Source organism: Neovison vison, chromosome 5, assembly GCF_020171115.1.
Source record: "Neovison vison isolate M4711 chromosome 5, ASM_NN_V1, whole genome shotgun sequence".
NCBI lineage: Eukaryota > Metazoa > Chordata > Mammalia > Carnivora > Mustelidae > Neogale > Neogale vison.
The window spans coordinates 110974182-111118360 of NC_058095.1; the positions used below are offsets into that span (position 1 = coordinate 110974182).

A 144179-nucleotide genomic window follows, 5' to 3' on the forward strand; every position below is an offset into this window, starting at 1 on the left:
GGGGTGGGAGGTTGGGGTACCAGGTGGTGGGTATTATAGAGGGCACAGCTTGCATGGAGCACTGGGTGTGGTGAAAAAATAATGAATAGTTTTTCTGAAAATAAATAAATTGGAAAAAAAAAAAAGATAATTAGCTGTCAAGACACGGTTATCTATGACCTCAAAGCACTTCGGTAAAACTGATGAATTTTGCTAAGCAAAGGTCATAAGGCAGAGACTACCTCTGGAGTTTGTCATTAGCATCCATTGGGCGGGCCCCTGGCCCTTTCAGTGTTCTTCACTGCCAGGGTATTCAGTGATCTCATGGGACCCAACTGCCAGGGACAAGAATCTTATAACCTAACTACTCCTAAAGACTTCTCCATTTTATTTTATTTTATTTATTTGCCAGAAAGAGAACAAGCAGGGGGAGCAGCAGACTTGCTCCCACTAAGCAAGGAGCCAGGTGTGGAACTCAATCCAAGGGCCCCAGGATTATGACCTGAGCCGAAGGCAGACGCTTAACAAACTGAGCCACCCAGGCATCCCAAGATTCTTCCATTTTAAAAGTAGCCTAAGGGGCCACTGGGTGGCTCAGTGGGTTAAAGCCTCTGCCTTCGGCTCAGGTCATGATCCCAGGAGGTCATGATCCCAGGGTCCTGTGATTGAGCCCCACATCGGGCTCTCTGCTTAGCAAGGAGCCTGCTTTCTCCTCTCTATCTGCCTGCCTCTCTGCCTACTTGTGATCTCTGTCAAATAAATTTAAATTAAGAAAAAAAAAAAAGGTAGCCTGAGAGAAGGCAGTCTAATGAAACCAAATTATCACTGACAGTAGAATTTTGAGCCCCAAGGTAGCAGGCTGGGAAAAATGTCTCAAGAATAAAGCCTTTTAGGCATTGATTTAGTCAACAGAAATGACAATCCACTCTTCATAATGCAAGTTATTGCTGGTACTTGTGATTATAGCTATGCAACATAAAATGATTATGTAGATAAGTAGTGCAGTGATTCTCAAACCTGAGTTTACAAAGAATGACCTGGGAAATTGTTAAAAACAGAGATTACCTGACTCTAACCTCAAACATTTCCATTCAAGAGGGGTTGGCCCGGGAACCTGCATTTATCAATCTCCTCAGATGATTCTGATCAATCTCCTCAGGTGGTCCAAGGATCACAAATTAAGAAAAAAATGAATGAAAATATTCTTCCATGTCCTGGAATTCTAAAGATTAATTACTCAATTGGTATCTGTTGCATTCATCTAGTACTGTTTACCTCTTAAAAATAATGTATATAATCCTTAATAATTAGGCCCATGAGGAGGAAATGAACAATAATTCATGACAAATTTTGAAAAAATAGAAAAATGACTCCAGCTCTACTTAAAAAATAGTAATACTTAAAATAATTAGTTTTGGTGACATGTATGGGCAGAAGTTCAATGTGTTAATTTTCTGTTGAGGACATGAGTACATGCTGTCTTCAGAGCACTGGGCCTAAAGGGTGAATTCAGACATGGTTGGGAAATTCAGACATAGCCAGGAGGGTAGATCTTTGGTATTAGGACCCATCTGGCTAACTCCTATGTGAGGTTTATGACTTGGCTAAAGCATACCCTCCTCTGGGAGGCTTCCTTTTGCCTTCTAAAACTGGGTCAGATGCCCTTGTATGGGGTTCACAGCATCAGTAGCAGGGACCAACCTTGAGCCCCCATATTTCTTATATACTGTCCACACTAGTACAGTTCTGCAAACACTTCCCCATTAATGCTTCAAAGCCTTTGCATCTGTGGTCAGTACTGCTGACACTGCTAGCATCTTTTTCATTTTTAGGTTTCAGCTTAAAAGATGTCTCTTCAGAAAGACTTTCCTTACCATTTTACCTGAAAAGTTTCTTGTCCTCAACTAACCCTATATAATAAAACATCAGAATGTTATAAAAAGGGGGATTAGCCTCCCCACCCCAAATTAAAAAAGAACACATGCTTTCTGAAAGAATCTGGGAAGTAGAGAAAGGGGGAAAAAAAAAAGGTGCTCATCAAACACCCCTGAAAACACCCACCAACTGTTCTAAAGTCTTATGATTCTCAGAACAATGGAATCTTGGTGATAAGCCAGCTCTATCCCCTCTTGGGTCATGATGCTCTTAAGAGCATTTCCAATTTGTCTTGCATGTCTAAAGAAACAGTTACTATTTGTAGTTAGACTGGGATAATGAAAACGTGGCAAGTGAGGTTTCTTCCTAAAATGATCTGATTGGCCAGAATATATTTTTGTGGAATATTTTTTTTGCTAGTATTGCTTGCTTCAGACAAGTTAATTATATTAAAAGAGAACAAAAGTCCACAACTTCTCAGAGATGAAACTTTATTTATACGTAAAAAATTATACACCAGGAATTCTTTTCTAAAAAGTCTTTTCCTATAGAGTTCAAAATGAAAAGATTCAAAGGGGCAGTGTATAGCTCTTTATAGTATTTTACAAACTAGAGTCACAGTTGAACAATTTTTTAAGCTGCAAAAAACCCCAACTCTCCTATAATAGGAAATGCATGACTTCTGTAACTGCAGACTTAAATCTCACGATGTCATCAAAAGCCAAAGTAAAATAAATTAGTATCATGAAAGAGAAGAGCTGGCACTGATGTTACACAGGCACTATTTCTAACCAGTTCCCCCCACGTTAATTCTTCCTCTGAGCTACATAACTCAACAGAGAATTGCTTTTTCTGACAATGCTTATCATTAGCATGGAAGAAGTACAAAAGAGACATGACAGAACTCTTGTAGACAGTTTAACAACTCATTTCCCATGATCATATGTTTGAGTAATAATATTAACATTATCCACCCTATATAAGAAATAAAAAGTGCCATCATGTTTGGGGACCAAATAATTTATAGAATAACTACTAATCTATTCTGGAGCATATAAAATTCGGTACCATGTCAATCTTAAACTCACTTCTTTTTTTTTAAAAGATTTTATTTATTTACTTGACAGAGAGACAGCGAGAGAGGGAACACAAGCAGGGGGAGTAGGAGAGGGAGAAGCAGGCCTCCTGCTGAGCAGGGAGCCTAGTGCGGAGCTTGATCCCAGAACCCCAGCACCATGACCCAAGCCGAAGGGAGACACTCAACCAACTGAGCCACACCCAGGCGTCCTCTCAACCTCACTTTTAAATAAGTCATTAAGTCAGAGAAATACTAAAAGTTTAAGAGATAAATTAAATGTCGAATGGTTGCTATATCCGAAGACGATTAAAAACTTTTAGTAAGACCATGACTTTTTTTTTTAAAGAGCAGGACTTAATTTACAATATTTTGCTCAATATAAAAAGGCTTTAATTTACCTGATAATGAATGGGTGAAGCCATCATCTCTCACCTTCTGTCCCCATTCCCAATTCTCTCACTTGCTAAAGTCACCATTTATTTATCAGTAATGTGGTTACTTGTGGAAGTAACTCAATCTGAGATGACGATTTACAGAGGTGGACAAAAATCATGTACTTTCAGGTACAATGAACTTAGAGGTCACCTTCAATGGAAAAGAATGTTAAAGTATCTACTTCACCCTTCGAACTGAGTGTTGCTCTTTTTTCTTCTTCATTTTGAAGTTTCAAAGGAGGATGCAGTTCTAGAAAACTTAGACAAGAAGTATAGGAAATTAAAAAGTTCTTATTAGAAGATGTCAGCAATGCCAATTTTCTGCCAGATGGATGGAGACTTCATTTAAGTAGGCTTTCCACCACTTTGGAAGAGGGGAGGGGCTGACATGAGCACCTTTCCATTCTGTGTAAATAGCAACTCTATTCTGTTATCAATACTGTTATATTGGACGTAGTCCCGTGGGGGGAGGGGCATAAAAACCTCCCGTCTGGCCTTACATTTGATTAAAACTGTCCTGGGGTGGCAAGAAGCAATAAGGTGGTAACTCATGGAAAGCATTAGGCCGAAAAAAGAGGCTTTCTCCCTTTTGGTGAGGACAAAGATGCTTCAAGTAATCACCAAATAAATAGGTGATACGGAAATATCCTATCTCCTTAAGATGAAGAAAACAAAGAAAAATAAGTAACCAAAGGTGACATTTTTACTTTAAAAAATACCAAGTTTCCCAAAAATATATGTTAGGAATTCATACAAGGATAAGGAATTAGAAAACATTTCTTCCTTCCATTGGCGAAAAATTGTAACGAAATTAAATAAGAGCAATGGATGCTTTTACACAAAGTTTTGGGTTCAGAAAATATTACTCACTAAAAATGAGATCTTAGGCAAACAGTAGTTCTGTTCAAGTTCTGAGACAAGAGGCTTTCTCAGTTTGCTTGGGAGAATAATTCATCGTTTTAGTAGCTACACTCCTTGATTAGGCTACTGTTTAGGCTGATATCATAAAAGCAAAGAATAATTTGTGCCATAATCTGAAGAGGTCACTCAATTGTCATAAAGCTTAAATGAACAAGGGATCAGAATGTTTTTCCACAGAAACTTCACACTTCCCACCTCATCTCTCATTTTGTGTTTTTCCCCATAAAAAACAAAAACAAAACCCTTCATGCTTTATCAAGACTAGACCACAGAACTAGTGAACAATTAGAATGGCTCTGTAAGAAAACATAACTTAGAGAATTTGAATTTAGGATTTAACCATTTAGAATATTTTATTTAACATTCCGAAAGAGAGTACCTCAAGCATTACAAACTTACATACTCTCATTAGGGTGGTTATGATTAACGTGTCCATTTATATTTTTGTATTCAGGGATTAGGAACTTGATTTTTTTAAGAGACTATTCATGACTGATAAAAAAGATCAGTCTCCAATAAATTAGCTAAAATCTATAGAAGGGTAAAATAAGATCATCGCAAAGTAAAGTTTAAAGACTTAATTGAAAGCTTTGACTGAGACCACAGAGACAAAGTCTTAGACTTCACACGGCTAATGCTTAAGGGCATATTTTGTCCCTCAGATTGCCTCCCCCAGAAATGCTTATTAATATTGGAAAAATCAATATAGTTTTTCCTTAGCACATGAGATAATGCAGAGGCCCTTCTTCCTGACTTAAAAACCAAAACCAAATAGAACCAACCAAAATAGAAAAACAAAAGCCCAAACAAATAAAAAGCCCTGATCGCCCAAACAAGCAAATGTGAACAAAACAGATGAAACCTCTGAGCCCTCTATTTGTAAATGTGTATTCACGGTTTAGAGGGAAAACCCAAACAATTTCAAATTCATGGATCTACTGCAAGGACCCAGCACATTTACTCCAGGGGCAGGTGAGTAACATTTGATGAGGAGGTCTAAGCTTTGGTGGGGATTTGGTGGATAGTCCTGACCAAGATCTTACAGGATACTTGTGAGACACCACAAAAATTAGGGATCGGATGGGAGAGCCTCAAAACAATTATTTGAAGAAAAGCCCACACTTCCTCAGAAGCTGAAGACACATAAAATTCTATTCCACATAAGAAATACTGACTAGGTTTCCACAGAACTTACAGGATATACACACAAGGTAAGTTTGTATGGTTTTTAAGACTGAAGTCATCTCTAATCTCAAGAAACTCAAAACAAAGGGATAAAGGTGGACAGACAGATAAAAGCGTATTCTTCAACTTTTCTTCACTGCACAGGGAAATCCCCCTGAAGAATAAGAAAGTTCAGTTAAGTTGGAAAATATTTCTAACTTTAACTGTATTTTCCTTTTTTTTTTAGATTTTATTTTTAAGTAATCTCTACAGGCCCTGAGGCTCGAACTCACAACCTTGCGAATAAGAGTCACATGCTCCACTGACTGAGCCAGCCAGGTGCCCCTGTATTTTCTTTCAAAGCCACATTTTAAGATTGATACAGGTTTCATACAATTAAAAATGCTCAAGATTTTAAGAAGCAACCTCAGCTTTTACATAATTCCTTACTCACTTTTACGAACCCTTGTCAGACTGGGCTGTGGATGAAGGATATAATGATTCTGAACTTAAGCTTAACTTACAGAGAAGCTTTCAAAGCAAAGAATGTTTTCTAACTGTGATCTTGTTTAACACAGAGATTATAAATACATCTCCTTTCTTCATTCTTTAAAAAAGCATGCATATTTAACCAAGCTTCAAATCACTCATTCTTTGGCCATTTCTTATAAACTTTAACTTCAGTGTCTTTAATAGCAATGCCTGAAGACAAAGCTATTTTTCCAGTAAACTACATTTTTTATCCCACAGGGCTGAATATTCAAAAAATCATGATCGACTTATCAAAAAAGATTTTCATGTTTATAATCTACTTTATTATAAAAGGAAATAGATTTTACACACAACTATTTCTGGATAACAGAGTATTTAGAAAAGTTCAAATTTATCAGTTTGAAAATAGACCTCTCATACTTACTTATAAAAACATACTGCCTTTGCCATGTGAAAATCTGGTGTTTAGTTCTCTAGATTTCTTTATCAGAGCTTTTTTCTGAGCTTCATCAAACCGATTAACCTTGAGATCTTTATCACGGTCAAATGGTATTCTTTCTTGGGGCTTATTTTTTTCTTCAGCAGCTTTATTCTTTAATTTTTTATGATGAATGTCCATAAGAGATTCTGATCTTTTTGATTCCTGGGGGAGAGCAAGAGAGTAGAAATGAAAATCTTTGTCTAGATTGTGGACAGAATATGATCATGAAGCAAAATGATTCAGCAGTAATGATGAAATTAAGGAGGGCTTTTTATAGACCCTATCAGGTTTTGCCAAATCCAAGGCAGGATCCATGAAGAAAATATGTAGCGGAGGCAAATTCAATTCAACCATAATGAAGATATCTACTAACTACCATTACATAATAGTAATAAAAAGAAAAAAAAGCAAGACAGAGAGGAAATATATTTTGAAATAACCATGTGTGGTGTGTCATAATTAGAGTCCAAGCCAAGAGCATGGGTGAGGACGGAAGAGCAATTACGTCGTCACTGAGGAGCCTGGGTAAAGAGTCATGGATGCGCTGGTCTGCCACCTGAACAGGTGCACAGGAAGCAAAGGGTGTGGCCAGGCCAATCCAGAAACAAGGGCAAACCCAAAAAATAATGGCACAGGAGTGACAAAATTCAAGGCCCGTTCAGGATCTACTGGCATATTCCATAAGCTAAGAGATTTTTGTTCCTTTCAGTTTACTGTTCTTTCTCTTACGTTGCTCATTCTCTTTATTCTTAGTTGGGACAGGTGCTCACGGTTTCAAATATACCTAGTAGGATGAGTTCTGAGCAAAGGCCATTAGTTTCAGTGGGGGCAGATGTGGGCCTGCGGGCTACAGAGAGTGGGATTCGTGTGGTACAAAGACATGGATAATTTTAAGGTTATCTACCTACAAAGCTCAACTTCTTCATGTACGCTCACTTAAAATTGACTTGCTCCATAAGGCATCTTGCTAGCTTGATCTCTCCCCTTTTATTAGAGCCCTTGGCCACTTCACAAAGGAGAGGTCTCTCAGAATCTTACTGTAAGAATACTGCCTAGGAGAGCAAGTCTCCAGGGTTTCAAACAAAAAATGTGAAATACTTCCTCTAACTGAGGTACTATAAACTCAGGAAGGCTTTGGTTCTTCTGTGTGTGTATGTGTGTTTTAAGACTTTTATTTATTTAGAGAGTAGGAGTTGGTGGGGGCAGAAGGAGAGGATCTTTTTCTAAAAAAAGATTACTTGACAGAGAGAGAGATAGGGAGAGAGAGATAGAGAGAGAGAAAGCGAGCCTGAGCAGAGGGAGAGAATCTCAAGCAGACTCCCCATTTACTGGGGAGCCCGAAGTGAGGCTTGATCTCACAACCCAGAGATCATGACCTGAGTGGAAATCAAGTCATATGCTTAACCAAACTGAGCCACCAAGGCGCCCTGTTCTGTGTCTTAAACATATTTCTCTTAAGTGTGTGGTGTCCCTCAGAAATTGGTGTTTTGGTTTTTGTTTGAATGTTCTGTGCTCAGACAGACTGAATAGAAGGGCAGTGGAAGAAATGGCAATTTTTGCTTAGCAACGACATCTCTTCCAGGCCCTACCCTGTTAAAGAATGCGTTTGAGAGCAAAGAAGTAAAGACCGTGAAAGCAACATAACACTGGTAAGAAACCCTGAGAATGGCAGCACCTATTTCATCCAAGAGAAAAACTATCCTGCCCACCCATCTGCTTCAGAATTCCGAAATATCACTGGGATAATCATTAACACATCTATTTGAATGGAAAAATGAAGTAAGATTTTCTGACAGAAAGTGAGTCTTAACTGGCTGATTTAGCAACCAGAACCGACTTTGCCAATTAGGTCATGTGGTAGTTATTCCCCATCAACTGAATAATTAGCTCAATCTGGAGCTGTAGGTTTTAGCAGAATGTACAAAAGATGTTATGTTGGGACACCTGGGTGGTTCAGTCAGTTGAGTGTCTGTCTTTGGCTCAGGTCACAATCCCAGGGTCCTGGGATCAAGTTCTACATCAGGCTTTTTGCTCAGCAATGAGCCTGTTTCTTCCTCTGCCTGCTGCTCCCTCTGCTTGTACTCTTGCTTTCTCTCTCTCCCGTGCTCTCTTTCTGGCAAAAAAAAAAAAAAAAATCTTAAAAAATAAAAGATATTATGTTGGTTTAGTATTTATTTGAACTACCACTACCATTTTCCTAACCCCTCTCACATTTCATAAATCTTCGTAAAATCTTTTAGAAACAAATTGATTTGCAAGTCAAGTGCTTTCCACTTTTTTTTTTTTTTTTAAGATTTGTTTATTTTAGAGTGTGCATGGGAGGTGGGGAGGGGCAGAGGAAGAGGGAGAGACACTTGTCAATATTATCATAAAAGATTTTCAAGTGTAAGAGACTTCCATTATGAAAAAATTCTGTGGCAGAAGAGAAAATTATGAATTCAAGGAGAAAAAAGGATGAAATAAAACTGTTAAATATTAAGAAAGTGCTTTTTCTTTTTTTTTGGGGTGTACTTTTTAATGGCTAATAACTGTTCCTGAACTGCTATGTCACTTGGATTCCATCTGAAACATTGAACAGAGTAATACCCTATACTATACATTTTTGTAATTACTGAAACTTACAATAAAAATTTTTAGATGTCAAGGATAAAGGTTTCTTTTAGGGGATACCAAGCAAAAACACCTGAAGACTGCTGGTCTCCACTCCTGACTGAGAAGAAATACAGGTTCCTGAGCAGCGCTGTTAGATTTCGTGAATCTAAATTGCCAACTGTGAGTCTCAGAAACCCGTGCTTTTAAAAATCAGAGGAGAGAGAAAGCAAGACAAAGGACATGAAGAGCAGGGTTAATTGTAGGAGAGGAACTATAATGTATTATATATATATAAATGGACAAATGTAAGAAAGCCATACTAGAAAACCTTAATCTTTTAACATCATTTCTCCACATTTTCCCCTCCCTCCCTCATGAATGAGAAAAACCCTCATTAGTGGGGTAGTAAAGCCGAAGGTAGACAGGTTATCAAGAGCTGGCAGGGGGAAGGCCTGAAGTGTAAGAAGATGCTGGAGAAAACAGAGAACAAGGTTTGAAAGAGATGTGTGGCGATGTGAGAAAGAATGATGCTACACAGGCTATTTCATCTCGAGCCACTTGAAGAACAGGATTGATACCGATGATCAAAACTGCACAAAAGGATGGGGTGCCTGGCTGGCTCAGTTGGTTAAGTGTCCAACTCTTGATTTCAGCTCAGGTCACAATCTCAGGGTCTTGAGACCAAGCCCCGCGTCAACTCGCTCTTCCTCTCCCTCTGCTCCTCCATCCCTCTCTTAAAAAAAAAAAACAAAACAAAACGGGAAACTGCACAAAAGGTAACAAAATCAAACAAAAATGGAGGAACAAAGATGGTGGGCTTCAATTTATCAACGCCCTATATTATTAAATTAAACACCAGTAAAGAGAGGACTACGTTAAACCACTGGATTACTACAATCAATTAAAACGATTCAAGTGCTCAAATTCTTTATGATAAATGAGCTGTTTTGTCTGCAGCTTCAGGGACACTGTTTCAGTGTAATTTGCACCTTGAGATCCCCAGGACCAAACCAATGCTGGAGCTATAAAAAAAAAAAATTATGGAAACAACCAGAAACAGTCAATTCACTAAAAATCACCCTGAGGACCATTCATGGGCAGAGTAATTTGCTAAATGACCAAATTGCTGATTTGCCAAATTTAATCATTTAACAAAATGTGTGTTTTATAACAATTTCTAAAAGCCAGTGCAATTTATTTAGAATGAGATCATTTTTTAGCTGCTTTTGAAAATTCACGCTAAGAGGCTAGTGTTTTTTGTTTTTGTCTTCATGGTAATACTTTAAAAGAGTGTTCGATTTATCCAAACCAAGAGTTAGAGGGTGGTCTTAAGACTATTACTATTTTGAAAAGTAAATCTTGTGAATAAAATTTCAGCATAAGATTATAACTATAATCTTTTTCATATATTTTTAAAATTTATTTTATTTTATTTTAGAGAGAGAGAATGTGAGGGGGGCTGGGAGGAAGGGCAGAGAGAGAATCTTAAGCAGGCTCTATGCCCAGCACAGAACCCAGCTTGGGGCTCAATCAAAATCTGGAACATTTCTATCACCGAGAACACTTTGCCTCTTCCTACTCAACGCCCACACTCAACTCCTACAACCAGTATTCTGCTTTTTTTCAACCACAGACTCATTCTGCTTAATGTAGAGCATCACTTAAATGGAATGGTGCAGTATGTACTTCCTTGTACATATTTCCTTGTACTCAGTGTAATGACTTCGAGACTCATCCAAGTTGTTCCATCTATCTGTGATTTGTTTCTTTTTATTGCTAAGTAGTAGTTCACTGCATTCAGTTTTTCTTTCTCTTCCTGATGAACATTTGAGCTGTCCATAGAATGTTGCTTATATGAACAAAGCTTCTACGAACGTTCTTATAGAAGTCTTTTTTCAATGTGCAAATCTTCTTTTTAGTTTAAATTCAGTTAGTTTACATGTAGTGTGTTATTAGTTTCATAGGTAGAGTTTCTTTTTCTTTTTCAAGATTTTATTTGTCAGAAAGTGAGAGAGAGAGATCACAAGCAGGGGGAGCAGCAGGCAGCGGGAGAAGCAGGCTTCCCGCTGAGCAGGGAGCTCGATGTGGGACTCCACCCCAGGACCCTGGGATCATGACTTGAGCTGAAGGCCGACGCTTAACCGACTGAGCTAACCAGGAATCCAGTTTCTTCTAGAAGTCTTTTTGAGGACATTAAAAATAAAGCATATTCAAGTCTTTGTGTGAATAGGTTTTCATTTGCCTTAAAAGCAGATAGATGCCCAAGGGTGAAACTATAGGGTCCGGGGGAAGACGTATGTTTACCCCTGGAAATGTCTATTTGGAAAAAGGCCCAGCTTATTGATTTTTAGCTAGTCTTTTCTAACAGAACTCACTAGAGCTATAATTTTGCCTCTAAGTACCACCTGATAGTGCGCTGCCCACATTTTTGATATGTAGTACTTTTGTGTTATTCACGTCTACGTATTTTCTAACTTTCATTATCATGTTGTCCTTCATGCAAAATTTAAATTCTGAATTTCTCAAGTTGTACAAGGCTTTTAAATTATTCCAAATTTTAACTTAAATTCCTTGTGGTCAGAGAACATGGTTTTAATGACAGTAATTCTTCCAGTTTTATTGAGATTTGACTCTTAAGCTGGTCAGTTTTCATAAATGCTCCATTGTGGGTTGAGTTTTGGTCAGTTTCAAAAAAAAATGTTTCATGTATGCTTCACTGTTGGTATACTGGCCTACACAGGTCCAATTAATCATGCTAACTATATTTTTAATGTTTGGGAAACTTTTCATTAACTAATATGCTGGGAACAGAGTTAATTTTCCTTAGATACCTGAACACTATAGGGCCTAAAAGGTCTGGTGATTTACATTTAGCTGGACCACTCAACAGTTTTTGTTTTGTTTTTAAAGTAAGAGAATATAATGAAATAACAAAATGTTAACTGAACACTGTTTAGTTTATAGATTTAGATTGGACTGTATCTTTTTTTTTTTTGATTGAACTATATCTTAAAAACCATTTTTCTTCCATATTTAAATCTTCACATCAAACATTCCAAATCGGCTTGTAACTTAAAATATGAACTGAGGATCTCTAGGAGTTAGTAGGGCTCTTGCTTTCTTTTGTTGTTGTTTAGTTTTCACGCCATAATCATAAACTTAACTCTGCAATCCGGCTGGATTTGGAAGGGGGCCAAGGAAAATATGGAATCCATTAGCACTGCAGCAATAGCACAAAGATTACCGGATACTTCGAGCAGATGGGGGTGGAGGTTGCTTTCCTGGGCTACGGAAGGAATGGTCTGCCAGCTAAGGTAAAATACAAGTCAAATTTTTTAGGTGCGTCTACAGTCAGCAATAGTGATCTTGCTAGTCTTGCCGTTTCTGGTCCCAAACAGCCCCATGGCGTGCACAGTATTCCTGCCCTCTCACCTTGCCCGAGACCACTGCCTGCTGCCCAACCACTCCATGTGGGTGGTTCCGATGAAAACCTGGCAAGCGTTTGTGTGGGGTGCAGCCTTTGGACAAGATGCCAGGACCTGTGTGCTTCAGGACGAAATTCTCGCCAGCGAATTTCTCTTTCTGTATGGACAGGCCACCAGTGCCAGTACGGGGTGGGAAATCCCCAGCCTGGCACAGAAGTGCCAGAATGATCCTGTGAAAGCCGGCACTTTATCACCAAATCCTTTCTCCCCAGAGCTCAGAGCACGGAAGTTCTCTGTTGTGTTTGGAACCTGGTCTGAAACAGCTCCAAGGTGAGGCAGCCTGAGGGCTCCCTCTCCGGGGTGACATCACAGAACATGGTGGGACTGACCATGGCTGATGGTGCAGGTCCCCTGGTGGGGTGGGGAGTGGCTGCAGGGCAGGGGCTCTTGCTTCTGATCATCTGTTTCTAATCTCTACAAATTAAATTTCTAACATATGACTTAAGTAAAATACAAACTGAAAATATTATACAAATACATTAAAAAATCCTATAAATAGGATTTTATATAAAGACATGTAACACAATAGAGTGGAATATTTCTCAGGGCAGTTGTACAGAAAAAGACCAAGCTAAAAAGGAAGACATAGAAAAGAAAGAAAAACAAGAAAGAGAAAAAATACGAGAAGAACATTGAAGGATAGAAAAAAAAAAAAAAGCTTAGGGGCGCCTGGGTGGCACAGTCAGTCTGACTCTTGGTTTTGGCTCATATTGTGATCTCAGGGTCTTGGGATCAATCCACAAGTCAGGCTCGGCGCTCAGTGTGGGGTCTGCTTGGAATTCTCTCTCTCCCTCTCTCTCCACCCCTTCCCCCACTCATGCGTGCTCGCTCTCTCTCAAATAAATAAATAAATATTTAAAAAAAAATGAAACTTATGACCACTCTGTTAAAAAAAAGAAAAAAAGAAAAGCTTATATATTTTATTCTTACTTACATTGTAAGAGGATACCTGCTCAGCCAATCTCTTTTCCCTTCCTGACAATGTATGTTCTTCATCCTTCTTATTAAATGATTTCCTTGCTTCTTGTGTTTCCTGAAGAATGAACACAGGCAACACATTACTGAACCATATAGTTAAGAAAAACTAAAAAAGAAATATTATTATTTTTACTCAGATTGAGTACTAAGAGACTAAACTAAGATTGTTGAATCTTTTCCTACTAGGCATATACATATACATATAGTTGATAAGGAATCAGTTGGTGTTCTACTCTATGATTTTCTTGAAAACAAGGAAGAAACCTATCCAATCAACTAACTGGAAGAAACCAATTATTTATCAAACTCACAAAGGAGTCTGACAAACAATGATGAGATGTAGGAGAGAAAATGAGGCTTTAAAAAATCCTACAGGGGTGGCTGGCTGGCTCAGTTGGTAGAGCATATGACTCTTGATCTCGGGGTTATAAGTTCGAGCCCCATATTGGGTACAGAGATTATTTAAAAATAAAATTAGAAAAAAAGAGAAAGAAATTCTGCATTATCTGTTTTTAAAACTAGTAAAATCACTTGAGGGGAAAAATAAAGAGAAAAGGTTTAAAAGTTTGGAAAAGAAATAAAACTATCTTTATTCATAGATGACATGATTGTTTATATAGAAAATTCCAAAGCATCTACAAAAATACTCCTGGAACTAATAAGCAAGTACACTATAGCAAAGCTGCAGGATACAAGGTCAATATACAGAATATACCAACAGTGAACAACTGGAATTTGAACTTAAAACCAAAACCAAAACCAAAAACACAACATTAACAACACTGCAGGGACGCCTGGGTGGCTCAGTGGGTTAAAGCCTCTGCCTTCAGCTCAGGTCATGATCCCAGGCTCCTGGGATCGAGTCCCGCATCGGGCTCTCTGCTCAGGGGGGAGCCTGCTTCCTCCTCTCTCTCTGCCTGCCTCTCTGCCTCCTTGTGATTTCTGTCTGTCAAATAAATAAATAAATCTTAAAAAAAAAAAAAAAAACAAACACTGCATATACAAGATGAAGTGCTGATATAAATTTCCAACAAATCTCAAAGCATATTTGTATACTGCTGTTATCTGCTTAAGAAAACCAAGGATGTCATCTACAATTTTTATCTTAATAATGTACAAAACGGGCACCTGGCTGGCTCAGTTGGTAAAGCATGTGACTCTCAATCTCAGGGTTGTGAGTTCAAGCCCTAAGTTGGGCATGGAACCTACTTAAAAAAAAATTTTATAGGGACACCTGGGTGGCTCAGTCAGTTAAGCCCCTGTCTTCCATTCAGGTCATGATCCCAGAGTCCTGGGACCAAGTCCCGCATCAGGTGCCTTGCTCAGCAGAGAGCCTGCTTCTTCCTCTGCCTGCTCTGTTTGTCACTCCTGCTTGTGCGTTCTCTCTCTGACAAATAAAGAAATAAAATCTTAAAAATAATTGTACAAAACAATGCTGTATTTAATAAAGCACTGTTAAAAACAGGACTAGCTCAGCTCTTACTTTCTCATAAAAATTTTTCTTAGAAAACAGATGCTTTCATTTATAAATATTAAGGAAGAAATGATGTTATGGTAAGACAGAGATAAAATCTGACCATTTAATATTAAGAGTTAATAGATCTAGGGTGCCTGGGTGGCTCAGTGGGTTAAGCCGCTGTCTCCGGCTCAGGTCATGATCTTGGGGTCCTGGGATTGAGTCCCGCATCGGGTTCTCTGCTCAGCAGGGATCCTGCTTCCCTCTCTCTCTCTCCGCCTGCCTCTCTGCCTCCTTGTGATCTCTGCCTGTCAAATAAATAAATAAATAAAATCTTTAAAAAAGGAAAAAGAGTTAATAGATCTAGTCAAGACTGGGAGGCGAGGGCATAACAGATGTCTGTCAATTTATAATGAACACTTCCATTTCTTTCTAAAGAGCAATCTTACTTCTTTTAGGCCATGTTGGCTAAATGAATGTGAGAACTTAGTAGCTTAGTCTCCACTTAGCTTAATCTCCACCTAGTGGAGATTATGCTGGGAACTCAAATATTAAAAAAGAAAAATGAGTAGAAGAAATAAAAAATACACGGAAACAAATGAAAATGAAAACACAATGGTCCAAAATCTCTGGAATGCAGCCAAAGCAGTCCTCATAAGAAAGTATCTAGCAATACAGGTCTATCTCAAGAAGCAAGAAAAATCACAAATCTAATCCTACACCCAAAGAAGCTAGAAAAAGAATGGAAAATGAAGCCTAAAGGCAGCAGAGACAGTAATGATTACAGCAGAAAAAAATGACAGAAAATAAAAAGTAGCAGAACAGATTAATGAAACCAGGAGCTGATTCTTAAAATAAAGATAAATAAATAAAATAAAATTAATAATCCTCTAGCCACACCTATCAAAAAGAAAAGAGAAAGGACCCAAATAAATAAAATCATGAGAGAGGAAAAATAACAACCAACACCCCAGAAATATAAACAGTCATAAGAGAATATTATGAAAACTATATGCCAACAAATTGGACAATCTAGAAGAAATGAATAAATTCCTAGAAACATTTAAATTACTAAAACTGAAACAGGAAGAAAAAGAAAAGTTAACAGACTGATAACAAAAGTTCAAGACCAGATAGATGGCTTCACAGAGAATTCTAACAAACATTTAAAGAAGAGTTAAAATCTATTCTCAAGAAATAGAAAACTGCCAAATTCATTCTGAGGCCAGCATTACCCTGATACTAAAACCAGATAAAGATAGCACTAAAAAAAGAGAACTATGGGGCACCAGGGTGACTCAGTCAGTTAGGTATCTGACTGTTGTTCTCAGCTCAGGTCTTGATCTCAGGGTCATGAATTCACAGAAGGTCTACTTAAAATTTAAAAAAGTAAATAAATAAATAAAAGAGAGAAACAGAGAGAGAGAGAGAGAGAGAGAGAGAGAGAGAATGAAGGACAGGCCAGCATTCCTGGTGAACACACATGCAGAAATTCCCAATAAAATGCTAGCAAACCAAATCCAACAATACATTAAAAGAATCATTCACTATGATCAAGTGGGGTTTATTCCTGGGTTGCAAGGGTGGTTCAATATTTGCAGATCAATCAACGTGAGGCATCACATTAATAAAAGAAAGGGTAAGAACCATATGATCATTTCAACAGATGTGGAAAAAGCATCTGACAAAGTGCAACCTCCATTCATGATAAAAGTCCTCAACAAGGTAGGTTTAGAGGGAACATAACCTCAACATAACAAAGGCCATCTATGAAAAAACCACAGCCAAGATCATCCTAAATGGGGAAAAAGAGAGCTTTTCCTCTAAGGTCAGGAATACCACAGCGATGTCCACTCTCACCACTTTTATTTAACATAGTACTGGAAGTCACAGCCACAGCCACCAGACAATAAAAAGAAAGAAAAGGGATCCAAGTCATCAAGGAAGAAGGGAAGCTTTCACTATTTCCTATGACATGATACTCTATATAGAAAACCCAAAAGACTCCCCCTCCACCAAACACTATTAAACTGATAAATGAATTCAGTAAAGTCACATAGAACAAAATCAATGTACGGGAATCTGTTGCATTGGTATACAACATAACAAAGCAAGAGAAAGAGAAATTAAGGAATCAATCCCATTTAAAAATGTACCCCTATTACCTAGTAATAAACCTAACTAAAGAGGTGAAAGAACTGTACTCTGGAAACTATAAAACACTGATGAAAGAAATTCAAGATGAGACAAAGAAATGGAAAGACATTTCAGGCTCACAGACTGGAAGAACAAGTAGTCAAAATGTCCATACTACTACTCAAAGCAATTTATGTATTTAATGCTACCCCTATCAAAACACCAAGAGCATTTTTCACAGAGCTAGAACCAGCAGTTCTCACATCTGCACGCAAACACAAAAGACCCCAAATAGCCAAAGCAACCTTAAAACAGAAGAAGCTGGTGGCATCACAATTTTGCACTTCAAGATCTATTACAAAGCTGTGATCATCAAAACAGTATGGTACTGGCACAAAAAGACACACAGATCAACGGAACAGAACAGAGAGCCCAGAAGCGAAGAACCTACAAGTATATGGTCAATTAATCTTCAACAAAGCAGGAAAGAATATCCACCAGGAAAGAGAATGTTTCTTCAACAAATGGTGTTGGGAAAACCGGACAGCAACATGCAAAAGAATGAAATTGGACTACTTTCTTACACCACACACGAAAATAAATTCAAAGAGGATTCAAGATCTAACTGTGAGACCTGAAATCACAAAAATCTTAGAAGAGAACACAAGCAGTAACTTCTTTGACATCAGTCTTAGCAGCAGCATCTTGGTATGTCTCCTTTGAGGCAAGGGAAACAAAATAAAAAATAAACTACTGGGAATACCTAAAAAATGAACAGCTCTCTGACACTGATACTATATAGTTCATGCCATAAATACAGGTCTGCGGTACTATATGCTTAACATCGTACAGCATAAAATTTAAGGAGTTTTAATAACCTCATTATGAGTTCACTGTAAAACTCAGAAAAACACTTTCAGTACTGAAAAGGAAAGGATCTAAAGAACTCAATCTCAGGGCCTAAAATCAGTGCGTTGCTTAATTTCCTTTTGCTCCATTTTCTGTCATAGTGTCCTCTGAAGAAGAGTCCTTGCATATCTGCCTATATGCTAATCTATTTGCCTATAATGAGGAACAGAAGGACAGAGAAAAGCACAACTAAATGTAGGCATGAATAAATCCATGTAAACAAGGGAATGTCTTTTTTGAAACAATCTTAAAGGCTAAATTACAAAAATTCCAATAGATTATTTTTGTAAAAGACCAGTTACAAAAGAGTAGAAAGGCACTCCAACATTAGCCATCCCAAGTGTGCCGCTCACTTCCACATCTCTTTTGTTACCTCTTCTCCTGTTACAGGAAGGTCTAGAATAGAAGTATTGTTCATTACTTACCAGCCCTCTAATTCCAGAAAAGTTGACCTCATAAAAGTTGGTTTCTTCTCTAGGAAATGAAGTCGAGAAGTCTTATCTCTGGGTTTTCTTGAGATGTAAATGAGACAGTTCACTGGGACACAGTACGCAACTGTTGTCACTTTCCTTATTTTCTTTCAGGGAGAACTCTGTATTTTCCTTTTGGAATCATAATTTTAAAAATAGGACCCTGAGACAATTGTGCCTTATATCCTTGCAAAATAGAGTGAACATGGGCAGAAATACATGAACAAACAAACACTCTCACCTTGGCTTTCTTCTCCCTGTCTGCTGGAGTGTCTGTCCAGACTGATCGATCTCCAGATTTGTCATCGGCCCTTCTCTTAAAAGTTCTGGGCCCAAGACCAAAGTCTTTCATTTCTGGAGGAAGCTCAGTCATCCATGACTCTCTTGTCATTGGTTTAGATGAATCCTTTAAGAGAAGTAAATAGTCAAAAAAAAAAAAAAAAAAGGTAGCCTAGACAGAGTGTGTGTGTGTGTGTGTGTGTGTGTAAAATTCTCTATAAATGGCCATGTTTTTTAATTGAGGCTTTAAGGTTAACAAATATACTTTAAGAGAAAGAATTTAATATAAATTGATACTTTGTCATCTATGTTATAAATACCTTCATCTAATTTATCATTTTTCGGATTTTTTTACCTTTTGCCATACAGAACTTTTTAGATAGGCAAATTTGCCAGTCTTTTCCTTTACTAGCTTCTGGGTTACCTTGCTCCTAAATTTTCCTTATATACATACGAGCTTATATTTTCTTTCATGTCTATTTTTAAAATTTAGATTTTTAATTCACTTAGTCTATCTCTCAGAGTACAGTCTCTTTAAAACTTACATTGTCTCCTTTGGTCAGTTTCTCTTTCATTCGCTGGGCCCTTTTTTCAAACTCTGTTGTGACGCTATAGTTAACTGGTCCTTTGGCAGGCATTGGTCCAACAATGTCCTCATCTTCACTGCTATCTGTTTCCTTTTGAAATAAGACATTACCTTTAATCCAGGAACATAGCTACAGGTTACAGAAAATGATCCTAAATTACTTAAAATTTTGCCAAAACTGATTACCCAGAGACACTGAAACAAAAATGCAAACAACATATTGCTAACCATTGAACAATGAGGACTTTTTCCTCATCTTCCTAAAGTTCACAATACAGAGACGACATATCCACACAATGTGCATTGTCCCCGCCCTCCCCTGTTCATGGCAGACCTCATTAAATGATTTCAGCTTTTTTCCTGATGGACATAGATATGGTCTCACAATTCTTCTCACAATAATAGTCCAGGTAATTACTACTAGCTGGTCAGAGATGACACAAGTTGAAACCATTTTCGTTCCTGGTACAGAAAAAGCTCTCTGGAATAAGACACAGTTCTTGGAAGCTGTATGAACCTTTATGACTCAGCAAGGTGCACGGAAATAAATGCTATACAACAGCTCACAAATACTGGCCCCAAAGAGTTAACTTCGTTTTCAAAACACTCCCTTGACCCTAAACACGTAATAGTATTGTAATAAGTGAATTCAATTTGCTCTCAATAAATCATCTGAATAAAGGGTTTGCATGTAAGACTCTGTGTTAAAATCTAGATGCTCTAGGGCTTCAAGCAGTCCTTGGCCTCAAGGAAGAGGTAGGTTAAGATGAACAACAATAAGATATTTGTCCTCCAGCTGGGATGGGCAGCTTCTTGCTTCTATTTTTTAAAATTATCAGGATCAAGTTCATTTGTGTTGTTTACATTTTCCCCACTAGCTACACGGTGGTGGTAACTTTGTATCTGTGGTTTCTTCTCTGCACCCTTAAAGCAATTGCTATTGGTACAATCAGATAATGACGTATTATCTCTCGGCTTACTCTAAATCACACACACACACACACACACACACACACACTTTCTCTAACTATGGACTTTGGTATACAATGCATCATTTGATCCTTATAACACAATTGTGAAAAGACATTATTATTCCTGTTTTCTTTTCCAGGAAACCTAGGTTTGGAGAAGTCTATTTAGGAAGGTTAAACAACTTGTTCAAGGTTACAAACTGGTATTTAAGATGAAAATATTCTAAGATAAAGGCCAGTGTATGTTTTCTACTTATACTAGAGACTCTTCTCTATTTTTTAAAAAAATTTCAATTGTTAATGTTTAACCTTAAGGGTTTATAGCTCATTTCTATCAGGTAAGCTCCTTGATGTCAAACATTATTATAAACATATTTATAGCCCTTATAAAATAATACTTGGTGACATAAAATGAGGAAATAGAAAAGATACAATGAACTTTTACAACTATAAGAGGCATGACATTAAAATAGTATTAAAGTATGGGATAAGCGAATTTTATTTTTACTTCCATCTAACAAGAGATGATTTTATAAAGATAGAATCTGGCACATCTTGCATGTCTTGTTAGGATGATGCCTGGAATTTTTAGAAATAAAGATCACTTAGGGTGTTGGGAGTTATAAACTAAGGGAGCAAAATGAAAATCAGGCCCAACATACTAAAATGAAAAAGAGAAACTAGAATTATAATCCAAATCCAATCTAGATATCTAATCATTTTGGTATCCTGGTTGAGTTAAAACTAGGTGAATTATTTTATCTAGAAATACAGTAGAAATCATATACCTTACTGGTTTATACTGTGGGCTGCAGTTAGAACTAGTTTCAAGGCCTCAATCTGCTATTGTATTAGCATGTAACCTCAGGAGTGCTATTTAGCCTTTTTAGGCCTTGGTTTTTTGTCTTTTATTTATGTATTTTAAGATTTATTTATTTGAGAGAGAGAGAGAAACAGAGACAGTGGGGGAGTGGAAGGGAGAGCAGAGGGAGAAAGAGAATCCTCAAGCAAACTCCCTGTTAAGCGTGGAGCCTGACGTGGGGCTTGATCCCAGGACCCTGGGATCATGGCCTGAGCCGAAATCAAGGGCTGGCTGCTTAACGGACTGAGCCATCCAGGTGTTCTGGCTTTTTGTCTTTTCAGATGGGGATTACAACAGCTCCAACTAGTAACTACTCTAAGAGAACCCTGTTTCTGTTCATCCTCTTAGGGGCCATGCCTTTCTCAGGAAGCTGGGAACTTCTCTAACTCCTAGGGAAAAATGTTGGTAATTCTAAGCCAGTCAGTTTGGTTGAATTCCTCTTGCCCAAATGACTAGCCAAGGCTTGGGCATGTGATCCAATTCTGGTCAAAGAAACCTGAGGACAGGCCTACAGGAAACCTGGAAAGGTGTTCCTTCCTCTGCAAAAGGGGCACAGGGTAAGATCATTCCCTCCTCTGTCTGAACATTGGCATGTGCATGGGAATCTTAGAACTTTGACAAGCTTCCTGGTATAATGAAGGGTCACCCTAAGAGGAATGAGCATACTGTAGAGGACAGAAAAGACGGGAAAAGCTGCAGTCCCATATCATTTAGGCTGCTCAACTAACCAACCTAGAATGACCCTAGTTGTATAGCTTTTATTACATATGAAACACATTCTCCTTATTTTGGGAATATAGATGGCCCAGGCAATTACATATACAGCCCATTTGCTAATAAAATAGGTTAGGACAAAGTTCCACGTTGAGTAGCATTTTCTGTTATTTGTAGCTAAAAGCTTTCTGGCTGACACTTCCTGACATTTCCCAGGACTGTTGTTTTGATTAAATTAAGTTTATGTGGTCTGGGAATATAATTAAGTCATGTAAATATATGTTTATGTTGTGCTATGCAGTGTCAGACTTAAGGCAAGCACTCAAAGAATGCTAAATATTATTAGTACCATTACGTATATCTTAATTTAGGGGTATATGTTGTGAATAAGAGACTAAGAGAAGCCCCTCTTTGAAAAAGTAAAATATGAAAACAAGAAGTGTTTTTTGAAAAAGGTTTCATTGGAAGGAAATTATAAAGCAAGTAATTCAGAACCAAGAGTACAACCAAGTGCAACAGGTATGCGATGGTGTAAGTCCTGCCCTACCATTACCCCTCACCCTTTGCTAAGAGAAGTAGAAAGTATAGAATAGATACCACCAGGGAATTAAACTATCCATCTGCTGTCTAGGTGAGTTAGGACAAAACTCCAAGCATGAATAAAACTGAATTATGCTTGAACAAATTTTTTGGAAAATGTAGTTCACAACTAACACTCATGTATCCTCACCCAAATCCATCAGCTGCTAACATTTTACCGTATTTATCTTTCTTTTCCTGTTCCCTTGCCACTCTCTGTGTGAGGCAGACAGATAGACAGACTTATTGGGAATCATCTGAAAGTAGGTTATGGAGAGCATGAAACTTCCTTCCCACATTCCAAGGGCTGCAAGTTATATTTCTCCAGGACTCCCTTTTTTTGCAGAATGGAACCTGGAGGCTGTGGGTTTTATTCAGAGACTTCAATTCCTTCTGCTCTGCCTGCATAGCCGAAGCTACGGCTCTGGTCCCCAAGCCCAACTCTAGGTCTTATGGCTGGCTTCCCTAAAACCACCTTGGTCCTCTGCTGTGTAAGCTTGTGTTTCCTGTTCTAGCTCTGAATTCTCGCAATGTCACTAGCAGCTGTAGACTTCCCTTTCTTTCTTTGGAGCTTAGCTGTGTATTAACTTTGTTGCTATTCCCCACTGCCTGGGCATTTCTTTGAGTTTGTGGCAGGGAGCCCCGAGCAGGACCCGCCAGCTCAGTCTTCCATGTGCCTGGAGGTACTTCCTCTGGTAATGTATTCTTGTATTTAGCAACCTTGCTAGAAAGATTTCTTATAGTTACACTAAATTTTTCAAAGATACTCACATGGCATCAGTAATGAAGATGGTAAGAATGATGACAATGCTGAGAGCTCTTGAAAGTTGAAAACCTACTGTTCTGATTTAATCCTTGCAACAGCCCTCTAAGATAAGGAAAACAACCCGCACGAATCTGATGTGAAACTAAGCTTGTCCAGGATTCCAAGCTCTGATGGCTCTTGCCTTCTCTCTTTCTCCTCCGACTGCAATGGACTTCTTAAACCCTAACTCTCCCTCTCCACACTCTTTTGCCTTCAAAGAAGATATCTGTATGTTCTGGAACAATCTTTCCTGCCCTCTTTGCTGAGATATCTCCAACTCATCAATCTTTAGACATTTTCTCAGAGACAAAGACTTTTTCTCATTTCTTCAGATTAGTTTAGAGTCGTCTGTCATGGTTCCATTGTATTTCGTTTCACCTTTTGAATCACTCATAATGTTAGATTTTTGTTTAGTGTCTGTATTCCCCACTACATTGCAGGTGTGATTAGCTGGGACTATGTCTAACTTATTCTAACAAACCCTTCTGAATGTCCACTAGAGAGAAGATAAAAATCTCTGTCCTCAATAGAGTCACATTCTAGTGGGCAGAGGTCATCAATAAATAAAAAGAAGCAGTAAAATAAATGGTGTCTGAGGTGGTGAGAGATGCTTGGAGAAAATTAAAGGAGGGAAGGAGAGAGGAGTTAGGGGAAGAGGAGTTAGCAATTTTGAATTAGGAGGTCAGAAATGACCTCATTAAGGTGACATTCCAGTCAAAAGCTGACGTTCTGGGAGGCAAGCCACATAGATATCTAGGGGAAGACCATTTTAGAGAGACTTACAGGCATCAACAATCTGGGGTAGGAGCCTCCCCAGCCTATGTGAGGAGGAACACCAAGGAGCACAGTGTGGTCAGATTAAAATAAGAGGGGAAATCAGGGAGCTAAAGGAGACCAGACTGTAGAGGGGGCCCTGGGCTTTGGCTCTTATGCAGAGACAGGAGGAACAATCCCATGGTTTTGGGTGTGAGTGACACGATCTGACTTCATTTTATCCGGGCCACTCTAGCGGCTGTGTTGAGAAGAGGCAGCAGAAAAACCAGGGATAAAGTATCAAGACCAACAAAACAGGGGAAGTATGATGTTGACTTAGACCAGGGTGACTGCAGAAATGGTTGGATTGTGGTTATCTTTTGAAGGCAGGACAACAGGATTTGTTGACAGACTCACTTCTGTGACTATGTGCCTGATACATTGTAGGTGCTCTATAAATATCTGTTGAAGGAATGAGTAAATGACTCTGAAGTTCATGGTTTTAACCACTGTATTTTATTTTCCTTAGTAGCAACCTCAGTGTAACTGCTGAATTCTCAGTAGAGATGAATATACAGGAAGCTACTGGAGAATAACAGACCAAACAGGTGATCTAAAGTCTTAAGAACCGGGTTTAAGGGGTACCTGGCTGGTTCAGCTGGTAGAGTGACTCACTCCTGATTTCTGGGTTGTAGCTTCAAGCCTGAATTGAGTGTAAAGATTACTTTAAATTATAAACAAAACAAAAGAAAACAAAAACTGGGTTTAAGCTGTGGCTTTGATAAGTATAAACTGCAACATTGGGTAAATTACCTAATTTCTCTGGTTTTTACCATCTGTAAGATGGCAGATCATATTTATTGCATATGGTTGCAGAGAAGATAAAAATAATACTCACCCATAGATGGGGAAAGAGCATTACAAGTTATAAAGTACTCTACAAATCTCAGCTACTGATAAGGAGCAGGCCTCTAACAAGAAAACAGCTTTTATACTTGACTCTAAAATCATCTGACCTATCTTTTCATAACATCACTTAACTCCCAGCTTTGTTATATACCGGCACTATAGCTGTATACGTAAGAGCGGATTTCAAGTCAAAGATCATGGTCAACAAATTCCTCAGCTTCCTCTTTTTCAGGTCAAATCACAATGATTTCTTAAACTTTTCATCATGTTCTATTTCCTAGCACTTTAAAGCTTCCCTTCACAGATGAGAAGGATGAATAAATAACATCCTTGTCATCATGTAACTGTCTTGTTATTTTTGTAACATCTCCATTTTGGGACAAGCTTTTGATTTCATCTCTGTACCTTACAATCCTAGATTCAGGCTAACAGGGCTGTATATTCGTTACATTTGAGCCAAATGAATACAGTTATTACTTTGTAAAGTCTTGAGTTTGCTACCTCTTATTCTTTAGCCAAAAATTTTCCAAACCTCAGAGTTGAAATATGATGATACTTGTTGTCCTGGATCATCTCTGCCTTTGTCACTTTTCTGAGTAGATTTAATAAAACCAGGTGGTAGTGCAGGACCTATAATAGGCCTGAAAAATAAAATGTACCTTTAGCATTCTCCCTGACTTTAAAAAGCAGTTTTTAGAATAAAAGTTCACAAATAATAATAAAAAGCCAAAATACAACAAAATGTTGAAAACAAGAATTTTATTTAACATATTTTTATTTTATAACCTAGTATTTTTCCACTTAGTAGTATCTTTAAAAAAAATCTAATTTTTTCCTTTTTACTTTCTATTTGTTAGCCAATGCTAAGATATTAAACCAGTAATTCCCAATCTTTATGGCACTGGTGTATGCCACTTCCTAAAAGAACTACATTAAATAGAAATACCAATTTTTAAAAAGTCCTTATTAAGAATTGAAGCCTGTGAAGATCTTTTTCTGTTTTGTGCTTTGGCTTTCACTTTTGATTGCCATTGTCTGCCAACACATTCTTCGGGGGCGACCTAATTATAGTCAGAACTTCTTAAGTAGAAATTGAGTTCTAAGAATGTAAATAGCACACGCATACAATGGAAGTTGGCAATTAATGGTTACGTGTGCCAGGGTAGTATAAAAATCTAAACACTGTCCTCACCAATGATCCAACAATGACGTGGAGCTCTACAAGAATGAACATAAGTCTACAAGAATGAATGTAAGTCACGTGAGACCTCCAGACAAGGGAAAAGGTGCTGTGCTAACCACATGTCAACTAGAGCACCTTTCTGTTCCTTCAAACAACCCTGGTTGGTGTAAGTCATTCCATTTTCTAGGTTAGCAAAATCATACTCAAGGATATCAAAAATAATTAAGTGGCCGAGCTAGAGTTTAAACCATGGTCTTCTTGATGCCAAAGTTCATTTTCTTTCAAGCTGCCCCACTGCCACATTTCTGAGGAAACTGACATCATTCCAAATGAGAGAAGCGCCTAAAATCTGGGTCTTAAACAAGAGAAAGCCTTACATCAGGGAAAAAAATAACAGACAAGATATTTTCTCCTCTCTTTTGAGCTTTTCAGTTTCTTTCATACCAACATTCTCCCCAGAGATGTCAATGTGCCAGGATTACCAACCAACATGGCACTGAAGTCCTGAGCTGAATTTTCCAGGTTGTACTGAGTTCAACTAGAGCCTCACAGGCAAGCTTCTTGGCAGAGGAAAAACGCTACTGGGAGAAGATCTGGGTTCTGTTCCTGGCCATTTAATAGCCAAAATACAACTCTCAAGAAAGAAATTGCTGTACACCTAATAATGTGTTTTCTTGAAAGAAATGTTGTGCCCCAGTGGTCAGCAAATTTTCTGTAAAAGGCCAGAGAGGACATTTTAAGCTTTGAGGCCATCTATGGGACTTGTAGGCATGCTTGTCTTTGTTTTTTCAGTGACCCTTTAAAGATTATTCCTGACTTGGGGGCCATACAAAATCAGTGGAGAGTTTATCCCCGTTAATTCTAAAAAGACCAAAGTAATATGAAAATTGGAGCTGACAAATGTGATTACAAAGTTTGAAAGTAAAATGTACAATAGCCCCTTCTATTTGCTCTTGTATATGAGTAATAACGTTCTGAAGTATAAACAATTTGGTGTACAATTTCATATTCAGCATTTAAAAATTATACAATTCCAAGAAGAAGATAGGAATCAATACTTACTATATACTCACTTGGGGCTAGGCATCACGTAAGAGACATACACACATGTGTATATGTATGTAAATATGAAATCTCAATCATCGCAACAATTTTGAAAGGTACTTGTTGTTATCCTATTTATCAGATGGCAAATTTGAGGTACAGAAAAAAGTCAGTCAAACTGTTTAACGTGGCATACAGGAATTGTTTCTTCTATCACCAAAAAACTGAAAAAGTGTCGGATATTAAAAGTCAAATACCAGGATTCCAGCCCCAGGCCAAACAGGACACTCCCTATGTGTGCAACCTTAACTATTTAAAAAAAGGGGGGAAGAAGGATAATGTTCCAATCAGTCTACTACAAAACACTCCTGTGAGCATCACCTAAGAGATGCAAAGTTTTTTTTTTATAAACCACAAAATTTTTATACAGAATGAAATAATCATTTTTGTTATAGGAGACAATTACTTTTCCCTATGCATTTCATATGTTACCTAAGTCTGTAAGTTAAACAGCAATTTTGGACAACTCTTTAGTGAATTAACAAACACCAATTGAAATATTCAGACAAGACAGGCTTGAACAATCACACATTATCACCTTGGAGGAGAATCATCCTGCTTTTTAAATCCAGGAGGAAGAGCTGGTCCAAAAAACCCTTCATCATCATCGTCGTCGTCATCTTGATTTCTCCTCTGTTTTCTAAAAATACAGTAGCGCAACTTTATGCAAATTTTTTTTCACAGAGAAGTTTTGAGTTTTAAAGGAAGCATTAACTCCCAACTAGTTGTATGAATGCTGACAATAAATACTAACAATAAATTAATCTCGCCCAATAACAGCAAATGGATACCACAGTAGATCTTACACTAACCTTTTCTTGGAATTTATTTTTGTCTAGAATAGAGATTGGTTAATTCTCTCTGGTGGGAATACTTTATCAGTTTTCTATATTTTATACAGTGTTAATTAAAGATTCCACTTGCTGAGGTTTTGAACAATCTACATGCTGAAAATTTTGGAGCAAAAAGTTCATGATTCTCCATTTTAATCTCATTCAGGAAGGGTTTTAACTTGCTATTTCTGTCTATAATCTTTAAAATGCATTAAAAAAAACCTTGCAACCCAATACTAAACAAAGATTCCACTTCTTATTTACATGGATCTATGGTAAGTAAGATTGTTAGAGGGAAGTCATTCATTTACTTAAGCAAAAACCATCCACTGCAGAAAAATTTTTTAAAAGAAATGCTATGGCTTATTTAGAATATTTAGTCACTGCAGCAATACTTTTAGGAAAAATCCTTTCAATAAGAATTTAATCAAAATCCTAGGTATCTCCACAGCTATCTGCTACTAGAATAAATTTCTTTCTCCACAGCATAGTTCATGAGGCAATGCTGTGTGAAAGGATTTCTTCTTCGACAAATACAGATATGTTGTTCTCTGACTAGATATCTGTTTCAGCCAATACATGCTGGATTTGAAGCCTGGTTTATCATTTAATTTAAGTGACCAACCTTGCCACTGGACCACTGTCATCGTCTTCAGATTCTTGATTTTCTTCATATAATGAACTACTGTCCTCATCACTGTCTGAGGACTCCGAGCTACTGCTTTTATAATTAGGGGGCAGAGCTGGTCCTGCAACTGAAGAAAATTTCTTGTGTTAAGTCCTAAGTAGCCAAAACTGTTTCAATGAACCCCCTAGCTGACATCTTACATCTTCTCTTCTGAAATTCACAGCACTTGTGGGCTATTACTTATTATGAACTTTAATCTCATTTGTCCCTGTTTTGTATGTTGTGGTTTTGTCTCTCCAACTACAGAAAGGCAGCAATCATGGTTTACGTAGTATGAGATTCACGAAAAAATTAATACCCAAACTGTAACTGTAACAATGGCATATAACTTCCCTGACATCTTACAATTTTTGCACTGGTTCCAATTTTGGTTGGTGCAACTGCCAAGATAGTTTCACGAGTTTTTGCTCCTACAGACAGCCTTTGATAGGCAATATTTACGTCACAGGCTAACCAAGCAACAAATTTGCCATTCCATACTCTAATACATCAATAATCAAGACTATCCATTCTGGTTTCTGATTTAGAACCACCACTTTTAAAAAGTATCTTTACTGGCATCATCATACTTCCCAGTTTTTTTTTTTTAAGATTTTGTTTATTTATTTGAGAGAGAGAGAGAGCACAAGCAGCGGCATAGGGAGAGGGAGAAGGAGAAGCAGACTCCCCTGCTGAACATAGAGCACAACTCGGGGCTTGATCCTAGAACCCCGGGATCATGATCTGAGCTGAAGGCAGATGCCCAACTGACTGAGCCACCCAGTCACCCCTGTTTTGTTTTTGAGATGATTTTTCAAGCTGAAACAAAAATTAGTGTCACTTTAAACTTTACTGCTTACTAGTAAAGACACAGAGAATGAGGCTACACCAGGATGTCAATGCTGGGGATGGGGGTTGGGGATTTTCTGGACCCACTCACCACAATGACTTGCTCTCACTCTACGACTTAACAAAATTACAAATTACTGTATAATGCCATTGCATGATGTCACGTCATACCTGTCTACATTGAACCTAAGCAGTGATGCTAAAACTCTGCTGCCATAGTTCCCAAACCTGGATGCTTATCACAACTGCCAAAAAAATCATATATATAATATATGATTTTTTGGTTTGTGGATATATATATATATAATATCTATCTATATATCTCTCTCTCTATATATAATATCTATCTATCTATCTACATATGTATATTTATGCATGCATGCCCCAAGCCAGAGTATCTTTTAAAAAAGATTCCTGGGCCCTTTCCACAGAGATTCTGATTCAGCTGGCCTGGAGTAGGGCCTGAAAATAAGATTTTCCAAAGAACTTTCCTGGCATGCTATTCATTCAATATTAATAATAGCAAAAAGTTGAAAATAATAAAGAGAAAAAATATGTCTTGAGTTCTGATATGCGATGCACTTTTTAAAAAAGTAATCTCTACACCCACAACCCTGGGATCAAGAGTCATATGCTCCACTGACTGAGCCAGCCAAGAGCCCCTTCTATGCCCTATTTTCAGAAATTCACATGCAAGGGGCACTTGGGTGGCTCAGTTGCTTAAGTGTCTGATTCTTGATCTCGGCTCAGGTCTTGAGGTCAGGGTTGTGAGTTAGAGTCCTGCATTGGGCTCCATGCTGGGCATGGAGCCTACTTAAAAAAAAAAAAAAGATTCACATGCATTACCATTAACTTATTTAATTCTAACAACAACCCTATTAGGAAGTATTATTATTTCTACCTTTCAGATAAGGAAACTGAGGCAGAAAGCAACTTGCCCAACTTCACACAATTAAGTACAGGAGTTGGGATATGGACCCAGGAGTCTGATTTCAGAGCCTATACCCTTAATCACTATACTAGGCAACATTCAAGGAAGAGTCAACATCCATCCATCCAACAAATACTAAGTAAATATTCCTACAAAAACAATATAGAAAGGAAACAAATATAAAGAGTGACTGTAAATATGTGGGAAAGGAATTTTAAAGACAGAGGTCAGGGAAGGCCTTTCAGAGAAAACATCTGAATGGAAACTTAAATGATGAGATGACAGTGGCCACCCAACCATCTGAGGAAAGAACAGTCTAGACAGAGAAAGAGCCACTGCAAAAATTCCATCATGGAACTAAGCTTGATATGCCTGAAGGACAAGCCAAGTCAGCAAAATGACAAGATAAGGCTGGGATAAAGGGGCCAGACTGTATGCTCTGGAGTCAGACTCTTTGACTTTGCATTCCAGCTTAGCTGCTAACTAGCTATGTGATTTGGAAGTTATTTATGCATTAAAGATTTATTTATTTATTTGAGAGAGAGAGCATGAGCAAGTGGGGGGAGGGGTGAGGGAGAATCTCAGGCAGACAGTCCCTGCCCCACATTGAGTGGCAGTCCACTGCGGGACTTGATCTTACCACCCTGAGATCAGGACCTGGGCTGAAACCAAGAGCTGGTCACAGCCTGCTGGGGCCACTGGGGTGCCCTTGGATGTTATTTAACTAACCTGTGTTATACTCTTGATCTGTAAAATGAGGTTAATAATATTTCCAATCTCAAAAGGCTATTGTGAAGATTACGTCAATTAACACATGCAACGCATCTTACACAGTAGCTGGCATCCACTAAGCACTCAATAGATACTAATATGAGATGTGGTAAGGAGTTTGGGTTTTAATGATAGGCAGTCACTGAGAGGTTTTAAGTCTGGAGAGACATAATCTGAATCACATTTTTTTTTTAATACCTGTTTGCTTATGGACAATAGACTGGGGGATTGGGAGTAAGGGAGAGGAGTTAGAAAGCTGGCAAGAAAGAATTTGATTTGCAACATAATTTGAAGGAAGGGCAAAGAGGACTTGCTAATGGTCTGGGTGGGAGAAGTGAAACCCCCCCCCCAAAGGACTTGAGGCCTTTTGGCTGGAACCGCCATCTTCCAGTAATTCACCAAAATGACCAACACAAAGGGAAAGAGGAGAGGTACCCATTATATGTTCTCTAGGCCTTTTAGAAAACATGGAGTTGTTCCTTTGGCCACATACATGCGAATCTACAAGAAAGGTGATATTATGGACATCAAGGGATGGGCACTGTTCAAAAGGGAATGCCCCAAAAAAGTTACCATGGCAAAACGGAAGAGTCTACAATGTTACTCAGCATGCTGCTGGCATTGTTCTAAACAAACAAGTTAAGGGCAAGATTCCTGCCAAGAGAATTAATGTACACATTAAGCATATTAAACATTCAAAGAGCCGAGGTAGCTTCCTGAAGCGTGTGAAGGAAAATGATCAGAAAAAGGAGGAAGCCAAAGAGAAAGATACTTGGGTACAACTGAAGCATCAGCCTGCTCCACCCAGAGAAGCACACTTTGGAAGAACCAATGGAAACGAGCCCGGACTGCTGGAACCCATTCCCTATGAATTCATGGCATGACAAATGTAAAGAAAATAAAAGACCTCAAGACTGTGGGGGGGGAATAATAAAAGGACTTGAGGTTGAGTCTTAGGTTTCTGGCCTGAGTGGCCAGCCAGGAGGATGGTAACGCTATTTGCTAATATGGGGAAGACTAAGAGGAAGGCAAGTTTGGGGTAAGTGTCAAGAATTTGTTTTCCACATCTTTTTTTAAAAAGCTTTTTAAAAAAAAGTTTATTTAAGTAATCTCTTTACTCAACAGGGGATTTGAACTCATGACCCTGAGATCAAGATTCACAAGCTCTTCTGACTTAGCCAGCGAGGTGCCCCCAAGAGTTTGCTTTTCACATTTTAAGTTTAACATGACCACTAAACATGTCAGTGGCACTACCAGTGGTATCTGGGTTTACTGGTATTAAGCTGAGGGAAAAAGGGCCAGTTTTGGAACATTTGGTCTATTTCTGAACATTTTTTTCCTATCCCCTCTTCATGTATTTCTATGGAAGAAATACTCAAGGGGTTGCCTAGGTGGCTCAGTGGGCTAAAGCCTCTGCCTTCGGCTCAGGTCATGATCCCAGAGTCCTGGGATCGAGCCCCGCATCAGGCTCTCTGTGTGGCAGGGAACCTGCTTCGTCCTCTCTCTCTGTCTGCCTCTCTGCCAACTTGTGATCTTTGTCTGTCAAATAAATAAATAAAATCTTTTTTTTTAAATACTCAATACATAATAAGTTGACTTAAAAATCCAAACTTTTGTTTTTAAAAATCTGATGCATTTTTTTCAATATTCTTCTGTATGTCATTAAATAAAGGTAGGAATTTTACCACATGCTACACTAGTAATTCAGCATGCCTAGAAAAGGACAATCAAGCAGCAAAAGAGGAAAACATTAAGAATTAAGGGACAGGAACCATATCTCCAACTCTTTTTTTTTTTTTAAGATTTTTAATTTTTTTGACAGAGAGAGACACACTGAGAGAGGGAACACAAGCAGTGGGAGAAGTAGAGGGAGAAGGAGGCCTCCAGACGAGCACAGGGCCTGACGCGGGGCTCGATCCCAGGACCCGGGATCACGACCTGAGCTGAAGGCAGATGCCCAATGAGCACCCAGGCGTCCCTCTCCAACTCTTGTTTAAGACTGACTGCATAGTTAGTAGGTAAGTGTTCCCCAACTATACATGGAGACTGTATCTGACTTGCAACCTTAATGATTAATGTCTTTAATAATTTCTAATTATCTTTTATGTATATCAATTCCTAGGGAAAACACTTTTTAGACTATAGTAAGAAGGGGAAGATACCACCTTCTATCAATAACCCTTTCTTCAAAATTCTAGAGGTCACAGCTGCACCATGAAATGACTATGAAAATTTCCCTTTCATAGAGATTGGCTCTTCTATCTTCCTCTTCATTCTATATATTAAAGATTTTTTTCCTCTCTCTCTCTATTTTTTCTCTTTTGCTTCCATCTTTTCTTATATGAGAGTGTTACCAATGTAATTTGTCAACTTGACACTAACTGGGTAATTTTGGATTGGTTTGGATTAAGGAAAGATTTTATGGGGAGCCTCGCTCAGTCCGTAGAGCACGTGTCTCTTGATCTTAGGGTTGCAGGTTCAAGCCTCATGTTGTGTGTAGAGATTATTAAAAAATAAAATCTTAACGGGCACCTGGGTAGCTCAGTCAGTTGGGCGTCTGCCTTCGGCTTGGGTCATGATCCCAGGGTCCTGGGATCAAGTCCCCTGTCAGGCTCTCTGCTCAGCAGGGAGCCTGCTTCTCCCTCTCCTCCCCACCTGTGCTCTTTCTGGCTATCTCTGTCTCTCTCTCTCTCTCTCTCTCAATAAATAAATAAGATCTTTAAAGAAAAAAATCTTAAGAAAAAAGATTTTACTATTCTTTTATACAGTTCGAATGGTTAAAAGACAAAATGGTCTAAATATGTGCTGTCCTTGGTTTTATAACTAACAGATAAATTTGCCTTAAATTTTTAAAGAAACAAGTGTGGTATATAAAAAAGAGCATAGTTAAATAGATGAAGATAAAACTCATCTGAGAAGGATGCAAAGCCTTATTTTTGAAAAATGATCACAGGAAAAATACTGTAAAAGAGTGAGATTCTACTTGGGTTGTATCAAAGGAAATACCTATTATATAATGAAGGAATAGAATATTAAGAGACAGTGACCTAAAAAGGAAAAAGAATACTGAAAATGTAAGTTGGTATAAGCTACACTATAAACTTTCTAATAAAATTAAGGACACACCTGGCTTCACTCTTTCATAGGTATCCTTCTTTAGGATTTGTCTCGAATTTGTCTCAAAATTATTTTAGGCACTTGTAATGAACTAGTTCATCTCTGTCCTAAAACAGTAATGCTATATTAGAATTATTAAAGTAGCTCTCTCATTGCAATGGTAATTTTACAAGCAGATAATTAATTCCATGAGAATAGGGGTTATGTTTCATTACTTTTCTCTTGTAACATCTGTAACGCAAAACTATGCACAGAAAAAAATATATTCAGTATAGTAAATAAAACCTCATTACGGGGCACATGGATGGCTCAGTTGGTTAAACATTCAACTCTTGATTTCTGCTTGGGTCATGATTGTAGGGTCATGAGAATGAGTCCTGCATCGGGCCCACACTGGGCTTGGAGCCTGCTTGGGATTCTCTCTCTGTCCCCTTCTGCTCCCTGCCCCAACCAAATCCTCATGTACACACATGCTCTCTTTCTCTTAAAGAAACAACCTTCATTACAGATTAGCAATGGATTCTGATGACAGGAAACACTAACTCAGAACCCCAATTAAACGAAATGTTATTCCCACCAAAAGTAATCCCATTCTTCTCATTAGTAGGCTTATACACTACAATAAAATTGTACTCCTTTATGTTTTGGATTTCAACAAAAATTATGAAAATTTGTTTTCTCTCTTATTGTATACATACTTTAACACTAATCTTGATTTTTACCTGCAAAGTCTAAAATGTTTACTATCTGGTCCTTTATAGGAAAAAAGACTGCTGATCCTGGGGGCGTCTGGGTGGCTTGGTCTGTAGAGTGTCTGACTTCAGCTCAGGTCATGATGCCGGGGTTCTGGGATGGAGCCCCTTTGCCTGGCTCCCTGCTCATCAGAAAGCCTGCTTTTCCCTCTCCCTCTGCCTGTTGCTCTGCCTACTTATGGTCTCTCTATCAAATAAAGAAATAAAATCTTAAAAAAAAAAGATTGCTGAACTTGTGACAAGATTGAGCCTGCTTAAAAATGGTTAGCATGGGATATGTTATGTGTATTTTATCAGAATAAAAAAGTAACTAGATGCATATATATGGTCACATGATATATAAAGAAGGTGACATTACAGTATCATGAAGAAGGGAGGTTGATGGACCAATTGGATATCTGTGAGGAAAAATGTAAATCTTCACCCCTATCTCACACCATACAGAAATATCAATTCCAGATGAACTGCAAATATAAATGTGAAAGCTAAAACAATAATGCTTGTAGGATAAAATGAAGAACAACTCTGTAACCTTAGAGGAGGCAAGGACTACTTAAATAGGGTACAAAAAGCTCGAACCATAAAAGAAAAAAAAACCCCAAAATCAGAATATGTTAAAATTAAAAACTTCTGTTCAACAAAACATACTAATGAGAAGCCAGAGAATTAGAGAAGATAACTGCAACACACATAACTGAAAAATGATTTGTTAAGACTATATAAAAAACTCAATAGGTCAGTAAAGGCGGACAAATCAGTGGAAAAATGAACAAGAGACTAACACACATCAGCGTTTCCAAAAAACAAAACAAAACAAAAAACCAACAACAAACAAATGAAAAGGTAGTGGACTTCAATTTGTTATCATAGACCTGCAAATTAAACTACCTTGAGACACTGCTACAAACCATCAGATTAAAAAGACAGAGACAATTAAGTGAGAATATGGAATCATTAGAATTCTCACCCAGGCTGGTGGGAGTGGAAACTATTTGGCAAGCTGAACCGATGCATGCCCAATGATCCAAAAAGTTCCAAAGGAATGAAACATGTGTTCACTAAAAGACATGTACTATAACGCACAACAGGGCGCTGTTAACTGCCAAAAGAGGGAAACTACTCAAATGTCCATCAGGAGTAAAATGGGTAGGATATTGCAGAACATTCACATAATAGACTGCTAGACAGCAGTGACAATAACCAATCTGCGGTAACACCCACAATAGTTCATCAACATGATGAATCTCACAAAATAATGTTATGCCAAAATATGAAGCCAGTTACAAAAGAGTTCATATTGTATTTTTCCATTTACATAAAGCACACAAAACCAATCTATGGTAAGTCAAGACAGTCATTCCCCTTTGGTTGAAAGAGGGATGGGGAGGCAGATAGTACCTGGAAGAAGGCAACAAAGGAACTTCTATGGTGTAATCAAGTGTATTTCAAGGATATTGGTACTGATAAACTTAAGAAACCAGACAAAAGAATAATGAGATAAGAAATATCTCAAGATGGGGTACGTGGGTGGCTCAGTGGGTTAGGCCTCTGCCTTCGGCTCAGGTCATGATCTCGGGGTCCTGGGATCAAGCCCCCATCGGGCTCTCTGTTTGGCGGGGAGCCTACTTCCCCCTCTCTCTCTGCCTGCCTCTCTGCCTACTTGTGATCTCTCTCTGTGTCAAATAAATCTTTTGGTTTTTTTTTTTTCAAAGATTTTATTTATTTATTTGACAGACAGAGATTACCAGGACGCTGGGATCATGACCCGAGCCGAAGGCAGAGGCTTTAACCCACTGAGCCACCCAGGTGCCCCGTCAAATAAATCTTTGAAAAAAAATATCTCAAGATTTTTTGGCCAACAGTTATAGCATCAGTCATCCAGGAGGTTATGAAGGGAACAGAATTATAGTAGGGGGGATTTTAGGTGTTAAAAAGAACATGCTGTGCATAAGAGATTGTGCTTGGTGAGCAAGTGGCCATCAAATATCTACCGAGGATCTTTTATGTGCCAGGCAGGGTAAAACTTGGTCAAGATAGAGGGGAGTACATACACACACAGTGTTAAGTGCTGAGGGTGGGGGTGAGAAGAGAAGGAATACACAAAAGAAACAAACACAAGAGAGTAGACAGAGAAAGGAGTACCTGCAATAAATGCTGCAGAATGATGGAAGTCAATCATTATTAAAGTATCTATTTGGGAGATTAGTGGTTATTTAATGCAAATCCTACCTTGGTTTAAGATCAGGGAATATTGTGAACCAAAAACAACATACATGTAGGAACCCAACTAAAAAACCTGGTTAACCCCACTTTTCTTCAACTTTAGTTGAATGGTCCTTCCTTGCTAAAAATAAACATTACTTGTTGGCAGTTTTAAAAGAAGGGAGATCTGGAAGAGACACTCTAGGTGGGAACATGCCTCTACCAATCCCCATATCCCCCCCCCCGCCCCGCCCGGGGTCAAAGAATGAAAATTAGATTAAGAAATTGGGAGGGTTGGGGAGTTTGGGTGCCTTCTGCTGGGGTCATGATCTCAGGGTCCTGGGATCCAGCCCTACATCGAGCTCCCTGCCCAGAGGGGAGTCTGCTTCTCTCTCTCCCTCTGCCTCTCCCCTTGGCTTGTACTCTCTCTCCCTTTCACTCACTCTCTACTCTTTCTCAAATGAATAAAATCGTAAAAAAAAAAAAAAAAAAAAAGAAATGGGTGGGTTGGTTTTCCAGTTTTACTCTTTTCCAACTTTGGTGTCAATCCCAGTCTACAAATTAGAGCAAACATTAAAGGAGATAGAAAGCATTTATTTGTAAGTGCTCACTCTGTTAAACTAGAAGATCATACCGCCATGGTGAGGCAGATACGCCACAGATCATTTGAAAAAGTATATTAAAGGGGCGTCTGGGTGGCTCAGGGGTTAAAGCCTCTGCCTTCAGCTCAGGTCACGATCCCAGGGTCCTAGGATCGAGCCCCGCACCCGGCTCTCTGCTTAGCGGGAAGCCTGCTTCCCTTCCCCTCTCTCTACCTGCCTCTCTGCCTGCTTGTGATTTCTGTCTGTCAAATAAATAAATAGAATCTTCAAAAAAGGTGTATTAAATATGTTATGTAATTAAGTAGAAGAAAACCCGGGGGGAAAGGAAGGCGTGACCATTCCTGGGAGAGTTTGGAAAAGCTTCACTGAAGCCTCACTGACATTTAAGTTGGGCCTTGGAGAATGGAGTAGGAGTATGTCAAGAAGTGGAGTGAGGCCAGAAAGAGCCTAGAGTATTGAGGAACAGCGCAGAAACTCGGGACTGGTTTCAGCACTGGGCCGTGTGTTCCACATACAATGAGAGAAAGAGGAGCTAGGAAGATAGGCTGGAGACTAGGGAGCAGAGCATCTTCTACAAGAGTTAAGGGCATGATACGTCAGAAGACGAAATGGCACAGAGGTTAGGAGCACTGGCTGTGTTCTAAATCGGGCTCCACCGTTTATTCGCTATGCGATCTGTGCAACAGCCTGGGCCTCAGTGTTAGCGTTTGTAACATGGAAATGATAATCTTTGCCTTATACAGTGGCTAGGAGAATGAAATGACTGAATGTGTATCGATCGTTTAGCACAGGGTCCAGCCCATTCACCGCTAAATGAGAATACATCATCATTGTCATCATTATCAGCCCACCCTCTCTCCCCGCTACCGCTAAAGAAGCCAAGTTAGTTCGGTTCGGCCGCGCCCACAGACCACCGCTCCGCCCTCTCAGGCCTTAGACCTCTGTTCAAAGAGTGGGGCCGGGCCAGAGAAGGGGCGGGCGGGCCTGGCGGGTAGCGTCTACGCCGCCGCTTACCAGGGCTGGGGTCTCGGTCCTCGTCCTCGGCTGTCCCGCGGGCCTTGAAGCCGGGCGGCAGCGCCGGCCCGATCAGATCCCTCGCCATCCGCAGTGGCGGACACTGCTCAAGAATACAACTCTAAGCACGCAGAGTCAAATCTACCCAAGAGGCAACCCGGGATCCGTCGGAAATGCAGGACGTTTTCCCGGCGCCTACGGATGACGTAGCAGCCCCTGGTTGGCAGAGTCGCGTAATTCGCGAGAACGGAGGTGACGCCTAAGGCTTGTGCCACATTCGCATGCTGGGTTTCCACCTGGCGGGAGGCATGGCTGAGCCGGCTAGTGATTTCGTGTCTTCTGCAGGGTGGTTGCCAGCATCCGAGCTGACCCCCACTTTGGGGCCTCCGAGCGACACTGCCGCGCAGCGGGACAGCTGGATGCTCTGGGCAATGCTGCCGCCGCCACCACCACCGCCTTCGTCGTCCGCCCCCGTAGCAGGGTCACAGCCTTCCTCAGAGAAGCAGCCCCTTCAGGAAGCCCAGGCTCTCCCCGAGGCGCCTCCTCCCTTCGACGCCCAGATTCTTCCCGGGGCACAGCCTCCCTTCGACGCCCAGTCCCCGCTTGATTCTCAGCCTCATCTCAACGGCCAGCCTTCCTGGAATTTCCAGGCTTCGACATCATGGTATTGGAGACAGTCTCCCGGAGTTTTTCCTGGGCAACGCAACGCTCCAGGTAGGCTCTTACTCCTCTCCTTACCACCCCTTTATTTTTCTTCTCCCCTTCTTCCCTCTCTCACTTTCCCCTTTTTCCTCTCTCTACTTCTGATTCTGCCCTGCACTCTTGGAGGCTGTTCATTCATGTCTCATAATTTGTCCGACAGTAATGTTTTCCCCCGCCTATTCAGTCAGTTTGACAGTTATTTATTGAATTCCAATTATGTACCAGGAACTGGGAACATAGCAGTGAAGGAAACATATAAACATCTCTATCTTTATGGAGCTTAACATTTCCTGGTGGCAGAAGACAGAATAAAGCAGTGTGCATTAGAAGGCAATGAGTGCTACGAAGAGAGACCCAGCAAAGAAGAAGAATGATAGGTAGGGCAGTTTTAAATGTTAGTGTCAGTCATAAAGGAGGTGACATTCGAGCAAAGGGAGGTGAGCGATCAGAGCTGTGGATAATCTGGGGGAATAGGGATGTAAGCAGAATGAACTGCAAGTGCAAAGATCTTGAGGCAGGAGCTGTAGATTGGAGCCGAAGCCCATGTTGCTAGAGAGGAAAGAGCCCCTAGATTGAGGAAGAGGGCAGACTGCTAGGGCCTTGTAGATGTTGGGACTTTGACTTTTTACTCCTGTGATAGGGGTGGTTTAAGGGCCTGACACGATTTGATTTATATTTTAGAAGGATTAATGGGCCACTGATGGGAATTAAAGAGAAACAAATTAAGAAGCTTTTGCACTTATGCAAGTGAAAGATATTGGCGACTTGGACCAGGGTGGAGCGCAGGAGATGATGAAAAGTGTTAGATTCTAGATCTAATTTGAAGGTAGGGTAGGGCCAACACGATCTGCTGAAGGATCAGATACAAGGTGTGAGGTAAAGATAAGAAAAGAATAAAGTTTTTTGCCAAACAAGCAGAAGAATGGGGGTGGAACAGATTTGGAAGGAAGACCAGGAGTTGAGTTTGGAGTATGTTTGTGTCAAATAGAGATATTGAATAGGCTGTTAGTTTGTACTTTCCAGGGGGAGATTTGTAAATTTTTTTTTTTAAGATTTTATTTATTTGACAGAGAGAGAAATCACAAGTAGGCAGAGAGGCAGGCAGAGAGAGAGGAGGAAGCAGGCTCCCCGCGGAGCAGAGAGCCGGACGCAGGGCTCGATCCCAGGACCCTGGGATCACGACCTGAACCGAAGGCAGAGGCTTTAACCCACTGAGCCCCCCAGGCGCGCCCCAGGGGGAGATTTGCAGCTGGAGCTGTGAATTTGGGTATCAGCATATAGATCGTATTTAAAGCCATGAGTTTGTTCACTTAAAACACTTCTCCAACTCTGCCTGAGATTTAATTTACATTAACTTGAATCCAGATCAGTGTTTGAGTTCTAGCCAAGTGCTGGGAATAGGAATGTGCCTAAGACAGTTGTAAATCAGATGAGATGAGCTCATAAATATAAATCAACACAGCATGACTGGTGATGGAGGCATATGAAAGGTGGTTTCAGAGTGAGAGGAAGTTGGGAAGCTTTTGGAGGAAGTGTCTTGAGAGATGTGTGAGTACAAGGTGAGTTCTGAGAATTGTGCTGTTCTGGTGTGACTGAAGTAAAGTAAATGGAGGGTATGGAGTGAAGAGTAGGTTGAGGAAATAAACCGAGATCTCATTAGAGGACTCTGGGAAGCCATTTATAGATTGTCCAGCAGGATTGTGACCAGTGGAGGATTATTTTGTGATGTCAGTATGCAGGGTCTGTTGGAAAAGAGGGGTTAGGAACTGGAAGACAGTGGGGTAGGCTGTCAGAGTAATTGAGGTGAAAGATAAGGGTTTCAGAGTTGACTCATGGCAATAAGACAGGAAAGAATTTGAGAGAAAGTATATTTCACAAGGCTCTGTGTCCCCTGGTGTAAAATTGATGCTGAAAGCACTATATTGGGATTTTATTGTTTACATTTCTAGTGTTTGAAATAACTACAAGGAATTTCTTCAGGTTAGGGTGGCCACTCCTTTCTTTACTTTGACACCTAAAGTATGTTTGGATTTGTAATCTTACCAATTATGTATTCATCTGAAAAACATTTATTTGGTAGATTGTTCCTAATCTTTGTTAATATGTTTGAACTATTATTCTTCTTAGAAGAGGTAGTTTTTGCTCAAGTATTTGTGACATTTTAGGGCAAATAAAAATTTAAAAATTGTGTCGTTGCAAATACTTACAGATTTCTTTTTGTTTTTTAGTTAAACATCCTTATTTTCCACGAAAATATGATCCAAAGTTCACTGATGTCAACTACCCTCCCAGTAGAAAACAGAAAAAAAAGGTATTTTTAAAGATATTCTTGAATGTGACGCTTGGGTCCCTATGTCACTGTTTCATGCCTTATATTTCTGTCATAACGGTCTCAATGTTTTGCATCCATTTTTGACACAGGCCTGGCTAAAATAGGATCTTTTTTTTTTTTTTTTTAAGATTTTTATTTATTTATTTGATAGACAGAGAGAGATCACAAGTAGGCAGAGAGGCAGGCAGAGAGAGAGGGGGAAGCAGGCTCCCTGCTAAGCAGAGAGCCCGATGTGGGGCTCGATCCCAGGACCCTGAGATCATGACCCGAGCTGAAGGCAGAGGCTTAAACCACTGAGCCACCCAGGCGCCCCTAAAATAGGATCTTAACTTTAAGGAAAAACTTTAAGCAAAATCTTTCTGAGAAATAAATGGAGAAATTGTAGAAAAAACATTCAATCCAGTTCTATATATTTTCATGAATAAATATAATTGAGAATTATATTACTAGTAAGTGTAGATGTTATTAAACCTTGCTGAGCTAAAAAAAATATGTGTGTGTATACATATAAATGCACACATATGTATATTAGCAAATTGGGATGGGAAGGATGGAATTTAGGGAGAAAGAATGGAAATCCAAACTTTTCTCTTATAAAATTGAAAGCATGGAGTTAAGAACAAATTACAATGACATAAACCTTTTGTTTTTTATGATCTTTTTCTTTATAACACAGATCTTTTAGGAACAAATATTTCTGTGTTTAAAAAAAGCATTTGCAGGGCTTCTGGGTGGCTCAGTTGGTTGAGTGTCTGCCTTTGGCTCAGGTCATGATCACAAGGTTCTGGGATCAAGCCCTGCATTGGGCTCCCTATTTGGCAGAAAACCTGCTTCTCCCTCTCCCTCTGCTTGTGTTCCCTATCTCGCTGTGTCTCTCTGTCAAATAAATAATTAAAATCTTTAAAAAAAAAAAAAAAAAAGCATTTGCAGCAGTTTTTCTTGTGTCAAATTCAATTAAAATTAAATTTAATGTTCATAATTTGTTTATCTTCTATACCTGAAGTAATGTCTGAAATTGTTCAGACAAGGTTTTTTGTGCTGTCATTGTTATTTATTATTTGTTTATCTCAATTCATTATAATGCTTCAGTTCTTTTCAGTAGTGGGTATTTACCATTTTTATGAAAAATTATTTTTTTAAAATCAGGATCAACTCTTGGTTATGCTTCAGAGACCAAATCTTAAAATAGGCTTCCTTTATTCCTTTTTTAAAGATTTATTTATTTATTTATATTAGAGAGGGGGAGAGAGAACTTGCACATAGATGTTCACAGAGGGAAGGGGCAGAGGCAAAGAGAATCTCAAGCCGACTTCCCAGTGAGCACTCAACAGACCAGGGCTCAATCTCAAGACCCTGAGATCATGACCTGAGCTGAAATCAGGAGCCCTGGATGCTTAACCAACTGAGCCACCCACGTGTCCCAGGCTTTTTTTATTCTGATGAGGGCTATAAATCTGGTCTGTTTTAAGGTATATAAATGTCAGGGTGCCTTGCTGGCTCAGTTGGTAGAGCATGTGACTCTTGATCTTGGGATTGTAAGTTTGAGCCCCAAGTTGGGTATAGAGATTACTTAAAATCTTAAAAAAAAAAAAGTAATGTCATTATTTTAGAATTAGTTGAATAAAGTCTATAGCATGAAATTAGTATCCTTCTTCATTTTGGCATGGAAAATGTGTAGCTAATACTAAGAATATATTGTGCATGTATAATGTATTTATTAACGTAATCCCACCATTAAATGGGATTTAATGGGAAACCATTAAATGGGAAACCATTTCCTATATAGTCTGTCATGGTGGTTATCTTTTTTTGTTTTATGTTTAAACATAAAAATAGCAAATTTGAAAAAAAAAAAAACTGACCTTTACTCAATAATGCTTTTTTTTGGGGGTTTAAAAAAATATGATATAGTTGTTTTTCCTGTAAATTAGAATGCTGTCTTTACCAGGAATATTGATCATTAGATTATTTTGACATATGCTGTACTATTAATTAGATTACCAATTTGAAATTTATGATTATATTTGCTTTACTTAGATTTAAAATTTCTTTACCATGCCTGGCTTTTCCTAATGTATTTCCAAAAAATAAAATAAAAGAAACAAATACTCCTTCATTAGAAATGTACTAAAAAGTTTCTCCCACATACAGGGGTTATGTGAAAAATCAAAGTACATACCACTGGAAGGATAGTTATGTTTTTATTATGGATTAAACTTTTTTTTATCAAAAGCCTAATGCCTCTGTTTTTGTTTGCAGAAAAGAAAGGAACCAGTTTTTCATTGTTTTTGTGATACCTGTGATCGTGGTTTTAAAAATCAAGAAAAGTATGAAAAACACATGTCCGAACATACGAAAGTAGGTTTTTCTTGGTTTCCCTGAAATTGATAGCAAAGTGGGTATATTTGGTAGAAATTCTGAGCTTTTTTCCATAAAAGTTTATAATTTTCATATAAAAGTTGTTTGATTACTTGACAAATTGAGACTGAGACCCTGGGATTTGCAGTTTGAGGGCAGGGAGCCCACTGCTTCAGGAAGAGACAAGATGGCAGCAAAGAAGGGAGGTCCGACAGCTGTGTGTGTGCATCTTTTCTGCTTTGTAAGGGTGCTGGACCTCACCTACGGTCCCCTTTATCACCTTTGTGTGTTTTTTTCCCCTTAAACACTTCCCTTGACTATTTAATCACACTGTAACTTGCCATGGCGTGTTACTCTCTAAGGATGGTCTGGACCTTATTAAGTACTTTTAAGAAATTTTTAATCATAATGTTCTTAATTTCGAAAGGTTCTTTTCAGTTAATAGGAATGCCCCTTCAACTTTGGGAATTAAGAAAATTTTATAACATTGCTGATGTCATGCATTTACCTAGTAGAGAAGTAAGTGATATATATTATTGTTTTATATGTTTTGAGAATGTCATTCCTTTTTAAATACAATCCTATTTTGAAATGCTGTTTTGCTATGGATGTAAGTATCAGATGATAACGCAATATAGATGGGATAACTATGTAATTCAACCAGATTATGTCTGTATATGTAGTAGTAGGATAAATTTAATATGAAAACATCGAATGGTCTTTTTTTCTAAACTCTTTCAGTGTCCTGAAGTAGATTGTTCTTTTAGTGCACATGAGAAGATTGTCCAGTTCCATTGGAGAAATGTAAGTTCTTGTGTGGTTTTTTTTTTTTTTTTTTTTAAATTCATGCTCTTTTTATTTCACTGATTTGCTGTCCACAGCTCTTCGTTTACATAGCCTAATAATAAGTAACAGTCATGGAGTACTTTGTACTTTGTATTATTCAGTTTTATCCTCATAAACCACTATGTGAAGCAGATAAATATTGGCCAGAGTTAATAGATTAAAAAAAAATAATAATTTGTCCAGGGCCTTAGGAATGATTCTTGCACTTGAGTTTCTTGACCACACATTCTATACTTGTTTTACTACATGGTGCTGCTTCAGATCATTCTATTTATTCATTATTTTTTTAGTTACCTCAGCCAGTTTTGGTTGGTCGGTCGTTCATTTGGGTATTTGATGTCAGTTGAGAAATAATGACATACCTACTTTGTAACCAAAGTTATGTTACTCCTTTTCTCTTTATCAATGGCACTAATCTACACACATAAAAAATTACTCTTTTTCCTTTAAAGGAGTAGTCAGAATAATGGATAGATAACATCTGCTTACTTTTTTTTAAAATTGTCTCTGCTAAGAAATTTAATGTTGAGTACAGAGTCTCCATTATCCCTCATGATATTGGAAATTTAGTCAGAAACATACAACATGAGGGGCCTGGCTGGTTCAGTCAGTATAGCATGTGATTGTTGATCTCAGCGTTGTGAGTTCAAGCCTTGGGGACATGGAGCCTACTTTAAAAAACAAAAAGTTAAAAAACAAAACAAAACAAAAAACAGCCAACACATACAATATGCTTCCTGATGTTCATCAGGCTTTTTCTCCCTAGATGCATGCTCCTGGTATGAAGAAGATCAAGTTAGATACTCCAGAGGAGATTGCAAGATGGAGGGAAGAAAGAAGGAAGTGAGTCAAGAGTTCAGAACTAGTGAACAAGAACTTTCTTGTACTGTGGCAAGGTTGACTACTTCCAAATAATGCCCGTTCTGGCCCTAATGAGTACTTTGAAAAAGGAAATGATGGTGTTTTTTAACATTGCAGATATTCCTCTGAAAATGACTAGTACTAATTTTGCTGTTCTTCAGGGTTGGTATATAGTGAACTTGAGATTGTTACTTGATGTTTTAAAAAGAAGTGTACAGTTTTTACTAGGGCAGTTTTGATTCATTGAATTCCCTTATAATGTTGATACTAGGGAATGGGGGTGTGAGCTATATTATATGAGGTTTGTTACTGAGTAAGTTTTGAGAAGACCTAATAGAACTCTTTGTGAATAACTGGTGTTGTCATGGGACCGTACTCTACTCTTTGAGGGGAGCTACCGCATGCCTCCTATGTTAGATGTTCAGTGCTCAGGTAATCATGAGTGGGTGCTCTTATTCAAAAATATATAATACTTCACTATGTTTTTCTTTTGATTTTTTTTTCTCCCCCAACAAAAACTTGTTGGATGACTGCAGTATGTTTGGTAGAGGAAGTATAGCAATGATACATGTGTTTATCCTTAATTTTTTTTTTTTTTTAAGATTTTATTTATTTATTTGTCAGAGAGAGAGGGAGAGAGAGCGCGAGCACAGGCAGACAGAGGCAGAGGGAGAAGCAGGCTCCCTGCCGAGCAAGGAGCCCGATGTGGGACTCGATCCCAGGACGCTGGGATCATGACCCGAGCCGAAGGCAGCTGCTTAACCAACTGAGCCACCCAGGCGTCCCTATCCTTAATTTAAAAAAGACCAGGAATTCTTTCCTGTGAGTAATGGCTAAGAAAATTCAGCCACGACATGACTTGTGGCTTTATGCTTGTTAGGGAGAAAGTTTAATAGATGTCTAGCTAGATATACTGGTGAAAAATCCCAGTGGAACACTCTTTTACTGTCTTCTCAGAAAGGAATATGACAGCTCACCCTGAAGCTGAAACCAGGCAGAACTATTGAATGGTCAAATGCATTTTTAAGTCAGATGATGGTTTTCTGGAGTTAAAAAATGAGGTACCTGTACCCCTGGGGCTAATAATACATTGTATGTTAATAAAAAAATTTTAAAAAAATGAGAGCCTGAGATGAGAAAGAGGATAGTTATCTTCTGAGGTCAAGAAAGGTATTTAAAACTCTTTGGACCAGCAGGTGAAATTTTTGCTTTGTTCAACTTAATTTTTTAGTTTATTTTTAAATTCAACGTTTTTATTTGTAACAAATAATTTGAGACTGTGTTGGCATTATAGAAAGAGGATGTTAGTAAAATTATTGGTGTTTATTATCACAACAGTTGTCATCCCAGAGTCTGGATATGTGAGTTAGATAAGCTTGATGGGATGCCCAGCAAACAATAACGTATGACTTGGCACGTTTTATTAGTTCATTAATATGTGCTGTGGGTGCAATGTGAAGTTGTGAGTAAACGTACCAATGAGAAACAGCCCAGTGTATCTTAATGCTTTTGTATAGCACTCACTGTCTCACTTGTAAATCTCTTAAAATACATGTTTTTGGTTTTTTTTAATATTTGAGTATAGTCGGTACATAATGTCATATTGGTTTCAGGTATACAGTGTAGTAGTTCAACAAGTCTATAAGATTATGCTGTGCTCACCACAATGTAGCTGCTGTCCGTCTCCACACAGCACTATTATAATGCCATTGACTATATTCCTATGCTGTACTTTTTATCCCAGTGACTTGGTCATTCCATAACTGGAAGCCTATGTCTCCCACTTTCCCTTCACCCATTTTTCCCTTCACCCATCCCTCCACCCACCTCCCCTCTAGCGATCATGAGTTTGTTCTCTGTGTTTATAGGTTTGATTCTGCTTTTTAGTTTTATTTTTCAGATTTCACATTTAAGTGAGGTCACATGATATTTGTCTTTCTCTTTCTGACTTACTTCACTTACCGTAATTCCTTCTAAGTCCATCCATGGTATCTTCAATTTTGTTCTTACACTTGCATATGTAATGTCATGGCAGATGTTACACTGTTAGGTGAAAAAGTTAGTGACTGCCCTTTAAAGCTACAGGGATAATTCTGTGGGAAACCAGCATAAACATTAAGATTTAGAACCGATTGAGAGCAAACAGAATTTAGTCGAGGAGTATATAAATACGCCTGGGTGGCTCAGTTGGTTGAGCAGCTGCCTTCAGCTCGGGTCATGATCCCAGCGTCCTGGGATCGAGTCCCACATCGGGCTCCTTGCTCGCAGAGAGCCTGCTTCTCCCTCTGCCTCTGCCTGCCTCTCTGTCTGCCTGTGCTCGCTCTCTCTCCCTCTCTCTCTCACAAATAAATAAATAAAATCTTTAAAAAAAAATTAAAAAAAAATATCAGTTATGAGTACTGTAAAATGCAGAGATGGATGAGGGTGAGGGGATGATCAGAAGAATTTAATTTTGAAGCAAGTAGAATCTAGCCACTTAGAATTTTAGTCACATCTTTGACTAACACATGAAGGAGTTTAAGCCACCAGGAGTAGAGTATACTGGAATGCCTTTTTCTCTTTACCTCCTAGGCAGAATCTTATCTTGAGAGACCTGTGTCAAATGTCACCTCAAATGTCACTCTCTTCTTAATCTTCATTTTCTTTATCTCGGTGCTGCCAGAGTACTAGTCTCTAATGAGATAAGGAACTTGTATTAGAATGTAAATTGATACATTACTTTTTTTTTTTTTTAAGATTCTATTTATTTATTCGACAGACAGAGATCACAAGTAGGCAGAGAGGCAGGCAGAGAGAGAGGAGGAAACAGGGTCCCCGATGAGAGAAGAGCCTGATGCTGGGCTCCATCCCAGGACCGTGGGATCATGACCTGAGCCGAAGGCAGGGGCTTTAATCCACTGAGCCACCCAGGCACCCCTACTTTTTTTATTGAGAGGAAATCTTGGTGAAGATGTCAGCTGATTTAAATATTTACTTAGTAACATAGTTGGTCTATACTCTGGCTTCAGCGTGTGGATTGGCTGCCAATCCATGGACCACCCTAACCTAAGGCAGTATGGACTACCTCATTTGTGACTATGTAGCTTATGAATACAACCATGGTAGCACCTGTTGCGTAGTATGCTAGTCATCCCTAGTCTTAGACATCTTTGATTCCACTGCACTTTGCACTGTGCCTGGAATTTAGTATGTGGAGAATAAATATTTGTTAATTGAATTTCTGTTAAATGGTACAGGGTAGGAACACCCAGTCTCAGCATGAGGGGAGCTCAGCCAATTGTGTGGTCAAACTTAGAAGCAGTTAGGACCATAACGTGGTTTGACTTAGTGAAGAACTCAATATGCATGGCATATTGAAGCACCTAGCTCCTTGCTCCCTTTAGCTGGCTTCTTTATTGATAGAGTTGTTTCTCCTCACAGCTCCCTAAGTATGTGGTTATTTTGTTGTGTTTTGTTTTTTGCTTTGCTTCTTTGTTTTTATCAATAGGTTATATCTTTTTATTATTTTACACAGAGGAATAATAAAACAAGAATTAACTCCATTTCCTGTTTGATACTTTGTTTTTGAAGATTGAATGCGACCGTGTTGAAGATTGTATCCTGCTAGATGGGATGGAAGTGACCTAACTGCTAAAACACTAGGCTGTTGTTCCCCTTGCTACTTAGCCCTGACTTTGATTAGTTGGGAGTTGGTGCTGCTCAATGGTGCCAGGCCTTTTTATAAATGTCTAATTCTTTTGAGGTGGATGACAATGGCTGCTAGTCAGCATAGATTATAAAGCAGCTAGGAAGTTAACTAAACTCAGTTGTTGAATCTTGCAAGTTTTGAGTTCACTTAAGTGAGTAGGAAAGGTCTGAGATGAGTTGCTAATTTGCCAGCTTTGGTTCTCTTATCTCTGGTGGCTGTATAAATTGAATCATGAACTTTGAGAAAGTTAGACCAATATTAGTGATGTTCACCACTTTCAATGACTGTGTTCTACAGTCCACAAGACTGTTCTACAGTCCTTCCTTCTTTCTCAGCATGTAGTCTGGAGGAGGGCAGTGTTCCTTGGCAAAGGGAGGTTGAACTGAACTCAGATCTAGTTAGGAGAAGATGAGGGGAGGCAAGGGGGCATATCTAGATGGATTGGCATGTTCAAGGAACTTGAGTATAGGTAAGAGATTATAGAAGTTTTTATTTTTTATTTTTTAATTTTTTAAAAATTTTAAAAGATTTTATTTATTTATTTGACAGAGAGAGCTCTCACAAGTAGGCAGAGAGGCAGGTAGAGAGAGAGGAGGAAGCAGGCTTCCCGCCGAGCAGAGAGCCCGACGCGGGGCTCAATCCCAGGACCACCCAGGTGCCCCTGACATGATAGAAGTGTTTTTTTTTTTTTTAAGATTTTATTTATTTATTTGACAAGGAGAGAGAGAGCACAAGTAGACAAAGAAGCAGGCAGAGAGAGGGGTAGGCAGGCTCTCTGCCAAGCAGAGGACCTGAGATCATGACCTGAGCCAAAGGCAGAGGCTTAACCCACTGAGCCATCGAGGCGCCCCCATGATAGAAGTTTTTAAAAGATGGCAGTGATGTGGACAGAAAGAACCAGGTGGATTTAGAATACTTGGGTGGTAAATGGGCACTATTTGGGGATTGGTTGATAAGAGGCAGGAGGAAAGAGGTTTTGAGACTTCTGGATTCCACTCTGAGCCCCTCTGAACAGTGAATTGTGGAATAAGGTTTGGATGTATTGATTTTGGACATTGTTGAGTGTCAGGAGATTCTGAGATATGTATTTGAAGATGTTGTGTAGACATTGGGTCTTGGACCAGACTGGGCTGGAGATACATATTTTTAAATCCTAAAGTTATAAATGTAAAGACATCCCCCCCCCAAGAGAGAGAGGATAGAGTGAAAGGAGAAGACAGCCTCACAGTAAAAACCAGTAAGACTTCCAAGTGAGGGCTGGAGAGGTAGAAGAAAATTAGGACTATGACATATCATGGAAGCCAGTAGAGGGGAGGATTTTGAGAAGGAAGATGTGATTAGTGGTAGCAGTGTAGTTTGCTGTATTAAGAGGAAATAAAACAAGAACAAAAAGTGACTGTTTGATTTTGTGACATATAGGGCCTTCTTGATGTGGATTCAGATGACTGCTCCTTCACCCTTCTTTGAATTTCCTGCCATCTGTCTACACAGCTCTCTGCAGTTCTAACACCCTCCCCAGTGACTTGTAACAAGATGGGTTCCAGCGGGTTGCAGTTGCCTTTGCCACCTGTCGTTGGCATATTAGATGTTCCAACAGAAGCGTGTATACTTAGAATTCCCCTGATTTTTTGAGACTCATAGCTTATAATAGTTCATTAGGGCCTTTTTATATTTGAATTTCTGGTGTCCTTCACCTCCATGCAATTTTAGCTGCTCACTTTCATGATCACAGTCTGGATCTTACATTCTGGATTTTTTTTGCCTTGAAAATCCTAAAGCTGGGCATACTCGTCTTTCTATAAATTTAAAAAAAAATTTTTTTTAAGTAATTGCTACATCGAGTGTGGGGCTTGAACTCAACCTTGATAGAGAGTTGCGTACTCTACTGACTGAGCCAGCCAGGTGCCCTTGGGCATACTCCTCTGTTGCCTTTTGAAAAGGCAAGAATTTTGTTACATATGGCTGAGGTCAACAAAAACATATAGGAGTAGACACTTCCCTTGCCTTTAAGACTCTTACCCTAATACGACATAAAAGATAAATATATGTGAGATGGCCATGAGACCACAAGCAACTGAAGCATTAATTTTAACCTTATAGGGATAATAATGTTTGATCAAGGGATACTTGGAATCTTAGGAAGGCAGGGCTACTAATTTGTTTTGCAAGACTTCTTGTAGGAGGTATAGTACCTGCCCACCCACCCTCTCTGTTTATTTTAAGGTATGTTTTACATACAGTGAAATTCATCCTTTTTAATATATGGTTCTGACAGATGTATATCAACATTTAATCACTGCCACAATCAAGGTATAAGACTGTTCCGCCACAATCAAGGTATAGGACTGTTCCATTAACCCCCACCAGAAATCCTCATGCCCTTTGTGGTCAACTTCTACCCCCCGCTCTAGCCTCTGATAACCAGCAGTCTTTTTCCTGCTCCTATATTCATAACTTTGCAAAACATGATATAAATGGAATCATACAGTATGTGGCTTTTTGAGTCTGACTCTTTGACTTAGCTTTATTGCATTCGAGATTCATTTATGTTACTACATGTAACAGTAGTCAGTTCCTTTCTGTTGCTATTCTGTTCCATAATATGGATGTACCACAGTTTGTTCATTTATTTCCCAATTGAGGGATATTTGGGATGTTACCCGTATTTGGTGAGTATGAGTGAGTGAAGCCTCTATAAACATTGATGTACAGGTTTTGTTTTGTTTATACTTTTTTTTTTTTTGACTTGGGTAAATACCTGGGAATGGGATTATTTTGTCATATAATAATAATAAGTATAGCTTTATAAGAAGCATATGGTTAACTTTATAAGAAGCTACTTTTAGTGGGATGCCTTGGTGGCTCAGTTGGTTAATCATCTGTCTTCAGCTCAGGTCATGATCCTGGACCTGATCCTGGGGTTGAGCCCGTGTCAGGCCACCTGCTCAGCAGGCAGCCTGCTTCTCCCTCTCTCACTCCCCCTGCTTGTGCTCTCTTGCTTGCTCACTCTCTGTCAGATAAATAAATAAAATCTTTTAAAAAGGAACCCTGCTTTTAGGAGGCAAGTTTTAAATCAAGATACGCCTAGTAGGGCTTGGACAGCATTCAGATGAAAGAGGATGGCTAGGACGCAGTGGTGCTTGCATCAGTTAGGATCCTGTTTCAGTAAATGGAACAGCGACCTTACTACCTTAGCTTAGCACAAAGAGGGCTATTTTCCCAGGTAGAAAAAGTCCTGGGCTACTGTTGCTGCTTAGCAGTACCATCAGGCATATTATCTTGCTTATTGTTCCTTAGTAGGTGGCTTTCATCTTCGTGTCCATCAGGAGATTCCTGCCTATCCAAATATTAGACCCTCATTCTAGGCAGGACGATGAGAAAAAGGCAAAATGCACACAAAGCTGAATTTGCCTCTTTTCATTGAGACAACAATAGCTTTGTGTTTTCAATCCAACCAGGAGACTTCCACCTAGATGTCATTGGCTAACAAGTGGGTTGCTTGACCACCTTTAGTGACAACAGAGTTGATTGAACCATCCACAAACAAAATTGTTAAGGAAGAGGGGCAGAACAGGCCTTTAGGACTGTAGCACTGTTAGCAGTGCTTGGTGGCAGAGTTTAAAGCTCATTGTATTTCAAAACTTTTTTTTTTTTTAAAGATTTTATTTATTTATTTGATAGAGATCACAAGTAGATGGAGAGGCAGGCAGAGAGAGAGAGAGAGAGAGAGAGAGAGAGAGATGGAAGCAGGCTCCCTGCTGAGCAGAGAGCCCGATGCGGGACTCGATCCCAGGACCCTGAGATCATGACCTGAGCCGAAGGCAGCCGCTTAGCCCACTGAGCCACCTAGGCGCCCCAAAACTTTTTTTTTTTAAGATTTTTTATTTGTTTATTTGACAGACAGAGATCACAAGTAGGCAGAGAGGCAGGCAGAGAGAGAGGAAGGGAAGCAGGCTCCCTGCCAAGCAGAGAGCCAGATGCAGGCTCGATCCCAGGACCCTGGGATCATGACCTGAGCCGAAGGCAGAGGCCTTAACCCACTGAGCCACCCAGGTGCCCCGTGTATTTCAAAACTTTTAAGTGGTATTTGGAAGCAGGTCTGTCTTGAAAAAGGAATAAACTCGAGTAAGTATTTAATATACTTATTGGCGATGATTTTTATGAAAGATAGGTGAGTGCACAGGGGATAGGCAGTGCAGTTCTGTTTTCTAGAATGTAGACTGAAGATATGCTGTAATAGTGGACAGAAATGTCTCGGAAGAGGAATGGGTAAACCTTTGAAGTGAATAATTGAAACGACAGATTTGTGAAATTTAGAGATGTTTAAAGAGAATAAGGAAATTGGGTGAGGATAACAATTTGGGGTGAAGTTTATTTGTACCTGTGATGTGGCCTTGTTAGTACAGTGTCCTGAAATTATCACTTGCCACTTGCTGATTCATCTGAGGTTTTTCCATATCTTATTTCTGAAGTTCTTTTGCTGTAACGTTCTCATACATTATTTCTATAAATGTACTTTATTAATAAAAAGTATGGGAAACATTTCTCTTTGGCACATTTGATACATTTCTCAAGAATACATTAACATTCTCTCCACTAGCAGTTTTTAAAGAACTTATTATAAAAATATATTTACTTTCTAAATTTCTATCATTTTCAACTTAAAAAAATGTTATTTGAAGGCCTGAAAAGAATAAATTTCATGTTGATGTGGCAGAATAGTCCTTATGTCTTGAATTTTCTTTTGAGGGCCACATTCTTTCTGAGGAAGGCACCGTGTTCTTTAACATGCTGGAAAGATAAGATCTTTATATAATAGCTATGTTAGGAAACCTTGTAAAAGACTTCCATATAGCAAGAATTTTTAGAGTTGGAAGAAAATGCTAAAGATTTGCTTGGTATATTATGTCCTTCGTTGGAGAAGGCCTATCTTTGCTCTTATTCCTTCAACTAGCCAAACCCAGAGGTGCCCACTGTGTTTAATTAAAAACTTTTAAGGCTTTCTACTAACAACTTTTAACCCACTCCTCACCCTTCACCCCACCTCACCCTGCTTGAAGTGATTCTTTCTTAATTCCTGACCTGAGAGGTACAAATGCTATATGATTGGGCATTACAGAAAATAGTGATAGAGGTTTGCTGGAAACATTGAAACATATTTTACAGTAGATTGTGAGTCCACTAGGTGGTGTAGTTTTGGGATCTGTATTTCAGTGGTTACTGTGGTGCTGAGGAAATCCTTTTAAATTATATCTCCGTTTCTTTCAGAATTCTAATAGAGAGGGTTGGCTTCTAAAAAAAAAATGCTATGTCTTTTTGAAGTTCAGAAAAACTTCGAAATAAAAATACAGCAGAATGGCTTGTGTTGAAGCAGTTTTGGGTCAGTGCTAGTAAAGAGGGGTTGTGTTTTTATAGAGAAAAGGCTTAGGGAAAAGTCAAGAAATGGGTGGTGATTTGAGAGGGAAAGAGGCAGTGTATAATGTAACCAAAATGATACGTGCTAGGATCACAATTAGCACAATTTTGCCCATTTATTGCTGGTAGTGCTTAAGGATTGTCACTGCAGACTTAAGGCTTAAGCAATGGGAGGGCAAAAAGTAGGGAAGACATGTAAGAAAGAGGAGGAGGAGAAAGGACATATGGTTTCAGGGCCAGTTCTTCATGGAGTATTGGGGAAATATGAAAGTATAGGGGAAAAGTGATTTTAGCAGGTAAAAACACAGAAACCAACTGTGAAAATAGCACTTGTCACAAGCTTTATAAGTTCATAATACCCATTCTCTAACAGGAGACACTGGACTAAGTTTTGTCTGTATGTAGTGGTGTAACATAAGGCAGTTTGTGATTTTTCTTTCTCAGCAGTGTTTGGATTTATTTCAGGTGTACTTTAGGAACCTTAACTGTGTTTCATTTGTTGTTGTTCATCAAAGCTCCAAACTTTTCCTCCTTATTCTTTTATTTTAATATTATGTTGCTGGAGGGGGCTTTCTGATATATATTTCTGTGTGTGTATATGTAGCAAGGTTTTATGTTTCTGGTTTCCTCTTTTTTTTTTTTAATCATTTGCTTTCTAGTGCCTTCTTTTTTCTTAGTGTTTTGTCTCTAGGTTCTGTGTAAATAAGAATGATACACGTTTTGGATGAGGGTTTGGGTTTTATAATAAGCACTGAAAAAACGGCATCTTCTAGCTTTGCAAGGGGTATTGAAAGGTTTCTTACCTTTCAGAAAGTGTTACTTTGATCTGTCAGAAGGAGAAAGTGAGCTGTTTTAAAAGACTTCCACCAGGGACACCTGGGTGGCTCAGTGGGGCAAGCCTCTGCCTTCAGCTCAGGTCGTGATCTCAGGGTCCTGGAATCGAGTCCCACATCGGGCTCTCTGCTCAGCGGCGAGCCTGCTTCCCCTGTCTCTCTTCCTACTTGTGATCTCTCTCTGTCAAAAAAAAAAAAAAAAAAGATTACAAAAAAAAAAAAAAGACTTCTTCCAAAGGAGATTGCACAACATCCTTGATGTCTTGTTTAAGGAATTCTTTTTCAGACCTCACATAAAATCCACTTGCTATAACAAACATTTACATGTTTTACCATTGGGAAGCACTTAGGTAGCATCTGCTTGCTTGTACATGGTAGACTGTAGTACCAAATCTTTATTGTTCAGCATGTGACTCAGCATGTTAAGGGTCTGCCATGCTCAGAAGAAAAATGGTGAAGAGACTCTACTTGTAAGAATAAGTGCATTTCAGAAATGTGAAGGGTGTTGAGTAGCTGTGAGTTATATGCCTAGACAGCGTGGGGCCTGTGAAAGTCATCACTGTTTTTCTCACCATTTCTGCTTCTGCATATTTCTGTCTTCAGATTGAGACCAGCTGGCTACCGTCCTTTCTGTAAGAGCATTTATTGTCACTTCTCTTCCTCTTTTAGAGGCTGCAAATAGTTCCAGTTCCTTTCATCTTTCCTCAGAGGTTTTAGTTTCAGCCTGTTAATCATCTTTGAGTCTCTTCTGAATCCCATCCAAGTTTTATTTTTCCTTAACATTCCTTTTCAGTTTAGAAGCACAAAACTGGACACTGTGCTCTGAGAGTTTCTGACCACTTCTGAGTACTGTGAGAGGGAGATTTCACACGTGCACATGCGCCAGACTCCATTTCACATAACCTTAGATGATGTTTGCTTTCCAGAAGTCCAGTCATATGTGCTGACTGGCTGTCAGATTTTTATTTCCTATGACCTTGATCTTTCCCTCTTATGTTTATTTATAGCTTGTGCATTCATCATTTTTTATTTATGGAGTTTACTTTTCTTGGGTGGATTGCTTTGCACTGTCCTCATTGAAATTCATTGCCCTTTTTTCTAATTATTTTACCACTTACTTAATGTCATTTCCATGCTTATCTTCCAGTGTGGCCAACCCAAAGGCTTCATATTTTCTGTGCCATGCAAGTCAGTGATGCAGATGTTAAAAAAAGAGAAAAAAGAAAAAAAAAAGGAGGAAGGTGAAACAATGTTCTAGAAACAATGGCAGAACACAATTTGTTGGTATTTCTTAAAATTTACTATGTTGACTAGCCAAACTGAATGGTAGTGGGCTATCTCTGTTTCCCTTCGTTTGTACTTTCTTATACTCCTAGGATCTGTTCCCTTACCACCAGAGTTTGGTGCTTGCATCTCCACACAGCTTTGCCAAGGAACAAAGAAAGCTTTGTTAGAGCAATTCACCTTAGACACTATTGCCAGATTTAATCTTAATCACTGCCTTGTATATACCTCACCCTGTTCATAACTTTCAGTGGCTCCCCGATGCCACTGAATTATAGAAAATTCCTGATTTGGTATTCAAGGCCCATTATTTCATTTTTCATAGCCTTAGCTTCCCTTTCTGTCTGATTGCTTGTAACTATACAAAACAAAACGTTTGCCTTCCCTGGATATCTTGCACACCTTCTGAGGCCTTGGTTTGTTTGCATTGTTTGCTCTGCTTAGACCACTGAAGCTTTTCCATCTAATTTCTGTTTAACACCGTGTAAGATCAACTCACTTTCTCCCTCTTTCTCTCTCTCTTTTTTATTTCTCTCTCTCTCTCTCTTTCTGGATTTCTGGATTTCTCCAGCAAGATACGATCTTTTCCTCCCGCCTCATCTTTATACTCTTTGGGGGGTACTTTTTTTTAGTAGTATTTACAGGTACATGGCAAATAGATGAACTATATTAGTTTGAGCACATTTTATGATATTTGATTCAAATTCTGGTATAAGCTCCCTACCTACTCGTAGCAAAGTTTGTGGATTAATAGCCAGTTTACATTTTGAGTAGCACTGGAACAGTCTGCTTTTTCTCCCTTAAAAAAGTTCTAAAAACAGTTAAAGGTTTAAAATGATTTATTATATTAGTCATTAATTAAACAAAAATTGCTAATTGCTAATTAAACATAAATTGCTTGATTGCATAATTAAATTTGTACTCTAAAAGCCCTTTTATAATTGACTTTTACTGTTTCCTAGAAACTACCCAACTCTGGCCAATATCGAAAGAAAGAAAAAGTTAAAACTTGAAAAGGAAAAGAGAGGAGCAGTTTTGACGACGACACAGTATGGGTAAGTTCCTTAAAATTGCTTTCATTCTCTATGCTTATTTCAAATGAGTATACTTACAAATAATAAACAAGAGTATGTACCAAAATCTTAAAATTTCTATACTCCTAATTCTGAAATCTTTGCTTTTGTAACTTTTTTACTTCAAAATTTCTTTAAATTGTGTTTTTAAATAAGCAGTGCCCTATATTAAGTAGTTTTTCAAAAAGATTTATTGTTAATAAATCTTTTGTCTTTGTCTCCTAGCTAAACAGTTCTCCTTCTCAGAGACAACCCATTCTATCCTTCCAGAGATACTTCATTTGTATGTAGCACATAAGATAATAGTCTTTTTTTTCTTTCCCTTTTTGACACTATTCTATACTTTTCTTTTTTTTAGCCAAATGATATATTTGGCGATATTAATAAATAACTAGCTTCTTCTTTCTTCAAGGATGTGTAGAACCCTAAGGGGGTCCCACAGTTTTTGTTTGTTTGTTTGTTTTTTAAAGCCAATTTCCTATTGACAAATACTGAAGTTCTTACCAGTCTTTTACTAATAAAAATTTGCCATTATTGCCCTGACATACATTTTACACATACATAAGTATTCCTTAGGATGGATTCCTAGAAGTAGACTTGCTAAGTCAAAAGATAATATGTGAATTTATTTTTGTTTTTTATTTTTTAGTTTTTCTTTTTTTTTTTTAAGGTTTATTTATTTATTAGAGAGAGAGCATGGCGGAGAGGAGCAAAGGGTGGGAGAGAGGAAGAGAATCCCAAGCAGACTTCCTGTTGAGTGCAGAGCCTGACATGAGGCTCGATCCCATGACTCTGAGATCATGACCTGGGCTACAGTCGAGAGACAGAAGCTTAACTGACTGAGCCAAACAGGCATCCCAGATGTATGTGTATTTGTAATATTAATGGCTAACTGCCAAATACCTATCATAGTTAACTCTCCCACCAGTAGTATATGAGACACCCTATTTTTCCCAACCCCTCACCTTCATAGAATTTTTTTCAAAATTTTTTGTTTCATTTTTTACTGAATTTAATTTTTAATATAAATAGAAGATACAGATCTCAAATGTACAACTCAAATTTATACACACACCTACACAACCATGTAATCTCCACACAGGTTAATAATATTCAAAATGTCTTCACCTCATGAATTTTTCTTAAGCTCTCCCTAGTTTATTGCGTCCCGACAAAGATGACTTCTTTTCTGATTTCTGTAATCATAGATTTGTTTTACGTGCTCTTGAAACCTTAGGTAAGTAGAATTGTAAGATATATATTCTTTGGTGTGTGATTTCTGTGGTTTGGAATTGTTTTGTGGTATTCACCCATATCGTGTGTAGCTCTAAACTGTTCATTCTTATTGTTGCATAGCACTCATTAGTGAGAATAGCCATTCTACTGTTGGACATTTGGATTGTTTCTGGTTTGGGTTATTATGAATAAAGCTGCAGTGAACATTCTTTTACATGTCTTTTGGGACATAAGTACTTGTTTTCATGGGTCATAGATATATGCTGAATCATTAGGCATCTGTATATTTAGTTTTAATAGATAAAGCCGAGCAATTTTTCTGTAATGGTTATAACAGTTTACATTCCTACTGATTGTGCATCTAATTGTTCTGTCTTTGTTTCATGCTTGGTTACACCTTTTCCTCATGTCCTCCTATCTCTATCTTTTTTTTTTTTTAAAGATTTTATTTATTTATTTGACAGAGAGAGATCACAAGTAGGCAGAGAGGCAGGCAGAGAGAGAGAGAGAGGAGGAAGCAGGCTCCCTGCTGAGCAGAGAGCCCGATGTGGGACTCGATCCCAGGACCCTGAGATCATGACCTGAGCCGATGGCAGCGGCTTAACCCACTGAGCCACCCAGGCGCCCACTCCTATCTCTATCTTGATTTCCCTCTTGACTAATGATGTTGGACACCTTTTTATATGCTTATCAGCCATTTTGATATTTTCTTGTGAAGTGCCAGTTCAAATTTTTGACCAGTTTTAAATGGGGCTGCTTTTCTTGTTTCGTAGGAGTTATTTACTTAGACACAACTCCTTTCTTGAGTAGATGTATTACAAGTATACCCTTACAACTTGTGACTTGCCTTTTTACTCTCTTACTGGGTTTCCTTTTCCCCCCCAATATAGTAATAAGTATTAATTGTTCAGACATCTGGAGTCATTTGGGCTTCAGTTAGACGTATCTACTGATCTTGACAAGGCTCAGTCATGGCTGAGGGTTGGTTAGCTGATGGCTAATCTAGCCTAGCTGAAGGCTGGGATACCTACGTAGTTACCATTTCTGGTACGCTTCACTCTTTAGTGTTGATCCATCATCTGATAGCATTTTCCTTTTGCCTAAAAGACTTTCTTTGGCTCTTCTTGTAGTGAGGATCTGCGGAGGTGAATTCTTTGAGCTTTGTATGTCTAAAAATGTCTTTCTTTGCCTTTCTTTTTGAAAAATATTTTTGCTGGATATGCAGTTCCAGTTTAACAGGTTTATTTATTTATTTTATTAACATATATAATGTATTATTTCTCCTGGGGGTACAGGTCTGTGAATCATCAGGCTTAAACATTTCACAGCACTCACCGTAGCACATACCCTCCCCAATGTCCATAACCCAGCCACTCTATCCCTATTCCCTCACCCCGCAACTCTCAGTTTGTTTTGTGGGATTAAGAGTCTCTTATGGTTTGTCTCCCATCTGATCCCGTCTTGTTTCATTTTTTTTCCTTCCCCATCCCCCACAAGCCCCAACCTTGCCTCTCAAACTCCTCATATCAGAGGTATCATATGATAATTGTCTTTCTCTGATTGACTTAGTTCGCTCAGCGTAATACCGTCTAGTTCCATCCACGTTGTTGCACATGGCAAGATTTTGTTTCTTTTGATGGTTGCATAGTATTCCATTTTGTGTGTGTGTGTGTGTGTGTGTGTGTGTGTGTGTGTATACACACACACACGTATGTATATATATATATATATATACCACATCTTCTTTATCCATTGATGGACATCTAGGTTCTTTCCATAGTTTGGCTATTAACAGGCTTTTTTGTTTAGTTTTAGGTTGTTTTTTTTTTTTTAATTTAAGGATTTTGTTCCATTGTCCTTTCATTTGCATTGTTTCCAAAGAAATCTGTGATTAAGCATTATTTTCTTCCAATATATAAAATGCTTTTTTTTTGCTAGCTGCTTTTAATATTTCTTCTTTATTACTGTTTAAGCAATTAGATAATGATGTGCCTTTGTATTTTCTTCATGTTTCTTGTGCTTGGGATTTGTTGAAATTCTTGGTTTATGGGTTTATAGTTTTTGTCAGTTTTGGAAAAATTTTGAGAATCTCAATCAGGCTCCATACCCAGTGCAGAGCCCTATGTAGGGCTCAATCTCACAGCCCCAGGATCATGACCTAAGTTGAAATCAAGATCTGGAAGCTTAACTGAGCTACTCAGGTACCTCTCCAACTCATTTTAAGAGTTGGTCTTAAGGGGCGCCTGGGTGGCTCAGTGGGTTAAAGCCTCTGCCTTCGGCTTGGGTCATGATCTCGGGGTCCTGGATCGAGCCCCACGTCGGGCTCTGCGCAGCAGGGAGCCTGCTTCCTCTTCTCTGCCTGCCTGTCTGCCTACTTGTGATCTCTATCTGTCAAATAAATTAAAAAAAAATCTTAAAAAAAAAAGAGTTGGTCTTAAAATATATAGTCTTGTATATTATACAACGTTATAATGGAGGTCTTGGACAGTATAATAAAGCAAAAAAAAATAGGGCGTATAAAATTTGAAAAGGAAGAAGTAACTGTCAGCTATTAAAAGTCGACATGATTGTGTGTGTAAAAAAAATCCAAACAAATCTATAATTAGAGTTAATAAAGTGAATTTAACAAGGGTGCCGAATACATATAAAATCAGTATTTTAAAAAATCAGTTGGATTTCTATATGCTATCAATGATTAAAAAATGAAACTTTAGAAGATACTATTTATGATAGCATCAGAATATCAAATACCTAGGAAAACATCTAACAAAAGATTTGTAAGGCCTCTATACTAAAAACTATAAAATGTTGCTCAAAAATGAAGGCCTAAATAAATGGAGGTTATATGTAATGTTCATGGACTAGAAGACTCTATATGTTTTTCTCTCCAAATTTATCCCAATCAAAATCCCAGAAAGTTTTGTTTTGCTTTGTAGCATGGTAGAAGGGGAGGTTAGTATTGGTAAGATTTAAGACTTACATGAAAACCCAGAGGATCCAGACAGCTAAGAAAGAGATGAAGGTAGTATGGCATTGTCCAAGGATAGGTAAACAGAACAGAATACAGTCCACAATAGAGCCTCTGGTAAACAGTCCCCTGATTTATGGCTGGTGGCAATATGGTGCATTGGAGAAAGGTAGCGTTTTCAACCCTTAACTTTTAAATTTCATATCTATGTATTTAAAATATATATATTTTCTCTAAGAATATATATTCTCCATTTTCTTAGAGAAAATATATATATTTTCTTAAAGAATATGTAATTTCTTAGAGAATATGTAATTGGTCTTATTTTTTATTATCTAGGCCAACAATCTTTATCTTTTAATTACATTTAAAATAATTACTGGGCGCCTGGGTGGCTCAGTGGGTTAAGCCGCTGCCTTCGGCTCAGGTCATGATCTCAGGGTCCTGGGATTGAGTCCCGTAGCAGGTCTCTGCTCAGCAGGGAGCCTGCTTCGCTCGCTCTCTCTCTCTCTCTCTCTCTGCCTGCCTCTCCATCTACTTGTGATCTCTCTCTGTCAAATAAATAAATAAAATCTTTAAAAAAAAAATTACTAATACAGTTGGGTTTCAGTCTACCATTGTCTTATTTTTTAAAAAATATGTCCTATTCTTTTCTTTATTTCCTTCCTTTGTTTTTTGTTGTTGTTTTAAGTAGGTTCCATGCCCAGCCCCAAGAAGGGGCTTGAACTCATGACCCTAAGATCAAGACTTGGAAACTTAACCAACTGAACCAATCAGAGACCCCCTTCCCTCTTGCCTTCTTTTGGATTAATTGAATATTTTTTTAATATTTTACTTCTCCTCTATTAGCTTTTTAGTTATAATTATTCCTTATTTCTCTACTTCATGTGTATCTACATCTTTACTTACATTATACTTTTTGTAAGTATTTTTAAGTGCTGATTAAAGAACCTTTTCCTTTTAAATGATTGTCAATCACAGTGTAAAGGAACTACTCCCTAAAGGTAGAGTAGTGCAAATACAGATACACCACTTTCAATGAAGTCTTACTGACCAATCAGGTAAAGGTCTTTCTAGGGGCACCTGGCTGGCTTAGTTGGTAGAGCATGAGATTTGATCTTAGGGTGAGTATCTAGTCCCATGTTGACTGTAGAAATTACTTTAAAAAAAGGGCGCCTGGGTGGCTCAGTGGGTTAAAGCCTCTGCCTTTGGCTCGGGTCATGGTCTCAGGGTCCGGGATTGAGCCCCACATCAGGCTCCCTGCTCAGCGGGGAGCCTGCTTTCCCGAAACCCTCTCTGCCTGTCTCTGCCAACTTGTGATCTCTTTCTCTGTCAAATAAATACATAAAATATTTTTTTAAAAAAAATTACTTAAAAAAAAAAACCTTAGGGCACCTGGGTGTCTCAGTTGGTTAAGCATCAGCCTTTGGCTCAGGTCATGATCCTAGGGTCCTGGGATTGAGTCCCACATTGGACTCCCTGCTCAGCAGGGAGTCAACTTCTTCCTCTCCCTCTGCCCCTCCTCTCCATTTGTTCTGTCTCTCTCTCTCTCAAATAAATAAAATCTTTAAGAAAAGTAAAATCTTAAAAAAAATCATTCTTACTAATGTGAATACCTTAAGATGATCATTTAAAAGCCATCTGTGGTCAGGTGCTATAGGAGCAGGATACAGGGAAGGCATTTGTGAATGGGAACCTAAGGAAAGTGCCATCTCTTCATTATCTTCATGGGGCCAGTGGGCCAGAGGCAGAAACTACCTGTTTTACCTGTGATGACACTGTTGAGGCCTGACTTCTGTACTTGCATATTGGAAATTGGTCCATGGTTTTCTGCAAAATTTGGAGTATATACATGATTTTTGGAATGAGACTGTGTAAGGATTATGGTGACCCTAAAAAAATTAAGAATCTTTGGATTGCAGAAATATTAACCAAATATGTTTAGAAAATTATTTAGAAATTGTTGTGATAATAACTACCATTTATTAAGAGCTCAGTGTGGCACTTTATTATTAGTTCTATGTCTCTATGATTCCCTTCTACAAATGGGGGAGTTAACAAATGCAGGGATATTAATATTGTCCCAAGAGGCACAGTTAGTAGGTGGCAAATTAGGATTTGAATCCAGGTTCCTAATTTCTGTATTCCTAACTGCAGCCTGCATTATTAATGAAAAAAAAAAAAGGAATTCTGCCAATAAATGATAAATTAGAAAAATCATGTATTTTTGTGAAAACTCAGCCCCACTAAAGGATAACTTGTATTGTTGTCTATTGAGAACATACAGTGAACCTTTTTTTGAAAATTTTTTCCTACACAGTTTACCTTGGAATATGCTCAGGCAAGCATTTGTTTTCCTTCTAAGAGGGGTAATTATAGTTGTTGAGAGGGCACTTGTTTTGAAGTAGCTGTGAAATTGTGCTCAGTTTATGATCTTTAAGTTTATCCTCTAAAGTAAGGAGAATAGTAATCTGTCTAACCTACTTTCAAAGAGTTGTCATGAAGATCAAACAAGGCAGCATATTTGTAAATGTGTCAGAAACTTTTAAGACTCCTGGAGAATGAATAGACAAGAGTTACCACTCTTCCAAATCTAAGAAACACTTTCATGTACAATCAAAATGAAAGAATTTTGCCAGTTAAATTGACCTGCTGTTGATCATACAACATAGACCATTTTCAGAGGGGTTAGAATATGGGAGGACATACGCATCTCAGAATTGATAAAGTATAGTATATTGTGGTATGTTATTTTAGAGGTCTGCCATAAAATTCCTTGTCTTTGGAAGCTGTTGAGTTTATTTATTTTGATTTCTTTAATGTACTAGGCTACAAATAATTGATAAGGCAGCTAAGTTTCTTTTGCATTCAGTACTCTCCTTTAGATTTCTCTTGAGAGGTCAGTGCCTTTTATATATAGAATTGCATTTTTCTCACTCCAGCAAGATGAAGGGGATGTCCAGACATTCACAGATGGCAAAGATTAGAAGTCCTCGCAGGCATCACAAATGGAAAAATGATCGCATTGGACAGAAAGCAGCTGTTGGATCTGGCAGTTGCTTGGGTGATGTGAAGCCTGAAGATCCACCTGAAGCAAATTCAGACCCTCTGGGTGTTTTGGTAAACACGGATTCTGGTAAGCTGAAAGGAAAGTAGTGTGTTTATAAGTGTATAGACCGTGATGCTGAAGTTGATTCTTCATGGCATTGTTTGTGGAAAATTTAATGGCAAATATGTTTTAAAAAAGTGGGGGGGGCGCCTGGGTGGCTCAGTGGGTTAAGCCGCTGCCTTCGGCTCAGGTCATGATCTCGGGGTCCTGGGATCGAGTCCCGCTTCGGGCCCTCTGCTCGGCGGGGAGCCTGCTTCCTCCTCTCTCTCTCTCTCTGTCTCTCTGCCTACTTGTGATTTCTCTCTGTCGGATAAATAAATAAAATCTTAAAAAAAAAAAAAAAAAGACCGATGCTTTTGTTTTTGTTTGTAGTAGGAGTGTCTTGTCAAAACCCTCATTTCTGAATCTTGGGGAGTATGTGCATGAGGCAGGCAGGATGTAGAAGAAAGATGATATTTATTGGATAATTTTCATAGTATTGTGTAATCTTTGAAATGTTCTTAAGATTGTTCTGTATGGGGGTGCATGGGTGACTCAGTCGGTTAAGTGTCCAACTCTTGATTTTCGGCTCAGGTCATGATCTCAAGGTCATCAGATGGAGCCCCATGTCAGGGTTAGTGCTCAGAGGGGACTCTGCTTGGGATTTTCTCTCTCTCCCTCTGGCTCCCCCCAACCCCCTGCCCCATGCTCTCACTCTCCAAAATAAATCTTTGAAAAAAAAAAAAGATTGTTTTGAATGTTTTGATGCTGTAGATTCAGAGTTGCTTAATTATCTTAATTTTTCCCCACCTACGAGGTGGCTAATTTCAGTGGAGGCCAGTACTGTTTATGCTGCTGAGCATGAATATGATCTCCTTGAGTAAATAATATTATTTCATTGTTTTTGATACTATTCTTCCTTAGCGTGTAGAATATCTTTATATTAGCTTTGAATTCCCTTACTCTTTCTTAATAAATTGAGAAATTAAAGGACCAGAATGCTGCTAACCACACAGAGATATCATCAGCCTCTGATACTCCATTTTCCCTTCTAAAAAATGAAAATGTAGGGGCGCCTGGGTGGCTCAGTGGGTTAAGGCTCCTGCCTTCGGCTCAGGTCATGATCTCAGGGTCCTGGGATCAAGCCCCACGTTGGGCTTTTTGCTCAGCAGGGAGCTTGCTTCCCCCTTTCTCTCTGCCTGCATCTCTGCCTACTTGTGATCTCTATCTGTCAAATAAATAAATAAAATCTTTAAAAAAATAAAGTAAAATAAAATAAAAAATGAAAATGTAAATGTAAATATTTCTACCACCTTTCCTTCCAATATCATCATGAAGCTTTATCTTATTATATGTATTTTCTCTTCTGCAAGGAGTAGTATTAGTGAGGGGACTGATACTAGCAGGCTCTGTTTAACTTGGAAGACAATGGCTTCTGTGATAAACACATGGCAAATATTTAAACTTGCGGTTGGCAAGAAATGGAATAACTAATTCAATGACTGAATTAGGATGGAAAGGATCTTAGCATAGGGAGTGTTGGGCTAAGAATAATATATAATTTAGTTAGAATAATAATAATTATTTTAACACCAGCTAACACTTACTGAGTAAGGTACTTACAGTGCTCTACGTGCTTTATACATGTTAACTCTTTTCCTTTTGCAATGCATATGTACTGTTGCTACTTGCATTTTAGAACTGAGGAACACAGGTAGGTAATTTACCTTAGCTCAGCTGTTCGTTGGCAACAGTGCCAGAGTTTGAATTTAAGAGTCTGATTCCATTAGACACTGTGCTTCTTTTAAATGTGAAATCTGAATTTATCTTAAAAAAAAAAAATGGTGTATGAGCCTAGGATAGTTGTGATGTGGGAGAGAGTTTAGAAAAGGCATCTTTGTATCCTTGCTGATAGCAAGGAAAAGGCAGATGACATTTGGGGCCAGAGCTGAGTTTACTCTTGGGCACCGATTTCTTTCCTTCAGAAGGTGTTAGAACCCACACACTTCTTCAGATTTACAGTGTGTGACCTTGATGATAAAAACCATCTGTATCCAAATACAAGCTTTCATGTTATTAAAATACTTGAAACACAATACAAAGACTACTGTTAAAATTAGTAAGTTACTAATCTGAAAATTATGTAATTCTTCACTTCATGCAATTCTCTAAATGAACATTTAAGGGACTCTGTAATTTGAATAGTCTTCATTCTGTTAGCTTTGGTAGATGGGTAATTGTTATCTTTCTCTCTCTCTTAATCTCTATACCCAACATGGGCCTTGAACTAACGACCCTGAGATTGAAAGTTGCGTGCTCTATGGACTGAGCCAGCCAGGCCCCCTCTGTTTTCTCATTTTTTATTTTTATTTTTTAAAATATTTTATTTATTTTGGGTGAGCATGGTGATGGTATTAAGGAGGGCACGGATTGCATGGAGCACTGGGTGTTATATTCAAACAATCATGGAACACTGCATCAAAAACTAATCTTGTACTGTATGGTGACTAACATAACACACCAAAAAAAGGATTTTTTTTATTTATTTAAGAGAGAGAGGGAGAGAGGGAGAGCACAGAGAGAGGGAGTGAGAGGGAAAACCAGAGAGTCTGATGTGGGGCTCCATCCCAGGACCCTGAGATATGACCTCAGCCAAAGGCAGATGGTTAACTGATTGAACCACCCAGGTGCTCCTGTTTTCTCATTTTTAAAGAAGTATTTCAGTATATGGTAATCTGGTGAAATACCAGCATAAAGATCATTATGTATTTTGCTCTACTTAAGCCTGTATCTAGGTCTTTAGGGGCTTTCGATGTGAGAGATAATAGTATCTTTTATTGTCATGGTAGAAAGTGTTTAGTCAGATTTTTTTGTGTCCAAGCAGTTGTATGAGAAACCTCAAGTAATTTTGTTTTGGTGTAAATGTGTAAGCCTTTACCTGTACTGAGAGTCAAAGATAGAAATGCGCCTATATTGAGGGTCAAAGATGATTATGTAAGTCTTGAATATAAAAATCTTACAAGTAAGTTATAAATTCTATTCTTTAAGGAAATAAAAAAAACCAATGATTAAGTTAGCATAAGTTAATTTTGTAGGAAAGATTTTGTTTAAATTTATATTATCCTTTATCTGGGATTTCTTCTGGATTATTTACATTTTCCAAATCAATGTTTAGACCATTGGTTCTTCAACTTTTCACTCCAGGTATAGCTACAAAAATCTGTGTGTACCATTTTTTTCTCATGCCTGAATATTCTCAGCATGTCTGCTCTCTTCATCTCTCAGTCTTACACTTGTTTGGAGGCAGCTTCCTTCTCTCTGGGCCAGGGTGAGCCAACCTTAAGATCAGTTGTGCTCATTATTCAGGTTTTTTTTGGTGAGGCACCACTGAAATGATGTGGCCCTGTTTGTGCTCTCGGGTGGTAGTTAGTACTTTTTATCACTAATTTCACTTGTAAAATGAAGATCTCCTGATACCTTACATTTTTTTCCTTTTTTTGGCTCAGCACCTTATCTAGATAACAGCATTCAAATTTTATTTTATTGGTTTATTTTTAATTTTTAAAAAAGATTTTATTATTTGACAGAGAGATAGAGAGAGTGCAAGTAGGCAGAGCAGCAGGCAGAGGTGGAGGGAGAAGCAGGCTCCCCGCTGAGCAGGGAGCCCAACATGGAGCCTGATCCCAGGATCCTCGGATCATGACCCAAGCCAGCATCACATTTTAAACAAGACAGGAGTTCTTGAGGATCTTTACAGACTTCAGATCATGCTTGGAAAATCAGTATTTTTTGTGCTGGTTGGTAGTATGTGAACTCTCATTACTAATGCAGGTGCTTTAAACTGGGGATTGATAGTGTTTCAAAGGGAAAGCCTGTCATTTGGAGTCTCCCAATTTATCAGTTTTAAATATGGCCTGTTTTCACTAGATGACCTTAATGGTGCTGTATTTTTTTTCTTTTTTAGTTCCTTGTGTGTTCTGCTAACTAGTTTCCTCAAGGTGTTACTGTTTTAAATCTTTCTTTTGCTATTTCAATAGTTAGGACCACATTTATTTTGTGACGGTTGTTTAAATGCATATACAACATGTTTTATGACTTTCCTGACCTGTGGTTTTAATAAGTGTTGTCTGAGCTAGAGGGAGAAGAGCTGGTCAGTAATGGGCGTCAAGTGTCACTGACCGAAGTGCCTCAGCGCCCACAAAATGAAAAAGATGCAATTTGTTAGTCGTTCGTTACAGTGTAAATATAGCTGTTGTCATAGAACACTGGGGGATATTAAGCTAGGTGGGCTTCTGGTGTTTAAAAGGTAAATGTTAAAATAAGAACATAAGCTAGCATATCAGCTGTTAAGAATGTTCATTGTTAATGTTTGTTTTTGAGAGTTGGACACCATTAAAGCAAGGTTTCCATTTTTTCTGGTGACTTTTTCTGCAGAATTGCATTTTCTTTAAGATACTTTGTCTATAAATCTTCTTGCAGCTAGAGCATGTAATTGTGTTTCGCTTCTTAAAGGCAATAGAAAATAGTAAGGGGATGAACGGGGAGAGACAAGTAAAATAAGATGTAGGAAGAACCCAGATGAGAGCTTTTACAACTAGTGTTTATACTTACCAAGACTTACAAAGGGCGGGTTTTTGTTTTCCTTTTTTCATTTTAATAGGGATTTACTTGAGGTCCTACATTCTGCTTGTCCATCATTGTAATTCAGAGAAATTTCTCCCTGACTTCAAGAAATTTATAGTCTGGTGATAAATTTTAGATTTATATGTATATATTTGGTCAGAGGGCACATGATATCTGTGTATGAGAGAGAGGTGAGATTTACTTTAGGAGAAGTGTTGCTAGGTATTTTATAATCATTCTAAAGTTTGATTTTATTGTCTTCATTGCTCCTGTCTTTTTACTGGCATGTTTTAGTTTAGAGAGGTGTTTGGGCTGTTTTTGTTAAAAAGTGAGTGAATTTTCTTCAGTATTATTTTGTTAGCCAGTACAGTGCCTTCAACGTAATCTTTCCAACTGCTGACAATGCCTATATTCGAACTGCTAGTAGATCAAAGGGACTGTGGGAACAGCCCCCCACCCCTTTTCAGATGAAAAGTCACTATAGAGGATGTTTTGATAGGACCAAAAGGACGATACCTCTTTTCAAAATGTTATTGTGTGTCATGGATTCCTGAAACATAACTGAGGGAGAATGACCTAGGGGAGTACTTGTTCATTTTGTGAACTCCTAACTCTTACCCAGGAGGAGACATTCCAGTACTTTGTGAACTTTGTGACAGTCCTGGTAGTGAATACACCAAGCATCCATATTGTGGTTTTACCATTTTCCAGCTGAAGAAACCAGAGCCTTTTGGAGAAATGATTGATTGTAGAGCTGGGACAGAGAAAATGCAAAGTGAACCTAGAGGATCTTAGTAGTGCCAGAGGGTTAGAAAGTGCTCAGAAAACAATCAGGATTGTGGGCATGTCAGAAAGATATAGGGACCAACTGGAAAGTGCTCTGAATAGCCTAAGTTGGAACAACTTGAGCCACAAAGTAAATAATAATAGATTATAACCCAAAGAATACAATAAATACCCATGAGTCCATATTGATGTGAATAAGAAATGGGGAAGGAGGGACAGATCTTTCAGAAAAATTCTAATTAATAAATGTAAAAAAAATGAAGGAATTAAAAGTCACCATTAAAACACCACAGTAATAGTTGTTTCAGGCAAAACCCAGTGATGAATGGTAAAATTAGTGGCAAAACTTTAAAACGTGGTATTTATGTAGTTTCAAAATACTGCTCACTAAATATTAGTTACTGTGGTGGTTTTAACATGTCTAAATTTCTTTGATATTCATTACTCTAAGAGAGAGGAGCTTAATTCCCTTCCCCTTGAATGTGGGCTAGACTTAATGAATCATTTTTTTTTAAATGAAAGAGAAAAATCGTAACTTAATAACAAAGAAACCAGGCAGACCACCAAGAGCTCAAGATTAACATCACTAGTAATAAGTCATGTTGATGTGATGGACTCCTGGTATGAGGTGATAGGAAGGACACTACCTAAAATCCGTAGCCTCTGTGCAATCATCAGAAAACCTCAGATGGACCCTAGCTAAGGGCCATTCTTCAATAACCGGTAGTCTTCAAAAGTGTCAAGTTCGTTAAAGACAAGGAAATACTGACAGATTGTCACAGATTTAGAGGAGACACAGATAAGGAGTCATGATGATTAAATATATAATACGATATGATGGATTGAATCCTGAAGCAAGAAAAGGGTATTAGTGGAAAAACTAGTGAAATCGCAGTATAGTCTGTAGTTTCGGTAGTGTTCTACCAGCGTTAATTTGGTAGCTATGATAATGTACCATAGGTATGTAAGGGAGGAGAAGCTATATAGTAGGGTATATGGAAGTTCTCTATACTATCTCTGCAACATTGGTGTAAGTCTAAAATTGTTTCAAATATAAAGTCTTTTTAAAAAAGGGAAGGCAGGAAAAGGGGCAATATGTAGGCCTATTAACGCCTTGCCCCCCGCTTCTTGAACTGAATTGTGAGGAAACACTTTTCCTGGAGGAGAGTGATTCCTCCAGGGTTTATTTTCCTATGTTTTTCTATTACATTTTTTTTTTTTTTTTTAGTTTCTCCTTTATTTTATTTTCTATTATATTCTGACTATAAAAACAAAAAACTGGAGAACATTTAAAAAATAATCTACTATCTTACAGAGATAGCCACTGCTCACATTTTGTTTTATATCCTTTTAATATTTTTTATATCACTTGTGTATGATTTTTAAAAATAAAAATGGAATCATGTTATTAATGAAAAGAAAGAAAGGAAGAAAATGGGCTTTGAATCCAGACAGAATTAGGTTTGTGTTGTGGCTCCACCTTTTCCTATGAATACATCTTTACTCATTCCGCAAGTTTGTTCTTCAAATATTTGTTCAGCACTTAACGTACTGTTCTAGACTCTGAAGATACAGTACTGAACAAAGCCAAACCCTTTCCCTCCTGTAGCTCGTACTTGTTCACATCTAAGTACAACGGATAGTTGTTTAGAGTTTGCTGTAACAGGGAACAGAGAAATGGAACCACAGCTGGAAGAAGACATTTGTTAGCATTATTACTGACCGTAGGACATTTTGGGAGGATGGCTTCATCTTAATAAAAGGACCTTATGTATCTGTAGGAGCTCTTCCAGCCCATAAGTTAAGAATTGGGATTTGGGACAAACCGTAAGAGACTCTGAATCTCACAAAACAAACTTAGGGTTGCTGAGGGGAGGGGGTAGGGAGAGGGTGGTTGGATTATGGACAGTGGGGAAGGTATGGGCTATGGTGAGCACTGTGAAGTGTGTAAACCTGGCGATTGGCGATTCACAGACCTGTACCCTTGGGGCATATACATTATATGTTAATTTAAAAAATAAATTAAAAAAAAAAAGAAATGGGATTTGGAGCCAAAATTTTGCTATAACAGGGAACAGAGAAATGGAACTGTAGATGGAAGAAAGGGCATTTATTAGCATTATAATTAATCATAGAGACATTTTGGTAGGATGGCTTCATTTTAATAAAGAGGATTTTATGTATCTATAGGAGAGATTCTAGCCCATTAGTTAAGAATTGGGATTTGGAGTCAGATAGCCCAGATTTAACTTTGATCCTACTGTTGTATAATTTTGTTACCTGAAGGAAAAGTTACTCAGATTCTCTGAATTTTGGTTTTCTCATCTGTAATTAATAGTGAAAATTATAACCTCCTAAGGATTAATACAAGCTCATACTTTTAAAGAGCGTTATAGTCAACTGTATTGTGCTTTTTAGTATCTCTCTTGGGGTCTTAGATAGAAATAATAGTTGGGCTTATTATCTTACAGTGAGTTGAATAGTCTCTATATTAATATTGTTATAGATTTGTTTAGTCCATTAATAATTTGTATGTAGAACTGCATTATTTTTCTTTCCCCTTATTAATTCAGGAGGAAAGATCATAAGCTTAAAATTGACAAGCAGCAGTTTTCAGAAGGCATGGTGCAGGGTAATATGGATGGGTGGAGGGAGGAGAGGGGATTTAATTTCATCCACCAGTAGGTTTTAGTTCCTTATTCACATAGAAGTATACCCCCATTCCTACTGACCTGTTTTGTTTTCCTCTAGACTGACTTGGTGAATACTAAATGCTGCCTTGAAATGTTTCATATTGGTTGTGGGTTGAGCTGGTACATTACATAGACAGGTTACTTCCTGTCTTCATTCTTCAGTCAGGATTTTTATTTTTTATTGGTTGTTTAGACTAGATTTAATACATTTTTAGAGCTGCCAAAAACAAATGTAATAGATGGTGTCCTGAGGCTACAGCTTGGCTCACTGGGCTATGATCAAACTCTGCCTTTGGCAGGCTCTTTGATACTTGCTAAATTCTCTGGCTTGGCTTGTTTACTTAAGTTCTTAGAAGTTCTAAATATAAACTTTGGGTGAATTCATTGCAGTATACCTCTTTGAGTAAGCCTTTATATACGGAATGGTTTAAATATTATTTGTGCTCTCAAAACTAGTCTTAAAAACAAAAAAGGGGGCGCTTGGGTGGCTCAGTGGGTTAAGCCGCTGCCTTCGGCTCAGGTCATGATCTCAGGGTCCTGGGATCGAGTCCCGCATCGGGCTCTCTGCTCAGCAGGGAGCCTGCTTTCTCCTCTCTCTCTCTGCCTGCCTCTCTGCCTACTTGTGATCTCTCTCTGTCAAATAAATAAATAAATAAAATCTTTAAAAAAAAAAAAAAAACAAAAAAGGTAGGGTGCCCGGGTGGCTCAGTTAGCTAAGTGTCTACCTTTGGCTCAGGTCATGATCCCAGGGGCCTGGGATGGAGTCCCATGTCAGCTTCCCTGCTCCACAGAGAGTCTGCTTCTCCCTCTGGCCCTCCTCCCATTTGTTCTTCCAATCTTTCTCTCTTTTTCTTTCAAATAAAATAAAATAAAAACCAAAAAGGTAGTTATATTATTTATTCCTAAATCTAATTTTTATAGCCAGTCATTCTAATCCAGTGAAATTAAATGAATTTCTGGCCTTGGCCTTCCTACTACTTTAATAAAATTAATTAATAGCACAATAGCCTAAATAAAATAAAATTAATTAGTAGCAAAAACTGTATAATTAATTTAGAGAAGGCCCAAATTTCGTAACCTGTGAAGCATGGTAAGTAACTTAGCTGTGCTATAGCTGCCACTGGCCTTCTGTCTTCTCTTTGGGGCAAGTAGCTTCTCTGACCACGATGGTTTAAACCAAGGGAAAATGTCCAGGTTTCCTGAATTTTGTTTTGGGGGAAGGTTAAGGAAATGATCAGAAATGACTTTCTTTTCACTGATGTATGAAGCAGTAGGGAGTCTATCAGCTTTCTTTGCTCTGGTGGTGGATGTGTTTGGTATACTGTTTTACTTCTTTCCCATTCTGTTTCAGAGTCTGATAAAGAGGAGAAACCACAAAGCACTGTTATACCAAAGGAAGTGACACCAGCCCTGTGCTCACTCATGAGCAGCTATGGCAATCTCTCAGGGTCAGACAGTGAGCCAGAAGGTAAGTCATGGGCTCAGTTGTTACAGGTGGGTTTGTTTTGTTTTGTTGCTTTTTGAATTTGGTGTCTACTCTGCGCCAGTAGCATCCTTTCAGGTGTGTCTTTCTGAGGACAAGATGTGTCAAGCACATTCTTTATTTCATCTTCACATTTTTCATTTGGTGTTAGCATGGGATAAAGGAAAACTTGAGAAATGAGGAAATGTATTGCTAGTCTGGGAGAAAAAGGCAAAAATAATATGACAGGATAGGAAGGGGAAGAAATAATGTTTCACTAATGGAGTCAAAGAAAATTCTAAAAGATACAGCAAAGAAAGTTAATTTCCTCTGTTTACTCTCAAGAGCCCTTGTCTTAACATATTTAGAGCACCTTTGGTCGGTGAAAAGAGGTCCTTTGTAAAAAAGTGAATGACAGAATTCCTTACATGTATGTAGAGCATTTTTTTTTATGGAGGACATTTACATAAATTACCTCATTTGGAGAACATAGTAACTCTATTCTTGTGTCAAATTAGCCTGTGTGTTTTAAAGACTGGATGAGACGGAATCCTTTCAAGGTTCTTTCTAAGTAATTGGTGATGTACAGTACAGGATATATGTCTAACCTTTAGAAATGACAACAAACCAGCTTAATTTAGCATCTTTTCTTAGAGTTACCTCAAAGTTGTATGTTGTTGATTTGTTGTAGCATGGCAATTCTAAACCCACGGTTCATATAAATAATCAGCATATGTTTAGTGAATAAGTCTTGCCCTTCTGTTGTGGAAACTTGGCTCTGCACAGTAAGTTTATTTGGGCTTTACCACCTGTGAGAGAATTCACGTGTCTCTGTCTCTGCACTAGATGTGTACTGAAGATAAAGAATACAGGGTCTACAGGTGAGTGTGTAGAAGGAAGGGAAGATTTTAATGTAATTGGATGACGATGGTGGCACTTTTAATGTTAATTAAGCTAGAGATCATCACTGTATAGTTGGAAGATGTTGAAGGAGAACAAGTTGGCATTTACTGTGAAGGATAATGTTTAGATGTGTCTGTAACATAGGGATTTTTTTCTTCTTTTTTAATGGACCATGGTTTACTATGGTAGCTGTTTAAAAGCTACTTGAATTTTGAAATATAAACTACTTTGGTTTTGTCAGGTATTTCTTAACAGATGGTTGCCTCCTCTTGTTTTTATTTTGATTTTAAGTATAACAGTATTTATTTCTTTACTCTTGTTTCCAGTACACTGATAGAAGATGGAGTTATTCTTTAAACACATATTACATTTCCTGCTTATCGTGTGTTTTTATGACAGGTGATAGCAAAGAAAGCTGGTACCACATTACTGAACCTTATAAAAACAAGCCACACTAATGCTCTTGCTCTCTCTCCCAAGATAAAACATTTAATACTTTCATTCTCATGTCTTTTTTTGCATATGCACAAGCAGACAAACAGGAGGAGTGGTAGGGAGAGGGAGAAGCAGGCTCCCTGCTGAGCAAGGAGTGCCTGAGGGACTTAATCCCAGGACCCTGGGATCATGACCTCAGCTGAAGGCAGATGCTTAACCGATTGACTCAGGAGCTGCCACCATTTTTAAATTAGAAGAAAGGAAGGAAACTGGGAGGGATCTTTTGAGGTCCTACTCCTTCATTTGTAGAAACTTCTGCTTAAAGAAGATGAGTTTACAAAGCTAGTATGTGAGAGAGCTGATAGAAAGCCTAGGTTTAGGGACTTAAAAATCTAAAAAAAGCCAGCTGTATTGCCTTTCATTGTAGTCCTTCTCTTTGTTGTATTTAGTGTCTTACTGCACAGAAATGCATAGCTTTATCTTATAGATAAGAGAAGGTATTTATCTATTAAAAGATACATTTTATCTTACATGAATTTATTTTTACTAATTGTCTACAATGCCCTGCCTGAAGGAAAAACCCCTTGCTTATATTCCTAAGGCTTCAGAATTATTATATGTAGTTTGAATTCAGCTTTATTAAGCCATCCAGGTCACCAGCAAGTTTCCAACTTCCATTGTAAGTTCTGGGCTATGGGATAGGATATCGATTCATAGGGACTTTGGAAGAAATAAACCAAAGAAATAAAGTGGGCTTTTCTGAACCATGAAATAGCATCTAGAAGGCTGCTTATTTAAGTGTATTCTAAATGGAGAGGAGCAGTTTGATTCCTCACAGATTTTTAACAATTGGGTCATCATAGTTATAATCTGTCTTGACTTGGGAATCGATACAAAGGTATATAGAGGATCTTAAATGTGACCAGTTCTGTTCCAGAATGAGTTTAAACAAGGAACGGGTCCCTCAAGAAAGACTGAAGCAAAACAAGAGGCTGTGCTTGGCTCTGGGGACATCAGAATCATTAAGATCATTAAGTTACAACTTTTATACGTAATGTATAAAAGAAAATTTCAGTGAGTGATATTTCCAAATGGGTTAGTTTGATATCTGTTCTGGATTTTGCATGTTTAGTTTTTTGTTTTTGTTTTGCCATGTTAGAAGTTAAGCACAGTTTTGTAGCTCTCCAAATTTTTTTTTCCTCAAACTGATGTGGGCTAGGACTGGGTGTCCTCCAAATTGAAAACTCTTTCTTTTTTTTTTTTTTTTAAATTAACATATAATTTATTATTAGCCCCAGGGGTACAGGTCTGTGAATTGTCAGGCTTACACACGTCACAGCACTCATTATAGCACATACCCACCCCAGTGTCCATAACCCATCCACCTTCTCCCTACCTCTCTACCCCTGGCAACCCTCAGTTTGATTTGGGAGATTAAAAGTCTCTTATGGTTTGTCTCCCTCCCAATCCCATCTTGTATCATTTTGAAAACTCATTTTAAAAAGCCACAAACCAAAAGATGTGATTTATAGATTTGAAAAAATTCATTGGTTATATTTTAAATTTATTTGGATTGATAAATATTACATTAAAATATGATTCTAAGCTGGGAAATGTTGTGAGCCTCAAGAAAAATATAAAGAGTCTCAGTTCCTCATTCCTTAGCAGAAAATTGACAGTATACGCTCTGATTCTTTTGACTCTTGTATTCCTGGTTTGGAGGATCAATACTTTTCTTTCTTTCTTTCTTTTCTTTTTTTTTTTTTTTAAAGATTTTACTTATTTATCTGAGAGAAAGAGAGAAACTATGAACAGGGGAGGGGCAGAGGGAGGATCAGACTCACCACTGATGTTCCATCCCAGGACTCCAGGTTCATGACCTGAGCCGAAGGCCGACGTTTAACCAGCTAAGCCTCCCAGGCGCCCAGAAGATTAATGCTTGAAGGGGAAGGAAATAATAGAGAGTAGTACCCTGGCTTTTTTTTTTGCCTTTTGCTACTATTCCCATAGTTTTGAACTCTATAAACCACTTTGAATTCTTTGCTCCATTCTTATATGGTTACATTTCTCTAATTATTTTTCTTTTTTCCATCATTTTGAAGGCATATCAAAACTGTGGTCATCACAACAAATTCTTTCTTTTTTTCTTTCTTTCTTTCTTTTTTTTTTTTTCTTTTCGTGGAGATAGAGAGCATGCACACGCATATGCACTCAAGTGGGTTGGAGGGGGAGAGAGGATCTCAGGTAGGCTCCTTGCTCAGCTTAGAGCCCAGCATGGGGACTCAATCTCATTAACAACACTGAAATCATGACCTGAGCTGAAATCAAGAGTTGGATGCTTGGGGTGCCTGGGTGGCTCAGTGGGTTAAAGCCTCTACTTTCAGCTCAGGTCATGATCCCAGGGTCCTGGGATCAAGCCCCACATCGGGCTCTCTGCTCAGCAGGGAGCCTGCTTCCCCCTCTCTCCCTGCCTCTCTGCCTACTTGTGATCTCTGTCTGTCAAATAAATAAATAAAATCTTAAAAAAAAAAAAAAGTTGGATGCTTAACCAACTGAGCCACCCAGGTGCCCTGTCATAGCAAATTCTTACATAGTGCTTATTCTGTGTCAGGTCCTCTTTTATGTGCTTTACTCATCTAAGTATTATAATAACCTCATGAAGTAGGTGCCATTATTTATGAGGAGATTTAGGTAGAGATAAGTAACTTGCTCCAAGATCACAACTGGTATGTGATGGAACTAGAATTTGAAGTTTGGGACCAGGGTTTGTGCTTAAAATACTTACCCTGTACTTCCCTTCTAATGCAATTAACACTTGGGTGTAAAGGTTTTGAGGGATATGATTAGACTCCTACACTTTTGTTCAGGCATTTGAACCGAGTCTCCCAACTTCTAGAATCGAACTCTTTATATCACATCAGCTTGTCAAAAATACAGAATAACCATTTTGGGGGTGAGGGGAGGGGATCCTTAAAACTTGTGAGTTTTCAACTAATCATACGGTTTTTCTTCTTTATTTTGTTAATATGGTGAAATGCATGGATTGATTTCAAGTATCAAACCAGTCTTGTATTCTTGGAATAAAATCTACTTAGTCACAATTATTACCTTTTTAATACATTACTGGATTTGATTTGCTAATAATTTATTAAAGATTTTTACTTCCATGTTCATAAAGGATTATTGGTTTGTGTTTCTCTTTTCTTGTAATGACGTTGTCTGGATTTGGTATGAGTAGGGATCTGTTTCCTTCTCCACTTCTTTTAAGGGTCTGTGTTGGATTGCTACCATTTTTTCGTGTTTGTGGAATTCAGTAGTGGAGTCATTTACCTGGCATTTGGGGGGGAGGGTAGATTTTAAATTATGAATTAAATTTCCTCAATAGGTATAGAACTATTTAGATTTTCTATTTTTTCTTGTTCAGCTTTGGTAATTTGTGTTTTTCAAAAAATTTTGTTTCATCTAAGATGTCAAATTCATTGGGGTATAGTTACTTAAAGATATTTTCTTGTGCTATCTGTTGGATCTATAATGATGTTTTCTCTTTGATTCCTCATATTATTAAATGGTATTTAAAAATTTTTTTTCTTGATCAGTCTTGCTAGCTGTTTGTTAATTTTATTAATCTTTTTAGAGTATACCAACTTCTGGCTTTATTGATTTTTCTCTATTGGCTGTTTCTTTTTCTTTTTTTTTTTTTAAGATTTTATTTATTTATTTGAGAGCGACACAGTGAGAGAGAACATGATCGAGGAGAAGGTTAGAGAGAAGCAGACTCCCCATGGAGCTGGGATCTTTTTCTTTTTTTTTTTTTTTTTTTTTGGAAAATTTTATTTATTTATTTGACAGAGAGAAAGCAAGAGAGGGAACACGAACGAGCAGGGGAAGTGGGAGAGGGAGAAGCAGGCTCCCTGCTGAGCAGAGCAGGGATCCAGATGTAGGTAGGGCTCAATCCCAGGACCTTGCGATCGCGATCCGAGCCAAAGGCACGGGTCCAACAACTGAGCCATCCAGGCGCCCTTCTTTTGGTTGTTTCTAATTCATTGATTTTCACTTTGTTATTTATTCCCTTCTCACTCTCTACCTTCTGTAGTGGAAGTTCAGATAATTGATTTTAGGCTTTTCTTCATTTCTTTTTAATTTTTTTTTAAACATATTTTGTGTTTTAGATATTTTTTTTTTTAAGATTTTACTTACTTATTTGACAGAGAGAGAGATCACAAGTAGGCAGAGAGGCAGGCAGTGAGAGGGGGGAAGCAGGCTCCCTGCTAAGCAGAGAGCCTGATGTGGGGCTTGATCCCAGGACCCTGAGATCATGACCTGAGCCGAAGGCAGAGGCCCAACCTACCGAGCCACCCAGGCGCCCTTTTTCTTCATTTCTAATAAAAGCAACCAAAGTTATAAATTTGCCTCTATGCATTGCTTTAGCTGCATCCTACAAATTTTTATGTTTTTATTTTTATTGTTTAAAAATGTTTTCTAATGTCTCTTGTTGTTTGTTCTTTAACTTGTGGGTTAGTTAGATGTGTGTTGTATAGTTTCCAGAGATTTGGTGGTTTTCTAGATAGTTTTCTCTTAATGATTTTACTTTAATTCTGTTATGGTCAGAGGGCACATTTGCACACTTACAGTTTTTTTTTCCAATTCATTGAGACTTGTTTTGTAGCCTAACACAAATGAATGTTCATGTGAACCTGACAAAAATATGTATTGGGTTGAATGTTTGTCAGTTTGAGTTCTGATCGAGTTCTTAGTCATACTCAGGTCTTCTCTATCCTTGCTCGTTTTTTGTTTAATTTTCTTCAGTTACTGAGAGCAGTGTTAAAAGTCTCCAACCTTAATAATGAATTTGTCTGTTTCTTGTTTCAGCTCTGTGGGCTTTTGCTACATGTATAGTGAAATGCTGTTATTAGGTGTTACTGTTTTGCTTTCTTGATGAATTGATTTCTTTATCGTTATGAAGTGCCCTTCTTTGTCCCTGGTTACAGTCCTGTTCTGTAGTCTCCTTTGTCTGATATTGATATAACCAATCCAGCCTTTTTATAATTGGTGTATGTATGGAATTTTCTTTCCTCCTTTTACTTTTAGTCTGTGACTGGTCACAGGCAGTCCTTGCTTTGTACTTCCTTGGTAACTGATATTTAATCTCAGTTCTGTTTGTGAAAGCAAGAACTACCTACAATTTAAAGTTGGTTTCTTGTAGACATGACATAGTTGATCTTGTTGTTCTCTACCACCCCTCTCCACTCTGACCAATCACCTTTTTAAGTGGGATGTTTAAACTATTTAAACATATTGTAATTATTGATATGGCTTGTTTCTTTTTGTCTCACCTTTTGTTCTATTTTCCTTCTTTCCCTGTCTTTGGATTTATGCTGCCTAACTATTAGGGCAGTGCAAATATAGGTTTATTTGTTGACCTCTTTATTTTACTTTATAGGAGTTGGTCTATCTAGAGTTTATAGATATGCAACTAACAATATACTTTCAATGATGTTTTACCACTTCATATAGGATTTAAGAATTTTATAGCAATATACATACATTCTCCTCTTCCATTCCTTTGTGCTGTTGTTATCAGGTTTTCCTGCAGATGTTATGAATCCTACATGCATTGTTACTATTTTTGCTTAGAATAGTCAGTTATCTTTAAAACCTTTTTTAAACCAGAAAAAAAAGTCTTTTCTGTTTATCTACATATTGATGATTTCTGATGCTCTTCATTCTTTTGTTTCTGTCTGGTATTATTTCCTTCATAGAGATCACTTTCTGTAACTCTTTATGGTAATCTTTTCAGTTCTTGGCAGTTATATTTCTGATTTGAAAAATATGGTACTACATTGAAAATGCCTAGTTTTTATTAATAAGTAGCCAGTATTATGGCTGCTGGGGGGAGTATTATGGCTTTTTTGGTTATTTTGTAAGTTTACCTTTCTTTTTTTTTTTTTTTTTGGGTTAATCTTTGTGTTTGTTTTTCATTACTTTCAGAAGCTCCCATTAAGACTGAAGCAGACATTCTGGTGGCCAATGAGGTTCTTCATAGCAATACTCCTAAGAGACCCAGTCCCAGTGCTAAAGTGACTGCTAGGAAGTATGAGAGCCCAAAGAAAAGTTTTAAAAAGACAAAACCTAAGAGGAAAAAAGATTATCACAACTATCAAACATTATTTGAACCACGGACACACCATCCATATCTCCTGGAAATGGTAAATGATTTTTCTTTACATTCTAATCTTTGTGTTCTTCTCAAATGATAAAGATAGAGCCAGTGGGTTTCCTCATGGGTCCATGCATGCATGTTTTTAAAGTTTACCAAAGACATTTGCTCCTTGAAGACTCCATTTGTGTATCTTAATTTTGAAGCTGCATTTGGAATACAGCTGATATTCAGTAAATGTGAAATAGTATACTTTTCAAAAATGCTTAAAATAAAAGGATCTGTAGAGTTAACTGATTGGTAAGGAAATATGTATTGAGGTGTACTGACATTTTTAAAGTTTCTCTTGAAATCACAACTAAACACAAAGGCAGACTGAAGGGAGAAGGAGTTTTTTTATGTGTTTATTTTGTGCATTATTGGCTTTATTCTTAGTGTGATGTGCTGAAAAATCTATTTCTTCAAATTTTAAAAGAAGCAGCAGCACATCTTTTGATTCTAAGTAATGGACATGAAGTCGTTCAAAGGTCTAGTTCTTTTGTGCTAGAAGTAATAGAAAATATTCCAAAATTTTTACTAGAGTTGTAGAACTATTGACAATGTGTGAAAGTTGTTTTTGCCCTGTCAGCTAAGTGTTTCTGCTGTAGCTGAACTGTTCTGTGGCTACACTCTTTGAGGTATTACATGTAGACACAGTTGCTTCTTATTTAAATTGATCTGGAATGGACTATCTATTTTGTAAATTTCAGTGCTTCTATAAAGTAAATTGCATTTTTAAAATACCTCCTAAGTTTTAAATTAAATCTTCTGTTCACTAGATGTTCATTCCTTTGTGAGGTCTCTCTATTGCACTAATGACATCAGGAGATAAATTGAGTGATCTTATCCTTTTTGACAAATCACAGATGATTCCTTGGTTATGTATTTCATCTAAATACAGGGGATTTTTAGATTTCCATTACAATAAGCACAAAAGTGAAAAGTTACAAAAGCCCAGGAATGTTGGGATTTTTTTACTGCTGCTTTCATCATTACTATATTTACTGTATCGGCTTATCAGTTTCTATACTGTTTGTAGGTTTGGGTTTAGGAGGATCCTCTTTGACATGATTTGTGGATCAAAGAATTGCAGACATTTAAACCTGTATTTCCTGTCCTTTGTTACATACTCCCAGAGAGGATGCCCAATGTGAACATTTGTGCCATACAAAAAGCTAGATAATCTTGGTATAAGTTAAAAGGAAATGTTCTTATATTGTTTTTTAACAAGATAATTTAAATATAATAATCTATTTAAATATATATTACAAATTTATTAAAAATTATGTTGTAAGTATGTAAATATATATATATCTTTATTGTTCTGTTCTTTATATAGGGGAGACACATATAATATTTTAGGATATATTTTATTTACCAGCTAATCATTTTATTTATTATTTTTTAGCTTTTAGCTCCGGACATCCGACATGAAAGAAATGTGATTTTGCAGTGTGTTCGGTACATCATCAAAAAGGACTTTTTTGGACTTAGTACTAATTCTGCAAAAACTGAAGATATATAGGTATCTGATGTTTCAGCACTCATGTGAAATAGCCCCATCCTAAAGTTAGTGGAGGAAAACCTTTTTAAAAAAACAAAACAAAACAAAACAAAAAATGGATTAGTAATTAAATTGTAGGCCTCATGGGATATTATGTTGGATTTTTAAATCTTTCCTTTGAATCTATGCAAATAAATACATAACTGATTTTTAAGACTGTGTCTGTATTGTTGGGAATGTGCATAGTATTTTCTGGTAGAATTCTGTTATTTATATTTACTTGTATGTATTGCTGTCAGGTAAGGAAGTCTGCTCTGGGGACAGTTAAGAATTAAATATACTGGTTTAGTAGTAAAGAAAAAAGCTTTAAAAATGTTAAATTCAGCTGAGCAAAACTGTAGCTTAGGGAGAGAAGTATATTCATTTTGTTTTTAATGCAGGAGAACAAGAATCATTCTTTAACCATAGCAAAGGAGATTATTTAGAAAATAAACTGTATCAAATTAATATATTTGGAAGGTCTTGAAATTTAAAATTTCCCTGTTTATTTCAAAGGACATTTTGAAATTCACCTATTGGCACTAATTAAGTATTTCAAATATTGAATGTTTGGAATATTAATATAGATAAGGCCTTTGAGTGTGTTTAGATTCACTGAAAATGCTTGTTTTTGCTATGGCTCAGAATTGGACCTTTTAAATATCTCTGTTGAAAACTATATAAAGCATGGTACTTAATGAAGCCCATCTAATTTATAGGCAAAACAGTAGTTTGTAAAATAAAGTAAAACCTTAGAACCAGTTTTAAGATTTAATTAAAATTCATCCTATGAGCATATCAATTGAACTCTTTTTAAATAGATCCTTTAATACCAAAGTTTTTTTTCCCAGAATTTTTTTTAAATTTTAATTTCTTTTCAGTGTAACAGAGTTCATTCACCCAGTACACCATGCAATATGTGCCCTCCATAATACCCACCACCAGGCTCCCCCAACCTCCTACCCCCAACCCCCTCAAAACCCTTAGATTGTTTTTCAGAGTCCATAGTTTCTCACAGTTCACCTCCCACTCCAATTTCCCTCAACTCCCTTCTCCTCTCATCTTCCCGTGTCTTCCATGTTATTTGTTATGCTCCACAAATAAGTGAAAAGATATGATAATTGACTCTCTCTGCTTGACTTATTTCACTCAGCATAATCTCTTCCAGTCCTGTCCATGTTGATACAAAAGTTGGGTATTCATCCTTTCTGGTGGAGGCATAATACTCCATAGTGTATATGGACCACATCTTCCTTATCCATCCGTCCATTGAAGGGCATCTTGGTTCTTTCCACAGTTTGGTGACCGTGGCCATGGCTGCTATGAACATTGGGGTACAGATGGCCCTTTTTTTCACTACATCTGTATCTTTGGGAAAATACCCAGTAGTGCAATTGCAGGGTCATAAGGAAGCTCTATTTTTAATTTCTTAAGGAATCTCCACACTGTTCTCCAAATTGACAGCACCAACTTGCATTCCCACCAACAGTGGAAGAGGGTTCCCCTTTCTCCACATCCCCTCCAACACAGGTTGTTTCCTATCTTGCTAATTTTGGCCATTCTAACTGGTGTAAGGTAGTATCTCAATGTGGTTTTAATTTGAATCTCCCTGATTAATACCAAAGATTTTGATCTTATGTTCTAGTCACTTGTGCTAGCTAGAGCTGGAGCCCTCCACTTTTGACTGGGATTTTTAAAAATTAGTCTGTTGTAGTTGAAAAATTGATGTTATCTGACATTGTGATTATTCAAGTCCATAAATCTTGCCTGCAAGAAAAAGGCAAGAAAGCTTATGGCAGCCCTGAAGAAAGACCTCTGTAAGATCCTATCCAGAATCCTGGAGCACCTGGTATGTAACACTGTGATACTACAGACCTGAGATCAAAATTCATACTTAGGCCAGTGTTTCACCATACAGATCTTATTCTCTTTCATTCTTCTCCTCCAGTGAATCCCATGTTTTAGAAAATTACCTGTCCACCACATTACTTAATTCAGTTTATACAACACTGTTGAGTTCTTACTTAGGTGCCGACTGGAAACATGGATTGATTGAAAATATAAAAATGAATGAGACCTTGCCTGACTTTAAGGAACTCAGTTTAATTTTTATATTATTCATAGCTGTGACTCTTAAACCAATCCATCTCATCAGAGTGAAGTAACCAGTGTTAGAAAACTGGGTTGATATTCTTTTTTTTTTTTTTTTTAATTTTTTTTTTTTTTAAGATTTTTTATTTATTTATTTGACAGAGAGAGAGATCACAAGTAGGCAGAGAGGCAGACAGAGAGAGAGGAGGAAGCAGGCTCCCTGCTGAGCAGAGAGCCCGATGTGGGACTCGATCCCAGGACGCTGAGATCATGACCTGAGCCGAAGGCAGCGGCTTAACCCACTGAGCCACCCAGGCGCCCCTGGGTTGATATTCTAAAACATGATTTAGTCTGTAGTTTTATCATAGGTAGGCATGCAAATTTCATAGACTTTAACTACATAAATGAGTTCAGACTCTCAGGCTGCTTTCACAGACCTCTGTAACCCCAGGAATGTTTACAATCACTGCTTTAAAGGGTTTTGTGCAAAAAGTTTTATTTTCAATTTCTCTTGCTTTCTAATAAATGTATTTAAGACGGAAAATGCTCTTCTGAGTACTGCCTTGGCTGTGTCTGGCAGTCTTGAGCTCTGGTGACTGTTGTCATTTATTTCTAAATGGGTAATTTCAGTTTCAGTTGCTGGATTCAGCAATTAACCCAGGAATTCCTCAAGTGCATTTAAAATTTTTAAGCACCTAGCATACAGCCCATGTGGTTTCTACTTTATGGAATACATGGTCAATATTTGTAAATATTGAGTGTTTTCAGAGGGAGGGGTGCCTATTCTTGGATACAAAGGTTTTTTTGGATTTGGCTTATTAATTGTTCATAGAGTCTACATTCCTGTCTTACTGTTCATATAGTGAATTGATTTCTGAATGTGAAAGAAAGAAAGCAATATATGATGACTTTTGGTGAGTTGTGTCTTTTGTAACTGTGAAATACTCTTGTTTGTCATCAGAACTCTCTGCAATGACCTATTTCCCCCAATTAATGTAGTCAAAACAGCTTTCTGGGAGTTCAGTCTAATGGTCTCTGGGGAATTTAATCCATCTATATTAATTGAAATTGTTGAAATGTTTGGATTGTCCCTGCCATTTTATTTTGTATCTTACTTCAACATTTCAGTGACATGATTGAGCATTGTTTTTTCTCTTAGTTTTTCTTTCTAGTACTTTGGAAAGAATCAAACCTATTGCTCTTCCTTTAGTGGTTATCCTTTTCTCTCATTTTGCAGCTACAGTGGCTGTATCTTCTTCCACTTCTCTCCCTTACCATTCTTGCACTTCCCCACCTGGACCTCTCCTCCGGGTGTAATGATGTGGGATTTGTTTCAGATTAATCTCTGTTTTCTTGGTGTATGTGTTTGTGTGTGTTTTAACAGTACGTGTAGTTATTTAGACAACTATAAGTTTTACTGTTTCCTTCTCACTGCTTTTTCTTTCATCCCAAGGTTAGTTTTTTGGTTTACTGCAGCATATCATCAGTTAATCCCATCAGATTGAATTCTCCACTTGAATTTTTTTTAAATTGAGTTTTAGGGTGTTAGGTTCAAAATCCTTTCCCTTTAGAATTTTGAAGCCCTAATATGATGGTCTGCTAGCATCCAGTATTGCTGATTTAAAAACCCAACACCAATCTGATTCTCTCACCTTTTCTTTTTATATATTGATAAAGACCTGGTTTTTTCTGTCATTGAAAAACATTTAGGATTTTCTTTTTATGCTTTGAGTCCTAAAAGTTTCACCATTGTGTGTCTAGGTATGTGGAATATTTGTCATACCCCCTGGTCCTTTCACTCTGAAGAACTGTACCATTCTTGGATGAAGAGCAACTTCTAATATGGTTTCTTTAATGATTTTCTTTCCATTTCATCAGTTTCATTTTTCTGGAACTCTTACTGAGTGAGTGTGGGACCTCCTGCCTTGGTCCTCTGTTCACTGGACATTTATATTTTCTCATTTACATTTTGCTCCATTCTGGAAGAATTCTTCAGATGTGATTGTCCAGATCATGATTCACTCCTCAGGCATGTCCATTACAATAGTATTTTAAGTTTTCTGTTTCCTTTTAAGTTTAGTCATTTGTTTTTAAATATTCAAGATTGCTCTCTTGGTCTGTTTTTTTTTCATAGATGTGGTACCCTTACATTCCTGGGGATCTCAGTTGGAGTTTTTACATTATTTTCTATTCCTTCAATTACTCGTGTTCCCTATTGCCAACTGTTTTGTTAATTTATTAATTATCTTTACCACTATTTGTTGTCTTTAAAGGATCATTCAAATATATGGAAGAGATTCACTTGATTAATGTATTGGTAGTTGGGTGTGGATTTTCCCCACATTGCTATGAGCCTTCTTTTCTCCAAAAGACTTTTTTACCTTGACTGGAAGAAGAGGGCTTGTTCACACAGACTTTTAATAATACATGGATGGGAATGGGCAGGAGATCTAGGCTCTTGTTCCATCCTCAGCCCCATCCCTGGAGAGTCACCATGTTTGCCAAAATAGAGGTCTTGATTCTGAGGACAGAGTTCTTTTCTCCAGGACAGAACTCTCCCACTCCCACTAATGACTTGGTTTTGGAGGTGGACAAAGTTAGGACGTGACAGTCACTGCTGGAGGCCCACACCTTTCTGTCACTTGTTGACTCAGCTTAGGGTATCCTTAGGATTGCTTTCACCTTTTTGATTGTTGTTTCCTGGGCTGGTTGGGGCTGAAGCTCTCCATTCTTGTTTTTTGTTGGTCTGATCAGCTTTACAGGGGCTCCCCAACTTCAGTGGACATCAAAATCACCCAGAGGGCTTATTAAATCCAGATTGCAGGGCCCTACCCCTGAAGATTATAAGGAGGTTGGGATGTGGCCTGTGAATTTGCATTTCTAGCAAGTTTACAGGGATGCCGATAAGGTTTCGAGGACCACCTTAAGAACCACTGTGGGGGCGCCTGGGCGGCTCAGTGGGTTAAAGCCTCTGCTTTCGGATCAGGTTATGATCCCAGAGTCCTGGGATCAAGCCTCGCATTGGGCTCTCTGCTCAGCAGGGGCCCTGCTTCCTACTCTCTTTCTCTGCCTGCCTTTCTGCCTACTTGTGATTTCTGTCAAATAAATAAACAAAATCTTTTTAAAAAAAAAAAGAAAACAAAACACTGTGAGACGTTTAAGAACTTGAGAGTTTCTCAAAACCACTGGCACCCCAATATTACCTTTTGTACTCCTTCCCTGTTCCCAGTTCTTTTTTTCCCCCCTATTTATTTATTTATTTATTTATTTATTTGACAGAGAAACACAGCAAGAGAGGGAACACAAGCAGGGGGAGTAGGAGAGGGAGATTCAGGCTTCCCATGGAGCAGGGAGCCTGATGTGGGACTTGATCCCAGGACCCTAGGATCATGACCTAAGCCAAAGGCAGGAGCTTAATGACTAAGCTATCCAGGCGCCCCTAAATCTCCAGTTTTTTGTTTTGTTTCGTTTTGTTTTGTTTTAAATATCATTTCAAGGAATTTGTAGCATAAGGAGAGGGATAGTCCACTGTTTTAGTCTAGACTTTTAATTTCTTCATTCATTAAATTTTTCAGTTTTAGAATAAGCTTCTTTAAAAATATTTCTCCTTTTTATGGCTATTTTTTAGAAAGATTTTATTTATTAGAAAGCACACACATGAGAGAGAGAGAGCAAGAACAGGGGGAGAGTGAGGAGCAGACTCTACTGAGCAGGGAACCTGCCATGGGGCTTGATCCCAGGCAGACGCTTAACCAACTGAGCCATCCAGGTGCCTAGTTTCCTTGTTAAGGCTTTTAAAAAAGCTTTTCATTTTGGAAAATGTCAAACGTATGTAAAAGTATAGAGTAATGCAATGACCCCCATCTTCTCACCTGTCATGCAGCTTCAGTGCTTGATCAGTCTCTGGCCAGTCTTATTTCCATCCACACCTCACCGATCCCTCCCCACCCAACCTGAGATTATTTAGAATCAAATGCCCAGGCATCTTAATTATTTTATTCTTACACATTTCAGTATATATCTCTAGAAGGTAAGGACTTAGAAAAACCCCCACCATATCTTTAAATTTAATAAATCCTTAAGATCATCAACTATCCAATCAGACAAATGAAGTTTCTATAACTTGTTAAGATAACAGTTGAGATCATTCTGTGTATTTCATTTCGTACCTTGTTTATGTATCTCAAGTGCCAGATTAGAAAAATATATTTTGGACATATTTAAAATTTGCTACTTACTACTTGTCACCTTCCTCTTTTCCATGAAAAAGTAGACATTTAAATTCTGAAATGGACTACGTATCTTCATTTAAATGTGAAAATGGCAGTGCCAAGCGCCGTAGAGCTTACCGCCGCTCTTGTTGTGAGGGGAGAGGAAGATAGGAAAGCCCTGCTGAAGGAACAGTCCAGGGCCGGGGATTTGCCATGTATTTAATAAGCATTTGAAAGTTGCCCTATTGACTTCCTTTGCCCAGTATGTATTTGCCAGATACATAAGGCTGAAATGGACTGAATGGTCACTCTGGGAATGGAAAGCCACTTCGACTGTGGTGGAAGCTTGTTCCAGAACAGTCTCCTGTTAGCATAGCTGGGGGCTTCTTGAGAGTGGCATAAGAAATGATAATTATTTCAAAATTGGAAGAGGAGGAAACCAGTAAAGGTGAGTTAATGGAGTAATAGAGAAGGCAGATACTCAGAATATGCCTGAACTGACATTTCCATTCTTGATCGCAGTTGCCGTAGACTGTGCCCTGCAGTGCAGTGCACACTAGGAAACACTTCTGGGGTCTTCTCTTGATCCGTTGTACCAGTTGACTGTAATGTGTCTTTGTGCACCCCCGGGACAACCTATAATGGCTTCACTTCAGAAATTTTCATAGTTTGTGTGAAGGTTTCCATACTGCGATTTCTGTCAGTCTCTAACTGGCTATTGGTGGGCGATACCGCCATTTCCTGAGTCAGCTATTTGCGAACACATAGCATCTGTATGTTTTTCTGGTTACATTTCTGTTTTTATTTAATTTGTAAAGCTAAACTCTAGGCTTTATTTTGGTTACTCCAGTCTTCCATTGTGTCGTTTTTGATAGTTCAGTTCAGGATACCACATTGCATTTAGCAGTGTGTCTCTCTTAGTTACCTTGTTGTTCATTTTGTTGTTTTTTTATGACAAGAGTAATATGCTCATTGTAAAAATTCAAATAATCCAGTAGTATATAAAATAAAAAAGTGAGGTTTGTTTTGCCCTATACTCTTATCGTCATATTACCCAGAGATACCACTGTTAATAGTTTGGAGTGCATTTCCAGACTTTTAAGATATACATATTTACAAATGTCTAAATATGCTCATATAAATTTTGTTTTTAAATAGAAAAATCATCATAGATATTGCCTTGCAAATTTTTCACTTGACGGTATGTCATGAATATTTATGTATATATATGTAAATATATGTATGTATGCATATATATGCTTTCACTTTTAACATCATTCCCCTATGGGGAAATTTGTTTCCAGTTTTTCTCTAATGTTAATGAGACTACAGTGAGCACTGCTGAATTTACAGTGATACACACTCTGTGTGTGTGTTTGTTTTTATCTATGAATATTTCTGTAGGAGTCTTGGGCTCAAAGGTCAAATGGCCTTTAGAAGGCTATATCAATTTACATTCTTATTAAAAATATGTTTAGAAAACATATCGAAAATTGAAATAAAAATAGATTCACGTATGCCCTTTCAGTGTCACACGAGCAGTAGTTCTCAAAGTGTGGCCCAGGACCTTTCAGGGGGTCTGTGAAATTCAAACTGTTTTCATAATTCTAGGACATTATTTGCTCTTTTCACTCTAATTTTTTATGTATGAATAGTTTTCCAAAAGCTATATGATATGTGATGCTGTCTTCACTATGACAGCTAATGGGAAGTGTCCTTGGCTATTCTTGTGTTGTCTAGAATTTTCTAAAGTGGTAGGTTGAGGGTAAACATACGTGAGTTTTTAGAGCTTAACTCAAGTTGTTCTTAGTACTCTTGCTGGCTATCTTTGTTTTGCCTGTTATAGTCTTTGTAACCTTGTAATTATTGAATTAATGTCATCAATAAATTATTATTTTGAAATGCCAATGATCTGGAAAACTTTAAAATGATGCCACTCAGCTCACTACTTTTTTGTGTTAGAAAACAGATTTAAAAAATGTTAATTCATGTGAATATGTAAATGGTTTTTTGTTTTTTAAGTGCATTATATGCTTAAATTTTAATTTCTAGTGCTATGTATATTAATAAATATAACCCATAGAAACAAAAGTTCTTGGCGATCTCAATAATTTTTAAGAGTGTGAAGGAGTCCTAAGACCAAAATGTTTGGGAAGTCACTGTACTAGAGCAGTATCTAACAAATGTACCTAATGGTTAACTGACCCTTTTTGTTTTACTGATTCATTAGGGCCCAGACTCTGTAAGGCCTGATGTTAACTTGTACAAAACTGAAGCCACAAATGAATTTTATTTGGTAGAGAACCTGTTCATTTTCTCTAGTAGAAGGGATGTCATAGTTGTTTAGCCTTTAGGACATTAATCATTTGACTGTAATTTTACTCCTGCATTCTCTTCCAGTATCGTCTCATATCATCCGTTGGGATCCTTTGATAATAAGTTAAAGAAGTCTTTTGACCTGTGTTTACTATCTTGTTTCCAACTTCTGAAAATTATTCTTTGGCAAGTTCACAAGAGTTTCTTTTTATCCATGCCCTTACCAATGTATCACAGATGTTTTTACTGGTTTTGCTGATGCTATTGTAAGGCTTAAGGACTTAAAAGTTAAGAAAAAATTTTAAACATTTCCTCAGTATTCAGTGCATCTGCTTTCTGTTCAGGGGCCTGAAGAGGAATTGGGACTCTAAGAGAAGAACTAGGCAGTGACCAGGCTTCCCCTTCCATATCCCACATGACATGGGGAGATGTGCCTTTCCTTCAAATACTCCTACCCCGGGAGTTGGTCCTGTCTACAGCTGCCAGTCCAGAGCAGTAGTAGGGTCCTCAGTGTTGGACCTTTCACATGGAACACATGTTATATTCAGACAACCTTGTTGAGGGACAAGAATGTCCCCAAACAGCAAATACAGTAATTTTGTTATTCTGTCAGGTGAGAGAATGGCATCTTTTTTTGCATTTTCCTGACACCAGTTGATTTGGGAAACAAAGGCAGAAGAAAAATTACTAAATTTCCTTACTACCTACAGCCCATTGACAAGTCCTTGAAGCAGGCAGAGTGACATTCCTCTAGGGACTCAACTGCCTCAATGTTAATACTTTGACAAGTAGAAATTTCCTTTATCTCTAAACCTCTAAAACTGTTGGCAGTTACCCCCCAAGCATATGGCCCACCAATACACATTTGAAGGGTCTCTTGACTAAGGTTTTATTAGACCGTAATAAATGACCTTTTCCCAACAATAGCTAGCTCCCTCAAGGTCCTGGAGACCTTGCTTCCAAATTCCTTAGAGACTTATGCTATCCTTAATCTCCTCCCAACTTGAAAGTATATACTGGGGACTCCTCCTGACCCTACTGCAACTCTTTCTGCCCACAGGTCCTGTCCCTGTGCTTTAATAAAATCACCTTTTTGCACCAAAGACATCTCAAGAATTCTTTCTTGGCTGTCGGCTCTGAGCCCTTATGTCTTTGCTACATCACTAGTGAGGCCAACCACTTTTCCTGTTTTGTATGTTTGTTTCTGACCATTGCATTCTGTGAATTGCGAGTTCTAATCTTTATTTTCCTATTGGTTGCTTGGTTTTTTTCTCTCTGATTTGTACACAGACTTTATGGATTTCAATCTTCCGTTAAATATTGCAGTCTCTTGCTAGTATTTTTATTTGGGGGGACGTTCATTCTATTACTTTTCCTTTGATGGCTTTGCAGCTTTATGTCATCCTAAAATATATTTTTCTTCTAACATTTTTGTGATACTATATTTTGATCTTTATTTTGCATACAGCATGAGTTAGGGATCTGTTACTTTTTAAATTCCTTATTCTGCTGTTCTAATCCCTTTATTTTTACAGGTAAAATGGTTTACATTCTTGATACTGCCTTCCAGGTTTTGTGCTCTATGGAAGGGTTCTGTTTTTCTTTTTTCTTTTATTTTAAAGATGATACCATATAATAAGAAAGAATCCTTTATTACTACGTAACTTCACAGTGGTTTCTTTTTAATGTCGTAAGGGGCAATTACTTAATCAAGGCTGTGTTTTCTTCCTGTGCTCTCTTCCATGTTTTAAGAACTACTGAAATTGTTTCCATGTCTTATGGGAGTGGTAGCAGCACTTCCCAAACAGTGGTAGCCACTTCCCAAATTTTGATTTTATATAAGATTTCTGGCTCTAACCACTAAACTATCTGAAGATAACCAATAATTGGGACTTTTTTCTTTTTTTTTTTTTTAATATTACAGTGACCACTGATTATTTTTGGCCCTTTCTCACTGGACTATGGCCTTCTTGTATCTTGAGGAAAGTAAGAAAAAAATTATTACCTTGTCTGATAACACATAAAATTAGAGTAGACCGGTCAGTATTATTTGCAGATGAGCTGCATAAATTCCAGATTTTGGAAGAATTCTAAAATGGGAAAATTCTTGAAAATGTTATTGCTTTAAGATGAATCTATGATAATATCTGTTCTTTCAGCTCTGGAAGTATTTTCTGGTTTTTGTTTTTAGACATAATATTGGCTCAGTTCCTCCCATATTTATTTGTGTATATATATTTAAAACAATGCTGAATCATTGTGATAGAACATCTACTTCCTTGCAGAAGCAGGAACAAGAAAAAGTTCTGAATTAGATACATATTTGCATTCCAAGGCTGGGTGCTTTCTTTTGGATATTTTGAATCCTGGGTACATTTTCAAGAGCAGGTTTTTAGACCACAACTAAAATCACAGGGTTTGAATTTGGTAGGCATTTATTCAGTCCCATACGGTGTTTGACGGATGTGATGATAGGAAATTGTGAGACAGGAGACAGTCATCAAAAACCATCAGAATAAGAAATAAGGTATCAAGTCATTAAAATAAGAAGGTATCAATCAAATTAGGTATTGAGTCAGACTTGTAGAGCCTGTGGTATTCATTACCTTTAATTACCTAGCAAGGAAAAATGACATTTGAAAATTCATTGTTCACTGTGTCAGTCACTATTATTTGCTGGCTCCCAAACCATGTTGATCATCTGAATATAAGTTCCTACCCTGAGATTCTGGGTTTTATTGATACTAGAATATAGCTCAGGAATATTTTAACAAGTTGTCCAGGTGAGGTGGTGAATATGGTCCGACAGATTTGGGAAGCACTGGTATAGACCACTGTGTGTGTGGAAAAGCCCCTACAGTGTATCTTGCTGGTGAAAATACAGATTGCTGGGTCTCCCTCCTCCCAAGTTTCTGCCTCACAGATCTCCGATTGGGCTTGAGAATTTGCAATGGTATTAAGTTCCCAGGAGATGCTGCCGCTGCTGCTTTTGCTGGGCCAGGGACCACACATTCAAGTACTACTGACATAGATCTTCCCCGAGACTTCCCAGTCCCAGACTGGTCACACTCAACAAAGACAACAAACTGAATTCTGGGGCAAGATCTTATGTTTCTTTGGCTCAAGCCTTTGCTTTTCTTTTTCATGTTCTTCTTGATTGGTGATTTTTCTTCCTTGGGAATGAGCAAAATTGATGGACCTCTATCCCTAAGCAACGTTTCAAGTGGAAGGATGTTGATGTTTGCTGGATAGGGTGTCTTGGCAGGGGAATGAAAATAGCAGAGTTGCTGTGCAGATCTGGGCAGAAATCCCTGTGCTTTGACCCTGGTTTTATTGTGATCTTGGGCAGGTCCCCTAATCTGCTTTCCAGCCAGGGGAGCTCCAGCCCTGGTGCCTTGCCATGCTTCCCTCCTGCCAAGAGGCCTTTACTCTTCTCCATACCTGGAAAGCTCTTCCATTTCCCCCAATGTCTTGTTATTGCTTGCTTGAACTTAGATCTCTGCTCAGCAATCACTTCCTCAGAAAGCCTTCCGTGACCTCCCTAAGTAGGTCAGGTCCTTCTTTACACACTCAGCACCACGTACCTGCCCTTCCCAGCATCACCACAGCAGTATTTGTGTATTTGTGTCGTAGCTTGATTTGTCTCTCTCAGCTAGACTGTAAGCCCTGGGACTTATGCTGTGAAAAGGTGGATCGGTTTGTACTTCCTATTGTGGTCTAGCCACAGACGCTGTGTCTGGCACATACATAGTGAGTGAACAAATGGGGTCACGTATACAAACAGCAGCACGGGCAGGGGGGGTATTCCAAAATTAGCTTCAGTCCTGCCTCGGGGTTTCTAGAAGACACTGTTATTCTTATAATAAATTCCCTATAGTGCACAACTGTACACACTGGTTTCTGTTATTTGAACTACTATTTTCTGAGTGCTTCTATATGTCAGACACCAGCTGTAATCCTATGTTTGGCATTGATCTAGGAAGTCAAGAATCTCAGTCTGCTATTATCTTGGGTGTTATTTTTTCCTATGATTCTATAAGCCAGTGTGTATTATAAAGATATGATCTGTAGATAGAAGATGTATTTCCTAAAGGACGCCTGGGTGGCTCAGTTGGTTGGACGACTGCCTTCGGCTCAGGGCGTGATCCTGGAGTCCCGGGATCGAGTCCCGCATCGGGCTCCCAGCTCCATGGGGAGTCTGCTTCGCTCTCTGACCTTCTCCTCGCTCGTGCTCTCTCTCACTGTCTCTCTCTCTCAAATAAATAAATAAAATCTTTAAAAAAAAAAAAGGAAATATAAACAAAAATAGCAGAAACCAATTTTATACTTAAACTAGATCTCTAAGGTAGTTTTTGGGATTGGAGATAGTTGGTACTAAAGGAGAGTAAGGTAATTTTTAACTACTTGCAAACATGACTGCCCTCTCCATATAGTAGAATCTTACAATGGGTAACATCTGGAAATTGTGTTCATTTTAGAAGGACCAAATGTTTTAGTTACTGGCCATCACAGAGGAGAGGATAGAAATAACCAGCCCAGGATTGTTATTTATTTATTTTAAAGATTTACTTATGTATTTATTTGAGAGAGAGGGGTTGGGGGGGGGAGAAGGGGCAGAGGGAGAGAATATCCAAGTGGACTCCCACTGATAACAGAGCCTGAAGCAGGGCTTGATTCCACCAGCCAAGAGATCAGAATCTGAGCCAAATCCCAAAGTCAGATGCTTAAGTGACTGAGCCACCCATGTACCCCAGCACAGGATTTTTAAAAGCCTGTTTGACTAGAGGTCAGAAACTGGGAGAAGGAAATAGTTTATTACCTGGGGGCTGTTGGACAATTGCCTGAAGAGTCTCCAGCATTAACTTGAACTTAATACCTTCAGGTCAGGGAAGGGAGTAGTCATGGACAGTTGACTTGCCATCCTATGTTATTGCTTCGTATCATGAGCAATTACTTCGCCTATCTTGTGGGGTACAGTGGATGGAGGCAGGAAGAAACATGTCCATAGGATCCAGAGAGATAGACCCATTGGCAACTTTAGTAGGTTGCATACAGTTTTATGAGCTTGTCGTGGAGCATGTGTAAATTCCCATGTGTGCCCACACCCTGATAATGACTGATACCTTCAAAGAGATAGGATGCCACAGATGTTTGATTGTATTTCACCCATAATTTGTGGTCCACATGACTTCATTGTATATGAGCTGATTTATAAGCTGTAAAGCATAATGCAAACAAGAAGTGGTATTTATTATTTGTATTCTTTCTGCTTCTTGGCTGAGTTCCAGGGAGGTTTCTTTATCCAAGGGAGGATTCAGAGGAGACAAAGAGAACAGAGAGCAAAGAACTTACATAATCATAGAGCAGTTTTATAGTTTTAAGATTTGGCGTTTATAAATAATGGCCCTCCTGAACATTCTTCTTGAAGTCAGAATTTGGACCCAGATAAATTGGACACATATCTCAATGGAGGGCACTAGTCCTTGTCTTTGTGCTGATTTAAAATGTCCGTGACTGACTTCGACCATGTCAGTGTCTGAAAGTTTAACAGTAGACATTTTTTTGCAAACTCCCTGTATTTTTATTGAATGGAATTCATTTGGAATCTGGTACCAGAAACTGGACAAAAGCTCATGCCACATCAGACTCTTCTGGTAGATAATGGTAAGGCTTGAGGTGTTCCAGACAACAATCCGGATCTAGGTAAGAGGCACTGTTATAACAGTGGTCCGTCATCCCTTATACCTACCCAGTTTATTTTGTTGATTGGATTATGAATGTGGAAGGGCCCATTTCGTTGTTATTGCCTTATGACTTTTAGTTTAATAGTTATTGTAAGAGAGATTTGAATCAGTACCTGGATTTTATATAATATATATATATATAATATATATCTATATAGATATGTATCTTTCTCAGTCAGAACTGGGAGACTTTTTTCCCCTAAACATAGAGGAAATGCCTTTGCTGTGTTTTTGAATTTAACAAGAAAGAGGACCTGAGGAGAGAAAGATGCCCCCTGAAGTTAAACAGGTTACCAGAAACTGCCCTGACTGGTGGACTGGAATTGCTTCTCACTTTCCTAAGGCAAAGGTCATCAGCCATTAGAGCCATTCATTTACTACACACCTCTCTGGCACTGTCCCAGTCCCTGGACAGTCTTGGAAAAAAGGACACAGTCACTGCTCTTTATGTTAACACCACGTGATAATACGAGTGCCGGCAAACAAGTAAATGACATGTGACTACTTCAGCAAGAAGGGGAACTGGAACCTTCTGGGGAGGCCTGTCTTCAGGTGATTTCCAAGTGGTTTTGAGTGGAAAGGAGAGCTCTTGCTCATGCAGGGTAGGTAGGGGGGGCGGTTCCGGCAGAACGGAGGGAAGAACCTGCATTGCTGGGCCGTAGGTGGGGGGGCTGTCCGGAAAGCAGAAGGAAGGAGCGAGGCCTAGCTGAATTATGTGTCTTGGCCTGAAGAGGTGCTTTCAAACTGCTGGAGCTACTAACCCTCTTGAGAATCAAGACTCAGTGTACAGACTGAACTCTGACCCCCACCGTGCAGCAGCCTGCCTGGGAAAATCACCCATGCTCTCCGATGGGATGCCCAGGAAGGCAACCAACGGGCTAGGCTTGTAGGAAGTCCGACAGCTCTCTCCAGTAACCACAACCCAGGAAGCTAAACGCTAACCTCTGTAACAATCAGTCCCAAATGGGCAGGACTTGATTAATAACAGACAGCTTCCCTATTTTACCTCCACTCCAACTAAGAGCCCTTTAGAGAAAGCTAAGTAGGCAACCCCACTCCCCAGCCACATAGGGCGCTTCTAGTTAGCCTGACTCCTGCTTCCCCATGCCGGCAGCCTCCAACCAGGGCGCTCCTGCAGCCTTTCCTCTCTTTCATTGTACAACTTTTCTCACTCCTCTGCCTGCCTTGGAATGTCTGCCCAAATGCAAGGGACAGAGGCTGACAGACTTGAAAACAGCCTTTGCTTTTCTCATTGGGTTGGCCTTCACTTACTTCCACGGGAGTACTGCCGCTGCTGGGTTGGATTCATTCGCTGCGTAGCTTCCCCCTTGTGTCTCTGTTTTTACTTTAACAAGCATCGTTTGTCCTTTGCTTGGCATTTTGCCAAGAGAAATAATAGAAACAGATAAACAGCAATGCCGATGGGAGTCTGCTGTTTGAGGGTCACTAGGAAATGCTGTTGAGTGTCTCCTTTTATGTAGAGTGGCAAGTACATGGGCTCTAAGGGAACTCGCAGTGGGAGACAGTGCTGTTGTGATGTGGTCTGAATAGCTCTTTAATTTTCAGGGACCGCTAAGGGGGAATTCAACTCCTCTTGGATCAGTAATCAGTAGTTGACTTACCCTGCACTTAGTAGTACATCCTAGTCCTCTTTATAAAAGTTTTACTATCTTAAGAGCGGCTCCAAAGAAAGATACTGTGGTTCAGCAGTGGCTAATGGTTGGGAACTGTCTATCAGCGGCATGGAAGTTAATTATATGTTCTACTGAATGGCCCCTCTGAAAATCACATTTGCTTCATGATTTGGGGCCATACTTGCTTAGCCTGCTTTCTAATTTGCTGAGTCTCAGCTATGTATACTTAATGGTAATACAGGAAAATCATCATCTATCGACTGGAAGAAGAATTCCAGTTTGTTCTTGAGTTTTCCTTTTATAACTCTAATATGTGCATTGCTAAAAACCCTAGTTCCAGCCTCCAGATGTTGGGGTTGAGGCTGCTTTTCTGTGCTTGGGAACAGTAAGTTAATAGGTAATACAGTAAATACAACTATCTGAGAAGAAATCCTGACATCTACTTACCTTACACCCTATGGTCACATCACGTATTTGACACGCTGTTGTTGCAGAGCCAACTACGATTACGGTGTGACAAAGCAAGTGGGAAGTTAGGCTTCTTGGCTTGCATTCGAAGCTTCTTCAACCCTCTCAGCTTAACTTCTTGGCATTATTTTCCTAGGGAACCTCCCTTCGAGGCACACCGTATTTGCTCCCAGGGTTTTGCTCATGTCCCATTCTTCCCCACTGTGCTCACCCCACCACCTGCACCTGCCCCAAAGATTCCTTGTTTTTAAAAGCCCAGCTCAGATACCACGTGCTTTTTTACATTTCTGTGATTGCCCTGGCAAGAATCGATCTTTTACCTCTTAATTCTCATGGTGGTTATCGTTATCCGGACTGCTCAGAGTGCCCTTCAGTGGACTCTTCTGTGTAACTGTCTTCATTCGTTCATTTGCTCTATAAGTTTTTACTGAATGCCCACTAAGTTCAAAGTTTTGCTCAAGTCAGGGGATCTCTCAGGGATTAAAACAGCAGAAGTTTTGCACTCTGGTAGAAAAGGCAATGAGCAAGATAAATAAACAAATACATAAAATAAATAGTGTGTCAAGTGCCAGTAAGTGCTCATGAGAAGGTGTAAAGCAGGAAAAGGCAGGTTACTGAAATTTGTGATAGGGAACAAAGAAGGTCTCACTGAGGAGATGATTTCTAATGGATTTGAGGGGAGCTAGGGAACAAGTTATGAAGGTATTCCCCTGCTACAGAAAGCTCTCTCCTTTCCACCCAAGTCCAAAGGTCCTGAGGTGGCTGCATATCTAGAGGATGTGAAGATGACAGGAGAGTAGTGTGTGGCTGGAGCCAAATGCACTTGCTGAGGGGAAAGGATAAGTAATGGGAGGGGATGGTTGCCATGTAGAGCCTTGTAGGTCATTGTCAGGATTTTGACTTCTATTCTGTGTGAGATGGGAAGCCACTGGAAGGCTGTAGAGAGAGAAGTGACATGATCTGATTTGTTTTAAAAGACGCCTTCAGGGACGCTTGGGTGTCTCAGTTGGTTAAGTGTCCGACTCTTGATTTCTTAGGTCATGGTCTTGGGGTCATGGTCTCAGGGCCGTGAGATCAAGCCCTACATTGGGTTCTGCGCTATGCGGAATGTGTGCTGGAGATCCCCTCCACCTCCATCGTGCTCTTTCTCTCTATCTAAGAAATAAATAAATAAATAAATATTTAAAAGAAGGCCTCAGGCTACAGTGTTGAGAATAGGCTGCAGAGATGGGGGGGAGGGGAGCTGGTAGGCTGAAGCAGGAGTGAGACTATTATAGTGGTCCAGGTGAGAGATGATGGGGACTTGAGCCAGAGGAATGGGGAGATGTGATCAGACTCTGGGTAGAGCCAATAGGATTTCTCGAGGGATCAGATGGAGAAAAGGAGAGAGAGAGAATGGAATCAACAGTGATTCCAGAATTTTTGGCCAGAGCAACTGGGAAGATGTTGCTACCATTAACAGAAACTGGGAAGATGGTAGAAAGTGGGCGTGGGGGTGAAGGTGGTGGATGCTCACGAGCTCAGTTTTAAACATGTTCAGTTTAAGACACTCCTTAGTCATCCATGTGCAGATGTCAAGTAGCTTGTGGCTTCGGAGGGGCAGAATGTCTTATGCCTCATAAGTCTTTGTGTCTAGGTTGTTGATTGCATGAATCAACTAATTAATGAACAGTGAGCAGTAATTCTGAATACAAGTTAGGGGGAATTTCTCATCCTGGACTGTGAGAGAGGAAAAACATTAATTAGGTTTTGGATAATTGTGAAGGCGGGATGTCTGAAAATGGGAAGATGATGAGAGAGAAGGGACCAAGGGTGTTGTCTCTGTGCCAATGTCAGCAGCTTTGAAGACTTAGATCATGAACTGTTTATTTTCTTTTGTTTAAGAAGAGCCCATAACTTCTTTACTCTCCCCCAAAGATGCCGTCAGGCTTCAGGATGTATGCTGTCATTGTTGCTGAAGGCATTGTCATCATCATCATTATTATTACCAGTGGCAGCCCCCTTATCCTGTGCGCTGTGTATAACAGTAGATTCAGTCTGATATTAAGAGTCCAGATTCTGGGGCACCTGGGAGGCTCAATTGGTTAAGTGTCTGCCTTCTGCTCATGTCATGATCCTAGGGTCCTGGGTTCCACCTAGGGCTCCTTGCTCTGTGGGGAGTCCACTTCTTCCTCTGCCCCTGCCTCTCACTTTCTTGCTTTCAAGAATTAATAAATAAAATCTTAAAACAAACAAACAAAAAAAAGGAGTTCATATTCTGGAATTCTTGAATTATGCTTCTACTGTTTATAAGTTGTAAAACTTCTAGCAAGTTACTTAACCTTCCCATTTCAGTTCTCTAACCTATGAATTGGGAGTAATATTAGTACCTATCTCAGCGAGTTGTTGTGAGAATTAAATTGTTAATAGATATTAAAGTGTTTAGAATGATCTGGCATATAGTGAATCCTATATGTAATAGCTATTATTTTTGTATCAAGAACTGTCAGATATATACTGGGTGCCGTGACGAACATTGAACTTGACATAATTTCTGGCTGTGGATCTATTGATGGGAATTGAGACAGATTATTTCACAGGGCAAGAAGAAAATGAGTTTAGAAAGCTCACTCAACTCAGAACTACTGGTGGGAAGTTCAGAAATAAACCAGAAATAGTTTAAACCTCCCATCTAATTTGATTTCCACCAACCACTTAAGTGGCAAAGTAAATGAAATGAAGGTCTCAGAGGGCCATAATTTCAATATTTGAGCCATTGTCACACAGAACAGGAAACTACAATGCTGGCCACATTTTCTGGATGCCAGGCCATGGAGTACCCAGACTCGTACCACTCCAGAGTATGGCTCTCCAGAAAAATGAGAAAACCTCTCTCTCTGTCCCAGGGCTAGACCCTGGTAGGAGCATACAAACGAGAGTAAGAAGACAAGACGGTCTGCCAAAGCTCTCCCTGTCTTCTGTGAGCACAGCAGATGAAAGGAAGGTATTAGGGGAAAAAGTGTCTGTGAGGTGGGGAAGATTAGCAGACAGCGATGTGGTTTCTTGTTCTACGCTGTAGTTGTTCAGATGTTGAAATTATGGCCCCCTGAGACACTTTGTCGCCTTGCTGCTTAACGTGGTTTGTGAAAACCAGGACTATTCCTCTGGGACTCATTGACGGACTGATTCCCAAATGTAGAAATGAATCAAATACGCAACCACTCCAGCACTGACCGAGTGTCGCTGATATGTCAGGAAAGATACCGCTGTAGAGATTATTTTTTCTTGGCTGAAGGATAGTTTCTTCCTGTGGTTTGTTGACTTGAGGAAAAAAGTAACCTTTATTATGAGAGTCCCCAAAGAAACAAAGATATCTTAGTAGGACTGATTCATTCAGTAAATGGTTCTGTGTGCCAAGCACTGTGCTAGAAGCTGGGGCAGAGGAATAACCAGACTCTGCTTCAGGAGCTTATAGACCGCCACAGAGAGAAGCAGGGAGTTCGTCCAGCCTCATGATTTAGTGGAGTGCGTGCACAGAACAGCACCTAACTCATTTTCAAGGAGTTCAGGGGTATTTGCCCTGAGTCATAGGATGAGTAGGAGTTGTGAAATTTGGGGTAGAGGTGAAAGGCAGAGTTATATAATCTAAACTAGCCCCGAGGAAACTCTGTCATCTCAGTGGCCTCCTGAGCTCAGATCCAATTTTAGAAACTGAACCTAGTGTTAGGCCACGAAGTTGAACTCACTCCACCTGGTCAGCAGGGGCAGGTGTTGTTGTTACCCAAAAGAGCTTGGAGGTTAACTTGGTGCTGTAAGCTGGGTCTGTGCTGGCAGGAGCCCTCCCTGGGAGAGTGGAATTCAACTGGTGCTTATTTTCAGTGCCCTTAAAAAGGGTGACTCCTGGGCCCCCAGAAATAGAAAGAGTCCTAACTCCTAAATGACTGGCAGGCAGGGACCTGAATCGCACCCAGCACTTGGGCTAATAGAGATGCCCAGCAAGTACAATATGTTTGGGGCTTTTTCCCAGTATCAAATGAGGCGGCCCTAGATGCATGGGAACAGGAGTAGCTTTTCCTTGTGTCAACAAGGCGGCTTTGTGCGTGTGTGTGTGTGTGTGTGTGTGTGTAACTCAAGAAATGCCGCTCACTTACTGGTCTGGCTAAACTTCAAAACTCTGTGTTTTTTTTTTTTTTCCTCCTCCCAGGAACATTTTGTTCATGTTGGTGGTTAAAAGGGGGCAGCTTTCACATAGAAGTACAGCAGGAAGTATTTAAGTTGGTTAAAAGGAAGGACTCTTTGGTAGAATGATTGAGTGCATGACTGGGTTCCCAGGGGGATTATGGAGTCCAATTTTTATTCAGGGACTTTCCTATTAAATAACTCAAATAATAAGGGTGGCAAGGCATTTTAGCCCACGTTACCACTTTTTTAAAGGCCTGTGCTTTGGGATTCAGAGGAAACGGGAGTGACTTGTGACCAGGACGACCCAAGACCGCTTCATGGGGATGAGCTGGCCTTGAAATTGGGGTCAGACGTGGAAAGAAGATTGGGGAGGGCAGTACACAGACAGGCGGAGTGAAGAGGAAGAGATCAGGGCGGGAAAGCACTTGGGACAAGTGGGATGGAGCACGGAGGGAGACTTGGAAAGTGGTGTCTGAAGAGGGTTCCTGTTGGATAATATTAGCAGAGTATGGAAGAGCTGGCTTATGGAAAGCGTGGAAGTCTCGGCCAGATTTTTACCTGTCAATCTGAAATTGTCAGGAGGCAATAATTAAGCAAGAGTGTTTTATTTGGGATCAAAGAATTGCAATTCGGCTTACACAGGCAACCCAAATCGTGTCTAGGGACACTAGGGAGCAAAAGTTGGGGATTTTTAAAGCAAAAACAGAATGCTCATATGCATTGCTTATAAAGAATTTTTTTTTTTATCTTTTCAAAATAGTGTTTGCATTTTTTTTCCCAATTTATTTATTTTCAGAAAAACAGTATTCATTATTTTTTCACCACATCCAGTGCTCCATGCAAGCTGTGCCCTCTATAATACCCACCACCTGGTACCCCAACCTCCCACCCCCCCCGCCACTTCAAACCCCTCAGATTGTTTTTCAGAGTCCATAGTCTCTCATGGTTCATCTCCCCTTCCAATTTACCCAAAAACACATACCCTCCCCAATGTCCATAACCCTACCCCCCTTCTCCCAACCCCCCTCCCCCCAGCAACCCACAGTTTGTTTCATGAGATTAAGAGTCACTTATGGTTTGTCTCCCTCCCTATCCCATCTTGTTTCATGGATTCTTCTCCTACCCACTTAAGCCCCCATGTTGCATCACCACTTCCTCATATCAGGGAGATCATATGATATTTGTCTTTCTCCGCTTGACTTATTTCGCTAAGCATGATACGCTCTAGTTCCATCCATGTTGTCGCAAATGGCAAGATTTCGTTTCTTTTGATGACTGCATAGTATTCCATTGTGTATATATACCACATCTTCTTGATCCATTCATCTGTTGATGGACATCTAGGTTCTTTCCATAGTTTGGCTATTGTGGACATTGCTGCTATAAACATTCGGGTGCACGTGCCCCTTTGGATCACTACGTTTGTATCTTTAGGGTAAATTCCCAGTAGTGCAATTGCTGGGTCATAGGGCAGTTCTATTTTCAACATTTTGAGGAACCTCCATGCTGTTTTCCAGAGTGGTTGCACCAGCTTGCATTCCCACCAACAGTGTAGGAGGGTTCCCCTTTCTCCGCATCCTCGCCAGCAACTGTCATTTCCTGACTTGTTGATTTTAGCCATTCTGACTGGTGTGAGGTGATATCTCATTGTGGTTTTGATTTGTATTTCCCTGCTTATAAAGAATTTTTGACTGGGGTTGATGGCGGAAAGCTAGTCTTGGCAGGGTATATGTGGTTGCTGTGTCTATCACTAAGCAAACTCTCTTATGGTGGCAAGTTGCAGGCGTTAGGGCTCAGCCCCTGGAGTTATTTGCAGTTTGGCCCAGTTCAAAGGCGTGCTGTTCCACCAATGAGGACGTGCATACGGCCCATCTCCTTAATGACTCCAGGGTCGGTTTTAAAATCCCGTGACACAAGTGACCCTTTTTTTCACCTTTCCTCACCTGACCTCATTTCACCTTTCACATATTCAGTAGGCAACTACAAGCCTTTTTTTTTTTTAAGATTTTATTTATTTATTTGTCAGAGAGAGAGAGAGAGAGAGAGCACGCACACATAAGCATGCAGAGTGGCAGGCAGAGGCAGAGAGAGAAGCAGGCTTCTGGCTGAGCAAGGAGCCCAACGTGGGACTCGATTCGACAACCCTGGGATCACGACCTGAGCTGAAGGCAGCGGCTTAACCAACTGAGCCACCCTGGGGTCCTTTTTTCAGGTTTTTTGAGCAGGAAAAGGAAATGATGGACAATGTGCTTTAGGGATCATGGTGTTTTACAGACTTAAACTTTTAGGGAACTCACAGTTCTGTCGTTTAGTGTTTCTCAAACTCTAGTGGCATGAGAATCATCGCAGGAGGGAGTGCTTGTTAAAATTCAGTCTCTGAGGGCCCCGCTCCTAGATGTTCTCAGGTGGAAGTTCCGGGTGGGGTTGGGAATCTGCAGTTAAACTCTGCCCCTGGTGATCCCGGTACCACTGGTGAAGACCCACACTGGGAGAGCTCAGCTGGCCTCCTGGGAGACGCTGTTTAAGGACCCTAACCGCGAAGCCTTGGGTGAAGCCTTGGATAAGCACTGAGAAAGAGGATCAGCTCTAGAACACTCTCAGGCCCAGAAAGCAGGAAGCCAACTTTTTTTTTTTTTTTTTTTTGGAAGCCAACTTTTAAAGTCATACCAATCCAGTAGGAACTCACTTCCCCATTCTGTTGCCCTCCCTACACTCCAATCTTGGAGGGCCTTGGAGTCTCTAAAGGAAGAAGGTCAAAGTGAAGTAAGTGATCACACCCTGCTCCCTGGACAGTAAACCTTGGCTGGGTGTTGTGTGGGTAAATATTGAAGTAGCACACCAAGTCCCAAGGGAGGAAGCCCTGCCTTGCAGCATTTGCCTCTTCCCTGTGGTATAATACTCCCAGCATGGCCATTCCAGGCCACAGGTTACCCACGTGATGTCATTGAGCACAGACTGTGAGCCCCCCGCAGGCGCAGAAGCAAGCCTGAAGCCGGAGGCCTCGGGAAGCGGCGGGCGGAAGCCGCTGTGAACGACTCAATTTACCTAGACTTGCAGCTACGCTCGTCGTCTCCCACATGGTCTAGCGGTTAGGATTCCTGGTTTTCACCCAGGCGGCCCGGGTTCGACTCCCGGTGTGGGAACGCCCAACCTTTTAGGAAAAAAAGAAACCAATTTAGGCCCTCATCAACCAGCAGAAGGCTGGTGTTTTTAGAAAAACCTATAACCCAATTTCAGAGCAGCAGGGAAGTTGGGGCCTGAAGGGAATCGGGGCCTCCCTCCGCAAACCCGGCGACGCCGGCCGGAAGCGGGCGGCAAGTCAGTAGCTGCGACCGTGAGGAAGTTAGCTCGAGTGAAGAAGATGGGTCTCGTGCTAAAATACACGTTCCAGCAGGTACTACTGATGTAATTGCCTCTTGTTCTGTGGACATGGAGCAGATGATCAAAAAGTGCTCTTCTTTGAAAGAAAAAGAAAAGACGCACGGGGGGGGGGGCATTATAAGACTTTTAACTTGCCTAAAGCCATTCTACTGAGGACAACAAAATTGCAGAAAAGACGTGTTATTAAGGGCTGAGGAGCTCAGCGTTGGGCCTATGGCGTTCACCATCCAAAGAGCTCACTGAACTGGTTTCGTGGGGAGAGGGAGGGAGGGAAAGGGAAAGTTAGGTTATTGGAATTATGGAGCGAGGAAATGGAAAGAAGAAAAAAAAAATCACCCAACCAAAAAACCAAAAAACACCACTTCCTTCTCCAGCCCTAACATTTATTTGACACATTCTGTTTTTTAAACTTCTGGAACTCATGCTATGCTGAACTGGAATTAGGAATCTTAGTATCCATGTGTCACAAGACCGCTTCCAACTGTTACCCAAAGAAGTGTTTTCCTCGGCTGGCTTAGCTTGCTTACCACTCCAAACATTTGCCATTAGGAAAATCCTCAAGGCCTGCAGAAGCCACACTCCTTTCCCACTGGTACTGAATTTTTGGAAGCTTCCCCAGTTGTTCGCAGACTGCCACCAACACTGAGAAATGACTGTGAAAAAGACTTGGTGTCCATGTGACTTTGAAATTTGCTCGCCTTTAAAAGTCTTTTGGGATTCTAAGGGACACGAAAGCAAATGTCCTCCTTCATGAGAATATTACTAGGCGAAATGTTCATTTATTAAAAATTCCTAATAAAGGGCTTGGAGGAGAAATTTATCATCAGCTGATAATCGGCATTTATGGAATCAAGTAGGACAGAACTGATGGGAAAATAAAAAGCCCAGTTGTCATCGTAATAGGTAATATTTATTGAGCACTTGCTATGAACCAGGCTAAATGCTTTAGCGTGCCCTTTTCTATTCAATCCTTATTTTGTTATTAGGTAATATTATTATGTCTCTATCAGCCAGGGGCCCAGTAGGAAACTGATGACAGATTCTTAGTAGGGAATTTAATAAAGGGACTACTGCAGGTTTATTTAGAGTTTAGGGAAACAAAGGATAATGCAGTCAGTCCTCTGGCTCCTGGGTCTAAACTGGTAAGGGGGGAGAGGGTTGCTTATGGAGAGGGCTGCCAGTGAGAAGTTGTGATTTTTTTGTTTGTTTGGTTCAAAATTTGCTTTGATCTAGCAGGTGAGTTCTATTCACATGAAGGCTGTCAAATGTACTCAGCCTATGAATAATTCATTTTCATAAAATAGATTTTGGGGCTCACAGATTTGACAAAAGCTTTCTTTAGATGCCTATGACAATTGAAGCTCAGAGCATAGTACATACTTCTAAAGACGTGTTTAATAAAGCGAAAGAGTTTAACTTTGTGGGGAAATGGTTGAGTTACATTCAGCACTCTTTATAGCCTTGCGTTTTTGCAAAGCATTTTGCCATGATTTTCATTAATCATTCTCATAATCAGTCTTTAGATTTAGTGACTATTTGAGCTACAGAAGTCCTTAGCCATTATTTCATTGAGCTGGTCATTTTAGTATGGAACAATGGGTCTGGGATTTTATTCCTCTGATTCCTTGGTATTGGGCTTTAGATTTACCCATAAGAAACAGAGTCTCTGCATAGTATCCTGTCCAGACACCACTCCCTCCAAATCCTGGCTTCAGGAAAGGGGGTTGGGTGCAGAAAAGATGAATTTTAAAGTTTTATTGTATCTGGCTTTTGGTCAGTGTTCACAGAATAGCTTCATGAACATAGTCATAACAAATGTTGTGGCTTTTTTTTTTTTTTTTAATTTGCCCTATAAATGTTTCTAGACAGTGAGGATCTTTATTTTGGGTATTTGAACTAGTCGCAGGTTCTCGCTGTACTCCCGTTTTTGCACAGGGTCATAAAGTCTGCGGGAGTGTGCATTAAGATTACGGTGTGCCTGTCCACGTATGTATTTATAGCCCTAGAGATTTGTATGTATGTTCCCTCAGAGATATATGCTGCATGCGAAAGACATCTTAAATCATAACATTAAATCTTCATAGTAATACAGGAAAGGGAAGGGAAATACACAATTGAACTCACCCCCATTGTAAAGCTGAGCAACTTGGAAAAACACTGGAAACCTGGAAAATCACTGGAACAAATAATCAGAAAATCAATTTGCAAACACCTAGAAGACCACGGGGTCCTGGGTAATCATCGCACATAGCTTTGTGAAAAACAAAGCTTAGCAGGTAAATCTAATTTCCTTCTGTCACAGAGTGACAGGCACAGTGGATGGGGCAGGGATGTGGGGGTTGTCACGATAATGTATCTCGATTGAAGAAACCCTGGGATCTTGCCCTTTGTTGTATACTCAGGAAGACGGCTATTGAAGTGTGGCAAGGACACGTGAAAGCAAAGTTCAAGGCTGGACTTCCCCTAGACGGGCAACTTACACTCAGTCTGTGCAAAAATGACCTTGTCCTTTCCCAAGGCTCTGCTTAACTCCTTAAAGTGTCATTCAGGTGGTGTCGATGCAAATTACTTCATCCGTCCCTCAGTTTCTGGACTCTAGAATGGGGGTAATACTAGGACCTGCTTCATGGTGTTGTGGAGATGAGATCAGAAAGTCCACGCAAAGGGCTTGGCCCTGGGAGGCACCAGTGGCCCCTGGTGGCCCTTACCATTAGCCGGAGTATCACCATTGTTACCACATTTGGTTCCTCTTTCTCTTCTACCTTCTAGCACAACATTAAATCTGATCATTTCTACCTTTTCAGTGGTGCCCACGTATGTTGACATTTATTTCCCCTGCTGCTGGGTCAGATCATCTTGCTCCATGAACTGTGGGAAGAGGCGCCAAATGAGTTTCTCTGTCCCCAACTCACCCACCTCTTTCATCTCACATTCTTTCCGCTTGTCACAGCTCGAAGCTCCTTGCTGCCCTGCGCCTACACCCGACACCCGCGGGGCTTCGCTTGCTGTGAACTCCCAGCCCACCTCTGCAGCCTAATTCCTACCTCTTCCCTCCATGCATCACAGATTTCGTTAATTTCTCACTGGGTCCTGCATCCGCCTTTAACTCTGTATTTCCTCTGTGAAATGCTCTTAGGTCCTCTCTCTAAATATCTGCGTCTTACCCATCCTTTAAGGCTTACTTCAGATGTCATGTCCTCCTCGGAGCCTCCCTTACCTTTCCTGCCCCAGGGATGTCTTCTGATTCCCCTTAGTGTCTGGCATACTTGCCTTCTGATAGTTATTCTTCTCTAACTTCAGGTCTCATCTTAAAGGGCATTTCCTCCAAATGTCTGCCTTGCCCCACTGACAAGGGACATGCTTAGCTCTACACGTTCCTCTCTCATGGCCTTCCCCACACCTGCTGTGGTGCCCCTAGATTATGTGTTGCAAGGCCAGCACCCTGCACACAGTAAATACTTCACAAATGTGTGCTGAGGGAAGGTGTGAGCCGGACAAGGACTGTACTATCCTGAGGAACACCTTAGGCTCTGAGTTATAGAAAGTTACTGCAACTAGTTAGGGCCCGAGGGAATCAGTGTCTTATGTAACTGAACTGTGGGAAGCGGGATAGTGTGACTGGCCTCAAGAACAACCAGAACCAGTGTTTTTTCTCTCTCTTTCTCTGTTAGATTTCTTCTCATCTCTCACGGGCCAGCTGCTTCCACAGAGCAAGGGATCTGGGCCCTGCCAGCTCCATGTTCATTCTGCAAGCTTCCCCCACTGAAACGGAAGGCCTTTCTCAGTTTCTGTTGGAAAGTGTCAGGGACGAATTTGGCCTCACCAGGGCCCCGCACCCTCCTGATGGTTGATGCAAGTGGGGTATTGTGGTTGGCAACCCTCATCAGAATCCCATGGTGGAGAGGAAGGGGGAACAGGGATTCAGAAATAAGTCAGATAAATTAAAGAGTAGTGATGGTCACACCATTCCGTGAATGTCCGAAAAACTTCTCCACTGTGAAAGACTGAATTTTATGGTATGTGGGTTGTATCTCAATTAAAAAAAATAATGAAAAAGTAAACCAGAAGTAAAATCTTGCTGGCAAAACAAACATTTTTATGTTCCCTTTATTTGAGGCATTCATTTATTCAGCCACCATTTATAGTAAGCTTATTATGTGCCCCCACTGATCTAGATTGACGGTTTAGTTGGGGGAACACACACACACACACACTCACACTCACACATCAGGTAAGAAGCTTGAATTTCATTCTCAGTGGGACGGGAAACCTCTGGAGGGTTAAGCATGGAGAGAGCTCCATCCCTGGATTGGAGGGCCTTCGAGAATCTTCTGGCCTGGCCCTCTGCTCGTGGTCAGTGTTAACACTTTTGTAGGAAGAAAACATTTTGACAGTTAGCTCAAGATAGCTTATAACCTAATTTTCAGAATATGGCCACTTTGTCATAAAAGAAAGTTTCTTTTTGGGTTAACCTAGATCACATCATACTTGGCTTTCTTTCAGCCCATTTGCCTTAAGTTAGTCAGACTGCAAAGTTTGAAGCCATGGTCCCCACAATTGCCCTCACTTTGGACACCATTTGCAAGTTTGGGGGGCTTGCCAAAACCACCGTTAGGTTTGATGCTGTGCTGGAAGGACCCACAGAACCCACTGAAACCTGTAGTACTTGTGGTTATGGTTTATTACAGAGTACGGATACAGAAGGAAATCATTCAAAGGAAGAGACACGGAGGGCAGAGTCTGGGAATGTTCCAAATGCCAAGCTTCCATTGTCTTCTCTCTCCAGGGAATCAGGTTGCTTTACCTTCCCCTTATTGGTGTGTGACAATATGCATTGCCAACCAGAGAAGCTCATCTTAGTTTTTATTGGGGCTTCATTATGTAGGCATGATTGATTGATCACCCATGTGATTGAACTCAGTCTCTAGGTTGACTGATAACAAGTGACCCAGAGCCCTGACCCTAAGTCACATGATCTTTCTGACATGGTTAGTTCTCTCCTAAAACTATCAGGTGTATCCAACACCTGTCCTATGGAAAGATACTCCAAGCAGGTGTGACATAGATGACTTCCAAGAGGCTGAGGGCAAAGGGCCAGTCTTTCCGGGCAAGTCCAAATTCTTTATAATGCATTACATTTTTTCCCCCTAATTTTCTCATTAGATATGGAGGAGAGAGGATTGGTTATTGTCACAAATGGCCAAAACATGGGTAAGTGTTCAGGATAGCAGCTCACGCTGGCTCTGGGCACCTCTTGCTTCTCTCCAGACTTCCCATGGAGAAGTTCCAAAAAGAAAGGTTTGGAGTGGCCGTGGGGAATAGCAGGTTTTCTCTGGGGCCCATGCTCTTTGGCTGGCTGCCTCATAGCCCCGTGCTCTGATTTTAAAATGGAAACTGTGGGCCCTTGGGGTGTGTCTGATGTTTTAGAGAAGCCCAGGTTAGATTGAGGAACATCACCTGCCTTAGGATTTCCACTGGAAAGCTGAAAAGCAAAGTTACAGAATTGCATGTGGAAAATGGAGGCTTTATAAGGAATTTGTCCAGATCTGGCAGCATTTGAGAGTGGACCTGGGGAGCTCTGCCCCCCCACCCTGCACCCCCATCCCCAATATGTCTTGGTTATGTTGGCTGACATCTGCGGGAGTCTGGGTGCATCACCTTCTGCCCTGACCTTCTCATTGTGTATAAATTTTAGCGAGTCTATCTGGCATAGACAGTAACCCCCACCATTTATTTCTTGCCTCGGGTGCTTCCTGGTCTAATGCTGTTTTCCATTCTAAGCTCTAATATAGACAAATTGGAAGTGGGGGAGTGAAGAAGAAGGCAGGAAATTTTGTAAGCATCCAATGTGTTCATTGAGTGGAGGTGGAAATGATGAACCTGACAGTTATCAGAAGCCGGAGTAATTTTCCATAACCTGTGCTTGTTAATGTCCTGATTGGGGTTAATGGATTCAAGGGAGGCAGAGAGAGTGGCGTGTGGAGAGAAGGGAAGGAGGCATAATCAGAAGCTGGCAAGAGCTCAGTGGTGGGGTGTGAAGGGAAGGGATGATTTGTTGACAACCCCAAGATGATAAGCATCCCCAGAGAGACAGAGAAGTGGGGCAGAGAGAATGAGATTTGTCTCCTCTGACAAATTGGAGGCACTGCGGGGACATCTAAATGGAGCAATGTTAAGGGCCCAAGACATCCAGGGTGTTCCAGACACCTACCTAGGGGACAATTGTCATTTTCAGGCCAATAGGAGACTGAGGGATTTTCTCAGGGAGCCGGGGTTGGGAGTTGGAGTTGGGTGGCTGTTGCAGGTGGCCGGGGGTAGAAAGGGAGGAGAGGGAGGAGTGTGTGCACGGGAATGTGTTCGAGGTTCTGTCGCACAGCTGACCTACCGTGACAAGACATCACAGGAGCACCAGCTGTGCCCTGCCCAGCTCCACAGGCCTCTGGTCACGGGGCAGCCAGCATAGATGTGATGTTGTGGATGATGATTTTCTGGCAGGTGGGGGCAAAATGTCTTGAGGAAGGTGTGACTTTTCCTAATTTGTGCAAAGGTACTCTATGAGCTGGCAGAGGCTCTGCGGGTACCTGTTAGGTTATTTTTTGTAAGTCTTGCAAATTTTTCCATTCCTTCTGATCTTGTAACATTATGTGGGGAATCAGTCAAAGCCCCGGGCCACTACTTATTTTGTAAGTTGGGCACATTCGTGTTGGCACATAGCTTCTTGCACATGCTTTGTGTGTGATTGTTGGGCACACTGGGAAGGTGAATTGGACAAATTTCATGCAATGCCGCTTAGCATATAATACAGAGCAAGAACCAAAAACATGGTTCTTCCTTTCACCTGGTAATTCTACTTCCAGAAATCGATTTTGAGGGAGGAGTGAGAGAAGAGCAAAGAAATAGATTTATGAACGAGGATAGATTTATGAGCAAGGATATTTTTCCTTATAGCAGCATCTATCATTAAAAAATAGGGGAAGCAATAAAATGATAAAAATAGGAGAATGGATGAACAAATGGTATATCCATATGATTGGATATTGTACAGCTGGTGTTATTTACAGTCAGGATTATTTTAGGATACAGAAGAAAGCAGGATCCCAAACTATATGTGTAGTGTGGGCCCAACTTTGTGTCCTATATTAATATGTTTGTATAAGTAAAAACACACACATAGAAACTGGAAAGAAATATACTAAAATGTTAACAGTGATTATTTCTGGATGGTAGAATTACAAGTGATTCTGTCCCTTTTTGCTTATTTTAACTATCCAGCTTCTTTGAAATGAGTATATAATTGCTTTCATAGTCACAAGCTTTCTTCCATAAAATAAATCCATACATCTTGGGAGTCTATGTTAAGGGTTAGGAGAGGTCCTTTCCTGGGCTCTCAGCACCCCTAGGACAAGGAGATTTCAGCGCCATCCAGCCTTCTGTCAGTCTTTACTTGCTGTTCTGACCCTCCAGACTTGAGGCTCTGGGCTGACCCCTCTAGGGGGCAGTGCGGGCAGCAAAGGGATGACGCTCCAGGCCCCGCGCTACACCAGCCCCCCAAGTCCTCCCCTAGGGTGGGGTGGGTGGTCCATCTTCTCATCCAGAAACAAAACCTGAGTACCCAGGCCTCACATGGGAAATGCCAGGTTAGTTGTATGTGAGGTTCTTTGAGTAAACCAGTTATCTGGTAACCTTTCACGAGATGCTCTTCGCCAGAGTTTAAAGACTGTTTAAGTGCACAACTTGGATCTCATTAGATTTTCTTCATCTGGTAACTTCCTCTTGACACAGCGCTGCCTTGTCTTATTGCTCTGTTGCAAATGAAAATCAAAGTCGTTTTCCCTTTTAAAATTATTTTCAGGTTGAGTTTTGACCCATGACTCCTTTGCTGGATATGGAAGGCCCTGGGGAGATTTATCAAAATGAATTTCTATTTGAGTTCTTATTTGAGGGTTAGCAGAAACAACCGGTACTTCCACAAGCTGTAAAGAGACCAATGTCAGGTATTACAAATATGACAATAAAAAGGAAAAATAGAATTCATTCCATATGAGGCTCAGCAATGATAAAAACAATGAAAAACTTGCATATTTAGAGAGAGCTCTCTACCTTTTAAACTTGATCTTCTGAGGGCATGATAGAAATATACCTCTATGCATGTGCATATCTACATAGAAAGTCATTCTGCTTCCAAGACAATTAGACCCCAAGGGTTCATAAATTTCCAGTCTCCTATCCAATTACTCCTTTTCTCATGTGGTGTCCACCACAGGGCCAAGAGACTTCTGGGAGAGGGAGGCAGAGCAAGTAAGGCTACAGCTTTTCCCTCAGGTAAATTTTGATTCAGATTTAAATGTTGTGCCACTTCTGCTGAGTCTATAACTATTTCAAAACAAAAAGTTAAATGAAGGGCCCCTGGGTGGCTCAGTCGGTTAAGCGTCTGCCTTCGGCTTGGGTCATGATCCTGGGGTCCTGGGATCAAGTCCTGCATTGGGTTTCCCACTCAGTGGGGAGCCTGCTTCTCCCTTTCCCTCTGCCTGCCGCTCTCCCTGCTTGTGCTCTCTCTCTCTCAAATAAATAAATAAAATCTTAAAAAAAAAAATAGGAAGCTAAGGAGCTGGGGGATTATGTAGATTCAAGGCACGGATTGCCAAGTCTGCCGCCATCCCATGGTGGGTGACCCAGAGTTAGAGGTAGATGCTGGTGAGGGGAGGGTGGAGCATGTGCAGAGACACCAGAAGTGAAAGCTGTGGGTTCGACCTTTCCACCACCAGACAGAGGAAGCAACACTTGTGTCTTCTATTTGCAAATGATTCTCTTTCTCCACATTCTCGCCAATACCTGTTGTTTCTTGTGTTAATTTTAGTACCCTGACAGGTGTGAGATGGTATCTCATCATGGTTTTGATTTCTATTTCCCTGATGATGAGTGATGTGGAGGGTCTCTTCATGTGTCTGTTGGCCATCTGTATGTCTTCTTTGAAAAAATGTCTATTCACATCCCTGCCTATCTCTTAACTGGGTTATTTGTTTTTTGGGTGTTGAGTTTGCTAAGTTCTTTGTAGATTTTGGATGCTAACACTTTATCAAATGTATCATTTGCAAATAGGGGTGGGGGGAGGGGTGGTCCTAGCTTTGGTTGTGTGGGGTTATTTCTTCTTCTTCTTCTTCTTCTGTTGTTGTTGTTATTGACTTTAGATGACTCGGTGTGGGTGTCTGTCCCTGGCGTTGCAGCTGAATTCCAGTATAGACACTCCAGGTCCTTTCCTCACCACTGACTTGCCCAGTTGCCCAGGGCTGAGTTGGGTCACCCAAGTGCAATGACTCTTGGGGACGTTCTGAGGGATCAAGTGTGCCGCCAACGGAAGATTCTTTCTGAAGTTCGTGTCATGGACTCGTGCGCCAGCGTCGCTTGGGCCACCAGCCACTGACGAGTAAAACGACCTCAGTGACCAGAGGCTGAGCAGAAGGACTTGCCCACAGGACAATGTTGCTTCCCGGTTTCTGCTAGCCCTGGGTGCTGTAGCGAGACCAGACCTTTTCAGGCAAGATTCTCCACCAGCCAAAACTCGGAAAAAGCCAGCGTTTCTGGTCAGGGAAACTTGGCTGCTTCCATGAGCCTCTTGGAAGCACAAAAGCTTGTCCCTCACGGCGAGTGGTTGCCCGGCACACAGCTCTGAATGGCGCGCTTGGCAAATCCCTTTCACTTCACTCTGTAACGCGAGTTCAGGCTCCCTCTCTGGCAAGGACACTGTGGAAAATTCCCCGGACATAACTGGCTTGATTTCCTAGCAATTCTACGAAGTTCTGTCCCTGTGATGGTAAAATGGGAGCAGCCTGAACTTCTGCAGATCACTGGAATCTGAAACAAAGACTCCCCGGGGCCCTCTGACAAGAAGGGGGGGGCTCCCTTGGCGGCCTGGAGCTTTCAGAATTTAGAAGAAATCTGGCCTCAAAGGTTCAGTCACAGCGACTGCTTCAACTCTGGGCCTGCTGGAATGTTCGTTAGTGGGTCCCTGAATATTTTGAATTTCTTGGTAAAGCTGTCCCAGACTGTGTAACCTGTGTCATCAGGGAGCAGAGGCAAACCGCTCCTAGCTTTCCAGAGGAATAAAGCTGGGGGTGTTGTCGAGGGGTGGGGAGAATCAAGTAGACCCTGGGAGCACAGCTTCAACTTGGACAGGCTCAGAATCGATTCTGCCGATGTGTGACCTTAGGGGCAAATTCTGTATTTTCTTTAAATCCTAGTTCTTCGTCTGAAAAGCAATAGAAAAGGCAGCGCCTGAGTAGTAAGGTCAACGTGAGGATAGGTGAATAAATAGGAGAGGTGTCCAGGAGGCACTCCCAGGTTCTTAGCCGTTTTTCTCTCCTCCGGCTCTCCACCCCTTTCTCCTGCTTCTAGAGCTATGATTTTCAAACTATTTTAACTGCTGGAACTTTATCTTTCTAATTTTTTAATAAAGATTTTATTTAATTATTTGTCAGAGAGAGAGAAAGCACAAGCAGGGGGAGTGGCAGGCAGAGGGAGAAACAGGCTTTTTGCTGATCAGGGAGCCGGATGTGGGGCTTGATCCCAGGACCCTGGTATCATGACCTGAGCCGAAGGCAGATGCTTCACTGCCGACTGAGCCACCAGGTGTCCCTAACTGCTGGAACTTTAAAAAAAAAAAAAAAAAAAAAAAAATTCAAATAAATGTGTAGGTGGAAACCTAACATAGAAAACAAATGCCCCAAGCGGCTACCAAGGAAGGCCCTGTCTTGTGTCGGTTTCTTCTTAGTGGAAGCTTTCTGCAGTTTCAATGCCATCGGGCTGGCTTTCTTGTCTGTTGGGAGACCCCGGGGAACACAGACACTGTCTATTGCTGCTCCCCACCTTCCACAGCTGTCACTCCTCCCAGGTCCGGGCAACTGGAATCTCCCCGTGGAGGGCTCCTGTGTGTCTTGGGTTTAAATGTAAGCACTTTGGGTCAGAGTTCTTTCTATGCTGCTGTTTTCTCGGATGAACTCACTTTTTGGAGGGACAGTGGGACTCCCATGAGCCATGAGGGCTCTGGCAGCTGTGCCCCCACCCCACCCCCATGACTTGCCCTACCTCTGCCTCCTCCCTGGGTTGCTCTCCATTTCCTTTCCCGCAGGATCATCTATGTGGAGGCTCGTGAGAAGGGGCACAGTCCTCCCTCCCAGGGAGGAGGAGCACTGTTTGAGGGCTGGGAAAAGGGCTTCTTTTCCTCTCTGTGTCTCTGATTATAGATTGCTGGGTCTGGAGGATGAGGACAGCCTGTAGTCCTGCCCTGAGCCGGGACTTGGAATGTACAGTAGTGCTTTCAAGACCTTAGTCATCAGTAAACAGAGCTATTATGCTCTGTGTCTCGTGTGCTCTCTCTTCTGCTGGGTCGCCTGCGGTTGCCATGGATATGGCTTTGTCTTTGGAGGCCTCTAACCAAGGAGGATTTAAGTAAATCCTCGTGGGTCAATATTTCCATACCCCACCCCACCTCACTGCATGCCCCCTACCCCCAGCCTCCAAGAAAAGAAAGAGAGAGAGTGAGAAGGAAAAAGAGAAAATAAGGCCACCCTTAAACAACTCCAAGAAATCCTTAAACAATCCGGCAGTCATCACCAAAACAACAACAGAAAGCCCAGGCTTTAATGGCGGGGACTTAAAGGGCACACATTTTCACACAGTACTCAGAATTAGAAAGATGAGGTCCATTAATGGCTCTGACAGCAGCAAGTGTGAAAGATCGTATTTCCCAGTTGAGTGTTTTGGACAATTAAAGTTATATTTTTTTCTCGCCCATGCTTGGTTTTTAGCGTGCGTCTTAATCTGCCATTTCTAGGATGTGGTGTATTCCCGCATATCAACGAACCTATGTTTCAAGCAAACAGTGGTTGTTTCTGACACAGAGGATTCAGTGACACTTGGGAATGACTATGGAAGATGGGTAGATTGATTGAAGAAGGCTAAAAAAGGAAAGAAGCCTGGGTCCTGCGCAGGAACCAAAGTGTCTTTGTTTGAAAACACATGCACCCTCTCCCAGGATGGCTCCTAAATCACTCCAGAGAAAGGTGCTGTCGCCTGGTAAAGCAGAGGTCAGAGGCTGAGAGCTGGGGTGTGGCCAGAGCTCCTCCATGTTCAGTTCTTTGCTTAAGGGCTGCATCCTTTTTAATGAGATGCCCTTTGTGTATGTCTCTTTGAGTGTGTTTCCAGGGGCCACACTGCCTCCGCCAGAGAGGCAAGCTGTGGATCCCTGGCTGAGGTGCCCGCGGCGTGGAAGGGGCTGGTCCATGGCCGTGTGCAGGCTGGCATCACCAAGTTGCCCCCTTTCCTCACGGTAACGACCTGGGGTTTGGTCATCCATTCCACTGGCTTCCCTGGTCACCGCCATGGGCAGCAAGACACTTCAAAAGAAGAAGTTGAGTCTGAGCTGCCATTATCACCCAGTGACCTCTTCTATTGAAGGGGGAATAAGTGATATGAATTTCCTTTCCACTGGCTTGAGTTTTCACGTGTTTGTACTTAGTCTCTGGATTAATCCACAGCCTCTCCTTGCCTGGACGAAGAAGGGAAGCTCACGCTTGAGCGCGCTGGGAGAAATGGCCTGCCTCCTTCACCCTGTGTAAGTTGGCTTCTGTCCTGCCTTGAACTGCCCAGGAGGCTGAGGCAACGGTCTAGAGTGTCAGGCCAGCCAACAGAGGCCCAGCTTCTGGGTTTGAAGAGGTGTATGGGGAGATGTGACTGGGAGGCCCAAGACAACTTTGGGATGTCCCCACATAAACAGCTTCTAGGTTGTCTGAGCTGATCAGGCTTTCGATGAAATTCTGGCCCCTGGGGCTTTCATATAGTTCTTCCAGGGTCACTAAATGGTACAGATTTCAAGGAAAAGCCGAGGGGTATGCTTATCCTTCCTTGGCATCAGGCTGAGAGAGATCATTTCGATCTGGTTTAAAAGGAGTTTTCTGATTTTCTAAGTTGTAGTATGAAACGGGGGCCGGGGGGGGGGCGGGGGGGGGAGATGTCTGGGAAGTTGGGATTTGAGGGTGACCTAAAAGGACCTGGGAAGGTTATGAACTTTTAAATGACATCCTATCTGTACCATTACAAAAAAAAAAAAAAAAAAAGATCACAAGAGAGAAAAGGTGGAAGCAGCCAAGGAACGTGGTGTAGAGGGAAAGCCGTCATAGCTGGATTTTGAAGAACACAAACAAAAGATGGAAGGAGGGGCCCGTGATGAAGGGTGTCACAAAAGAGTAGTGGGAATCTGTATATTAGTGTCAGGAAAACTGAAGCCCCCCTCCCCCCCCAATATGCTAAGACTTGTGAAATAGCAGCTGACATGAGAATAATGCTCTGTAGTTTGCAAAGCATTTTCATGTAAATGATCACGTGGACCCTCACAATAATCCCATGGGGGGCGGGGTGGGGGGTGGGGAGAGGAGTTATTATCCTCAGAGTGTGTGGGGACTTCTCAGAGGCAAAGCTGGGATATGAGCCCAGATCATCTTGGGCCAGATGCTGGGTCTTTCGTCCACACTACCTCACCTTCTGTTACACGCTCCCAAGTACTTTAGAGAAAGGTGGGGCGAGGCCATGATTCCAGAGATGGTATACCACAGGCAGGGGATGATAGAAAGCAAAACTGGTTGCTTCTATGGTTTTTTTCAATTCGTTACGAAGCAACACACTCTTCAGAAAATAGAATATATTTCTTAAGATGGATGAGACCTTCGAGAAGACCTGGTTTGTCCCAACCAGAACTGGCCATTGTAGATGGCTATTCCCAAAGGGAGTATGGCGCGTTCTCCACTAGACTTGGTGTCTTGAAGGCGAGGACTGTGGCTGTCTTGTCCATCATGGTATCCCTTTTGGGTGCCCAGTCAATGAGTAAATAACCACAGACCCACCAGCAGTAATTTCTATGAAATTATGGAGAATGGGAGATATGCCACAGAGAGAGGCAGAAGTCATGATGATTTACCAAAAGAGAGAAAAGGTAGATTCTGGAGTCTATTTGCCAGTGAGCTGACATTAGTCTCTAAAGTATTTCTGTTCATTTCAATGATAAAACTGAGGCCCAAATATATAGTCATGTGAGCTCGTCTCGGTCATCCCAGAGGCCTGATCAAAACCTCTGTTTCAGGGTGCACCTAGGTGGCTCAGTGGGTTAAAGCTTCTGCCTTCGGCTCAGGTCATAATCCCAGAGTCCTGGGATTGAGCCTTGCATTGGACTCTCTGCTCAGCAGGGAGCCTGCTTCCTCCTCTCTCTCTCTCTCTCTCTGCCTACTTGTGTTCTCTGTCTGTCAAATAAATAAATAAAATCTTAAAAAAATATATTAAAAAAAAACAAACAACCTCTGTTTCGGGTCAGTCAAGGCTGAGATTGGGCCATCGGGCTGCAGTGTCATCAATGCAGGAAGGCAAGAGTTTCAGGGCAAGAATCTTTTGTTTTAGATTTGAGGATCTGCTTTTAGAATGAGTTGTTTTAGTAAGTATTCAGGCTTAGTAGAAGAAGTTTTATTTTCTGCTTGTGCTAGAAGGTACTTATTTTAGAGAAGATGGGAGAGGAGCCTTTTTTTAAAAAGACTATTTATTTATTTGAGAGAGAGAGAGGAAGAGAGCGAGCCAGAGAGAGCATAAGTGGGGTGAAGGGCAGAGGGAGAAGCATACTTCCTGCTGAGTAGGGAGCGGGATACTGGACTTGATCCCAGGACTCCAGGATCATGACCTGAGGGGAAGGCAGACGCTCAGCTGACTGAGCGACATAGGCACCTCAAGGATGCATTTAACACCAAAGCTGAGTGACACTGTCAGTTATCAATACTTATCATCATGACCTTAAGTACCGTTCATGCAATTGTGTATGTGCTGCCGAAGCGAGCACCCGTTCATGCAATTGTGAACACAGGCAGAATGCTCTCTAGAGGAGAATGGGCTCAACTGAAGCCAGATTTCCAGAGATTTCTTAAGCTCCTCTCTTCTCTGTGGAAGGACACTAGTTAAAGTTAAGCTTCTCATCTCTTTTCCTGACCTCCAGGCACACCTTTTCAGCTCTGTGCATGACCTTTCCTGGGACTCGAAGGACCTTGAGCTTAGTCTGTCTCAAGCCTTCTCCTCCTTCATTTCACAGTAGTCACAGGGCCCTCCCCTTTACCCCAGAACCCTGGCGCCTGCTGTTTCCTCTTCCAGGTCTGTTCCCTACATTGTTATCCCCACCCCTAGCTTGGTGTCCTTCAGGTCTCAGCTCAGAATCTCCCCAGAGAGACCTGCCTGATCCATTCCCTTTGTATTTTCCTCATAGTGCTTTCTTCACAACACAAAATTGTTTCACTTCTCTTCTCTCCCGTCTCCCTCCCCTTTTCCTCTCTCCTTCCTTCCTGTGCCACCTTTGTTTGCCTCCCTCACTAAAATGGGAGCTCCATGAGGCAGCCCCCCTTATCTGTCTTGCTCGCAGATGGATCTCAGTGCCTGGGACGGCACCAGAACAGGTGCTCAGCATACATTTGTTGTGTGAACACCTTGACTCGCCCCACCTTCCTCCTCGGCTACTTCCACTTAGAGCACTTGCAGACAGTAGATCATCTATTTTCAACAAAGGGTAAATGAGGGAAGGGAAATGGAGATCATTTGAAAGTACTTTGCTATCAGTAAATAGTCTTAATGTTCGAGGGGTCTCTGATAACCTGAAAACAATCCACAGGGACAGGCTCAGATCACCAGTTCTGGAAGCCTCTTTAAGGCAGAAAGAACTGTGCTTCTGTCTTATAGTAAATGACACCTCAGGGAAAGCTGAGGAAAGGGAACGGGGTGAGTCCATCTGGGAACACAAAAAACACTGCTATCAGGAGATAAGCCTGCTCAGGGTCTCTCAAAATATCCTTTCTTCAGATTATGCTGTGCCACTGATCAGTGTCCATGGGCGAGATTGAGGTCCGAAGGAGCTAGGAGAAGGCCAAGGATAGGCAGTAAGAGAGAAGCTTGGGTGGCTGAGGAAGCTGAAGAAAATGAGACCCAGCAGGTACTGGCTTAAAGCTAAGCATTTCCACTGATTTTACTGCCCAGTGTGGGCATGCCCCCTCTTAACCTCAGTTTGACTAAATGGGGAGGGGGAGGTGTTACTGCTGACTTTCTTAGTGGGGAAGGTAGGAAGCAATGATGCGATCACGGCCATCTTTTGGAAAAAGACCCCAGCTAACAGTGAGTTAAGCGAAATTGTGAACTTCAAACTCTAATGCAGGCCACACAGCAGCTAGGATATAATTGATAGACTTGCCTTTTCCTCATTGTTCTGCCGTTTTCGATATTGCCCTCATCCACACTACCACATCCACATTTAAGCCAGAAGAGGAAAAGAAAGGGAAGATACTCAGCTTTCAAGCTTACTGTGAAGAAGGTACATGCATATTCTTCATTCACATTCCATTGGCCAGAACTTAGTTTGTGATGTAGCTCACTGCAAAGGAGTCTGGGAAATGTGGTCTTGAACAGGGTGGCACACCTCAACTAAAAATTCTACAACCATGCAAGAGGAGGAAAAGATGTATCTGGAAGCAGAATCTCTGCCCCAGGGGACTGGAGGAAATGATGCCAAAACACCTTACAAATACAGAGATGGTTTTCCTTTGTGACTGTCCTAGGGAGGAAAATCAGCTGGAAATTAAAGGCTCTCTGACAGGTCTTTGCATAGCAAACTATAGATTTTGACAAACAGACCAATGAAAATTTCTCCCTAGCCAGAATATAAACCCCAGTGATAATAAAGCTTATTAGTGCCATAAAACATACGTGTAGGAAGTTTGAAGTCTTCATCAGAATGTAGCACCGACCAGGTCATTTATGTAATCAGTCAGAATAGTGCTTCCTGCTTTCACCATCAACCAGTTGAAATTAACTATAAAGCGGGTCTCCTGTGGAGTCTAAATCCAGAAGTACTAGAGTGTAAGCTCCGGAGATATTAAATTTAGGCAGGTGCTTATTCATTCGATGTCTAACTACTAGGTATCAAATACACCATGATGTACTATGGGGGCAGGGCAGCTATGCTCTTGAGAAGGACAGAGATGCATGTGAAGAGTTCAGTAACAGAAAACCTGCATATGAATGAGGGCATTCATTCATTCAAGAAATATTTGTTGAATACCTACTTAAAAAAGAAGATTTTATTTATTTATTTGAGAGAGAGCATGAGCAGGAGGAGGGGCAGAGGGAGAGGTAGAAAATCTCAAGCTAATTCCATGCTGAATGCAGAGCCTGACGTGGGGCTTGATCTCATGACCCTGAGATCATGACTTGAGCAGAAATCAAGAGTCTCATGCTTAACTGACTGAGCCACCTAGGTGCCCCTTGAACACCTCCTTTGGGTCAGACTCATGGTATTATGACAAGGCTGGGACATATTGATGAATCAAGACAAGTTTTTTGCCTCAGAGTGTATATTCTAGCGTGAGGAAAAAGGCAGGAAAGACAAAAGCAAGCATGTGAACAGATAGGTTACTATATGGTGATAAATACCATGAAGGAACTAAAAAGAGTGATGATGGAGAACTTGGGGAGTGAATAGGAGGGTTCATGAGGGCCTTTCTGAGGTGATGGATGAAACCTAAAGGATGAGAAGCCACCTGTGAGCGGGAAGGTGGGAAAGAGCTTGTGTGTTAGTGGGACAGCAAGAAGACCGGTTGTTGCTGGAGTGTGTTGAGTGAGGGGACACTGATGCAAGATGAGATGGACAGGGAAGGGCTGGTCCTAGAGTTTCGGGAACGCATGGAGCTTGAGCTGATCCTTGCAGGACAGGTAAGTTTTGAGTTAGAGGGGGCAAGTTTCGCAAAGTAGGATGAGCTGTGGAGGGCTTGAGCCTGGTACGTATTGGTCCAAGGTGGTGGATAAGAAGGGTTCGTAGTGGGAACAGTGAGAGAAAAGGCTGGAAAGGCAACCTCAGGAAAATTCTGGAAGGTTTTATAAGCCAAGGAGCTTGAATTCTCAAGGACAGTGTACAGCCATCCGAGCAGGAGAGAGACATGATCAAAGCGTGGTTTTAGAAAGATTTTCTCTAAGCTAGAGAGTAGCTTTTTTTTTTTTTTTTAAAGATTTTTATTTATTTATTGGACAGAGAGATCACAAGTAGGCAGAGAGGCAGGCAGAGAGAGAGGAGGAAGCAGGCTCCCCGCTGAGCAGAGAGCCCGATGTGGGGCTCGATCCCAGAGCCGAAGGCAGAGGCCCAACCCACTGAGCCACCCAGGTGCCCCTAGAGAGTAGCTTTTTGATCTTAACACTGTTCACATTGTGGGCCAGATCTTTCTTTGTTGTGAAGGGCTTTCCTGTGCATTACAGGATGTCCAGCAACATCCCTGGTCTCTAGATGCCAGTAGCAGCCCTCCTAGTCACGATGACTGAAAGTGTCTCTAGATAAGGCCAAATGTCCTGAGGGGAGGGGGAAGGGCAAAATCACTTCTGGTTGAAACCAATACTTGTTTTGTTTTTTTTTTAAACTGGTTTTGTTTATCTTTATGTTTTTGTTTTTGAAATCAGATTTTGGACCCGAAATATCTTGATAATTGACTGTTTCCTTACACTAGGATTGCGTGGACATAGGAACTGGAAGACCCCCCCTTCCTCCTTGGTAAGGTTTGTTTTAGCAACCCATTGTCCCCATAGCCTGATGGCAACACATTGTCTGTGGTCACCCGGTCTGTCAAAAGGAGAGACAAATGAGAAACGAAATGTACCAGGACTTTCCAGAGTGCTGTCCCAAGGAACCGCCAGAACGCCCTGACCCCAACGCCCAATCATGCCTGAATCAAATTGATCAATTAGACTCCTGTAACCATGCATATCTGCCTCTGTAGGATCGCTTCCCGCCACCGCTTCCCGCCAGAACAAACCATTACAGTGCCTGACAATGCTTGATTTAGGTTAACCAATCAGATCCCTGTAACCAAGCATCTGCTTCTGTAAACTCGCTTCCCGCCACCCCAACCTTGCCCTATATAATCTGCTCCCCAACTTAGCCCGGCGCGCTCAGCCCACAAAGGCTGATGCGTCCGCAGGCGCCTATGTGACCAATAAACCTCTTGCAATTTGCATCCAGTGGAGGCGTGCTGTTTGATTCTTGGGTGCGGCTCCAGGATCTTTCAGAACTGCCCATTTATTTTTATTATTTTTTAAAGATTTATTTATTTATATATTTGACAGACAGATCCCAAGTAGGCAGAGAGGCAGGCAGAGAGAGGGGAGGAGGAAGCAGGCTCCCTGTGGAGCAGAGAGCCTGATGCGCCCACCGCCCCACGCTGTGGATGTCTGATGTAGGGCTTGATTCCAGGACCCTGGGATCATGACCTGAGCTGAAGGCAGAGGCTTTAACCCACTGAGCTACCCAGGTACCCCAGAGCTGCCCAATTAAATAGGAAGGCAACCTTAGTTCTAGTTGCTGAATATTTTTTGACTTAAATTTTAAGAAACGCTTATACAAATCTTCTACAAAAATAAGTTTTAATTCACTCCAAAATGAGGCTTTGGAAGTCCTGAGGGATCTTTCTTCTGTACTTCCATCCCTTGACATTTCTGCTCTTCTTCCAGTTTTCCCCCCTCCCTCTTCAGCCCTTGAATCTGGGAAGGGGGAGGTGAGGTGAGGTACAGAAGGAGGGGCCCTTTTCCTGTGAGAAGTTGTGGACCCTGAGCTGAAAAAACATTAAGGAGGATTGTTTTGAATTTTTTTTCTTCAGGTCCCTACATTTACATTAGTTTTGTAGGAACTTTCTGGGATTAACTCCCCCTTAAAACACCTCCTAAGATATATCCTTTCATTGTTTCCCTTCTCTAGACGATATATGAAAGACACCCAAATGAAGATATCCAGAGAAAATTTATTTTTAAAATCTGTTTATGTCTCTATGTCTTTTTAATAGCCCACCAGGTTCAGGGTCCTGGGATCGAGCCCTGCATCTGGCTCTCTGCTCAGCAGAGAGCCTGCTCCCCCTCCTCCTCTCTCTCTGCCTCTCTGCCTACTTGTGATCTCTGTCTGTCAAATAAATTAAAAAAAAAAAAATAGCCACCAGGTTGAGTCCCCTCCCGCACTGCCACCCCGCCTCCCCTTCCCAGATTCATGTCCTGAATTGGAAATAGTCTTTGCAGATGTATTTAGTTAAGGTGAGATCATACAGGATGAAAGTGGATCCTAACCGCCAAGAATGGTGCTTAAAGGAAGAGGAGGGGAGGGACACCTGGGTGGCTCAGTCTGTTAAGCGTCTGCCTTCGGCCTGGGTCATGATCCTAGGGTCTTGGGATCGAGTCCTCCGTCTGGGTATTTGCTCAGTGGGGAGCCTGCTTCTCCCTCTGCCTCCCCCTGCTTGTGCTCTCTCCCTCTGACAAAATCTTAGAAAGAAAGAAGAGGAGAGAACACACGAAGACACACTGGGAAGGAGGCTACGTGAAGAAGGGGGCAGAGGTTGGAGTCAGTACAAGCCAGCGAACACCAAGGACTGGGAGGCAGCTGAAGCTGAGAAGAGGCAAGGACGTATTTCCACCTACAGCCACCTGACGCCTTGATTTTGGAAGTGTGGCCTCCAGCACCCTGACAGAATAGATCTCTGTTGTTTTAAGCCATGCAGTTTGTGGTAATTTGCAGTAATTACAGCCCTAGGAAACGAATACAAATGGTTATTTTATAATCGGGTCTAGTTTTTCATTAACATGTGGGCTCGCTAGTTTCTGCTTCAGACTCCTTGCTTTTCGGAGCTGACGTGAACCTGCAGGGAAAGGTTAACCCTTGGCCACACGCTTCACTGCTGCTGGACTGCTTTCAACACGACCGCTGCAAGTTCATTCCCATGGCACCCAAACCGCAGCCCGAATTCTGTGCGACAAGCTGGTTTCCTGTCGGAGCAGTAATGTTTCCTCGAGACCAGATTCCAAGACGGGAGGGTCGGGCAGTCCTCTGCGGTCGGTGGTAGTGGGTCTTGGCTCAAGTCTCCTAACTAGAAGAGGGGACCCAGCAACTCTAAATTAAAAGGGGAAAGGGGGAGGCATCTGGTCAGATCCCGGAGGAAAAACAGTGGGAGGTGAGTCCATGGATAATGGGGGTGGGAATAGGAGGGAGAAGCAAAGGGTGAAGGTGTTGGCAGGGGGGAGGTGTAAGAGTGGAATGTCAGGGAATGGGGTGCGGGGAGGGGGTGACTGGGGAGTGGGGGAAGAGAATGAGAGGCAGGACAGCTGAATCCTTTCAAGAGGAGAGGAAAATGGTCTTAATTTGCCACAGGCAAAAACAAAAAAGGAAGATTACACAACATCTTTAATGACAGTGTTTCTGTCACTCACCCTGATAGCAGTAATTATGTCTATTATGCAGATATGATGGTGAAGGTGTTGTCCTACTAGCCGGGGCTAGCGAGGGGATTCATGGAGGAGGTTTTGTCTCAATCACATAGAGCCTGGGAGTCTGGATGTTCCCATTTATCATTCTGCAAATACGCAGTTTCTTATGAAATAAGCTCTTCAAACGAACTACGACAGGTAGACATTTTCTCCTTCTCCAAGCTGTGTCCTTACTACGTCCTGTGTTTACTTTCCTGCTGTTGGAGGTGGGTGGACACTTGCTTGGCATGATCTTTAGCCAAAAGAAATGATTTGCACACATGTTTTTAGATGAGAAATAAGTGAATATGTTGCTTGTCTAGAAAACAACTCAGAAACTCATTTCAACTTTAGGTGATGAATGAGAGGGGGTGTGGGGGGGTGTTGGGTAAGCGCTCACATTCCCCAGGGCAGCCAGAGCACAAACATGGCCTGCTGCTGGCGTTGGAAAATTTTACCTCTTTTAGATATTTTTATCCAGCACCTTTCATGGGTCAGGCACTAGAATAAGGGCTTTGGATACAGAAATGGTTTTTAGGAAGGGGTCTAGCGTCTAGTAGAAAGATTGATGATTAAATTCATTCATTCATTCAATTCTTGACTCCCTTGCATGTGCCAGAGACTGTTCTAGCTCTTGCGGTAGGGGTAGGCTGAGCAGATGAAGGCATGAAATGGAGGAGGTATGTGTTGAGTGGATGGAGGAGGCCCCCATCGGGCCTACGGGGGTGGTCAGGGAAGCTATCCCAGCACATCTGTCAAAGCCTGGAAGGTGCTGAAGACTGACTTCTGGCTGTCCTTTTAACTGAGACTTTAACATTGTTTCATGATAGCATCACATTTGCACTTCCTAATCACTGCAAAGTGACCTGGCAGAGCCAACCAGCATCTTCAACAAAGGAAGGACCTTAAGATGAGGTTGTTTGGTTATCTATCTGCTCATTCCTGCTGTCCAGACTCGTCCACCCTGCAAGTGTTGTCTCCTGTGGCTGATGGCCCCGAAGGCGTGATCCCCGAGCTCCAGGTTTCCTGTCCACCTGCTGGCTGCTTGTGGCCACCTCCCAACCTCGGTGACTGGCGTCTTCCAGGCATCTTGCTAGCTTGGGGCCACCTGGCCTACTCTCCTCACTGTCCTCATGCTGACTTGTTCTCTGAACTGCCTCCTCCATACCACTGCTTGGGACCGACTCTCCCTGTGCCTACGTCCAGAGCTGGTGTATTTGGCCAGGATGGGAGAAGCCAGGGAGGACCTGGTTGTCTCCCCAACGCCTCGGGGACTTCCCTTTACAGGCAGGGCATGAAGTTCCCTGGCAGGGAGAGGAAGAGGCTCCTTTCCCCGATCACTCCCCGGAGGGTTTCTTGAGCTCTCCTACTAGGCTTGCTACAAAAAGCAGGTGGGTTCCCTCCAGCTCTGGTGGATTTCAAGTTCTTGGGCTGTGAGGATCCACTAGACACTCCCTCCAAGGACTCAGGACAGAAGAAGAAACATTTCGACAGCAGCTGTGCTAGGTCTGAGTGTGCCAGGGAGAGGCGGAGAGGGGGCCGCCCTCCTCCTTTCAGAGGTCACGGGCTTCTGGCAGGGGTGGGGGTGTCAGGCTACTCTGTCATCTCAGTAGAGTTCGCACTCCTGCTGCGGGACCCCCACTTTTGACTTCTTGTTGGTATTTTCTCTGCAGCCAGCAGACTGGGAGACAGAAGGCGGCGGGGTTGACCTGCGTGTGTTCTGTTGGTGTGGGAGGCCCAGCGTTTGCCCCACAATTCCTGCTAAATTAATCACGTTAACCTAATACTTGGAGGCAGCCTCCTCCTGCTTGTACCATGGCTATACCCAAAAGCAGGCAAGGAGGACCTGCTGAGCCAGCCTCTCTCTTCCTCGGCAGGGCCACGCTCCAGGTCCCACCTCCTGCCTTCTGTCCGGACGCTGTCACCCCTGAAACGGAGACATCCGAGGGCCATCACTAATTCACTAGGTGTCTTCCTTCAGCCTGGACATGCATTTTTAATTAGCTTTTATATCAAGACTCAGGTGACACAGCCCTACCCCCTTCTTTGTCCTCATGGAACACAGCGGAAGTCAGCTGTGAGCTGTTTTTCCACACAGAGGAGCTCTCTCCAGTCTCCTCCCTCCCAAGGAGCACCTGCTACTTATTTGAAGCCTATTTGAAATATTTCATGGGATTGATTTCAGATTTAGTGCCTTCCATCAGCTTGTTAGAAGTGTACTGGTGGATTAGTTAAGTCTGGGCCTCTAATCTTATAGTTGAAAAAAAAGGAGACTCAGAGATGTTAAGTCATTTTCCCAAGGTCACACAGCAAGACTGTGGTAGGGCCCAAATTAAAGCCTGGGTTGTCTGAGTCCCAAGCATAAGCGCCATCATCACACTGTGAGGTATCTAAGATGATACATTTAAATCCAGGTGAGGGCCCAAACCCTCTCAACCCCCAATTCCAAATGAAACCATGAAACCTCTAAAGGGACCGAATCTCTATGAGAAACACTGGAGTGCGGCCATCCGTGGAGAGAGTAACACTCATTATTATTATTTGGTTCTTTGTTGTTTTAGATCTGTAGTGATAAAACGATTAAACTTTCAGAGCAGAAACCGAAGGCACAGGGAGAAAGAGAGAACATAGCAGAAAAAACCTCAAAGAAAACAGAATCTGGAATGTAAGTCCTAAGTTACAGCCGTTTGCACGGAGAACGCTGTCAGAAGTGAAATACAGAGCAGCCGCAGGGCGCATCGGGAAAGGCCAGGACTCTGGAGTCCCACAGACACCACTGCGCATCTCAGTTTTAACATTTACTCAGTGTGACTCTGGGGCAGTTCATTTCCCAGAATTTTGGTTTCCTCCTCTGTATTGGAGTATGGATGTAGCAACTGATTGAAAAAAGTGCCCATAGGCACCCAGTGGTGTCTTGTATGCAACAGGTGCTCAGGAAGTGCTGAGAGGTGTGACATTTCACTTGACTTGCAGGGCAGACCCTGGCACACTGAGCCTGGCCCCACCCCCGAGCAAAAGTTCTGGAGCTGGACCAGAAGATTTCTGGCTCCGTCCCTAGGGTCTCATAGCCCAGTTTCGCTTGGTCCCCAGGACTGTGGAGGGGCCCAGGCTGGACCAGGTGACTCAGGTTTGTCCTTCCTGGTGAGGCTTTAGAGCCCTTCCTCTCTGTTCTCCTGCTTTCTAATCAGGTGGTTGGTATGTGCCTTAGCACGTGCACAGTTTTGCCCCCAGGGGACATTTGGCAATTTCTTTCTTCCTCTCTCTTTCTTTCTTTCTTTCCTTTTTCTCTTCCTTCCTTCCTTTCTCCCTTTCTCCCTCCTTTCCTTCTTTATTTTTTTCCTTTTTTAAAAAAGATTTTATTTATTTATTTGAGACAGAGAAAGAGAGTGAGCAAACAAGCAGGCAGAGAGGGAGAAGCAGACTCCCTGCTGAGCGGAGAGCCCGACATGGGGCTTGATCCCAGGATCCTGGAATCATGACCTAAGCCGAAGGCAGATGCTCGACCTACTGAGCCACCCAGGTGCCCCCATTTGGCAATTTCTGGAGACATTTTTAGTTTCATAACTGGGGGTAAGGTGGAGACCAGGATTCTGCCAAGTGTTCCACAATGTCCAGAACGGACCTCCCATAACAAAGAATGACCCAGCCCCAAACGTCAACAGTGTCGAGGTTGAGAAACACTGTTTTACTACATCAGCTGGTGTTTATCCTGTTAGGCAAATATTCGGGTCTGTCTTGGGGATGCAAAACAAAGCTTCACAAAAAATGGAAGAAAGAGCTCTGACTTAGCGGGCAGCTTCTTTATTGAGTTTGGATTGTATGGTGATTTTTTTTCAACCTCCTCTGTGACCTACAGGTGTCCTAGGCCAGGAGGGTCAATTTGACCCTTCAAGAGACACCTCTTGTTGCCTCTCCCCCTCCTTCTGGCAGCAGGATCCTGATTTTCCTTGCGAAACCGCCCTCTTGTACTCACTGTCCCTGTGGTTTGGGTGGAGCTGACTGCAGGTGTGGGGATGTGACCATTGTACCGTCTGCCCGCCGTGGCTGGTTCAGCAAAGGACAGGGGCCAGTTAATGACAGAGCTTCCAGGAACTGTGCGGGAGGGTTTCCTCTGGGTGGGCTGAGAAGACAGGATACATGCCTCACGATGCCGAAGGTACCTCACATACAAGGAGGTCTGTAGTAATGGACGGCCTTCCAGGGAGGACAGAACAGAGAAGTAGTGAGCCCCAGTGACAGCACTCAGGCCATCCACCCAAATATGTCTGTACTCTTTACTTATTTGAGCCAATAACTCTCCTCCTTGTTAAAAAGCACAAAATAGCTTTAATTGTGTTTCTGTCCTTTGTAACAGTTACAAACCAGGAGGTTGGATACAGAAGCTGGGAGGAAGCAGGAGCCCTCTGAGAGCACTTCCCAAACCTCAGAGTTTCCATAGAACCATATTGTTCTAGAAGCATTTTTCTTTAGGGAGGATGCTTTGCAGCTTTTATTTATTATTATTATTATCATTTTTGCCTGCCCAACATCTGAACCTCTTTCCTATAGGAGTTGTAGTGGAACTAGAGTTGCTGGAACAGCCAGATCTGTTCCCCCTTCCCAGGAAGGCCAGGCTTGGGTACTTCATCGAGGTATGGCCAATCAGGGTCTCTGGCTTGGACTTGGACTTGGACTCTGGATTGAGAAAGGCAAGGAAGGGAGGATGGTAGGGGAGTTTTTTCCAGTAGCAGTGGTCATAGATTCCAGAGTGGTTGCAGCCATGGTCACCCCATTGGTGTTGTCTTCCCGGTGCCAGCTTTGGTGTCCAGTTAGTGACCAGCAGTGACCACAGAGGTGTGTCCCTGGGTGGTGCTGGGGTGTAATTTGGGCCTGGGTTTGGTTGCCCAACTACCATTTATTATCCTGAGGCTGCCTCTCTAGCCTTTTCTCGATTCTGTCAGCGACTCACTCTTCTCTAGATAGATTATTTCCTGCTTAACCTGGTCTGCCACTTCCTGTTGCCAGAACCATGGAGAGGCCTCCTGAGAGATGTTCCCCACACTTCTCGAGTCAGCAGAGATTGCTGTGTGACAGTATGGCTCAATGGCTTGAAACAATGGGTATTTATTATTGCTCAATAATTTGGTGGCTGGAAGAGGATAGAATTTCATTTTTCTCTCAGATGATGGTATGAGGTAAATGTTCCAGATTGGCATGTGGGTCTGCTCCACACAGTCATTCAAGGATTTACACTTCTTTTGTTTCACTTGTCTGCCACGCGCTAGGGTATGGCCCTCCTCTGTGCCTGGTTGTGTCCGTGCCAACGTCCAGCCAGCAAGAAAGGAAAGATGTGCAAGGGAGACACACCTGCGGTCTTGGGGCTCAGGCCAGAATGGTACGTGCCCATTTCTCACATTCCACTGCTGACTACAGGGAGGGGTGGCTAGGTAGTGTGGAGGGGAAGGTGGACACTGGTGGACAATTAACGGTCTCTTCATAATATCATTTTGAAGGAATGAATCAGATAGTGGAAATTTGAAACAGAGGGATAGGTAGGTGGAAAATCTTTTTTTTTTTTTTTTTAAAGACTTTATTTATTTGAGAGAGAGAGAATGAAAGAGAAAGAGATCACGGGCAGTGTGGGGAGGAGTAGAAGGAGAAGTAGGCTCCCCACTGAGCAGGGGGTCAGGTGTGGGACTCGGTTCCACGACCTTGGGATCATGACCTGAGCCGAAGCCAGATGCTTAACTGACTGAGCCACCCAGGCACGATCCCACCCACCCCCGCGCTTTTTTTTGATGATAGAGGTGATTCAGAGTCTTTAAAAATTTTTGGGGGGTACATAATTTGATCTAGACAAAGGAAACAAGCCAGCAGTGGCGAGACTTGACTTCACATTCAGGCTCTGGTATGTTCTAACTTTCCATTTCTCTTGGCCTGAGTTTCTTTTTGTAAGATGGGGATTGTAATAGTTGTCCTCTAAGATTACTGTGAGGACTCAATGAGATAAATCATATGCCCAGAACTGTCCTTGGCACCTATTGGATGCTTGGTAATAATTGAGGTTCTCACGGATCAGTGTGTGAGAGCATGAGTAAGAGACGAGGAGTTTATTCTTCTGCTACTTGCTGGCTCTGGGAATTTGGGAAAGAGTCCCTTAACTTCTCCAGATCTTGTGAGCTTTATCTGTAAAAGGGCTGATAACTTGAGAGAGAGATAGAGCACAGCAGGAAGGGCAGGGAGAGGGAGAGAAAATCTCAAACAGTCTCTATCCTGAGCATGGAATGTAAAGTCCAACCCCAGGCTGCATCTCAGGACCCCGAGACCATGACCTGAGCTGAAACCAAACATCAGATGCTTAGCCCACGGTGCCACCCAGGCGCCCCAAGGGATGATATGTTTCTGTTGGACATCTGTGGTTTCTTTAAGAACCCATAAGGCTATGGAATTTGTCCATATAGTATTTCATATTTTGAATATTGCATTCAATCCTCCCGCTATCTTGTAGGAAGTGTGGACCTTGCCGTGGACTGTCTGTAACAACACTGGGCAATTTATTTAACCTTTCTAACTCGGCTTTTCCATTGTGGGGAATTATGAATTATTTCTGTTTTGAAAGATTGTTACAAACATTAATTGGGGGTCACATATGGGAAAAAGCATTCACCAAGAGACTCAAGAGATATTAGGCATTATTGTATTGCTTCAGTGTGAGGATCGAGCGAATGCCATCTTTTGTATCTTGAAGAACAAATTGCCAGAAACACTGACATGGAAACAGGATCTTTCCTCTCCGCTGCATATTCCTCAAATACTTATAATCCTTTGTGACACCACAATTAGCTGTCACTGGAGAGGAAACTGATGTCGCAGAGAGAAGATTAGGGCTTCGAGCAGAATGTAAATGGGAGCGGGTGACCATTTTCAAGAGGTTTGGGTTTTTGGATTTGTTACTGATATTATCCCTTGCCCTGCCGTTCTAGTGACAGCCAGTTAAAGAGAGATGGCAGTCTGAAGGTCTTGCAAAAAGAGTCTGGAGAAACTTCCGATCTCTGGGCTTCACAAATGCTATGCCGTAGTGACTGTTGCTTAGAAACACTAGTATGTATGTTACAGAAGTACGAGGTGGGATGCCTTGCGGTGCTATGATGTCTTCACGTGTGCTTCTGTTTGGGTTCACCCCAAGAACAGGCTACCAGCTGTCCCTCTGCAGCCCTGTTCAGATCCTATGTGATAGGGAGGATAGCTTAGGGCAAAGTCCTCTAGGTTTATGGGTAAAACTCAGTCTAAGAGAAAACCTTGCCGATAGTGCAAGGATCAAAGAAAGACCTGGGAGTCTAGGAACTTGGGTCTAATCCCCGCTCTGCCATTAATTAGCTGTGTCCTTAGACAAGTTTTGGAAATTCTCTCTGTATTCGTCCTGCTGCTGGCAAGAGAGGGGCGGGACTAGACTCGCACCATTGCTAGATGATCTCTTAGATTCCCCTGGTCCTAAATTCTGTGTTGCTAGGGCTGCCTTTTCAGATCCCAGCAGACCTGGTTTGTTTGAGGCTAAGTGCCCTGCTTACTAACCTTGGAAACCTTTATTCCAACACTGGAATAAAAACAGCCCTGTGAGAACACATTGTGCAAAGGAACAACAGGGATTGGAGGGAAGAAAACAAATTGTTTCCCTACAGGCAGTGCATGTATGCTCAGAGATCAGACATGAATTCTTAGCTGCTGCAGCAGGGGAGAAAATTCCATTCAACATGTATTGATCGAGTGACTGAACGTGGGAGAGACTGAACGGAGATCTGATGACCAAGGACCCAAGGCCCTGTCCAGTCCCCGACCTCCAGCGACGGGCCCGGGTTAGGGAGACCAGGAGCGGCCACATGTGTGTGCACGTGCATGGAAGCACACACACACTCACACACTCATGATAATTAGTAGACACGATACTTCCCAAAGCACTGACCGAGTTTAATGCAGGACGATAGCCTGGCCCCTCGGGGCTACCACGGTGAAGAGCGTCCCTGCTCTCAAGAAACTTCGGTAAGGCAAGTACCTGAATGAGGATCATAGAAAAGTTAGAGAGAGAGAGAAGAGCCAAAAGTGGTAATAATAAAACATATTTACGCTGGGCTTTACTAAGTCCTTTTGTACACAGTGCTTGTCCTCTCTCCTAGGTGGCATCTAGACCATCCCTTCTAGTTTGGCTTCCACTTCCCAAGCCGTCTTCCTCAGTCTCCTCTGTGTGACCTTTTCCTTAGCTTGCCCCAGACAGTGATCCCCCTGGTGACTACTGACCTCAGCCATCACATACCTGCTGCTGATGCATGCTGGGACGTCAGCCCCATGCTTGCTGGAAATGTCAGCTCCATGAGGACACAAATCTGGCCTATTATGCTTCTCCAGAGTTATTTCCAGTGATTTGCACCGTGCCTTGCTCATTATAAATCTTAAAAAAAAAAAGGTATAGTTAATTAAATCTGTATCTCTAGTTCATAGTTCTTCCCCATTTGTTGTCCTAGAAAACCAACTGCCCATTTGCAACCCCATTTTGCATGCTTATGATATCTTATAATCAAAGTGTCCAGAAAGAATGGCTTACCTCCAAGTAATCCTCCCCCAAACTCATTTTTCCATTGGGATAGCCCTATCTTGGTGAGTCCTACTTCTGTCTGCCCCAATCACCTAAGCCAGAAACACAAGAACTTTCACAGACTTCTACTGTACCCTACTCTTTCCTTTATTCTTCACATTCAGTCAGTCAACAAACCCGAATGGATCCATCTGCTCATATCCCTTCCCACCTCACCTGGATTATTTCCACAATTTCTGAGCTGCTTTCCTCTCCTTCTCTTAAGTGTTCATGATATTCCAGCATGAATTGGAGTTCCAGCCTCATCCTTATTTTAACTCAACATTTTTTGTTATTGTTGTTTTCTCTTGGGCTTAATTTCCTCAGTTTTTAAAAAACCATTTTTATCTTGCTGCTTAGTACGGGTGTATTTTTATAAGCAGCCTAAAATACCACCGAACAAAGTGGTAAATAATATATACACACTATGTTATTTTGAAATCTTTTGATTCCAAGTGAAAGAAAACTCAAAGCAGCTTAAATAAAAAAGGAGGACACTTTTGGCTCGTGCAGTTAGACAGCACAAGGATGATTTCGCCTTCAAACGTGGCCAAATAGAGAGCACAGACACAGTCATCATGGCTCTCTCTGGTTCCTCACCTGTTGGCTCTGATTTCAAATCAGAGATCTTACCTTGATCAGTTATCTTTACTAGTGACTTAAAAAATATATAATCAAACAGCATAAGCAGATTGCATTTTTTCAAGAAGACCACCTGTTTTACACGCTGCTCTTGTGATATGACTTTGTCACTTTTCCCCTTTAAGGGGTGGAGTCTAAATTCCCTCTTACTGCATCTGCATAGGTTTGTGAATGTTTGTGAATGCTAAGTGATGCTATATGACTTTTTTTTTAACAGATTTTATTTATTTATTTGAGTGAGAGATAGCACATGCTAGAGAGACAGAGAGAGAGGGTGAGCACACAAGGTGGGGGGAGGGACAGAGGCAGAGGGAGAAACAGGCTCCCCCCTGAGCAGGGCTTGATCCTAGGACTCTGGGATCATGACCCGACCCAAAGGCAGATGCTTAACGGACTGAGCCACCCAGGTGCTCCATGCTATATGACTTTTGAGTTTAGGTCATAACAGGTGATAAGGCTTCTTTCTATCTGTTCTTTTTGGAGCCCAGCCATCAAGCCACGAAGAAACCCAGCAAGCTATGGAGGGGAAACCCACCTCGGTGATGGCTGACTCCCCAGGCAGCACAGATCTTCAGGTAAGTGAGTGAACGAGACTCCAGGTGATTCCAGCACCAGCCACTAAAGTCCCCTCCAGTCTTTGAGTCCTCCCATCGGTGCTGCGCACCCTGCACCCCGTAAAACATTACAGAGCAGAGACATGTTGACCCTTTTCCTGCCCGCCCAACTTCCTGGCCCACAGAGACCATCAGAGATAATAAGATGATGTTTTAAACCACTACATTTTGAGGGAATTTGTTGCACAGTAATAGATAAATGAATACACAGAAAAGCATCCCATGTGGACATCCCATGTGGCTCCCAGGTTTCTTTCTTCCTGCTTAAGACACGCTTTTAACAAAATGTCTATAAGTAATATTGATACTCATCTTACACAGCAGGGAGCGTTCCTGTTATGAATACTTCATTTTACAAGATCCTTACTGAGCTTAGATAGATGACCTTTTCCAAGGAGCCATGCCTCAGATATCCATAGATTCTAGAATCGCTTACCACAAGCAAGCCAAACCAGGGACTTCCTGCTAAGACACTTCCACAGATAAGGTCTTTCCTTCCTGAAATGTTGTTAAATGTTACCACATTTACAGAGAGACCAGTTCTTTTCTTCCCTAAGGGTCCCCTTAGTCGCCGGGGGAGAAATGGATCACAGATTTAATTCTTTCTTCCTCAACCATTCCATTGAGCAATTTCTCTTCTGATAGAGGCAAGATGTCTGTCTTGAGCCCTAGTTCCTGTTTACCCTGTCAGTAACCCAACAGAAAAAGAGAATGCCTTTCTCTTGCTCTTTGGGAAAGAGTCTCAGTATAGCCCTGGTTGGCTCTGATTGTCCAAACCAACATTTAGGACAACGGTGACTCAGTTCTTACTTAAACTACAGGGATCGAGGAAAATTAGGGTGGTGTTGTAAGAAGAAAGGGGAAATGCTGGGCCTGTAAAAATGAAAATAATAGCTGATACATATACATTGTAATTATAAAAATATATGATCATGCGTTTAAAAATACGTATAAAATTATATACAAGATTTCTTTCTAAATTGATCTCACTTCGGTCTCTTTTACCTCCTGTTGCTGGAAAGAGATTTCTAAAATGCCAGTCCAAACATTCTGGTATATTAGCTTCTTGGGGATAGAGCCTATATATTGTTCACTGTAAGAGAGTAACGCCACTCTTTCAGTGGCTTAACACGGCAGAAATTCATCTCTCACAATCACATAATAGATACTCCTGGTTGATGGGGGGGCTTCCCGCTGTGTGGCAATGCAGGGACTCTGACTCCTTCCTTTCTGTGGATCTCCCATGGCTTAAGTCTTGGGAATCCTGTATGCAGCCAGAGGATAAGGGAAGAGAGGGTGAGGAACCATACTTCTTAGCGTTGTGGCTCAGAAATGACATGCATTACTTCTGCTCACCTTCCGTTGTTGAGTCCTGTGTAAAAACAGGGGACACTGGGAGACATTGTTCCTGGTTGGGAAGCCAGTTCTCTGTGACAACTTTATGAAGGGGCTGGGGGGCGGGGGACACACAAAATCTGGCGGTCAGCTAGCTATCCTGAACATATTGACTTTTGTATTCCTAGTTCCTAACCTGGTGTCTGACACCAAAGTTGATGTTTAGGAATGCCTGTGGGGTCAATTATTTTGTCTAAGCCTCAGATGGCCATCGGGTGCCAGGGCAAGTGGGATGCTATGGCATATAAAAAAGTAGATGACAAATAGCAAATGTGGCCCTTGGAGCGAGCGCAAGAAGCTGGGCCAGGTGGAATTTGGGCTGATCATGAAGCTCCCTGTCCTTGGCCCTGTGCTGGGAAGAAGCCTCCTCTCAGAGCCCTCTGGGGAAAAGTGCAGTTTAATGATCATTCTTTGAAACCCTTTTGGGAGGGGTCCTAGGTAGGGAAAAGGTCATTTCTGCACTCTCAATAGTTTTCAGTCATGCAAAATGTAGGGTCTTGACTACAGTTTTGATAGAAACTATTGTCTTTTAGGGAAGCCCAGCTGAACCAGCTCTTACATTGAGAAGCTACGGCTGGAGCAGGTGATGGCTGCTCTGTGTAACGATCCAAAGGCTATCCAGGAGGCAGGCAGAGATGTCTCTCTGCCGCCGATGTTGCCTTTGGGAAATGACTTCTGTTCTGCGGTGGATCTGGACTGCGCAGTGCCCGCAGACTGTTATTCTGGGGACCGTTGGGTTTGGCTTTGATGCTCACAGGGCACGACAGGGGAAGAGAACGCTGGCAGTCCTTCGGCTCCCTACTAGAGAAGAGGCCACAGCAAAGACGTGGACTGGGTTTGGTGAATCTCAACTTGAGGTCTCGGAACATTCTAGACTTTAAGACATATCAAAACCGAACACATAGCTGTTGACCTAGGTCATTGTCATGGGAGGGAGGTGTTCCTCGGAGATATGGAATTTTCTATATGTAGCAATAAAGACTTTCTAATATTAGAAAAGGAGCTGACTGTTTTGGGGTAATTTTTGGTAATTTATTTATTTTTAGAAAGATTTTATTTTTCTATTTGACAGAGAGAGACACAGCGAGAGAGGGAACACAAGCAGGGCAAGTGAGTGAGGGAGAAGCAGTCTTTATGCGGAGCAGGGAGCCCAATGAGGGACTCGATCTCAGGATCCTGGAATCATGACCTGAATCAAAGGCAGATGCTTAACGACAGCCACCCAGGCACCCTAATTCATGGTAATTTAGGGAGGTAGACATATATCCCTCATCTCAGCCACTGCATGGGTATTAATTAGTCTGAGAAAGGCTTGATAGGGAAGAGGGGTCTCCACTGAAGGGAGTGGACTTTTCCACTGTCACCACCTGGGAAGAAACAGTCTGGAAATGGGAATTTGCTCGGTGGGCCTTTTATGGAGTGAGAGGAAACTTCTCCCTCTCTTAGGCCCTGAGCTCTGAGTCATTTTGGTAATCCAGGCTGGTGGCTTTTATTTTTTTTTTTTTTTTTTTTTTTTTTTTGGCTGGTGGCTTTTAGCTAGACAGGAAAGTCTCTTGTAGAGGAATGTTTATCAACCCCTTAAAAGAATAGTCTTTGCCTTATTTGATAAACATAGAAATCTCATCCAAGAGAGAAGAATGCTCTGAACCGGATACCCAGAGCCTGAAAGGTTGAGATGTGCTGAGAAATTGGGTGTTGAGTGTCTTAGCTGTAGGGCAGTCCAGGGTGGGCTCCTGGAGTAAATTTCTAGAAAGGGCACCGGGCACGTTCCGCCATACGCACTGCCCGTGTCTGTGCATTGCAGTCCTCTGTCGTTCGTCAGTTTCTCCCTGTAGTTCACAAGCTCGCTGAGGGCAGGCATGGAGGCTGCGGCTCTTACCATGGTGCTTGGGCTTGGTAAGGGAGGTGTTTCCCTGGAGACCCACCTCTGTATCCCCAAGGGCCTGGCACAAATTCAGGGCTCTGCAGATGGCTGGGGGGAGGCTAACCAAGGGATGAACTCATCACTGATGAAATAGAGACCGCTCCTCTGTCACTGAAAGCAAGAAAAAAGTCTTAAGAATAACCTTAAGCAGTCCAAGACCAACACAGAGTTGGACCATGGAGTGTCAAGAAGTAGGTACATCTGCTTATGACAAGTTATAAAACACAGGGCCATGTCATAAGCCTACATAGTCATCCACCAGCGTCGTCCTTGAGGCTGAAACACGGAGCCTGAAAGAAAAGGATCAGTGGGGTAAAGAATAAGAGATTCTCTTTCAGGATGAATTCATTTCTCTTCTGCCAGTACTGACTCACTCCTGGGGCGGTGGGGAGGGGGTTGGCGAGCCCTGGGGGCCCTGGAGTGAAGATGGAAACATGTGATGCTAATTTTACTACTTGATTATATTTTTGTTTCAGGTGATTTTGCCAAGTTTTTTATTTGCTCACAGCGATGTTAAAATAGAAGCAGTTGATATATTTAAGGATTTAGAGCCCTCTTGAAGTGTCATACCATCCTAATTTTCCCCAGAGAAACATGATACTCCTGGAGGCACAGAGTTTGATAGCATAATAACCACAGAAGCTACTATTTTGGGAACATTTATTGTGTACCAGACAATGGGCTGACCCTTACACTGAGTGACCTCATTGGATATATTGACTTTCCCTTTTATTTATTTATTTATTTATTTATTCAATTTCCCCTTCTACAGATACAGAAACCGAGGCTGAGGTGGTTTGGGAAGGTCACAGAAGCTTGCAGAAGGTCACAAAGCCAGTAGGTGGCAGGCCTGGGGTTGGAACACAGGCTGTGGGCAAACTGGTGAGGTTTCTCCGTTGACAGCCTCCCCAGGAGGAGTGAACTGTGATTTCGCTGGGTCCCAAAATGGTAGAGGACATGAACTATGAATCAGAGCATAGCACCTTTAGAGAAGCCCTGGACGCCTGTGAAATGCCATTCATTCCCCAGACTTAGAATGTGCTTATTGCATCTTTCTCAGAGTCTGGCTCTTTCACGTGGGGCTGGTGTGGCCGAGACACTTAGCTCGAGATGCCCCAGTGTGGAGCTGCAAATTGCCGCTCCCATCCCATCCTCCACACTATTCCCATGGCTGGTATTACCCATCCTCTTGGTTTTGCCGGTCTCTTGTCCCAGTGGACAAGCGCCCAGCTCCTTGGACTCCAGCTGACTTCCCGTGGCCCAACAGGGCCTTGTCTATGTGCATGCCGGTCACCTCTCATCTCCCTGTTCAGGGCACCTTGGTGGATGCTCACCGTTGTGCAAGCTGGAAGTTGGTGGGGGCAGGGGGAGTCATGTGGGGGTAAGGCTTTGGTCAATGGGA

The 144179-nt window shown here is 40.7% G+C and overlaps 2 protein-coding genes, 1 non-coding gene and 1 pseudogene across 4 annotated transcripts; 3 read left to right on the forward strand and 1 right to left on the reverse strand.

The window, feature by feature from the left end:
• Nucleotides 1-3066: 3066 nt before the first annotated feature.
• On the reverse strand, nt 3067-39124 carry GPALPP1 (GPALPP motifs containing 1). Of its 2 annotated transcripts, XM_044249765.1 has the most exons (9): nt 38934-39124; nt 28654-28783; nt 27734-27835; nt 25441-25549; nt 19275-19406; nt 18692-18856; nt 13436-13534; nt 6368-6586; nt 3067-5626 (listed from the first exon to the last, which is right to left on the reverse strand). In XM_044249765.1, exons 1-8 carry the CDS (start codon nt 39019-39021, stop codon nt 6368-6370), a joined length of 1044 nt encoding a protein of 347 aa, XP_044105700.1. In that variant the 5' UTR covers nt 39022-39124; the 3' UTR covers nt 3067-5626. The 2 variants fall into 2 exon arrangements, with proteins under 2 accessions (XP_044105700.1, XP_044105701.1); XM_044249766.1 differs by lacking the exon at nt 3067-5626 and having other exon boundaries at nt 6244-6586.
• Nucleotides 31264-32163, forward strand: LOC122907106 (annotated as a pseudogene).
• A 58-nt stretch (nt 39125-39182) lies between the features above and the next one.
• On the forward strand, nt 39183-84433 carry NUFIP1 (nuclear FMR1 interacting protein 1). The gene is made up of 10 exons (XM_044249767.1): nt 39183-39647; nt 41864-41946; nt 44227-44325; nt 45067-45129; nt 45938-46014; nt 58215-58307; nt 65472-65665; nt 75071-75187; nt 82508-82725; nt 84124-84433. Exons 1-10 carry the CDS (start codon nt 39215-39217, stop codon nt 84238-84240), a joined length of 1494 nt encoding a protein of 497 aa, XP_044105702.1. The 5' UTR covers nt 39183-39214; the 3' UTR covers nt 84241-84433.
• Nucleotides 84434-107954: 23521 nt separating this feature from the next.
• On the forward strand, nt 107955-108026 carry TRNAE-UUC. Its single transcript has one exon. It is a non-coding gene; the product is annotated as a tRNA-Glu (tRNA).
• Nucleotides 108027-144179: the final 36153 nt, after the last annotated feature.

Excerpts from the sequence above, each read along its gene's own strand:
- NUFIP1 (XM_044249767.1), top strand. The coding sequence starts at position 39,215 with ATGCTGGGTTTCCACCTGGCGGGAGGCATGGCTGAGCCGGCTAGTGAT. Across the intron at positions 41,947-44,226 it reads GTAGAAAACAGAAAAAAAAG|AAAAGAAAGGAACCAGTTTT; the intron begins GTATTTTTAAAG and ends TTTTGTTTGCAG. Across the intron at positions 46,015-58,214 it reads TGGAGGGAAGAAAGAAGGAA|AAACTACCCAACTCTGGCCA; the intron begins GTGAGTCAAGAG and ends ACTGTTTCCTAG.
- GPALPP1 (XM_044249765.1), bottom strand. The coding sequence starts at position 39,021 with ATGGCGAGGGATCTGATCGGGCCGGCGCTGCCGCCCGGCTTCAAGGCC. Across the intron at positions 18,857-19,274 it reads AACTGACCAAAGGAGACAAT|GATTCATCTAAACCAATGAC; the intron begins GTAAGTTTTAAA and ends CTTCTCTTAAAG. Across the intron at positions 13,535-18,691 it reads ACAGGGAGAAGAAAGCCAAG|GAAACACAAGAAGCAAGGAA; the intron begins GTGAGAGTGTTT and ends TTCATTCTTCAG.